The sequence below is a fragment of the Peromyscus eremicus genome, chromosome 4, assembly GCF_949786415.1.
Source record: "Peromyscus eremicus chromosome 4, PerEre_H2_v1, whole genome shotgun sequence".
NCBI classification, from domain to species: domain Eukaryota; kingdom Metazoa; phylum Chordata; class Mammalia; order Rodentia; family Cricetidae; genus Peromyscus; species Peromyscus eremicus.
The window spans coordinates 44,836,959-44,981,137 of record NC_081419.1 but is presented as its reverse complement, the minus strand read 5'-3'; the positions used below and the strand labels follow the sequence as shown (position 1 = coordinate 44,981,137).

The 144,179-nt window shown below is 36.9% G+C and overlaps 1 protein-coding gene across 3 annotated transcripts; it reads left to right on the top strand.

Moving 5' to 3' along the window:
• The first annotated feature begins 36,359 nt into the window (after window positions 1-36,359).
• On the top strand, window positions 36,360-122,800 carry Scn9a (sodium voltage-gated channel alpha subunit 9). Of its 3 annotated transcripts, none has more exons than XM_059259167.1 (26): window positions 36,360-36,617; window positions 39,444-39,562; window positions 39,863-39,952; window positions 40,503-40,631; window positions 42,131-42,222; window positions 42,971-43,183; window positions 55,858-55,921; window positions 57,063-57,204; window positions 59,468-59,674; window positions 62,758-63,045; window positions 65,309-65,647; window positions 68,426-68,555; window positions 69,865-70,103; window positions 72,204-72,377; window positions 73,080-73,436; window positions 77,940-78,416; window positions 93,068-93,188; window positions 101,994-102,148; window positions 105,445-105,618; window positions 109,277-109,399; window positions 113,048-113,329; window positions 114,022-114,075; window positions 114,952-115,089; window positions 117,982-118,086; window positions 118,341-118,611; window positions 121,119-122,800. In XM_059259167.1, the coding sequence occupies exons 1-26, from the start codon at window positions 36,360-36,362 to the stop codon at window positions 122,309-122,311; spliced, it is 5,934 nt and encodes a 1,977-aa protein (XP_059115150.1). In that variant the 3' UTR covers window positions 122,312-122,800. The 3 variants fall into 3 exon arrangements, with proteins under 3 accessions (XP_059115150.1, XP_059115151.1, XP_059115149.1); XM_059259168.1 differs by lacking the exon at window positions 42,131-42,222 and adding an exon at window positions 41,934-42,025; XM_059259166.1 differs by lacking the exon at window positions 42,131-42,222 and adding an exon at window positions 41,934-42,025 and having other exon boundaries at window positions 65,309-65,680.
• Window positions 122,801-144,179: the final 21,379 nt, after the last annotated feature.

The window sequence follows — 144,179 nt, the reverse complement described above, 5'->3', positions numbered from 1 at the left end:
GAGAGATAAATTAATAAGTAGTGTGTGCTGACCAGTCCTTTTGTGCTGTATCATCATGTAATTTAAGGCTGGATAAGATGCCTACAGGATGAAGAGAAAGCAGGATTTTTTGTTGTTGTTCTTGTTTTGTTTTTCTCTTTTTTGGTTTTATTTATTTTTCTCTCATATATTACATGCAGACTTCAGTTTCCCCTTCCTCCTCTCCTCTCCTTCTAGTCCTTCCACCTCATTTCCCTTCTCCTTCAGATCCTCGTTTCCCCTCTCCTTCAGATCCACTCCTCCTCCTTTCCCTTCAGAAAAGGGTAGGCCTCCCACTGATATCGATCAAAATGACATATCACATTATCAAATGACTAAGCACATCCTCTCACATTAAGGCTGGATGAGGCAACCCAGTAGAAGGAAAAGGGTCCTGAAGCAGGCAAAAGAGTCAGAGAAAGTCCCTGCTCCCACTGTTAGGAGTCCCACAAGAAAAGCAACCACAACCAGAACATACATGCAGAGGACCTAGATCAGTCCCGTGAAAGCTCCCTGGTGGTCAGTTCAGTCTCTCTGAGCTCCTGTGAGCACTGGTTAGTGATTCTGTGGGCCTTGTTTGCCTGGTGTCCTTGACAGCGCTGGCTCCTACAAGCCTTCCTCACCTTCTTCCCCAGGATTCCCCAAGCTCCCACCTCATATTTGGCTGTGGGATCTCTGCATCTGCTCCTATCAGTTGCTGGATGGAGCCTCTCTGATGATGATTATGCTAGGCTCCAGTCTACCAGTATAGCAGAGTATCATCAGGAATGACGTCATTGACTTTTTTTTCCAGTCGTGTTTGGTTCTATCCTAGGTCTCTAGGTTATCAAGCCTCTGGCTCGTGGACACCCAGGCTGTCTCAGCTGTGGGCTCCCTCTCGTGGTGTGGGTCTCAAGTTGGATCAGTCATTGATTAGCCATCCCTGTAAGTTCTGAGCTACCTTTACCCCAGCACATCTTGTAGGCAGGACAAATTGTAGATCAAAGATTTTGTGGCTAGGTTAGTGTCCTAATCCCTCCACTGGAAGTCTTACCTGGCTACAGGAGATGGCTGGTTCAGGCTCTGTATCATACATTATGTATGAGGAGTCTTCATTAAGGTCACCCTCATAGATTCCTGGGAGTTTCCATTGCACTAGGTTTCTATCTCGCCCCTGAAATGCTTCTCCCCCAATTCTAGTCATCTCCCCCCCAGTACTCCTTCCACCCCCCTACCTGATCCTTCCTGTTCCCATCCTCACCCAGCCACAGTCCACTCATGAAATTTATTCTATTTTCCCTTCCCAGAGAGATCCATGCATCCTCCCTGCATGGGTCCTACTTGTTATCCTCTCTGGGTCTGTGGATTATAGAATTCTTTATAGCGAATATCCACATATAAGTGAGTACATATTGTGTTTGTCTTCTTGGGTCTGGGTTACCTCATTCAGGATTATATTTTTTAGTTCCACCCATTTGCCTGCAGATTTCATGATGCTATTTTTTTAACAGCTGAGTAAATATTCTGTTGTTTAAATGCATCACGTTTTCTTTATTGATTCTTCAGTTAAGGGACATCTAGGTTGTTTCCAGTCCCTGGTTATTATGAATAATGCTGCTATGAACATAGTTGAATAAGTGTCCTTATAGAAGGATGGCGTGTCCTTTGGGTACATACCCAGGTGTGGCATAGCTGGGTCTTGAGGAAGATTAATTTCCATTTTTTTTTTAGACGCTGAAAGGCAGCGTTGCTGAATTACAGTGAGAGTAATTGCTTCAGAGACTTAAAAGGAAGGAGTCATGGATAGATGACATCTTGAAGAATGACCATGAATCCTCTCTGAGGCAAGACTTATAATTCAGGACCCAGAGTTTTGGATGGGCTGGTGGGAGTGCATAGCTAGGAATAAGGCTGAGATCCCAAGTGTAAGGCCTTTGTGGTTAGTCCCATACTCTTTGAGAACACCACTGCCGACTTTTAAACACAGAAGTGACATAGTTGACTGTTTTAGTTGCCACTCTGACAGGAAAGTATGTCCAATGGACATAAGAAAAAGAGAAATTGGAAATCCAGAGACTGGAAGACTATGATGACAGTTCAGGGAAGAGACAGTCCAATAATGAACCAAAATGAATGCCTCTGTGATAGGACTGTTTAGAGATGATGACTGAATCCTTGAGCCTCTACTAAAAGGATGGTATTTACCATTTCTAGCACTATCTACTGATAATCATGGTGGTAAAAGTAGGTAAAAAAAAAATTAAAGCTTGCTGAACTTCAAGGGCACATTTAAGCTATAAAGCAGCTGCTTGTCACATGTAGATATTGAATGCCTTTCACTCTTGGTTTATAGGAACCAATCCATCTGGCAATCAATAAACAATTACAGACGGGAAAAAGTGAGATATTGCTCACTTTCTGTGCCTCATGATTGATTGTTCCCTGGGGTGCTTCCTGAGAGTCACAGCAGTTTAGAAGTTAGAAGTATCTTTTCTTCGAGTTTGCACTGAGTTTAGATCCCCATCATTTTGCTCAAGTATAAGGCTTAGTCCATACAGAATATGTTTGTGATAAGTTGTAAATTCACTGTGTAGATTCAGATTCTGAGATTTGGGTTAGCTGGAGCTCTAGCCCCTTCAATCTGAAGCATATGAAGGATAGGTCTAGAGAAGGACCACCCATCAGTCAATTCAGGTACTTCAGACACTGATTCCTGGATTTATTTTCAGTGTTGTAATATATTGTTACTTTGCATAAAGCATTAATGTTTTACAACTCTGGAAAAAAATGATGGAATAGTACCAATAGTGCCACAGGAATGCTTTCAGCATCAATTGGTTGATTATGAAACAGTTGAGAGAGAGAGAGAGATTCTAAATCACACAGAACTCAAGAATTTTCATCTCAACAGGGGGGCATCCTTCACAGCAATTTAGTAAACCAGGAGAAACAAAACCCACTTGTGACCAGCTTCCTAGACTCTAGGACCTGGAATGATTGCCTCCTTGAAGAAGTCTGTCTTTGGGTGGCAGACACTTTCTGAGAGCAATTGTTTGTGAACCCTTGGACATAGCACAGTAGCATAGCATTACCCTCATCTGTGCTTATAAGGAGTCACTTGATCTGATAAAGTATTTTATTTTGAGCCATGAGACAGAAGTGTATGGGGAAACTATAGAAAACTTAAAATGCAAGATCTTGGAGGAGATTATAGAAGGGGGTCTGGGTATGGGTCAGGAGGTAGAAATGTGGGGAAGAACACTATCTGAGCACGTAGATAATTTAGCAGTACTAAAACATCTTATCTTCTCAATTCAGTCTAACCGTACAAACTTGGTAAAGTGTGACATACAAATAACGACACTCTGGTATGAAGGAAAGTGACAGAGATGTGGATGGATCAGTTCTACTTAACATTCCTGATTCAATTTTCCATTTGAAACACTGTTTTTCAGGCAGAGTTCTACCTAATGTAAATGGGAATACTTTTGTCTCAAAACTATTATACAAGAACTGGGGTGTAGCCCAGGGATAGAATGCTTGGCTGGCATGGCAAAGGTCTGGGTTTGAGCCATAGCACTATTAAAACAATAGCAACCAACTATGATGCAGAGGTCTTTTTTCCTATATTTTCACGTCTGAGTTTCTCCTCTGTTGGACTCTTAAAATATTATCAGAAACAATGTGCATTATTATGATGTCTTATGTATCACATTTCTGTTCAGAAAGCTGGATTCCCAATCTAAATTCATGATACCAGAAGAACAGTGGTCAGTCTCTTTGCATCTGCACGATGTTCAGTTCCTTTCCAGTTACTTTGTGTGTTAAATAATAATGGATGCCTCTGCATTCCCTTAGGTCACTAATATGCTTGGCTTTGTTGTCAGGGTAGCAGCTGAACAATATCTTTCACGAACAGGTGTTGATTTTTTTTTTCCATCTTGGGCGGGCATCTCACATTCATTAGGATAAATGCCTCCAGAGGCCATTTTCATGTCGTGATAATGCTCAAGCAGGATGCACTTCACAGTGTCTAATATAGTTTTTGTTGCGTGTCACTGGATTATTTTATATCATTAAAAGCCGTAGTATATGCTAGAACTTTGCTGAAATGAATAAAAGGTATTTAGTTTTCCTGAGGCAATACTGGATGCTCTGTGAGAAACGCCAAGTCGTGGTGGATGCACTGTGGGGAGGAAAACAGGATCTATGACAGTAAGACCTTTACTATCAGACTTTGAAATGAATATGAGTTCTCAGTGATGAGAGGATTCTCACAATGAGGTATTCAATTTCAAAATGTCCTCTGATGAAGCCTACAGACATTCTGAAATATTGACCAGGGCAGAAGAAAGATAATGAGGTAGGCCATAAGTAACTTTGCATGTCATATTTGTTATTTCTTTACAAAGAAGGGAGACGAATTGCCTCTAAGGTGGCACAGTTTTACTGCAAAGGTCCTGAGATGCAGAAATATAAGATACTCATTACCTGTGTGGTAGGGCAGTGTTTTCTGCTTGAGATTTTTCAAGGCAGATGCCAAAGGTTCCTTATTCTGCCAATCCCAGGAGCAAGTCTCACAGTCTTCCTGGGAATGCCTGATAGTAACTTAGTGTACAACATTCTCAGGAATCAGTGGTGATGCTGGGGTCCTGGGACTGGCTCAGGGCTCTTGAGTAGCATAAAATTTTATGCTTATGTTTAAACATGCTTTTTTTTTAACAAGAAGATATTCTCATAAGACAAGAATTGAAAGACACTAGATAGACATCATCCACTTCTGTGATGGGGGAAGATTTCGGTAGTTATTGAAAATAAAACTAATGAGCCAGGCATAGTGTCCCCTACTTGTTATCCTGAGTCTTAGTTCTCTATTGCTGTGAAGAGACATCCTAACCAAGCAGCTCTTATAAAGGAAATCATTCAATTGGGGTTGGCTTACAGTTTCAGAGGTCTAGTCTGTTATCATGGTGGAGAGCATGGCAGTAGGCTGACAGACAGGCATGTTTCTTGAGAAGGAGCCAAGAGCTTTATATCCTGGTCCTCCGGCAGCAGGTAGAGGGAGACACTGAGAGGGCCCTGGGGTTTTGAAAACTCAAAGCCCAGTCCCAGCAACACACCTACTCCAACAAGACTTTACCTCCCAAACAGGGCCACACCTCCTGCTCCCTCCCAACAGTCCACCAACTGAGAACCAAGCACCCAAATGTCTGAACCTATCAGACTAATCTGATTCAAACCAACACGCTCTGCTTGTGTTCTTTACCGTTTGATTAAGGTTCCTTTGTTACTGGTTTACTTTATAATTTGCACACATCACAAGACAGTTGCAATATAATCATAAAATACCTTAAATATATCTCCTTTTCTTCAAGATAGGGTTTCACTATACAGGAATAGATGGTCTAGAACTCTCTATATACTCCAGGCTGACATCAAACTCACAGAGATCCACCTGCTTCTGCACGTAGAGTGCTAGGACTTAAGCCGTAGAGTACCACACCCAGCCCTGGATATGTCTTTAAACTACATAGTCTATGGAAGAACTTTGGGATGCACAAAATTACTTATTCTGTGTCAATGGGCCGTCTGCTGTTCTACTGCATGCGTGAAGAGCTGCGGTTGCTACTTATTCCTCCAGATGTCATATATGGAGGCTGTGGTACTTTAGCTCCTGGAATAATTGGGGCATATTCACAATAAAATCAAGACGAATCTAATTTGTCAATTTTATGACGTTTGAAATGTGGTCAAAGCTTGCTTTTGGTGCCTGGAGAAAAAAGAAAATGTTTACCAAGGTAACAAAGGCCATGACTCAAATGCTGTCAGCTGAGAGCCTCTGCTCCGCATCCAATGGAGAGAAATTGGGTTAGATGACCTCCTCCCATGGATTTTGGACTTTCTTATCATAAAGCACAGCTATGACATCAGCGATGGAAATTCCCATCTCTTAGCTTGTTTATATTTGAGTGATTATACAAAGAATTTTCAGAAAATACACATGAAGAAATATCACTAAAAGGAGATCTAAAATAAATCAGATATTTTTAGAAGAGAGAGAAGTCAAAGTAGCAAGAATTTCCAGTTGTGTAGTGACGTGGTGGGGTGTGAAGTGTTGATGTGATGACTATGTAGCTGAAATAAATCTTTGAATTTGTGCTGATTTTTTTTTGAACAAGCACAGGAGAACTAAGTTTGGAGATCCTTAATGTAAAATAGCTAGAAGATTTGCCTAAACAGTGTAGGAAACTGCAGCTCTTCAACTTGGTAAGACGCCATCTCACCCTTTATTTTGTAGTTTCTCATATTTCACATTTGTGTTAATTCCTAGGTGACAGTTTGTATCTTTTCTTTAGCAGTTTATTGTTATTAGCTTCAAAGCAAATAATAATTATTAAAGAGCCTTATAACATTAAAAAGACTCAAATATATGTTCATTTATTCTGAGTTGTATGGTATGGCTAATTCTCTGTGCCATGCTAGTTTGTCTGACTGGTACAAGATGCTGCTGGAGACACTACAAAGGATGGACGGCTGAAGAAACATTTGTCATTTTCTCCATGGAAACACATGTTCTTCTAGACCAGCAGTTCTCAACCTGTGGGTCATGACCCCTTTGGAGTTGAACATCCCTTTCACAGGGGTCACCTAAGACCATAAGAAAACACAGATTATATTTACATTATAATTTATAGCAGTAGCAGAATTACAGTTATGAAGTAGCAACGAAAATAATTTATGGTTAGAGGGTCACCATAACATGAGGGACTGTGTTAAAGGGTAGCAACATCAGGAAGGCTGAAAACTACTGTTTTAGACATTTCTCTAGGACTCTACCTAGTTGTCTCTCACAAGCATAGAGTTGACAGCATTCTAAGGTTTTCTGCATGTTGAGGATGTCTTGAGTCCTTCAATTATTTATATTATAAAGCTTCTATATTTAAGTAGAATATTTATACACACCATCTGCTGCAATAAACTCAACGACAGCTAGAGAAGACGGGCATTGTTGTCATCTTCACTGTTTAGAAAGGCTGTGGTTTAGAGATGTAAAGACATGCTGCCTCACATGACCAGGAAATGATAGCGTTGGAAAGCAAGGCAAGGTCTGTCTACTTCGTAGTGCCTAACACTATAATGTGTCCCTCCAATACAAACACTTCCTCTTATGTGAGTTTCCCATAAAGGGAAAAACCCTTGAAAAAGAAAGAAATTGTTTCCTATTTCCAGAACAAACATCTGACAGGTATTTTATACAAATCAGGAACTTGTATTTAAAACACAGACATTCCTAGTTCTATAAAACACTGGAGAGATGTTTTGGATGGAGAGATGATTCAGTGGTTTAGAGTATTGTTGCTCTTGCAGAGGACACAGGTTCAATTCCCAGCACCCACGTGGAAGCCAACAACCATCCATTACTTCAGTTCCAGAGGATCTAAGGCCTTTTTTCGATCTCAGCAGCTACCAGACACTCACATGGTGCACATAAATTCGTGCAGACAAAATAGTCATACCCATAAAATAAAATAAATAAATCTAAAAAAAGAATTTAGAAAATTGGTGTGTGTGAGGTGGCTTAAGATTGTGGCAGCTCTTTAGATGATGATTATACCTTGTTTCCTTTTCATAAGAAGGCATCATTTAGAAATCTAATTGAGTTGCCATAAACCTATACTTTTGTTCTATAAAACTAGAGAATTATATGACAAAAATTATATAGATTTTTTCTTCAACAACAAAATTTAGCTTATAATCATTTAACATAATAAGATTTTTCATCTGCACTATATTACTTAATCATTTTTTATATACTACAATGTTTATTCAGGAGAATATTAAAATTATTATTATGCTGAAAATGTGAATTCTAAACTCCAATGCTAAATTCTGTTTATTCTAAACTCTGTTTGCTAAAACCATTTTTGGAGTCTGAAGATACTGGTCATCTCTACATACAGATACATGCAAACACATTTTCTCTGTAGTTTGGTGACTGTTGCATTAGCAGAACCTATAAACAGTGTTTAAATATTTGAAAGCATAGTCTATATTATCCACAGTTAAATTTTCATACCTCAGATGAGCTATAGAACAGTTTAATTTTGACATTTGTCTTTAAAATTTTCCATTTTGTATGTTTGAAATAAGTATCTACTATTTGTACTATTGAGTCTTAATTTAGAGAATGTACACTCATCTATTAAGGCATGCTCATTTTGTTTGTATTTTTAATTGTTATTTTGTTGCTAAAGATGAGACTAAAATTATCAGAGACTCCAAACATTAAACACATTAACTATAAAATCTTCACTGACACTAATAGACTTTAAATGCATCATACTGTAATTAAAGTTATGAAGTTTGAGATGGTTAATGGCAAGGATTGAAAATGTAACCATATGATTATTATCATCATAAAGAAAGGCAAGAGAACTAATTGCCCTAATTGAGCATGGCTATGGAACAATGGTTATGGCCAAGCTTGTGCAAAAAGTGAATGAACCAGAACCTGTCTCTATGATATTGACTGAATAGAATTTAATTGAAGGGCTTTCATTCTTCACAAAAATGAAATAATGTATTAGTTCAGAATGACTTTAAAATAAGTGCAATGAACTAATAGTACTACATGGACTTATAAAGGTGTGCTTGCCTCTATACATTTTTCTTCTGTACTTGAATGGCATCATTGTTCTCCAATGTTAGGTACAATACCAACAAAATGACTTTAAACCAACAAAGAATACAACCACTACTCTGCTATTATCTGATTAATTTTTATGACACATACTAGAGTGTATGTCTGAGACATTTCCTGTTCCTTGGTCATGTTATGCTGAAGGCATGTTTACAAAGCAATATAATAGGCCCTAGTATTCTCAATGCTAAGGCCTAGCCTGTCCTCACAGTTCCTGACTGAAATGACAAGTTAATGTTATTGATGGAATGATTATGGCTCAGCTTCCTTGAGACACAAACTATTAGTGGAAAAGCAATAAGAATAATATGGGAAGGAAGCAGCAACTCATGTCAGTGGTTATCCTCTCTTCTCCTTCTCTCTGCATTGGACCATAAACAAAAGCAGTACAACAGCCACTAATTATAGGAAACCTTTTAGACTTTTTGTAATTGGTTCTATAATTTTTCCCATAGCAACTGTGAACTAAGACTTCGTTCACAAACCAGGGCTAGTCCGTTCCCTGGAGTTTTTTACCTTGTTCCTCTGTAGAAGCTTAAGGACACCCAAGTAGATATTTATGTATACTGGTGAGTTGGTGCTTGATTTTTTTGGGGGTTTTAATTTATACTGTCTTCCTTCTTTCTTCCTTTCTTTTCTTCCTTCTTTTCTTTCCTTCATTCTTTCATTTTTCCTTCTTTCATTTTTCCTTCCTTCCTTCCTTCCTTTCTTTCTTTTTTTATTTCTTTCTTTCTTAACTGTATGCCTGATGTTTTTAATTATTTCATCTTAAGAAGTATGAAGTGATAGAGCTCAGCTACTGGAGCTCAAAGCTCAAAACTTGACCTCAAGTTTGTGCTTCATTTTTACTAGAACAGGACTTGGTGGTCAACACGGAACTTTATAAGTATCAAAGCCAGATGTTAACTATTTTCAAGTATGTGAGGTGTCTATTCATTTTGATGTTGACATTTTTTTAAATATGTGAGATGTCTATTCATTTTCTCTTTCAGAGCATTGCTATCTATGAAGAAGCTATGAAAATAATAAGCTAAAAATAACGTTATATTTTATATAGGTAGGAATTCTCATTATTGCTAAATGTTTTTATTTTTCTCTACAAATGCCATCATACCCACATGCATGAATAATGAAATCATCTTATTTTTCATGTTTAATGATCAAAGTTGTAGTTGTTGTCATAAAAAAGCAAATTAATTAAGAAGTGTTTCCTAAGGAACCAATTCCACAGACAATATAATAATATAGCAATGTCATCCAATAATACAAAGACCATTAGTAAAAACAAGCTACACAGCTGATAATTCTTGATAAACATGAGCATGTCAAGAAATAAACATGGTATATTAGAAGGCCACTTGTATATAACCAGAAATATTACTTTTACAGTATAGAACAGAGAACCAGCAGTGTGAAAAAGAGAAATTCAGACTGGACCAGAAGGATCAGTGGAAAGACCGTTTGGTAAATGTACCTCCTCTTGTGTTAACAAGCCAATGTTTAGATACAAGGCTGGGAAGAAAAAAATATTCATGCATTGAGTTGTCAAGTATATTTTCTTAAAGTAAATCATTCAAAGTTAAAAAGTCCCCAAAGTCTGTTTTGTTTCCTTCATATTATTTAGAATATTTTGTCTTGATTTTCATTGTGGGGACAGGTTGCTCATGTTCTTTCTGTTCCAACAGCTGTGATACTATAGACTGAAAAAGAACGCTGAGTTCTTTCTTTTTAAAAAAATTTAAAATAGCAAAGTTCATTTTTGTTGAAGAATACAGGACATCTGGATGCTGGGGAGACAGAAAATGCAGTATCCTTAAAGACAGTGGCTGGCCATTGTCAGAGTGTGTTAAAGGGAGGAGAGGCTTCAGAAGAGACTCCTGTGGGCTGGAACTGTAGCTCAATTGGTAAAGTGCTTACTTTGCAAGCACAGGGACCTGAGTTTGACCCTCTGGAAATCACATTTTTAAAAGTTGGGTATGGTGGCATACGCTTATAATCCCAGTGTAGGAAGGCAGAAACAGGAGGATCCCTGGGAAAGGGCTGCCAGGGCTTATCATTTGCCTTCTTTCCAAAGAACCATCGAAGCGAGCCAACCCCAACTTGCAGTGTCAGGGTAGAATTCTCGAGCATCTGAGAGGTTACATGGCTGTGGAAGTTTACACACATGATGTAGAGTCAGTGTTGAACTTCTGATTCTCCAGCTGTATCATGCAGCCTCCCTAAGAAGGCTTCAGTTTAAGAGAATGCCAAGGGAACACTGTGTGTATTTATATACTGAGGTTCTCATTTGATTTCCTTCGTACCATTTTATTTCACAGATGTTATCTAATTTAAATTTTGACCTATCGTGTTAAGGCACTTTTTTGCTATGATTTATATTTTGACTTTTAGCAGGGCTCGAGATAAAAACCCAAGGCCTTGCATGTGTTTCGTGAGTACTCTGCCACTGAGCTGTCTCCAGCCAGTTAACAGTGATTTTTTACACTAATAATCAACTCTGCTTTGCAATGCTAAGCTTTATGATTAAGAGACCTGTGAGGCAGGGGCTAGTTTAGATACAAGGAACTCAATATTTTGTTGTTAATGAACTTGCTCATTTTAATCTCAAACTTTTTGTGTGAAAATAACAGATTGGACCTTCTCGTGAATCTTTCAAAATTCATTGCATTTAAGGGCAGGGCACATGACAGTGCAAGGACATATGAAAGGGTTACAGTTTAACGAAATTCTAAGCGAATGTATTCCCCTCTCAAAGCTTCCCATTGTTCCCCCTCCTCTCACATATTTTTTGCATCGTTTTAATTAAAGTGGGGAAGACACAAGTTAGAGATTATGTCGCTGTCACTAGAAGGCTATTATGTAGGTAATGAATCTTTTCTGTGCCACATTAGCAATCAGAGGTTTGTGATTACTTGTCCATGCCCTTAAGGAAGTTAAAAACAACTTGCTTGTCATGTTAAATTTGATTTTTAAAGAGCAGTGAACCAGAAATTCGGCTTAAACAAACCGACAAAGTGTGGCTTCTAGATTCCTGATGGGCAGGCATTATTTGATTAAATTTCTAGGGATTGTTTTATTTAATTACAGGAACAGCTCATCAAACAAGTTAGTCACTGATTGAATTTCTAAACTCAGGTCTGTTGAGTAAAACCAAATGAGTCATTTTTCCTACTCAGGAAAAATCTTCAATGATTCAGATGCCAAGACCTTTATGACAAGTAAATATTCCAGGCCATACGCACCTGGACCATAAGCTTTTATACACAGAGAAATTCCTGGTGTTATATTAAGTATTTTCCTATACAGGACAGGAAATAGCTGATCTTTGCTTTAGTTATTGCTTCATTACCTATGACACACTTAACTTAAACAAAGCATCCAACCCTCTAAGTGACACCTGTTTCCAGGCAAGCGGACTGAAAAGCTTGACTTCAATTTCTTTTAAGAACTCATTAGGTACAGAAGTGGTTTGCAGTGGGTGGATTAGTGTGTTGTAGAGTATAGATTTGATCTTACTGGCATAAACCAATGTAAAGGGTGAAGACAGACTGAAGAACATTAGCAAACATTACCCCTAAGCAGAGTTTTCAGTGCTTGTCATGATGAAACGTTCTTGAAACAGAACTTATCCAGAATGTTAACCAGCTTTTTCATTCCGTTGTCTCCCAAGTGAAAGTTTCATACAATGTATCTGTGCCTGATTGAAGGATTTAATTGTTATAACCTTTAAAACACTATAATATCGAATGGTAGATCTTAGCATGAATATGAAGCAAGGTCATTCATGCTTGAGATAGGCTTAATATGGAAACAGTTGATTCTCTATAACTTTGATTTGGCCATGGGAAATCACAGAGGGCTCTTAAAACATTTTTTAGTGTTTTCCTTTTAAAATGTACGGTGCATTCTAAAAGATTTCCTCGTCTCAAAAGGCCAATGGTTAAATTTTAATGTTGACTTTATTGAACACTGTTCCTTTCAGTACAATGAGCTTGAAAATTACAGGCTGAGATTTGCATATCAAGTCACGATGGTTCATAGTTATTGAACCTCAGGACCGAGTAGTCTTAGAGTGTCTGGATTTTCATTTCAAGGCCATAAAATAGAGTTGAGTGATACATTGTTTATGTCATTGCTGTGACAAAATCCCTGGCAAAAGAAACAGTAAATTCATTTTGGTGACAACTCCAGGGGATCCCCATCCATCATGGTAGGAAGGCAAAGTGGAAGGAGTAGGAGGTGGCTGGTCATGTGGCCACAGCCAGGAAGCAAGCAGTGATTAATGCTTGTGCTCAGCTTCTCTTCTCCTTTTTATTCGGGCTTGGATCCCAGCTCATGAGAGAGAACCAACCATATTAATACTGGGAGTCCACAGCACAAGTGGCCCGATCTAACTGGTTCTAGATAGACATGCCCAGAGATTCGTTTCTTGGTGAGTCTGAACCCCATCAAGTTGACAACCAAGATTAATCATCACATGTGGGACAGACGGAAAAGTGTCAGTTAAAAAAAGATAATTTGCTTTAATTTTTGTATATATGAGAAGTTGACTCATGTCTGTATGTGCTATGTGGGAGTATTAGTTAATTACTATCTTTAGCAGGGGGTGATAGTACATACTTATAATTCCAGGACTCAGTACTCAGGAATGAAAAGGAGGTGAGGACACAGGAAGAAAGATCATGAGTTTGAAGCTTGTCTGGGCTGAAGAGAAAGAGCAGAGTGGGGGGGAGGTAGACTATCTCTGGGTTCATAGGTATAATCCTTTGATTCTCTTGCAAGTAAAAATTGCTGTTTTTTCTGTGCCTCTGGGCTTCCTTTAGGTAGTGCCAAAGTTATGGTCCCTTCATGATTTATGATTGTATTACGTTATGGGATTGTTTTATAGCCCTCTATTTTATAAGCTTATTAAAATATGGCCAAAGAGCAGAGAACAATTGATGGTGGCATTCCTGGCCCTAAATGGAAGTTCTATCATCCACTCCTAGTCACTGAGAACATTACAGAAGAATGGGCAGAAAGATTGTAAGAGCCAGAGAATGGAGAGAAATGCAGCAAAAAGAAGTCTTCGGGACATGACACAGTCATTGCACACATGAATTCATTGCAGCTGTGGTTATCTGCATAGACCTGAATGTGACTGGATCAATCAACATTCATCATGAATAAGAGAGGAGTCATGAGACCACACCACTCCCTGAGGGACTACTGAGAGTTAATGGCTGTTGGGGAAGTGGCCGTCATTTTTTGTCAGTTGTGTGGCCTCCAACCCAGGCTTTGTCAAGTAATGCTAACTAAACTCAGAGGATCACACACAGTTAAGACATGATGGTGGGATGGGGACTTGCTGCAAAGAAGGATATGTAAAAGATGCAGTAAATAAAAAAATGAGGTCTGGGAGTCAGGGACCACGTTTGCTCTTGTTACGATAATCTGCTCTTTCCCTCTCTCAATATGCTTCTTACGAGAACAGGTCTTGTTATGTAGTACAGGCTAGCCTCAAAATTGTGATTCTCCTGCTGTAGTCTCCAGAGTGTTGGGATCACAGGTATGAGTTGTGTTATAACTTACCCTTAAAGAAAGAGGGTCCTGCCAAGTACATCAATCCTTGCTAAGGGCAGCATCCCAGTGACTTAATTACTGTCCACATCTCTTAAAAGTTTTGCCGTTTCTTACACTACCCAGTTGGGGAGTGAGCCTTTGGCATGTGAACTTTTCCTAAACAAACCATATTCAATTCCTAGAAAACTGGTTGCCCAGAATTTTCTTGTAAAAAAAGGGCTAGGTGATGATGAGTATCAAAATATGCATTTCCTGTTTTGTTCCAAATAATTAATGAAATGTACAGATTTTTTTATTTTCAAAAATCACTCTTATTATGAAATAATAATGTTTTATTAAATAATTATTTATAGGCACCATTACTTTTACTGAAAACAAATTCTGATATACTAAAAAACTTTCAGAAAAATCAGAGTAATTTAAATGAACATTTTAGACAAGAAAAGCATGTTAGAGATTATCATCAAAATTTTATATTTTCTATATGAGGTAACTGGCATTAGGGCAAGCTGGGCGACCTGCTCAAGGTCTCAGAGGTAATCAAAGTGGTGAGGCAGACCGTGAATATAAATGACTGAGGCTCAGAAGACATTCTCTCCACTGCATTAAGATGGACATTATTGACTAAAGGATCCTGTGTTTTGCACTTTGCCTCTCTGAAATGAACATTAGACTATAAATATTTCAGCATTAATGCTAATCTGATGGCCTTTTTCTTTTTAAGCTTTCTACATGGAAAGAAAAATTCTTGCAAGGTTGCTGATGGTTTGCACTGTAGAAGTGTGTTTATACACCATTGTTAGGTTGCTTGTGGATGGTTTGCACTGTAGAAGTGTGTTTATAAGCCATCTTCAGGTTGCTTGTGGGTGGATTGCTCTGCAGAAGTGTACTTATACATAATTGTTAGGTTACTGTTGAGTGGGTTGCACTGTAGAAATGTGTTTGAACATTATTGTGAGGTTGCTGGTGGTTTGCGCTGTAAAAGTGTATTTACACACCATTTGTTAGGTTGATGGTGGGTTGTACTGTAGAAGTCATTTGATAGGAATTCAGAGGATGCTTCCATATAAGGATTGTGTAGTGTTTCCATAGTTTAACCAGATACCTAATTAACTTTTGATGAACATGACATATCATGCAAATAATATGATCAGCTAACTATTTTTGATGTGGGGTTAATAAGTTTTAAATGGCATCAACAATGTGTGTAGACATTGTAATGTATATAGGACATAAAATAGACTTGGTACATTCTTGTCTGGCAGAAGTGACAGACATTTAAAATATCTCCATGGAAGAGATTACAGTCTCAAGAAAATGTCTAAACCAGAAGAGGTGCAGTAAATTCAGTGTCCTGAGCATAGAGAGAAACAAAAAGACAAAATGAGAAGTGTTCCTTCCTTCCAAACGTAATTGACTCCAAATGTTGGTGATGATGCCAAGACAAATAAGAACTATTGACATAAAAGAATTACTTCCCCAGGAAAGAAAAAGTCCTATGTCTCCTGGCATTGCATCTACTTTAGACGTGTCATTGTGGCCATCCTGCCACTTTCTCCCACAAATGGATTTATGTCTTACAAATTCCTGCTTGGTAGATCAAGGAGCTTCAAGACTCTTGGAGAAAAATATTAACTGTGCCTTGTTCCTTCTCCCTGGCAATTCAGTCTTTCTGTTAATTACCAGTTCTATTTCCTTGGGTATAGTAATAATCGCTTCTGCCAATATATTACTAAGTTGCCCTGTCTATGTTAACAGTGGCTTCTGAGATATAGAGGATTTTGCTGATCAAATCCACCACTCCTGGTTCTGAAATTCAGAACACAAAATATAAGGAGAAACTGAATTTCCACAGTCTTAGACTATCTTCTCAAAGGTACTTCATAATATTCATACAACTGTAGTGAGGGAAGCCAGAAGTTTCTGATTAACCCCAGTTTCTAATATAAACATCTTCAGTATATTATATATTTATATAATATATAACATATATGTTATATAATATATAATATATAAATATATATTTATATATTCAGCTGACAGAGGTCATCAGCTACTTTATATGATTCATGTAGGATATGAATTTCTACAGTACTCCTACAAAAAATTCAAAACCTTATTCCTAAGATGAAAAACAACTATAAAAATCCAGACTGATCATTATTTCACAAAACTAATTGCCTTCAAAAGTATCCAGGTGGTGAAAATAAAAACAAAACACACACACACACACACACACACACACAGAGAGAGAGAGAGAGAGAGAGAGAGAGAGAGAGAGAGAGAGAGAGAGAGAGAGAACCAGCAAGATAGAACAACTGAATGCAAAGAAAAACTGGTGAAATTCAGGTAAAGCTTTCAACCAGAGTAGTAATGGTTCGCTAACATGAATTTCCTATTCTTGATAATTATGCTATTTTTTGCATAAGTAGTATCATTATAAAATGGTATGTAGCATTTAAGGAATTTGTATACTATCTTTATTCACATCTTGAATAACTAAAGTTATTTTAAAGTAAAGATTGTTTTTTTTAAAAGTTCAGGGAATAGAGAGACTGCTCCATGGTTACAACAGCATACTGTTCTTGAAAAGGACCTGAATTCGGTTCTCCGCTTGCATATATATATATATATAGGGCCGTTCACAATTGCCTGTAATATTAGTTCCAAAATATGACCTCTTCTGGCCTTTATAGGTGCTTCACATAACACCCTACCCAACACACACACAAACATATATACATAATTAAAAAAATAAAAATAAACAAATAAAAATCAAAGTTTGGTGGCTGAGGAGATGCTCAGTGGGCAAGAAAACTTTGTGTAAATGTGAAAGGATCTAAATTCAGATCCCCAGCACCCACATAAAAAGATGAGTTAAAAAAAATGGGTCAGATGCCTATAACCCAGCATTGTGTGGCAGAGACAGACAGATCCCAAGAGGCCACTGGTCAGCCACCCTTGCCTAAACATTGAGCTTTACTTTTATTGAGCTACCCTGTCTCAAAAAATAAAGTGAAAAGCAATACAAAAAGATAATAGATTCCCTCCTCTATCATCTGCATATGAATACATGGGATTACCCTCATATACATAATAAATATATGACAAAAATATATAATAAAATCAGAGCTTGTAGAGAAACACTAACAGATGCTAAAAGTGTAGCAAGTACTCTTATACACATGTGCAGCAGATGGTCTATGATATTAACACTTATTATTATCCACATATAAAGGATATTGGAAGGTAAAATTGGCTGAGATTTATAACTCTATGACCTGGGAGAGGTACAAATGCACGATCATGTCATCTTACTCCAGTCTCCTTAATGAAATGATTCATAATGGCATTCATTCTCTTTTCATAGGAAATTGTTACAGTGGAGAGTGGCTCATGAGAATTACGCAGCTTCTCAGTAGGACAATTCCTACACCTGCTCTATATGTGATGCATGTGATTATATTTAGATGGATGGCCTTAGCTTCATGAATTACTGCATAATTACTGAGAATATTCAGTTGAAGGAGGATATCTGAAACACTTTACCAGAAAGCTGCGATAGATGCTGGGTGGAGGGCTTCCCAGTAATCCACGGAGCTCTCATCCCCTGCTTTTCTTTGTATTGATGTTCACTTTGTTCCCTTTGCTTGGTTACTCACAGTTGTTGTCTTAGTAGAAGTAATAATTAAAGCAGTTGTAATAATAAGTACTCATTGAGGGCCCCTAGGCCCAAGTACAGTTTTAAGTGATTTATGTGCACAAACATTTAACTCTCTGGCCTATTTGTATACCCATTTTGCAGATGAGTAAATGGAGACATGTTAGGAAATAAATTTGTAAGTAGGCAGCTCAGCTTGTGTTTCCCATACTTAGATATTCTAGCCCATCACATTCTGTTGAAATCTGACTTATCTTCCCTAGGTGCCAGGAAGCTAGACCAAGCAAGCAATGAGAATTGAATATGAAACCTACATTGTGGCAGTATCAAGTGTAAAAGGCCCTCAAGTGTAATTAAGATCTAAGCCTAGCTTCTCAACCAGCAGTATTAGAGCCTTCTAATTCTGTGCCAGGATGGAGATAGCCATTTTGGTAGGATATTTGGCTGCTACCCAATAGACAACCATAGAAGCACTCCTTGCTCAGTATTCCCATACAAGTTGTCCAGATGTCTCATTTACATGAGACAAGGCGATGAGGCATGATTCATTTAATGTTTGTATCCTGCACCCTGCATTTTTAATGTACCCTAAATTTCCTGTAGTCACATATCAGTTCAGTGAGTTAGAGAAGTGTGGCAAATCTACTTCTCTGCTCTAGTAATATTAACTTAAGTAACATCCTTAGTATGAACACACACACACACACACACACACACACACACACACACACACACACACACAATTTGTCTATTTAAAACTTATGATCTCTCCTGCAGACTGGTTTAAGGTATCACTGAAAGGATGTGTTAGGCGTCATTGGGGGCTGGGGCTAGCCAGATGGCTCAGCTGGTAATGACACTTGCCTCCAAGCCTGAAGACCTGAGCTTGATCCCTAGAACCCACATGGTACAAGGACAGAACTGACTCCTCCTGTAAGTTAATCTTCAGTTGACATTATCTGCACGTCACTTATGCTACTTCATCTTTACCGATGAAATAAGCTTTGAGCCAAGTCTTGTTTCTTATACTAGGGGAGTCCGAGATTACAGACGCCTAGGAATAGACTCTAAAGACTCTGTGAGGCTTTCCATTTCCTATTCCATGATGAGACAAAGCTGCACTGGCTTGCTTGTTGTCTGGAAAATTGAGATCACTGAGGACAATTAAATCAGAGACAAGCCTGAAGACAAAAGGAGTGCTGGAGGCCCGCAGCAGATGTGGAACGACGCATCTTAGGAAGGAAGCATCACAGAAGGAGTCAGGGCACTCCAAGAGAAGAACCAGTTGGTTTCTCATCTCCCCCTGACTGAGCCTTCCAGAGTCCTGGTCAGCTGTCTTTCCTGGGTGCTCTGGCTGCTCCCAGGTGACAGGATCTCTGTGATTGTTTACCTGCCCACATTCCCCAACAGACTGTAATCTCCAGGGGAGAGGGACTAAGAAAGTCTTTTTTGTATTTGTGACTCCAGCATCTGGCTTTATGTTTGGTACTTAGCAGACTATTTAAAATAAAATTTGCTACACACACAAACACAAAAATAAAAATCACAAGAAGTAAAACAACAAAAAATACACATAGCAAACCGGTTGTGATGCTTTGAGATGTGATACTAGCCCTTTAAATGTCTAATTATATTCCAAACCTCTATTACTATACCTTAAATATACATAGTAAAATGTGTTTTTTTGTAAATGGTGGTGGTGGCACATGATGACACCGACCTGTGTTGAAGGCAATTTGTAGACAGAGTCAAGAGGATCATGAATTAAACATCATTCTACTCCTAAAATGAAATATATATATATATATTTATATGCTGAAATAAAAATAAAATAGAATGAAAGTTTTAAAGGGAAATCAGAGTCATACAAGTCCAAATGTTTTGTACATCACCGTTGGGTTTCTTATCTAAATTGCCCAGCTATTCAGGGGCTACACTGCACTTAGATTTTCTTTCAATACATTAATGTGATAATGGCTATCAAGTTGTATGTTTTTTTTATTTTAATTAGTTTATTAACTTCTCTCATAGATTACATCTGGACTGCAGTTTCCCCTCCCTCTACTCCTCCCAGTTCCCTACCACCTCCCCTCTTTCCCAGATCTACTCCTCTACTTTCCTTCACACACACACACACACACACACACACACACACACACACACACACAAAGAGCAAGCCTTCCAAGGATATCAATCTAACATAACAAGTTACAGTAAGACTAGGCACATTTCCTCACATCAAGGCTGGACAAGGCAACCAAAGAGGAGGAAAAGGATCCCTAAAGGAGGCAAAAAAGTCAGAGGCAGCCCGCTCTTCCACTGTTAGGAGTCCCACAAGAACACCATGCTACACAACCATATTCAGAGGAAGGACCTAGGTCAGACTCAGACAGGCTCCCTGATTGTCGCTCCACTCTTTGTGAACCCCTATGAACCCTGGTTAATTGATTCTGTGGAATGTGTTCTCCTGGTGTCCTTGACCCCTCTGGCTCCTAAAAGCCTTTCTCGTCTTCTTGTTTGGCTGTGGGTGTTTGCATCTGCTCTTGACAGTTGCTGGATGGGGCCTCTCCGATGAAGATTATCCTAGGCTCTGGTCTATGAGTATAGCAGAATATCATAATATCATTAGGAATCATTTCATTGATTTTTTTTTGTCAGTCGTGTTTGGTCTCTGGGCTATCCAGCCTCTAGGTCCTGGCCCTCCAGGCAGTGTCAGGCATGGGCTCCCTCTTGTGGCTTAGGTCTCAAGTCAGATCCAGTCATTGGTTCACTCCCTTAGATTCTACTCCACTTTTACCCCAGCACATCTTGCAGACAGGACAGATTGTAGGGCAAAGGTTTTGTGGCTGGGTTGATGTCCCAATCCCTCCGCTGGAAGCTTTCCCTGGTTACAAATGATGGCCAGCTCAGGCTCCCGTATCCCTCATTGCTAGGAGTCTTCGCTAGGGTCACCTCGTAGATGAAGATTTTTATATTTTCACTTTAACATCTATGCTTTCAGCTGCACTACTCACATTAAGAAGGAAATAAAAATGGAACCTGCCCAAAAATTGTCAACAGATTAATGAATGAGGAAAATGTGGTACAAATGTACAGTAGACCTTTATGCAACCATTTAAAAGGATAAAATAACGACATTTACAGAAAAACAGACGCAACTGGAAATGGAATCATTAAGAGAAATAAAAAAAGACTCAGAAAGAGAAACACTACATGATTTTTCACATATGCAGACCATTTATTTATTTGTTTGTTTGTTTGTTTGTTTGTTTATTGGTTAAATTCCTCCAAGGGGAAGGGCTTTTATTTCTTTCCTTAATGTAACACCAATGCATTATTGGTAACACAGAATTAATCACTGGTGTATATAATCTGCACACTTATCTAAGCAATTACCTCGATCTTTCCTCTTTCTTCCCATATGTTCAACAACACCTGTGTTTGTCATCAAGAAAGGTCACATATCAGGTCAGTCTCACAAGAAATGTTCATTTCCTCACTTCAGACTTCTCTATAAATTTGCAATAAAACTAACTGAATAGTCTCATTTCTTCTTAATCTTCAATAAGGCATACATTTAAACTTACATTATATAGATAACATGTTTAGGTGTACATGCATTTTTATGCATGTATGCAGGTCATGAAACTAGAAAGAGGATCATGAGAAGGAAGATATGTTGAAGGAGTTGGAAAACAGAGAGGCTAATAAAATATATGTAGTAAGGCAGAACTTGGGACTAGCTAGGGGAAGAAAGCTAACCAGTGAGAGTGGGGAGGGGTGTAGGGGAAGGCAGTGGAGGAACAAAGTATAATAACATAGATACTATATATGAATGTGCCATGATTAAATATATATATATTTTGTGTTCTATCCCAAATTATTGATAAAAAGTCAGAAAGAGGAAGAGAGAGAGAGAGAGAGAGAGAGAGAGAGAGAGACTGGGAATTCACAGAAGCCTCCTAGCTGAGGTCACACAGGACAGTGTCATCAGCGACCTGATTCTAGGCCACAATGTACCTCTATAATATGTTTCTGGTGATTGCCTAATATTGCCAAACATCTTGGTATGAATGGATTAATCATTTGTGTATAGCTACTACCTTCCTTTACAATATATGAAGGAGGAAACCCTACTTGCTAAAAAGAAAAAATAATTTCATAATCTTGCTATCTCACTTGGTGTCGAGACTTGTGAAGAAAGGACTCAATATCTTCTTTGGTACCACATGTACAGAGAGTGTCAAGCACTGTCTGTGTTTTTAGTTCTCATTCCATAGCATTACCGAAATGGAACATTGTGTTTCTGGTCTTGCGCAATGCTTTTACTGTCACTGAATTTTAGATACTACAAATAGAAAAGATGTGAAGGGGTGGAGAGAATTTTTAGCTTCAGTGCTGACAAAGAGGCCTTTGTGATTACAATCCATCTCTAAGTGTATCCTTGACAGTTACATTGGAGCTGTCATTTTGCTCTGATGATGTCAACAGGCACTTGGATTTCTGTAAAATGATCATTTCTGAGTTAAATGGGTTTCTCTCGACTGCGTTATCCCATCTCCCAAAGCAACAAAACCCAAAGAGTGCTGTTTGTGCCTTGACAACATCATTATGATGGATGTGCAATGAGGCTCTTATTTAGTAAGTAAAAATTATTTAGTATGTTTACCACAGATGAGTTAAGCTGTTCAAATTCTAAAAGGAAAACATAAGAAAAAAATTGAATCCCTTACCATGCACTCTTTAACCCACTGAGCCTAACGACTCTCAAGTGTAATTAGTACTCAGACACTGTGACTCCAGTCAAGTTCTGTTTATAAGACGAAAGCTCATTCCTGACCCATGAGGGTACATTTATAGAAAATTATCTTACCAAGTCTAAAGACCTAAAAAATTGATCAGCATTTCTAATGGATCTCCTATTGATCAAAGCGATGTAATTTTGTATGGCATAAAATATATAATTTCTATATTAATTATAACTCAACTTAATTAACAGTAGTAAAATATGAGATTCCTTATTAATTGTACCTTGTCTTAATGAACAGCAGATCTGATTATTAGTCACTTATCATAGGTACGCTTTATGTAATGGTAATGATAAATCTAATTGTATAAACATGATACATTAACTGCAACAATTTTGGTGTTTGTTTATTTGTTTGTTTGTTTGTTTTTTGAGACAGGGTTGTATGTAGCCCAGGCTGGCCTCAAACTTGCTATATATCACAGGTGTCCTTGAGTTCATGATCTTCCTATCTTCACCATGAGTGATGAGACTGGAAGCATGTACCACCATGGGACACTCTGATTTTTGTATAGGTTCCATTCTGATTGATTTTTTCACAGTTTTTTTTTTTAATCTCCTATCTTGGAAAATATTTTTCTACGTTTACTAGATCTTGAAGAGATTTTTTACAACATATTTGATCATGTTCACCCCCAACTCCTCACAAATACCTTTTCCTTATCCATTCAACTTTGTTTTTATAACCCATCAAGTACAGTAGCATCTTCCAGCATTATTATAAAATCTAGACCATAGATAGAATGTTTCCAGATCAATACTAGCTACATTTCTCCAGGTTTTATGTTTCAAATTTGATTTGTCTTGAGCAATAGAGTCTTAAGGTCAAGTTCTAGTTGGTAACCAATAGCACTGGCAATAGCCTGCAATGTTTGGGGGCCCATGGGGGTCTATAGCCAACAACCCCACAAAGAGATAACCCATTCCAAGCACTTAGTTTTTTATTTGTAATTCTGTGGTGCCTAGTAGGGGCGTTGTCTGTCTGTGATGGGGTAACTCCATTGTAACTATTTTTATATATGTGTTTAGGAAGCTTATACAGTAGAAGGTGTGTATATAACTCTTTCTAAAGGTGTTTAGTGTTAGTTATCCTCTCACCTGTTCACTTCTCTGTCCTGGCCTCCCATCTCACACCCTGTTTAACCCTTCCTGGCCTTGCCCTTGGCCTTGCTCAACTTTTTTCTGTTGGCCCAGTGCGGAGTGCTGGTTTCCAAACTTGTTCACACAACTTATTTGCCAAAGTTCACATTTTCTTGTCTTTTATCCTGTATTTTGTGTTCTCTCTCTCTCTCTCTCTCTCTCTCTCTCTCTCTCTCTCTCTCTCTCTCTCTCTCTCTCTCTCTCTCTCTCTCCTCCCGTTCTCTCTTCCCTCCTCCTCTTTCTGTAGACATGGACAAGAGAAATGAGAAGTAACTACAATATGTCCCAAATGTTTCTGTCTTGGAATTCACTCTGCCAAACAAACTAGTTACTTCCTTTAAATCCAACCTCCTTTGATTTCTCAGAATGAGGACAGAATGAAGCCAGAATCTTGGCCAGAATATCACACATGTCCCTTGAGCCCAAGGCAGGGTCATTTCCCCCTGAAACCTCCAGATCCAGGTCTCCACTGCGTGTGTTTCTCTCAACATTCCTGTCTTCCAAGCTTCCACAAGAATGGCCCATTTCTCTCTGCGCTGTGCTCAATGGCTTTGCTCACACAAAGTACACACTATTCCACCTTCCCCCTACGAGCCAGTTTCCAAAGGCCTAAGAAACATTTTGCCACATTTATGACAGAAAACATCCCAACTTCTCAGCAACAATTTTCTCTATTGGTCCCTCTTCTCATTGTGATCAAATGCTGGACAAAGGGAAATTCAGGAAGGAAGAATTGATTTTGGCTCACAAAGCATGGTGTAGTGTGTCATGGTGGGAAAATCAGTGTCAGGAGCTTCAAATTGCTGGCCATGGTGCTTCCACAGTCAGGAAGGAGAGGGTGAACACTGGTACTCAGCTCATTCGTTCCTTTTTAGTCAGTCTGGCAGTTGAGGTGAATCTTCCTACCTCAGGTGACCTAAATGAGAAAATCCCCCACATACACACTCAGAGATTTCAGGCTGTTCTGTATCTTGTCAGTTTGACAATCACTATAATCTATCACACATGTCCTATTCTTGGACTGGTCTTTTCTGATACTTTTCTCTTGAAAGATCTATAGTAAAAGTTGGAGCAGGGTACCACACTAATAAAGTGCACACCATCACATCATACTAATGGTATATGTTATCAAGTTAGGTTATCTTCAGTGATATTTACTCTGATTTAACGTAAGTCCCTTTTAAAAAACACTTTGGAAGATTTCATAATGCTTGAAAATGCTTCAAAAGTGAAGTTCAGTCAAAAAGCTACCTGGTGAAACGCATCACTGTTTCTAAAGAAGTGATATTTTAGGAGCAGTGTTTTATTTGGTAACAGTGAGCATCAATACAAAAGATAAAATTTACTTATTTTTACATATCCACTACTTTTTATAATTTAGATCTGAAATAATTTTATCCAGATTTTGAAAGTTTTTTTTTGCTTTCTTTTTATTTATTCATGCATTTTGTTCACATTTAAAAGATTTTTAAAATGTGGTTTGTTGCACTGGTTTAATATAAATGCAATTTAAATTACCACAGATAAGAAACTCACAGGGCATGGTGGGGAAGGGTGTATAAAATAGCCTGAGATAACTACAGAGACAAAAAATATTGAAAACTGTCAAACAAAACTTGCTGTTGAAATTTCTGAGGAAGGTTTTAAAAGAACACCTTCATCTTAAAACATACTTACAATATGTAAGACAAATGCTGATAATATTCATTAAAAAACAAAATGGAAATCACCAATTATATACACATAATGTGACTCTAGCCTACATGAACACAATAGAGTTCTCACAAAACATTTGATAATTACAATTTGAATTTCCACCATCAGCTGCCTTCTATGTGGTCAGAATGATACAGGGGTCCAGTGAGACCTTTGCTAGCTGTGATAATGGGCAAACACAGCTCACATTTTCCCCATCCAGTCACTAGGGTAAGAATTAACATGGAGCTTCCCCTCCATAATTTCTGAGACAGTCACAATTAGGACTGTCAACATTTGAGGAGATTCTCCCATGAGTGTTCTCTGTACAAAAAGACCACAGCATCCCCAAAACTAAAGAAATAGCTTAAAAGCAAAATTTTTTACACCGTCAACTGCCTCTGATTTTTGACTCTTTATAGATTTTCAGAACAATATCCATTCCAGACCCCCAGAGTTCCTAAGACTCTTGGGAGACATCAGACACCTGAGACATTTCTCTGCCAGGAGGAGGGGATCTTCTTATCCTTGGTTCAAAGATTCCATTAGTGACACTTAATACTTCTCAGAAGGGGAATCAAGAGTTGGAATTCACTTCCCTTTGAGTTTAGAAATATTGATTATGATTTTTAAAAGAGCCAAAAAATCGTGATGACATTTCCTGAGCCACATACTTTGTTCTAATTAACAATACTTATATCTTTGAATAAAGTAATGAGAATTTACCTGAATGCATGGAGCCACAGACTAAGGCCCGCTGTGGTCAGTACTAGGGAAAAATTTTCAGTGTCTACAGTGGCATTTTATGAAGAAAATGGTAATGTTCTAAGTCCTTCTGGTTTTGTTTTTGACAAAGAGAAGTTGTGTATTTTGAGTGTGAAGTTATCAAGGCTAGTGAGGGGTAAATCCAAGATTCAAATCTCATATTTTCCATCTCCAAGCTTCTTCTAAAATAATAACATTAAATTGCATGTTTATTACATTAGAGAGACACGAAATGTTTTGTGTTTAAAAGGCCAAGAAATCATGGTAAACTAAAGTCTTTTCAAATTAATGCGGTTAGTAAAATTTAGTGACAGAAGTGTAGTTGACTCAGGTGACAAATTAAAACAGAGACTTGAGTTGAGTTCAGAGCAATAAAAGCTCCTTGCACACATGCCTTCTTTAGATGACAAATGCTGTTAGATAGTTTACACATCTTCTATCCCACATAAAACATTTGTTGACAATGTGATTGTTAATCTTATTTTTCTAATTAATAAATTGCAGTTTAAAGTGGTAACATCATCTGCATAGAGCCATAGCTCAGAACTAGAGGTCTAAGACAGTAACCGTCAAGTCAATACTAGTCTTTGTCTGTGAGCTCTGACATGTTGTGAACTTCTAATTTAATGAATGTGGACGTCAGGGTAAACACAGGCTGTTGTGAACATTTTAACCATCTAATATTGTATAAATGATAAGCTGGGCCATGTATTCAATATTTTATGAGAACTCAGAATTCAGAAGAACTTACAGAAATCAGTGTAATGTGAAAAATTATACACACACACACACACACACACACACACACACACACATATGTATGTTTATAAAGCTACAGGTAATTAACAACTGCGAGAATGTCTGTTTCAAAGATGAGCCTCATGATAGGTGATCCAACCTCAAGCAGTCACAACCCTAAACATATATACATATGAGGAACACTAAATGAACTTATAGGGTTGCATTTATAAGAGTGTGTGTGTGTGTGTGTGTGTGTGTGTGTGTGTGTTGCATGTGTGTGTGTCTTTGTGTCTGTGTAAATAATTAAAGAATGAGAGGCCATGAATTTGAGAAGGAATCACAAGGACATAAGAGGAGTTGAAGAAAGAAAAGGAGTAAATGATGCAAATACAATACTTAAATATGAAATTCTCAACAATTAAATAAACTAGTGTTAAAAAATAAAATAAGCTATAACTTTGTTTCTGAGGCTGATAAAAATTAATATTTCTTTTCATGTCTTTGCTTTGGTAGGAAATTTTGTCATCTACTGCTGAAAGTTGGCAATTCAGCTTTCTAAAATAAATACTAGAAAGGCTAAATGTACTTCCTGGTTAGTTAACCACAGCAATGGTTCTTCCTTGTCCTTGCTCATCGCTTAGCAACAGATTGTCTGAGGTTACATTAGAGCTGGCAGGTTTGAGGGATGATTGACTATGTAGAATACTCTGAGGAGAGCATTGCATGTCTCAAATGAATACAGAGAGAGAAATATTCAAAAGTAGGCTTTCTGATGACGATGAAATCATGTCAGTGGCACCAATGAGGATTAAAATACAAAGAATTAAAATAAAAATTAACATGTTGAAAATCTTGCTTTGCTTTTTTGCTGTCTTGCAGCTGGAAGTATGCTAGGAGATCATGGGTATTTTTCACTCATTCACTTTTTTATTTTGTCATTCTCTCATCTCCTTTTTGGTCCCCTGTAGTCTTCCTTCTCTTCTCTAAACATTCTATCTATCTATCTATCTATCTATCTATCTATCTTTCTCCCTTCCTCTTTCTTTCCCTCCCTTCAAACCTTTTCCCTCATTCCAACTCTTCTTTGTTCAATGATAAAATGATACAGAGTTCTAAATATTGTCTTAATGATGATTACTATTGCTATCCATCTATACTGGATATTTGTTATGTTTACCCATTCCAACTTTCAAATGGATAATTCAAGCTTTTTTGTGTGTGTGTTCTTCAAATAAAACAAAATTCAAAAATGTATCTTTAAAGTAAATGTCTTCTATTTTGACTAATGAAACATCTCCACTAGTTTGTGCATGCTCACATAAATATACATTTTATTTTTAAAATGGTTCTTGGGCCAGCAAGATTGCTTAGTGGGCAAGGAAGGGTTCAATTCCCAGGACCTACACAGTGGAAAGAGAGAATTGGCTCCTGCAAGTTTTCATCTGATCTTCACAGTCCCCTCACACATATATATTTTAATTAGTTCTTAATGAAAAGTTCCTATTACCAAATTATAGTCCATAAAGGAAGACATATTAGGCCATTCCCATTTCAGAATCACCGGGTATGCTCAAGTATCTGTGGGTATTTAAGTTACATAGGTAATTCCTGTATATGCTGTTGTCAAAAACCACAAAGGACATAGGCTAACTGTGATGTATGTTGTGGAAGCCATAGTTAATTATTCCATGATGACTGTTTAACACACATTTGAAAAATTAAAATTCCAGTATTTAGGGAAATATTTAGGAGCTAAGACTCATTAATTCTAGACTAAAAATTCTTGGTTATATGTAAGATAGATTACCTGTGCACAGAAGCCCATCGTGGAGAATTAATAAGGGTTACCAGGGCATACATCCCACTACCCAGCCACAGCCTATAGCGTACAGTGTTCAGTGTTCCCTTAAGCTGAGACAGGAGAAGACACAATCTTTCCATGTGTCACTTTGTTCCCTTGGCATATACTAATAAAATAAGTTGCAAATTGTTGACAATTTATCCCCAAATAGATTTAAGTGTTCTCAATAGATAACTTTGGAGAGATATGAAGCAGTTGGTACTTTGAGGGTCCAATGAGGATGATGGGTGTCTTCTACACTAGAAGCTGCATATTGGCTTCTTTGGCTCAAGGTAGAGGTTCGGGGTCTCCCCACAATTTATAGCCTATTTTGTTTCTTCTAATTAGTATTGTAAAATTAAAATTACCTGTGGCAATGAACTCACAGTATTCTCTTATGTTCTAGCCATTCCTTTCCTAATTTTTTTCTGTTTTCTTCACATCTGTTAGGACTATGCTGCCCTTTCATTTTCATTACCTTTAAACATCATTTTCTAATATTCTAACTTGAACAATAAAGTATTTATTTACTTAGGCAATCCTCCTTTTGCCATTTTCAAGATCCCATCCATTTGAACTCTATCTATCTTAATTTTACTTGTTGAATTCATACTTTTCAATAGAACATGCCTGAACCTCTTTCTATTTCCACCTTGTGTCTATTCCCACTGTGTATTGGTTGTTTTTTCTCTTGCTGTAATGAAACACTGTGACCAAGGAAACTTATAGATGAAAAGGTTTACTTGAGCTTAGGTTTCCACAGAGTAACAGTCCAGAGTTGTAGAGATACATGGCAGAATGTAACAAGCATGGTTCCTGGACTGGGATGCTAAGGGCTCCTATCTTGAATTGAAAGCAGGAATCAGAGCATGAACTAGAAATGACAAGAGTCTTTAAACTCCCAAAGTCCATTCCTACATGGCACACTTTATGCAGCTGCAATGTCACATCTTCTAAACCTACCCAAACAATGCCACCAAGTGGGAATCAAGTATTCCGATGCCCAAGATGATGTGGGATGTTTATCACTCAAACCACCATAACTTGATATAAGATTAGGACATCACCTCTCCTGCTTATCCCCCAGCTTATGGTCAGTATGACATTATTTTTCCAGTGGTAATATGATATGTTCATATAAACCTATCTGCTTGTTCAATAACTACACTAACATTTCCTATAAGCATTAGTAATTAGCAAGATGGCAAAATGATAAGCTGATACTCTTGTCAAATCATAAAAATGTTTTCCATGGTCATAATTAATAAGGTTGTTTGACAAAGAGAAAGATATAAAAATACTCATTTAAATTTTGTAACTTGAATACTACATCAAGTTTCATTAGACCTTTTCCTCTTTAATTCCATTGACCGGTCAAACTCCACGTCACATTTTGATTTGCTCTCTGTTTGGACAACTGATGTATTATGTAGTTAACACTTTTTGAAGAAGCAAATTTCCTTCCTTTTATTCACACTATTTGCTAACCAATCTAATCTGGACTGTTTCTTGTAGTCTACATTTTTTAATACCATTTAAATTCAAATAAATTTCACAGAAAATGAGAAAGCAAATAAATTTTGAGTCTCTTTATACCTCAGAAACTGTTATATTTGCTATCAGACTAGATGTGAGGCAGGTGGAAACAGAGATTCTCTCACTATGTTAGAGCAAAGAAGCTGGTTGGGGAAGTTTCAATGGTGATCTGATGGTCATTTACGTACAGTTGTGCTCTGATTTCGGGAAGCTTTTAAACTTTTCAGCAATGTGTACTTAAAAGGCAACTTCATTCCTAACTTCTATTTCTGACATGGTTTATTAACAGTCTATTGGAAATTTATTTTTATAACCATGCCTTTAGTTATATATATATATATATATATATATATATATATATATATATATATATATACATATATATATTGAGACAAGGCTTTTCTGTGTAGCTTTACGCCTTTCTGAAACTCACTCTGTAGCTCAGGCTGGCCTCGAACTCACAGAGATCCACTTGGCTCTGCCTCCCGAGTGCTGGGATTAAAGCCGTGTGCCACCACCACCTGGCAAGAACTGTATCTTTAGTGTTCTTATTGCCTATTGTTTTATGTAGTAGATTTTCTGTCTTCTCAAACTTCTTAAGGAACACCAGTTTTATCTTTTTAATGTCTATAATATTTGTGCTTCTTTTAAAACCAGATTTAAGTGTTTGGTACATTCACTTGGGTCTACAGCTTTCTGTTTGGTAGTAATGGAAAATCAATTTATCACTTGTTGTCTAATTCCCATCGGGAAAAGTGTGGATTGCTTTTGGGGAAGGTTGCATCTCTCTATGTGTAGATGTAGGTTTGTTCCCACAAATAACTCATTGTTCAGAAGGGAGGGATGGCTTCAAACTCTGTTTATGTTCCTGGCATCCTGATACCCAGGCTACATTTTAGCATATATGTGCAAGGAGACGTAAACAAGAGTCCCCCCCCCTCCAGACTCTACCCTGCTTCTAGCTTCCGTGGAAGTCAACACCCTAGTAACCCAGTGTAACTCATTCTGAAATTTGTTTTCCATTTCAGTTTAGGAATACATCACACTGCTTCACAGTTGAATAAAGAAGGGGTTATATCACAAGGTATGGAAAGTCTGTCCTGAAACATTGTCGAGCAGACAGTCCTTGAGTTAACCAGCTTGTTTTCTTTTGTCCTTCCCACGTGTCGACTCTCATCTCTCCTTTCCAATCATGTTCATAACTGCTGTGGGATGTGCCTTCTGCTTCCATCTCCTGATCTCATCTGCACTATGCTTTTCAGACCCATGGACTCTAGGGGTTTCCCCCTCTCATTCCCAGTAATTTCATGAAATTAACCTGTACACCATTCTTGTCACTCCACAGGCAATACAGACACTAAGGGATGATACCCATATGAAAAAGGCCACTATTATTGATTAGAAGCTGGCGTTATATAACTAAAAATATTTATGAAGAAAAAACTGAAAGATGAATGAGTAGACATACATAAGTGATACATAAATACATAAATAATAGGTATAGAGATACTAGGTAAATGGATTCTAGTGTTATTTAAAAAGAGTTCAAAGTTCAGAATGCCTCCATATTTATTTAAACTTTTGAAAGTTCCAGGTACCAACATAACATACTTAGTTTTTCTTTTTGGGAATTGCCTAAAGAGCCCTTTACTGTAAGATTAAGGATAAGTGGACGAAATAGTAATGAAATAAAAAACTATTACCTTTGTGTGTATTATTATAATTTCACTCTAAAGAATATATAATAATAGTAATAATAAAAAGTGTGATAACTTTTAGTTCAAAGTACCAGTTAAACTTGGTAGCAGCAAATATTAGTTTATTTGCTAAATAAAAATGAGATCAGAATACTTTGTTTAAAAGTATGCATCATTTTTTAATATGAATATGGCATTTCATGGTATAAAATATTTAAGACAAAAGTATAATTTAACTAACAAGACTAATCTATTAAAATAGCTCATAATTGGTTTATTAAGATTACTCAGAAGGTAAAGCTGCTTGCCATCAAGCCTGACAACCTGAGTTTGATCCTCTGGACCTACATGAGAGAGAAGGAGAAAACTTACCCCTAAAGGTTGATGCTCACCTCACACCATGTGAGGTACAACATGATTTTAATATTTTATTAAAGAAACACATACACACTTAAGTAAATGTAATAAATCTTGTAAAAGAATAATTACTAATTGCAGACCAGGGATTGCTTTTATTAAATACGTTACATACTGAAGGTACTTTTATACATTTACATTTTAGTTTAAAACATGTGAATGAAAATTGCAGTCCATCGGTTATCCATTATAAGCTGTTTATAAACTATTAGTCTATAAAAGCACTCTTCAAAAGCTGCTCAGGTTTATTATTATGTGTTCATTTTGTTACTTAATAAATTCTGACTTTAATATATGTATTGATTACAATTTTATTTAGTACAAAACATTTCAATAAACATCTTCATAATTCTTAGGAGGAATTTGACATTATTGGCTTTGGATAAATTCCTAGAAGGGAAAGCATTTGGCAATAAACATAAGCCAATGTATTTAAAACTTTTGCTAGATCTGCAAAATATCTATGCGAACAGCTGTGTACCTTATTTATTCATATTATTTAGACATTTCATCTCAAATATCATTATTTTATTAATGCCTTTCATACATTAATAAATTATATTTGACTTCCCTTTAGTTTTTTTTCTTCAACTACTTGTGATGTTTGACATAGCTAACTTGAAATGTTCGCTGACTATTTGTATATGTGTAGTCATGTCGTTCTTTGCTGAGTTTTGCATGTTGACATACTATTACATTAACCTTATTAAGGAAACACTTTCATCTGTCATTTTCATTATATTTTCTTTAATTTTTCTAAATGTCTTCCATTTTTGATATTATGTGGTTCTTACATTCTTTTTCTCTGTCAATTATGTCTTTCATTTAACATTTTAAAGAGTTTTGGGGGACTGTAGTTATGGCTCAGTAATTATTAGCACTAGGTACTCTTACAGAGGAGCTGGGTTCCATCCCCAGCACCCACATGGTGAGTCCACCAGCTGTAATCTGAGTTCACTGCATGCACATGGTGACTGTAAGAACAACGGGAAAGTTTAGACATCACAGGTCATGACATGTGTCTATTTACATGGAATTTTGACAAATAATTCTTGAGAGGGGAACAACAGACAGCTCTTCCACTTACCTTAGAATGTGTGTAATCACTAGTCATTCAGCCATGTTCACCAAGAGCCCACTGAAGCTGTGGAGGCTGGGGACTTCTGTCTGTATGCGTTCCACAGATGCTGTGGAATGTCTCAGGCATTAGTGGCAATTGTACTCATGAGCTTACTTATCAAATTAAATTAATATAAATTCACTAAAGCTACCAACATCTGGAATTATGTCAGTAGGTCTGTGATGACAGTTCTACACACCGTATCAAAGAAACAGAGTCAACTCAGAGCTAGTATAGTTAATTAATTATCAAGATTTTCTTCACAAACAGTAATAATATTAGCTGCCTGTGGCCATTCTTCTTTACTCATGATTATGCAGTTTTATAATTCTGAGTGTGTAAGTACAGATGTTTTATTTCCAAATATAACATTGCATGACTTTCAATATATTCTCTCTTGTGAAATTTGTAAAGTAAATAGAGAAAGTAAAGCAAGTAAATAGACAAAGGGAAAAGACACAGACATTTATGTCAGAAATGTAGAACTTGGCGCCACACCCAGAACTTCTATTAACCTGTGATTATCTCCTGACACGTGCTTACACCTCTCTCTGTGTTTCTTCGTGAGAGTAGAAAAGACGCTGAAAGCTACTTATCCTAGTCATATTTGCCTTTCTTAGAGTGAAGCCAAGTCCATCTTTGGAGTGGATAGTGTGCCTTTTTCACACACAAGTTTGTTGAAGACAAAGCTCTATTTTCTCTTAATTCTCACAGGTATAAATATATGGTATAATGAAATGTGCAGATTTAGTGTTTGGTGAGCTACTTCCTGTAAGTAAAGAATTAGCAGACTAGAAAGGAAATGTGAAGTGTACCATGGCATGTCAACTACCTCATAAACCATTAAAAGCATTCCTCACAAAAGCTGAGTTTGTTCCACAAACCTTAAAACAAACTACATTCAAAAATACTTCTATTGTTTCTAAACTTCTTTGAAGAAACCTACAATTTCTACATGTCCTTAATTAGTCATCCAACAGAGTAAGGGAAGCTGGAAGCAGCTGTGGTAACAGATGAGCCACACCTTGACATCTCTCTGCATATTGAAGATTTCATTTTTACTTATGTCAACTTAGGGCATTGGTATTCATCCAGCTCACTTGCAATGTGCCCAGCTGCCTGAGAAGAAAAGTAATCCACTTTGTCCTAATCGAAGCTCATTAGTTATGCCAAGGGAATGGGACAAATCCAGGAAAAAAATTGTTTCAACAATCTCTTTCTGCATTTATATACCTATTATGGTCATTGCTACAATGCACATGCAGTTTACAATGGGCTTCAGCAAAAAAAAGAGCAGAATATAGCAACTCTCCTTAACTTACCCTCTGCAAGTGATGAAGTCCCTTAAGACACAATCTGCCAAGTTAGTTGTTATTGTTTTAGTTTATTTTCACTTTTTCAGGCAGGATTTGCAGTGTAGCCCAGGCTGGTCTTGAACTTAAGATTTTCTGCCTTTGACTCTGGAGTTCTGACTTTATAGTGAGGGGCCTCCAGGCTGAGCACAGTGAGAAGCTTTCTGATTCCTGGTGTGAATAACAAAATCCAAAGTTTATGTTACCTTTGAAGCCTTGAGAAAAGCATACTTCATGATCAAAGTAAACATTTCCAAACATTTCCTGTGCATTTCACTTTTCACCTCAAAATACAGAGATGTTCTCTGGAAACAGTCACATTCAATAATTCAACATCAACACCAGTGCCAGAGAAAAGGCCTGTCTTCGTTTTAAATAACTTTGACTATACCTGGCAATAGTGTTATTTCATTTGACCAGCATTAGACAACTTCACTGATTGCTTTAATATATTATATAGTATATTTATATTACAGATGAGAAATAAAGCGGGTTTAAAACATTTTTCCCTGGAAACTATAATTTTTATTTCACTTTATAGTTGTGATTGTTAGATTCAAATATTTTAACAAAGAAGCAATATGTATTTCAGGGTTACTTCATAGTTTGAATTTATATACACATTACCTCTTATACTTGAATCTGTTGTTTTGTTGTTTATTTGTTTGGATTTGAAATTCAGAGCCAAAGCCTTTGTGCATGAAAGGAAAGCACTCTATTAGTCCATTTTATTTCTTTTTTCTGTAACTACTACCTGACAAGAAGCAAGCTTCAAGGAAAGGAGGGTCTAATTTGACTCACTGTTTAAGGGTTCACTCCACCATGGCAGACAAGTCATGGAAGCATGGCCTCGAGGCAGCTGGTCACATTCTGTCCATTATCAGGAAGCACAGTGTAGTGAATGCTTGGGTTCAGTTAGCTTTCTTCTTTTTATGAAGTTCGAGATCCCAGACAATGAAACCGTGCTGCCTACATACAAGGAAGTTTTTCCTATTTCAGTTAATCTGATCTAGATATTCCTTCACAGTCATATCCATAGACTAACCCAATCTATACATACACACACACACACAAACACACACACACCCCACATATAATCCCTCATATTTCTGTACACGTTCCTGTCTCCAAGGCAGCTGTAGATCCCATCAGGTTGACTATCAATAACAATCACATCCACCAAACATACCTCTAGGCTGGAGTTTGTTGACATTAATTTTTAAATTGTCTTCTTGAGAAGCCATGTAGTTATGTTTTCACTTCTTTATTTTTACCCAGGCCTCTTAGGTAAGGAACTAAAGGGGAAATAAAATATACAGGATGAAAAGATGGCAATGCTGCCTCCCCCAGGACCACAGAGCTTTGTCTACTTTACAAAACAGTCTCTTGCCCTCATTGAACAACGCATTTCTGAAGAAAAAGCCAAGGAACACAAAGATGAAAAGAAAGAAGATGATGAAGAAGGTCCCAAGCCCAGCAGTGACTTGGAAGCTGGTAAACAGCTGCCCTTCATCTATGGAGACATTCCCCCTGGGATGGTGTCAGAGGCCCTGGAGGACCTGGACCCATACTATGCAGACAAGAAAGTAAGTTATTGAGACTTCAGTTGTAGGGTTCTCTTGACTTCATTCCATACAAGGATACATGAAACTTAACGACTTCATTTGTCTTATACTAAATACAAATTATGATGTTGAGAATATGTATTTTTTCTAGTACTTCATTAAAAATGGTAGTAGCATTGGCATGTTTATTTGATTTGATTTGATTATTTTTTATCATAATCAATAGGAAGTCTTCCTTTTAGGTATGACACGGTGAACACATCAAGTGTAATTTTATAGTTATGGTTATAATTTTTTACACTTATTTGGTATGTAGGGTGCAAGGATGAATTCTCAACTTTGTGGGAGTCGATTCTCTATTTCCACTATGTGAGGCCTAGGGATCAACTAAAGTCATCATCAGGCTTGGTAGAAAATGCCTCTACCCACTGAGCAATCTTGCCAGCTATTCATGGTAATATTTAATTCTGTGTGTGTGTGTATTTTTAAATTCCATTAAAGTTTTACCACAAATGACTAATGATAGCATAAATTATTATGCCTTAGTAGGCTGTTTGTTTTCTAATGAGAGACAGAAAGGGATTGGATCCAGACAAGAGGGGAAGTCTGAAGGAACTGGGAGGAGTAGGAGGAAGAACAACAGTAATCAGTATATATTATGTTAGGGAAAAATCAGTTTTCAATAATAGGAAAAAGAAATTTAAAACACCAAAGTCATTCTTTTTTTTTTTAATTTCAAAAGCGATGTAACTTGATTTGCTAAGACTGTAAAAGCATAGTGGTTTTCATGTTAGTTTTGATTCTGTTCTTTGCCTTTTATGACACAATTCCTCACTATGCATTTGTAGAAAGCTCTGTTTGTTGAGACAATACTTACCTCAAAAAGAAAAAATAGATTTCCCATACAAAACCATAGACTTAGAAGCTTATCTCTCCAATTTGGTGAAAAAGATCTATTGTTGGAAGCCTGTTTATAAACACATATAAAACTCAGTAAACAAGACAACAAAAGAAAAATATCACTGCCTTCTAGATAACACAAGAATTTTGCCTTCTAAGTGCAGAAAATCATAATGTGATTTAAACTTAGTCTTGGATTGTCTTAATATTTTGAAGTTATCATTTGTCAGTTTGTTTAACGAAATGCAAAATTTATGGGAGATGTCACTTACCTTGCATTGGCTGAAACAAAACATGTTTGTTTGTTTTTCATACTTTTATTGATTCTTTGTGGATTTTATAAATTGCATTCTGATCACACTTATCGCCCTATCTACTCCCCAAATCAAAACCAAATTTGAAAGAAAAACCAAAAACCAAGTAAATAGAACAAAAACAAACCTAAAAAAAGAAGAATCTTGTTGTAGAAGCTGTAGTGTGGCCCACTGAGTCACACAGTTTACCATTTAGTCCACTCATCTTTGCTTGCAAGTGATCATTGCCATGAGTCACTGGTCTTTCTCAGGGGAAATAAAACGTTTTAAGAATTTTTATTTTAATTTTTTAAATGAAATTTTAAAAATGAATTTGGCTAATTAATTCCAACACGGTTTATTTTCAATAAAGGAAGAATTGAGCTATCTATGTGTATATATTATTTTTCAAAATTTCAACAAATGTTAGCAAACACATTTTTTAGTTTTTAAACATTACAGTTATACAACTAAAATATGAGAATTGAAGTGACTGATTGGAAGGATGTTCCCAAGCTGGGGAGATAGCTCCATCATCAAAGTATTTGCACTTCAAGGAGGATCTGAGTTCCAACCCAGAACCCACATTAAAAAGAAAAGTGGACATTATGGCTTATATCCCTAGCCCTGAGAAGTCAGAGATAGATGTGTCCCTTGGAGCCCACTGGCCAGCCAGCCTAATAGAATCTTAGAGTAGAGGCCAGTGAGAGACTTTGTCTCATAAAAACTAGGTCTATTATACCTGAGAAATACATTTGAGGTTGTCTTCTGGTCTCACATGCATATGTACACATTTGTATGTGCATCAGAACCCTTAGGCAAATGCGTGCATGTAAATACACACACACACACACACACACACACACACCCCAAGGACATGCCTTACTTGTGAAAAAAAATGTAATCCATTTTGTAGTAACCATGACAATTCTCAGCAAGCTTTGTAACTCTCAAGGTGTTGTGGTAGAATTCAGAAACAGTTTCTACCCAATGTTAACGTCTGTATAATAGAAGAGAGAAAAGTTATATTTAAAATTAATTTTGGTTATGACAAGTGAATGCAATCATTGAAGGGCTGACAAAGGAAAGACTTAATGTTGTGGAAGCTCCCTCAAAGTGTTCTCCTCATTCCCTGTGGGCTGTGTGTAGCTGAGAAGAACTCTGATTGTTCTCCAACACATCCTCACAAACACATTTACATCATGAGACTTTTTTCTGGCAACGTTATTTTGGGATTAATCAGCACGAACTTTGTAGATGACGATATATTGTTACAATTTTTAAAAATTGGGCTTGCCTACAAGTGAGTTATATATATCCCAATAGATAGATAGATAGATAGATAGATAGATAGATAGATAGATAGATAGATGATAGATAGATAGATAGATAAATAGATAGATAAATATAGATACAGATAGAGATATATACTTGTATATACCTCAATTCTTCATTTATTGAAAAGAAGCAGCCTTGTAATTCATTGGCCAAAGGGACTGACACCTGCTTCCATGCATTGGAACTGCAGGTAAAGTCCCACGGCAGCATTTCTTCTGCCCTGCACTACGATGTGGAGGTATGAACTGCTCATAGCAATGTGCTGGATGGAAATGTTGTGAGTACAGCTTCATCCTGTTTCTCTTTCCTCTTGCAGACTTTTATAGTATTGAACAAAGGGAAGGCAATCTTCCGTTTCAACGCCACGCCTGCTTTGTACATGCTGTCCCCTTTCAGTCCTCTAAGAAGAATATCTATTAAGATTTTAGTGCATTCATATCCTTTCCAAAGCCTAGCTTAAGTAGCATACTGGGTTTGCTCCTGTACTCGGACCTAGATATGGGCTCTTCTGCACTTTGAAAGATCTTTATAGATTCCAATATAAGTTATTCTCAAAAGAGAATGAGAGGGTGGTCTTGTTAGTATTTTAGAATATGTTAATTTTATTCAAAGCACCAAAAAATAACCTATGCATCCACCTTGATTATTTTCTAAAGAAAAGCTGTTTGCATTTCAACCAATGTCATCATCAGCTCTTCCTTTTGTGGTGTCCCACATTCCTTGACTGGCAGCTACCTTATTCAGCATGCTAATCATGTGCACAATTCTGACCAACTGTATATTCATGACCATGAGCAACCCTCCAGACTGGACCAAAAATGTAGAGTAAGTGTGCATTAGTACATTTTAAAGTAGAATTAAATGACCGTTTTCATGCTTTCTTTTTCCTAACAGAAGTTGAGAAGTTAAATGAATCTATAAAACAACGTAGTTTTTCTTCTCATGTATACAATTTTCTTTGAGATCTTTCTTTCTTTTGTGTTAACTCACTGGGAATATGTTTGAATCATTATATACTACCGTGTTTCTGAAGAGTGAACTTATCATATCCCCTTTCATGTTCATAAACACGATACGTATCTCATGTTAGTGACTATATTGTTCTTAGTCACTCTATTGGGATTGTCTAGTCAGATCTAATACCTATGTTCTCAGTCTTTACGGTACTTGTGTCTTCTGTGAGTGTCTCTGATAAGGACATTTTAAGAGTTTTTGAAAATCACTTGTGTAGTATATTCTGTGAGGTGGGGTGATCCATTCAGCAGCAGCTTCCAGGAGATGCCTTCCTTTGATTAATCAGGGATAATAAATGTAAAGATTTTAATGAGATGTTATTTATTTCACAACTAACATTTCAATGGATTCTTTACTTCAGATACACTTTTACTGGGATATATACTTTTGAATCACTCATAAAAATCCTTGCAAGAGGCTTTTGCGTGGGAGAATTCACCTTCCTCCGTGACCCTTGGAACTGGCTGGATTTTATAGTCATTGTTTTTGCGTAAGTACTCTCAATTTTTTTGAAATGGAAATTTTATGAAGATCTCAGAATAGTATTCCAGTAAAAACAACTTTTGGAGACTGATTGTTCTTGCATATAATAACTATATTTAAAGGTAAATGGACTTGTATAAAAACTACTTATTCACATATTTTTTTCAGAAAGTGTTTTCTACCTAAAACATGTTTAATGTAAAGATTATCTTTCTTCCTGCTCTGGACTTGAATTGGCATGTATTATATGAGTAGGCATATGTTAATTAGGTACATACTTTTCTTAAGATTTTGTGTAAAAGCTAAAATTTGTGTGAGAAGCACTCATAATGCTCACTAAAGTCCTCTGATTGTAAGCACAGTGCCTGTATTCATGAGCTAGTAAGTCTATTAAAACAAAAAGTTAAATATTCTTAACAGAGTTGTCATCACACACTGTTCCTATCATTAATGTACTATACAGCTATTGCATATACACCATAGTCTACTTTAAGTATAATTTTCAGTTATTCATATATTTTTGCAAATGCATTTGTCAGAAATCTTTTTTAAAATCTCAACCCTAGATAATTTCCTCTATTATCTTGGATTATAAAAGTAATCAAAGTCTACCTGAGACCTTTTGACAATTCAGAAGGGTCTTAGATTTCTAGTCTCAGATTCCCTCATCCCTGCACACCTGTTTACTCACCAGGTTTCCTCCAATAGAGAAGCTGTAGCTCTTTTGTCTCCTGTGGATAAGAAAATTGAAATATGGGTACTCTTCTCATGGCTCCCCATTCTCTGTTGTTATAATTCATGTATCACAAAGTTCATCATTTTTAAGTATGCAATTCAGTGTTTTCTAGTATACTTGCAAATTGCACAGCCACCACTGCTATCTAAATTGAGAATATTTTACTCACTCCAAAAAGAAATCCTTCACTGATTATTAGTCTCCTCTTAATACAGACTCTTGGAAGTACTACATTGCTTTTACTCTATGGAAACCACTAATGCTGGACATTCCATTTGAAAGAAATTTGCTGTGTTTGACTTCTTTTACTTAGTATAGTGCTTTCAATATTTTGTAAGAGATTAAAACTCTGCATTACTATACTAAGCCAATAACATTTGATTATTTAAACATATGAACCACATTAAAATACAATATTTGTACTTTCGTCAAATAATTCAAATCATATACATTAGGTTAAATTAGGATAGGAAAAGACTTGCCAAACTACATATAGAAAATACTTTGAGTAACAGCACGGGTAAGTATTAAGACTCTACCTAGATTCTGAATAACTCTGATTTAATTCTACAGGTATTTAACAGAATTTGTAAACCTAGGCAATGTTTCAGCTCTTCGAACTTTCAGAGTCTTGAGAGCTTTGAAAACTATTTCTGTTATCCCAGGTAAGATTGGTGTGAAGCATTAGGCCACTCAACTCCAGCTGTTTGGGAGTCTTCTTTGTCTGTGTGTGTTGTCACTGTGTTTGTGTGTGAACTCCCCTATTACAGATATGTGACAGAGTTTGTGGACCTGGGCAATGTCTCAGCGTTGAGAACGTTCAGAGTTCTCCGAGCATTGAAAACTATATCGGTCATTCCAGGTGAGAGTGGGGTTAAACACAGGGGCTGATTTTGATCTTTTGGAGAAAAAGAATTTCCTTTTGTAATTCAAACCAAATTGCATTTCTTCTGTTTTTGTACTGCAATCTTTATTAAAAAGTCAGCCCTTGAGTTTAACCAGCTGCATGGGTCTTGGAGAAGGCAGATGACCACTTGGCTCACATCTCCACTTGAAATTTTTCCTCCTGCCAAAGGTCTAATTTTCCACTTTTTCAGGAAGGAAAATTTCAACTAACCAGAACTTCATGTAATTAAGAAGATAAGAAATATAAGCATGTGGGCATTGCATGATACTGTTTTATCTTTCAACAAACTGTTTCTTACTTGAAAATTGGTTCAGTATATGTTGTCACTGTGTGCTTCTATTTAATTTCTTACATTTTTAGTTTCATTATGTAGAGGTGGTTTGTTTGACCAACGTTTACTGAATTAGCAGTTACAAAAATTATATTTGTAAGTGCAGCTATGGTTTCAGAAACCACCACACTTAACTAATGAATCTGATGATTCTTTGGGAATATTTTATTAGTTTTAACCACTCATGGTAGTTTATAGAAACAAATTGTGCAGATCCACACTTTTGAACCAGAAGACTTCTCTGGTTTCAAATATTTAAGGCCATTGATTTGACATAATGCATGCATTTCTAGTAAGGCTTGTGTTTTGATTTGTTTCTCACCCAGAACCTTTATGTCCTTGTGAATGTACTTTTCCCCCCTACATTTTAAGGCCTGAAGACCATCGTGGGGGCCCTGATCCAGTCGGTGAAGAAGCTGTCTGACGTCATGATCCTCACTGTGTTCTGCCTCAGTGTCTTTGCGTTAATTGGACTCCAGCTGTTCATGGGCAACCTAAAGCATAAATGTTTCAGGAAGGAACTTGAAGAGAACGAAACGCTAGACAGCATCATGAATACCGTTGAGAGTGAAGAAGAGCTGAAAAGTAAGAATGCCCCCGTAGTTGCTGTCAAGTAGAAATTACACCAAAAGCTCGACTCTCTTCTAACAGAGCATGGGTGATTGAATTTTAATTATTTTGAAGGTATTCAAATATACAATAAAAACTTGTCAGTATATGAACTGTTATCATGTTAGAAGTGATAGTATAAGTCTCTCTTTTCCTTAGCTTTCTAGTGATTCTGTGTGTGGGAAGCTGGGTTAGTTCCATAACAAATTTCTATAAGATGAAGATCCAAGTTGCTAGGGAATAATAATAACTCACATAAAACATTGCATCTATGTGTGTAACAATAATTTCTTATAGCTAAATTAATGGTAACAATGATAGAACTATCACTATTAAGATATTTGTCTGTTGATAATATTTATGTAGATTTTTATCAAGCAAAACGACTTAGTTTTATAAACAACATTCTTATAATAATGATATTTTATCAACACCATTCTTATAAATAATGATAAATTTGACAGGCTTTGTAGCTATTCCTGACAGTACCCTTTTATGATTGAAGGCTTCAGCAAAGACTAATTCAGAGGAGTCTCCCCATTAGTATAAGAAGATGATCCACACATAATCTCAGAATTCTGCTGGACATAGAAGCTTATGCTAAACATCTCATAACACACACGCTACACGTTCTCTAAATGATTTCTCCTTAGAACATTTTTCACAGGAGCTGTTGATGAACAAGAAGCAATAATAAAGTCAGGGCTGTGTCCATCTTGATGCCGGGATAGTGTCTGTGCAACATTGCCTAATAAACTTAGGACATAAAATTACCTGACCTCAGGGTAAGGCAGAAAACAAGAAGCCTTACCAGCTTGTATCCTTTGCAAAGACATTGGAATTTCCTTAGATAGCAGGGAATTTACTTTTTACTTTTTAGAGATGATTTTCAATTCTCAACCGGTGAAGTTAAAGCAAATGGAGCCTGCCTGAGATAGTGAAAGAGCATAATTAACCAAGGAGTGCACATGGGGAGAAACTACAGGTCCCACAGTAAACCCCATAACATGAACTTCGTTACTATCACAGTTGGTTACAAATTGTCATTTTTCTTCTCTTTATCATTCTATAGTTTTCCAGATTCTGATTTCTCAATATCTTCACTTTTCAATTTGTAGAAAATACTGTTTCTTAATTTCTTTGCTATAGAAGTGATGAATACAATAAATAATTGTCCACACTGACATTATTTTTTAAAGTTCAATTTGCATTTCTTATCTAAATTTAACTTCTTTAAGACTTGTTCCATTACCATGCCTTTTATTCTGAGTCTTAGCCTATTCAGAATTCGTAGCTTGAATGTCTTTCAGACCTTGATTAGAAGAAAATCTTCAAACATATTTTTATTAGAATTTGTTTGAGCAAAAAATGATTCACGAATCCAGCTGACTCAAGAAGAGAGTCAGACAGCTCAGTCTATCAATTAGGCAGGCACTGTTTACAGACAGAAAGAGGTCATGACTTAGAGAAACTGCTTAGGGTTTACAGGTCATCATTTGGCTCACATGGGCGTGGTCTGATCAGTTGTCAGTGGTGATGAGTTGAAGTCTGGCTGCTGTGATTGGTTAAGATGCAGCTGCTTGTTGTAAAGGTGAATTTAGTAATAGTCTATTTCTGTACATTTGGTTGCAGTTCTTTGTGTATGGAGATACTATTAGGCCAAATTTAATTTAACACTTTCCCCTTTTAGTTAACTGCTAAATTTTCAGTTTAAATCATGGGCACTGATGCTTCTTTCTGTCACAATGCTGACAAGATTGGTTGACCTCAATTTGGAATTCAAAATTCCCAATATCTGGTCACCTAAATATTCCTTTCTGCACTCACTGTTTTTTCATTATTTTTTACTACAGTGAGATTATTTGGTTTATCATTGATCATTGCATAAAGGCTATCAAGACTTTTGAGAGAATATAGTACATAAAGGAAATTACTATTTTGTCTATAAGGAAATAGTACCAAGGCATTGATGCATATTGCATAACAGAAGTTCTCATAACCTATCAGAAACTAATGTGCAAAAATGACCCAGAGGTAGACTACTTTTAAACATTAGTTTGCTTTTATATTTCCTGTATTTCTCATATTTCCTCTTTATTACTCATTTATATACTTATTTTTGCAATCTGGAGATTGAACCCAGGACTTCACATATGTTAGGTAAAAGCACTACCCACTGAGTTATATTCCCAGGTACACTGTTTCCTTTACCTTGAAAGTGAAGTTTTACCATTCCAAATATATTTATTGAAGTGTCATAGATGTTAGTAACTTGCTTACCAACATGCAGTGCAAAGCAATCTTGTTACTTAAAGAAGTTTTCTGGACAACTATGACCTTTACAGTAGAGTTATCTATTGTAGCCAATAATAGAGTTATTAGTCATGAATGTATTTACATGTCTGCTCAGCTAGGGAAGGAATGTTCCATGCAAATACATCCATTTAGAGGGTTATATGCTTACTGGTAAAATTTAGATGAATACACTAATGCTCAGTTGCCAATTGGTTATGTATTGACAGCTATATTTTTGGAATTTAGTATCTATATTGGCCACCCACCAAAATAAAAAGTGGTTCATGGATGTGATGGAATGATAATCATATCACTAAATCCTCTAAAGATAAACTATAGCCAGAAAAGATGCAACACATTGTTCCCTGGAGGATGACATTGGAAATTATCAGCAAGATAGCCTGACATTCACCAAGGTTCCACTACTGAATCATTGCATGGCTGCAGGCTACCAACAATTAAGGAATTAAGGATATACATTTGCTTCAGACTTTCCATTTTGATGTTATATTATTGAATTTCTGATAAAATTTAACTACAAATCATTTACAGGTTTTGACTACTATTATATTTCATTTAAGAATCCAAATATGTGATTCTGAAAACCTAACCCTAAAGAGAAGACATCATTTGCAATTTGAACAATTTTCTTCATATTTCCTACTTTCAATTTTTAAAATCATTTTTCTCTACTAAGGAGTAGACGAGTCACACAGTGAAAAGATTTTAAGAATGGAAACAAGTCTTAGTATGAATTAAAAAGCTTTTCAAGACATCCGCACTTAACACCAGATTTTCTTTATTTTAAATATTTACATTCACCATTAGGCACACAACAATATTTGTCTGACCAGATATCACCCATCATTTGATGTGGATCTAATGGCATATCTTAGCAATTTTAGTGCTGCCCATCCGAGCTAGTATGAAAACATGAAAAGGCTTTTATTGATATTTAATTAATTATTTTGCTTGATGTTGAGGTATTAGTTTTATAAAGTATAATGATATCATCATCATTAGAGCTAAAGAATTTATGTCTGTCTTATCAATTGAATGGCAAATGCTCTGGAACCTTGGAAATTTGTATGATTTCTAAAACACATTTTATTAATGTAGCCATAGAGACTGAACTAAAAGTGAGCCTGGAATTACCTATTCCTGACAGCACTACTTGGGTGCTTTACAAATCAAGCCAATTCTTTGGTTTTTTTTTTTTATATAAGGACAGACACATGATGACTAATGAGCCTTTCTCTCAAAAAAAGTAAAATAAAATTAAAATTAAAAATAATAAGTGAATGAATAATAATACATCAAAATTCCAAGGAAGCACAATTGCTTTCACTTTGTGAGCCAGTATAGATTTTAAAAGTTGATTCAGTTTTTAGAAAAACATAGTATAAGTAATTCCCTTATAATCTTAGCCATCTTTATCACACATAAAATTTCTCTCACAAGGTCTGTTTTGTATGAGACCCCTATGACTTAATAGGCCTTTAGCTATTTGTGTTTTACTATTATTATTTCTCAGTTTGAAATGACTAGCCATGTTACTACAAGACAAAGTTTACACTCTTATTCCCATAACAGAATAAAACATCTCCACACAGTCAAGTTTTTTTTCCTTGGGGAGGTTGTCAAAATTTAACGTAACCATATAGTCAAGTATTGTTTAAAAGACATTAGATAGAACTTTAAAAAATTAAACTATGTGAGAAGTGAATTTAAACAAAATATAAGTGTTAATGCACTATGACTGAACCAAGACCAAGAAAGTAGAAAACCTTTTTGCATTGTGAAGATTAAAAATGAAAGCAAAGATCTGTAGTAGAGTAAAGCAGATTATGCTTGCTCAGTTCTGAAAGCCTTACTCAGATTCTTTACAAACTCACACACACCACAGAAAGCTGATAAGGAAGAGGAAGTGCCTTCTCAAGAAAGGTCAAAGACAAAGCCTAAGGCAGAATCATTTATTTTATAAGGATAGAACAAAAATAAGTATACATACTTTTTCAATATTATGTATTTCAAATGACCTATTATATGGGAGTTTAATGTATGTTTGTCTAAATATTATAAAAAGCAACCAGGTATCAAATATTAAATATAATTAAACTCCAAGCAACAACTTTCTTTACTATTCTCTTTCTGCCAAGAAGCTCCTTGGTTGGCACTCACTAAAGCATATCAATCAGAATAGCTGGGTATAGAGGCCAAACCTATAATTCCAGCATTTAGGAGGCAGAAGCAGAATCAGATGGCATTACCTCAAACTCATTGCCATCTGGCCCATATACTGAGTTCCAGGCCAGTCAGGGCTACCTTAAACCAACCAATCAACCAACCAACCCACTCACCCCACAGACAAAAGCCCAAACAGGTGGTGTCACATGACTACCATTCTGGCACTTGGGAGATACAGACAAAAAGATCAGGAGTTCAAGATTATCTTCAGGGAGATTGAGTTCTAGGCCACCCAGAGCTACATATGACCCTGACTCAAAAACCAAAACCAAATCAGACCTTTAAAGCCAAAACAAAAATTTAAAAAATAGACATAAAAAATAGGAAATATATTTACTGCACAGGAAACAAATACAAAGTTTATGAAAGTTGAGAATTATCATACTGAAATGGCACTGAGAACTTTAAGGCACAAACACTAAAACAATATGTAAAGCTATGTTTTCACTTTCTAAAAACTTATAATCACCTTTAGCACTACGTAAGTTTAGTATTTAAGGTCATCACACAAATGTAAAAAAAAGTCATATAAAACACATGTATGTTTTATTTATGGCTGAGCACTCAATCACTCACTCTTAGTGAAATTTTCATTATTTTGACAATGTGGAAGTCATCAAAGGTGCTCATGAGAAAATGTGCCCAGGGGGTATGAAAGTCATACTGGGGGAATTTTAAAGATGAGTGAGAAATCAGCAAGAAAAAGAATAGTATGCATAGGCAGTTAAGCTGTAAAAGGTATCTAAATAATGGGGCATGGCTCCCATTTTCACTGTAGATTTTGATAGGGATTTTTGTCCTAGAGATAGAAATAGGTGGGAGGTGACATATGGATATCAGAGCAAGAGATAGAGAGAATGGATTAATGCAGAAGAGATAGGGATAAGTCAAGTGGTAGGCTGTAGAGTCAGTGGAAGTGTGATTAAGTTCAAACTCAGGGGCTGTTCATTCCTCCAGGGATGTAGAAAATGGAATGGTGAGCTGACAAATATATTGCAAAAGAGAGGGAGAGAGAGAGAGAGAGAGAGAGAGAGAGAGAGAGAGAGAGAGAGAGAGAGAAACGGAGGGAGAGAGGGAGAAAGCGAAGGAAGGAAGGAAGGAAGGAAGGAAGGAAGGAAGGAAGGAAGGAAGGAAGGAAGGAAGGAAAAGAAAGAAAGGAAAGGAAAGGAAAAGAAAGGAAAGGAAAGGAAAGAAAGACAATGTTATGAGAATTTTCAAAATTTATGAAATACATAAACTCACTACATAAAAAATAGAATTTATAGATGCCCCTGGTCATCACTCACTATCTATGTTGATGTTCATCAAACACCCTTTGCTGCTGCAGATGAACATAAACCCTGTGTAATTCTGAGGTAAGTTTCCAGTAACTCCTGAGCAATATGAAGTTAAAGTAAGATTTTTTTTTATTCTTATGTCTAAGAAGTTAAGAGTCTTTGAGGTAACCTATATCCCTTGGCTTTACTGCTAGCAGGGTTTTTCCTGTCATCATATGCATATTTCATAGTACATCAGTACCTAACAAAAACACAGGATATCGTGTGTGATACTTTCCCAGCATGGTCTTCTGCTTAGTTTTCTCAGAATTGGATCAGTCCCTATGGCTTGGGAAATACACACTTTGCCCCCAAAGTCCCATGTCCCATACTGTGGCTACTGCTGTCTTTCTGAGCAAGAACAATTAGATCCAACCACAGAATTATCTTTTTCTGTCCTGCAACACAAGTCATGAAACTAACAAAAAATTTGTTCTAGATTGTTAATTTGACAAATTTGTTATTTCTATTTTTGTAATTTTCTACTGTTTCCCCATGTGAACTTTAGTGGAAAGATAGGGATTCTCTCACCATCACCCATAATATTAGGAATCATATTGCATTCATTTTATTCCAAAAATGATTGACTTAAAAAAATCCCTTTTCAAAATGTAGGACTCCCTATGTTGTGCTGTTGCTCTTGTTTTCCTACATTCACAGAGTCATGCAATCATCACTACTGTCTGATGTAAAAGTTTTCCAGCTCTTCAAAAAGAAACACATTACTCATTAGTGGTCACTTCTTGTTCTAAACACTATTTTCTAATTCTACTTACTGATTCTGTGTATTTAATACAAGCAAAAAATAAATAAATAAACAACTGTGGCTTTGCTTTTGACTTCTTCTTTTTTTAATTTTTATTTTGCAATACAATTCAATTCTACATATCAGCCACAGATTCCCTTGTTCTCCCCCCTCCCGCCCCCTCACCTTCCCCCCAGCCCTCCCCCCATTTCCATCTCCTCCAGGGCAAAGCCTTCCCCACAGACTGAGATCAACCTGGTAGACTTAGTCCAGGTAGGTCCAGTCGCCTCCTCCCAGACCGAGCCAAGGGACCCTGCATAGGCCCCAGGTTTCAAACAGCCGACTCATGCAATGAGCACAGGACCCGGTCCCACTGCCTGGATGCCTCCCAAACAGATCAGGCAAATCAAATGTCTCACCCACTCAGAGGGCCTGATCCAGTTGGTGACCCCTCAGCCATTGGTTCATATTTCATGTGTTTCCGTTCGTTTGGCTATTTGTCTCTGTGCTTTATCCAACCTTGGTCTCAACAATTCTCGCTCATATAAACCCTTCTCATTCTCGCTAATTGGACTCCCAGAGATCCACCTGGGGCCTAGTCATGGATCTCTGCTTCCAGATCCCTCAGTAGTTGGATGAGGTTTCTAGCACGACAATTAGGGTGTTTGGCCATCCCATCACCAGAGTAGGTCAGTTCGGACTGTCTCTCAACCATTGCCAGCAGTCTGTTGTGGAGGTATCTTTGTGGATTTCTGTGAGCCTCTCTAGCACTTTGTTTCTTCCTATTTTCATGTGGTCTTCATTTACCATGGTCTCCTATTCCTTGTTCTCCCTCTCTGTTCTTGATCCAGCTGGGATCTCCCGCTCACCCAAGCTCTCTTTCCCTCGACCCCCGCCCTTCACTACCCCCACTCATGTCCAGGCTGTTCATGTAGATCTCATTCCATTTCTCTGTCATTGGGCGATCCCCGTGTCTTTCTTGGGGTCCTGTTTTCCAGGTAGCCTCCCTGGTGATGTGAGTAGCAGTCCAGTCATCCTTGTTCCACATCCAGTATCCTGCTATGAGTGAGTACATACCATGTTTGTCTTTCTGAGTCTGGGTTACCTCACTCAGGATGATTTTTTCTAGATCCATCCATTTGTCTGCAAACCTCATGATGTCATTGTTTTTCTCTGCTGAATAGTATTCCATTGTGTATATGTACCACATTTTGTTTATCCATTCTTCAGTTGAAGGGCATCTAGGTTGTTTCCATGTTCTGGCTATTACAAACAATGCTGATATGAACATAGCTGAACAAGTGCTCTTGTGGTGTGGTTGAGCATTCCTTGGGTATATGCCCAAGAGTGGTATAGCTGGATCTTGGGGAGATGGATTCCCAATTTTCTAAGAAAGCATCATATTGATTTCCAAAGTGGTTGTACAAGCTTGCATTCCCACCAGCAGTGGAGGAGAGTTCCCCTAGCTCCACATCCTCTCCAGCATAAGGTGTCTTCAGTGTTTTTGATCTTAGCCATTCTGACAGGCGTAAGGTGGTATCTCAGAGTTGTTTTGATTTGCATTTCCCTGATGATTAGGGATGTTGAGCAATTCCTTAAATGTCTTCCAGCCATTTGAGTTTCCTCTGTTTAGAATTCTCTGTTTAGTTCTATAGCCCATTTCTTAATTGGACTGTTGGGCATTTTGATGTCTAATTTCTTGAGTTCCTTATATATTCTGGATATCAGTCCTCTGTCAGATGTGGGGTTGGTGAAGATCTTTTCCCATTCTGTAGGCTGTTGCTTTGCCTTGTTGACCGTATCCTTGGCTCTACAAAAGCTTCTCAGTTTCAAGAGGTCCCATTGATTGATTGTTTCTCTCAGTGTCTGTGCTACTGGTGTTCTATTTAGGAAGTGGTCTCCTATGCCAATGCGTTCAAGACTACTTCCTACTTTCTCTTCTAGCAGGTTCAGAGTAGCTGGATTTATGTTGAGGTCCTTGATCCACTTGGACTTAAGTTTTGTGCACGGTGATAGATATGGATCTATTTGCAGCCTTCTACATGGTGATATCCAGTTTTGCCAGCACCATTTGTTGAAGATGCTTTCTTTTTTCCATTGTGCACTTTGGCTTCTTTGTCAAAAATTATTTGTTCATAGGTGTGCGGATTAATGGCTTTTGACTTCTTTTACTACCACAATATTTCAAAGTTCTTCCATGTTGTGTATATTAATCCCTTATTTCCTTTTACTGTGAAATTATATTAAATTTTACAGTATTTTACATACATACAGTATTTTTCTATATTCACTAGTTGGTAGACATTTCTGCTGTTTGTTAGATTTATCATCACTATGGCCAAATATCTGAAGCACAACCTAAGGAAAGGATTTATTGGGCTCATGGCTTCAGATGTCTCAGCGTCTGGTCCTTGATTATAAAGACTCTAAGCTGAGGGTGGGGCAGAACATCACAGCTGCAGAATCATGCTGGTCAGAGAGGCTCGACTCTTAACTACCAGGAAGGATCTAATCCATAACGGGAAGAGGGGGAGATAAAACAAGACAAATTTCCAACCCCAATGACTTACTTTCTTCAAACAAGCACCACAGGGCATAGTTCTACCCCCTTTCTACAGTCAGTTCAAGATTTTAGTCCATAAATTGATTAAACCAATCATTATGTCAGAACCTCATTTTCTAGTTATTTTTGGAAAAACTTTACCACACACAAAGAAATGTACTTAATCTTATAAGTATCCTTGATCACGTAGTAGTATCATGAACATGAAGCCTTTATATGTACATATGTCTTCCTTTTTTGACCCAGACCTAATCTCATGTATCCCAGACTGGCACTGAATTCACTATAAAGATGACTTTGCTCTTCTGATCCCCCTGACTCTACCTCTTAAGTACTGGGATTATAGGTATGACCCAACATACTTAGCTTATGCAGTGTAGTGTATCAGACTTAGGGCTCCATGTGTGCTGGGCAAGCATTCTACCCACTGAGCTATATTCACAGGTCCTGAGACTATAATTTCAATTCTCAATGTGTAACTAGTGGTTAAGTTAATGAGTCATGGTTATATCAGTTAATAAGTCACTCTCAGAATCATTTATTTTAGATTTTACACAATGGCCACTTTCTCTTTCCAGCTCATTTCTCCTTTCATTTAGATATTAAAAATATATTCCCTTGGGGCCAATTAGCCTACAAATTCAATGGCTACTTAGAAAGGATTGTAATCACAAGAGCAGAGTGAGGTAGCTGCGTTGCTAGGCCTTTCATCATGCCTGTTGAATTAAATAGAAGCCTGGTAGTGTGAGCATTCAGATAGCCCTAGAGCCTCTTCCAGTGATTCAGCTCTTCAATGGCTGCTGAATATTCAGTGTTAGTTTCATGGCTAACCATTAGGTAATCTTACCTCAGTAAAATGCTATGTAGGTTTATGTGTGGAAAAGTGACATTAAGAGCGAAATGTAGTAGCCCATGTCTATAACCTCTACATTTAGGAGACAGATGTTAGAGGATAAGAGTTCGAAATAAGATTGGGTTACATAGAGTTTTATGTAAACCTGGGATACATGGCAAAAACCTTATATGAAAACCACAAAGTAAGTAAATAAACATGTAAAAAAGGGATAAAAAAATTGCATCTTGCTTTGACTATCTTTGTGTTGCCGGACTCATCATCACGGAAGCATGGAATTTTTCTTTCAAAGTTATTTATTAAGTCTCACTAAGTAAGATGTTTTTCAGTTTTGCTTTTAAAACAAGAAGCTGGTGTGTGAGCCAGTTGGTTAATCTCCTTTGAAATTAAATGATAGTTTAATGAGAGTAGTGCTTGTCCTTCGGTGACTAGTATGCCCTTCAATACTAGTATGTATTGTTATTGCTCTATCTGCAAAGCCATATATGAATCATTAAAGAATGTCATAGGTATTTCTAACTACAATTCACAAATGCAGCAGCTAAAGCAGTTAGATAATTTAATTGCATAAGACTATTCAACTTCAAAGAATTAATTCCATTATTACTACAAAAGTCCCATAATCACATTTTGTTGTCATTGTTGAATTGAGACAAATGGGAATTTGAGTCCTTTAAAAAAATAAAAGAATGGAATTATATGCATGTATGGAAATATCATAGTGGAGTCTATTATTTTATAAAATTAATACACACTAATAAAATGTTCTAGTATTTGGAATTGATGATATAAGCTTCTTTAGGGCTTTATGTAATTTGAAAGATTGAGTTGCCTTCCAATCAGCATAAGGAAATCCTTTACATGAAAAATGGGTACAAAGGGTGTCCGGGAGAGGTCTAAGGTGAAAAATAAGAGTTGATGTCATTATTAAATTCTCAACATTTGAAACTTCTCAAGTCCTGGAGATACTGATTGGTGGGTGAATAAGAAGAGAATTTTGTAAAATAAATTGCATCCATTTGCAGTATTGCATAATTGATTCTTTTGCTTCAGATGTAGTACTTTGGGACAATATTTAGAATCCTTTCTTTGTCTCCTCCCTTCCCTTACCCTCCTTTCCCCTCTTTTTCCTCCTCAGCTCTACCTTCTCTCTAACAAACTTCCTAAAACCTACTGCCTTGAATACATTTTTTTTATAATTATCAAAAACTAAATGTGTCTTTCCAGACCCCCATCTTAGTCATGAATGTTGTCTCATCACCCTCTGTCTTACACATACTTCACCTGTCCCCATCAATAGTTGCTACCTACTGTATTCCATGCCTTCTTCATATCTAAGTTTTCCTGGGCGTGTTACTACATCCGTGTTTACTCCTCTATCAACACATTGCTGACAGGGTGATCACAACGTGTTTTAAACATTGGATAATGGCTTCTTTTAGATTTTCCTGGACACAGTTTTTCTTATTGTTTTAGTATATTTTTGTTAGAACAGTTATAACTCTCTATTTTAAAAAGGTATGAGTAAATCAGTTTAAATTAAAAAAAAAAGTCAGTTTAGCTGAAGGTTTTAGAGGTTTTGGTCCATGGTTACTTAGCTTTATTTTTTCTGAGTCTTGGGTAAGGCAGAGCATTATGATAATGAGCATAGCTAAAGAGAATGCTCATCTCATGGTCGCCAGGAGGCAGAAAAAGAAAGGTGGAGATGGAGGAAGGGACCAGGGTCAAAATGTGTCCTTCAAAGGAATATCCCCCAGTGACTTACATTCTTCTTCCAACTATGCCTGACCTTCATAGTTCTCTGATGCCTCTCAATACCCCCTTAAGATTGGCTCCATAACGCATTAATTCATTCATGACTTTAGAGCCATTTTGATTCAGTCAATAACATCCCAAGGACACTAACTAACTCTGATTTTGTGCACTGAAGAACGAAACCTTCAACACTAGAGCCTTGATGGCAACAATGAAGGCCCAAATCAGCCACTATCTGAAATTACTGCACATATTATTTACTTGTTAATTGTTTTTTTCTACATACACCAACATCCATGTGCACCAGATAAAGGAAAACTTCCCAAAGCTAGTGGTTTTGTTTATCATTTTTTGTCTTCATAATCATTCACTGGCCCGTAAAATGTTATAAGTAGATATTTTATAAATAATATATATTGGTGAAATTATTAAGGCCACTCTACATAGTTTAAAGGGAGGTTTATTAATGGCGTAACTTACAAATGAAGGAATAGGTAGGTTGCAGGGTCTGGGGAAGACTTGGTGCAGTCCAGCGGTGTTCTCTGGAGAACTCTGCTCGGTCTACCTCTAGCGTCCAGGGTCCAGGAACCAAGAGAGGGCAGTGCATCTGGATCTCGGATCTTCAGGGCCCTCTCTTGGCCCCGCCTTGTAGGCGGGACAGTTACCGAAGCCTCAATGGGGGGTTGGAACTTCCAGATCAAAGCTGGAATGGCTACCCACTACAAATACATGAGAATATAAAAGCAAAGGAATGCTCATTACCAGGGATCAGACTTAGATGTTTGCATACGTGTCTATATTCATTAACTTACTTGCCATATGACTCTTACAGCTTACATCCTGTAATGCTATACTGTTCAAATTCTTCCTAAACAGAATATTTTTATTACTTGGAGGGATCCAAAGATGCTCTCCTTTGTGGCTTCAGCACAGATTCTGGGTATGTAACGATTGCTTAAAATGTTGCAAAATAAAAATCTCATGCTCAGTTAGTTTTCTGATGAGCACTTTTGAATCCACATTAAAATTTCCATAAATTTCATGGCATTGATTTTTCTCATTTTTATCTGACAATGAACAGAGATTTTAAAATGTTTGTAGTTTATGCATATGCTGGAAAGCAAGACAGATCATGAGGTAAGGCTTGAATCAAAACAAAATAGCAGTCATGGGAATCTTGGGATATACAAGAATTACTTCCTAAAAGCCTATTAAAAGTTGGTTGGCTAGTTTAAGGCCTTTCTTCTTGGAAAGAAGAATAACAAAATCAATATCTCTTTTCACCTCAAAGTTCTCCATTGCCTAATTCAATATGACTCATAGGTAACCAATACTGCTCTGATCAGTCTACGTAGGATCCTGTGGGCTAGGGTAAAGGCGTTTTGAGAACTTTCTGTTTATGCAAACACCATTTTGACTTCTCCATACACCACCTTCAGTTTGCAAGGGAGCATTGTTCCTGCTCTGTCTCCCATAAAGGAATCTCTTTGGGCTCTGGAAACTCTACCAACCCTAGAATCAAACAGTGTTGCCCCTCCCCCAAACTCTTAAAACACAGTGTTCATCTAAGAAGGCTAAAAACCAATCTGCCCATTTAGCAAGTACAAAGGTTTAAAACCACAAATCTTTATGAGTATTCACAAATGTTGTATCATGGCTGTTCTTGGCTTTAATTCACTCCAAAAATAACTTTCAAAGAAGCCATTTTACCAGAGGCCTTCATGGCAAACCCCACTGATTTGAGTGGATGAATATGTTGCTCATGCAATCTACCATTTACTAAATGGTCCTATGGGCAGGGAGTGGGTTAATCATGTTATTTAAATTCGAAGTCAATCTTAAGTAGTTGAGGTGAGTTATTTTACTATTTCCACTGGAGGAAAGTGCAGCTTTGAGAATTTAAGTAATTTGGCAAAATGGTCAACTAGTAAATAGTAGAATGGGATGCAATGCCCATTCTTTCTGATCCCCGATTAAATGCTCTTAGTTATTACACGATACTGAGCTTAACGTTCTGCTATGGTGCTCCTTAGTTACATGCTGAACGTATTCTGACCTCTAATTCCCTTTTTCATCTGCAGTCAGTGTCCAGAAGGGTACATCTGTGTGAAGGCTGGCAGAAACCCTGATTATGGCTACACGAGCTTTGACACTTTCAGCTGGGCCTTCCTGGCCTTGTTTCGGCTGATGACGCAAGACTACTGGGAGAACCTTTACCAACAGGTGGGTGTCAACAGGAAGACACATCTCTGAAGGCCGGCAATGTCTATTGAACATTGTTTCCTGCCTTGTGAGCGACTGTAGTTGTTGTCTTCACTTTATCTCTGTGGACAGTATGGGAATCCCTGATGTGCATTTCTAAAGTTAGAGATAATTTATCCTGCTTGTACTAGAACAGACTGTTCCTGAATCAGAAATAATTTTCTTCTATCTTCTGAGCAACGTTAATTTTTAGGTCTTCCTTAGTATGTTACCCCATAGGGTCTGATGTAGAGCAGAGAACATCACAGTTTCTTGAACTGCCTCTTCACATTCACCACTTCCTTCACAGGCCTGCAAGACACTCCTGTAGTGTGCCCACCAGACTTCAGTGCTGAACCTTTATTTACAATTAAATACTCAGTTCTTTTCCAAACCGTGGTGATATTTTGTTGTACCCTAATAATATTTGCCTGAAGATCAGAGGACAGAACAAGCTATTAGATTAAACATAGATGCCAGGCAATGGTGGCACGCACCTTTAATTCTAGCACTTGGGAGACAGAGACCCAGAGATCCATCTGGATCTCTATGAGTTCAAAGCCATCCCAGATTATAAGAAATTGATTCAGTCTAGGAGAGAAACAGAGCCAGGCAGTGGTGGCACACACATTTAATCCCAGCACTTGAGATCTCATGCCTTTGCTACCAGTATTTGGGAAGCACACATGCCATTAATCCCAGCACTAGGAAGGAAGTAACATGGCTGGGCAGAGAAAGGTATACAAGGCATGAGGAAACAGGAACTAGAGTCTTTTTGGCTGGACCTCTTTCGGCTGAGGATTCAGAGACATTCAGTCAGAGGATTGGTGGAGTTGACAAGGTGAGAAGCGGCTGTGGCTTGTTCATTTGTCTCTCTGATCCTTTAGCATTTACCCCAACATCTGGCTCCTGGTTTTTTATTATAATATCATTTAAAACTCAAACAACACCAAACTTTTCTCTTCTTTGTCAATTACTTCCTCCTCTGGACTTCATGGCCCTTTAAATATTCCTCAGCTTACAACATCAATCTGCTCTACTGTTCATTCACATCGCTATCTACTCTAGCATGGATGTGAGGCACTTGCCATATGGGCTCTGTGTGTTTATTATATATTCTCAGCACCCAATCCCAAAAGGAAAGTGGTTGAAATGATAAATCTATTATTCCATGCAGCCATGAATTTCCTTTCTCAGAATTGCTACAGGTACTTCTTTTGGCCTCTTCTGTGAATATTATAAATGTTATAAAATTGTATAAAAATATCTTTTGTAGGAAAATAAAAGTAATAGTAATAATGCAGAGGTAGAAACAGATTCTAAGAATGCTTGATTGCTGGGCTCACATGGCCCTCTTTCTTCATCCTCCAGAGTATCCACAGCATAGTCCCCATGCTTTATAAATATAGACAAGGAGTTTATCTTAACCAAATTAAGGTCCTATAAATAAAAATATTGACACATCATTTTACAAAGGGAAGTGAAAAGATGGACATATTTAAGTCGAGAAATGGAAGTTAAACTTTTCACACACTGGTAGTAACCTTTGTAGAAAGTTAATGAAAGTCAAAATAAATGTTTCCATTAACCTAATAATTCCAATTCTAGAAATTTATTCAAGAGAAAAACAATAACAACAGAGTGATAGAACCTGGAATTGGGTAACTAAACATTAGAGATTTCAGAGGTAGGTAAGTTTCCCTAGTATCTCTGTATGATTTTGAATTAATCTAAAAATGAAGTACATGGCAGAAGACAAGCTGCATTTAAAAATTATTCATGGTGAAACTAGATAAAAATAAATATCCCTGAGATCAATAGATAAATTCAATCAATAGGGCAGTCTGTCTGCATCAAAGTTTAAAACGATAAGCCATGCTTTAAAAAGGAAAGAATAGGATTGTAACAATAAGGGGCCTGTTTCAAAAAATTAAAAGACAGCATGGAAGCTAAAATTACCAGTAATTTCAAAAAATGTGGAAAATGAGGGATTGTTATATTATCATATATAATGAAAAATCAAACCTTTAGTGCCAGTTCATTACATTGCTATAACTTTTATAATATTAAAAAAAAAGTTTGTTTAATACTGATTTTCTTCAAATATATTATTTTCATTTATATTTCTATAACTTAAAATTATACAAAATATCTGATTTGTATGTTCTTTGTATACGAACCACAAGGAAAAAACTTAATAAAATGTTTGTATTATTAAAATAACAATGTCCCTCCCCATCCCTAGACCCTGCGTGCTGCTGGCAAAACCTACATGATTTTCTTTGTCGTGGTGATTTTTCTGGGCTCCTTTTACCTGATAAACTTGATCCTGGCTGTGGTAGCCATGGCGTACGAGGAACAGAATCAGGCCAACATCGAAGAAGCTAAACAGAAAGAATTAGAATTTCAGCAGATGTTAGACCGACTCAAAAAAGAGCAGGAAGAAGCTGAGGTAAGTATTTGTCATTAAAATATAAAGGCAAAGGGGAGACAAAGGTCTTTTCCATGTCATCTCTCTTGATTTCTGTAGACTGCCCTTGATATTGGCGGAAAAGCCAAGAAACAATTCCTGTTGGCAGTGTAAATCACATTCTCTTGTTTCTAATGTGCTTGGAACGAATAAGTTCTAAACAGAGTTAGAACTGACACCTCCCAAAATAATCTCCCAGTTTCATAGCAGATGTTTTGAGACATTGCTCACAAATTCTACCACCCAGAATGTGTCAGCATGACAGTTTGGAAGAATATAAGAATTGTGTACATTTTCAGCGATAATAGTTTTTCATTAGCAATTTCATACACAGATAGTACATTCTGATTATTGCCACCCTAACCCTCTCTTACTTTCCTCTCACCTGATTACCCTGCAATCCCACTCTACAAGTCCATGGTTTCCCACAGCCATGTCTTTTTTTGTTTTTTTTTAACCCACTGAGTTTAACTAGGGTTGTCTATGTCCACAGATTTGCTACTATTCACTTGAATCTCCTGAGCTAATCAGTGGGTACAATACTGAAGACAATGTCTACCTCTCCTTCAGAATCCATCAGTAGCTCATTAGTCAGCAGGGAGGGTAGGGCCACATGGGCCCTCCAAATATATAATTGGATGCTGACAGTCCCGGTCTTGTGCAAGCCCACTGCTGGCAGCCTCTGCTGCTCTGATGTCATTGGTTGTGTCATTCTTATGTCACAGAATTTCATCTCTCTTATTCCTGTCCCCACTTTAGCATTGTTCCCAGAGCCTTGCGAAGAGTGATATGAACGGAATTTTTGAGGGCTGTACACTCAGCTATCACTTATTCTTGGTGTTTTGAGAAGTCATAAAACTCTTCAGTCACCACCTTTCACTGCCAAGAGAAGTTTCTCTGGTTAAGACTGAGAATGACATTTGTTGATAGGAATAAACACAGCTGTTTAGGAAGCAGCCTGTTTGTCACCATGTCAATTTAGCTAATTAGCATCAGTACACTCCCACATAGGGTTGAAGACCTCCTCAGTCATGGGTTTTTAACTTAGTTGATAGTACCAGGCATGGACTCTATCTTGTGAAGTGACCCTCATAATTGTAAGAATATGTAACTGTAACAAATAATATTAGTCAATAGTTTAGAGATTAAAAAAAGTTTATTATTTTTTGCTAATGTTATAAACTTTCAGATTCAGACAGCCACACTAAGGATTGTGACCACTTAAGAGTAAGGCACAGTGCCTGATAATCTTCTCTGCAAAGGCATACTTCAGTAGAAAAGGCTGGGAGGACCTGTACAGAGACAGATAATCTCAAATGTTTAGTAAAAGCTTTAAAACCTGTCAGGTAATTTGGTATAGTTAACCTCTTGAATGACTCTAGCATTAGCCCCCACCAATAATCTGTGATACGGAGAAACCCTGATGCATAAATATGTGTTGTACAGAATTTTAATAATGTTAAAATTCAGAAATATAACTCATTTCAAAGAGTCCAAAAACATGTAGTAGGATTATGATATCTTTGAGTCTTGACATTGTATTCATCTATAAAGTTATGTGTTTTTGGGAAAATTCTGTCTTGAGGAAAACATTGCTAAAATGGGTGGAATGATACACAGGATACAATCACAATTTAAATGTTACCCAAATACACAAATGACCTGGAGAAATATTACCACAACTCCTTTCTGAGGGTAAGATTGTAGGTACTTTCTTACTTTTCCTTTGCATCTTTTTTCTAGTTTTCTTAAATAATTTTCCTTTACTCTTAAGAATTTCAAACACATAAACAAGGAAATATTCATATCTACTCATACCCACTCCCCTCACTCTCCTTTCCTCTAAATCTCCTAGCCCACCCCTCCCAATTTCATGTCTTTTTTTTTTCTTTTTTGATGATCTACTAAGTCCGATTAGTGCTGCCCATAGGTGCATGATTATCATCCCCTGGACCATGGGAAAACTAGCAATGGCTTTACACACAAAGAAAAAGTGATTCTCCCTGTCCCAGCTGCCATCAACTGCCAGTAGCCCCTCATTAAGGGCTGGGGCCCGAGAGCACCTTCCCCATTACTGCCTGAATTTTGGTTGGCTTGCTCTTGTGCAGGTCTTGTGCAGATAACCACGGTTGCTCTGGGTTCTTGGATGTGATAGCCACATCATGCCCAGAAGTCAACATTTCAAAGCACTAAACCCCATTTTCTGGCTCTTACATCCTTGTTACTTCCTTTTCTGTGATTTTTTTTCCCTGAGCCTTGTTGTATGTGGGTAAGGGGGTTGATGGATGTCCCATTTAGGGCTGAGCACTCAGTTTCTTATTCTCAGTACTTAGATCAATCATTCACTTCTGCATTAACTGTCGCCTACTGCAAAAATAGGCTTCTATGACCATGACTGTGGACAGCCCAAGTACAGGGGTATGAACATAAATATTTAGAAGACAACTTAACAACATGCCATTTAGCTAAATAACTCGGGAAGTCATAAACTCTAGGGTAGAGCCCAGTACTATTATTCTATTTTTAAAAAGCAATTTTTTTTTCCAGTGAGGTGATACAAGTACCTTCTATCCCTGGTACAGCTCACTTCTGAGATCTCACAAATTTCTTAAGATAAGAATCATTGACCTTACAATTTTTCTTGACAGGCTATTTCCTTAATAACTCATTTTCATTTTCAGATATACTACTCTCACTAAGCTATGGAGTGCCAGATTCCATTGTTGACACTGAGTTGCTTACCTGATCTGCAAACTCAGTATCTTAGCACACAGTTTGTGTGAGTTTTATATTGCAAAAGTATCTGTAAAATTTCAACACATAATACTTCAATTTGCTTAATTCTAAGAAAGTTCACAACATGTAAGAGTTGCAGATACTGAAACTTTATTATAATGTGTGGGAGGAAGAGAACATGCTTCATAGGCTGGCTGGTCATAATACAGCAAAATGTAGGTCACTTCCTGGACAAGAGCTGTCACTGCCTGCACAGATTGGGTACCCTGAGACTTGCTTTGTCAAGGTTTGGAAATTACTTAAATGCTTTGATTGTCATGGCCCAACAGGCGATCGCTGCAGCCGCTGCTGAGTACACTAGTATTGGGCGGAGCAGGATGATGGGTCTCTCCGAGAGTTCTTCAGAAACCTCCAGGCTGAGCTCAAAGAGTGCCAAGGAGAGAAGAAACAGAAGAAAGAAAAAGAACCAGAAGAAGATCTCCAGTGGTGAGGAAAAAGGTGATGACGAGAAACTGTCCAAGTCAGAATCAGATGAAAGCATCAAAAGGAAAAGCTGCCATCTCGGGGTGGAAGGGCACCACCGTGCCCGGGAGAAGAGGTTGTCCACTCCTAACCAGGTACTGCTGGCATCACCAGGCGAGGCTCTACAGTCAACAGGCAGAGCAAGGTTTAACTCTGGAGTCGGGGCCCAGGAGAGGAAGGGGGCTTCACCACCATGTTTTACCTAAAACACTACCTTTGGCTGGGTGTTTATGGAAAGAAAAGAGATGTATATTTTTTTTTCAGTTAAGTTGTCATTTTCATAAAAAAGAAAAGCAGTTGTTTCAGAATTGCCATATCTTCTCTAAGAAACATTTTTTTATAAAATAAAATGTTCCTGCAAAACTACTGTAGGACTGAAGAGTTTGTTCACTTCACAGATTAATTTTCGTTGTTGTATTTAGTCAATGTTTTTAAGACTTCATTTATGATAAGAACAAGAGGATGAGAGGAGGGAAAGAAGGAAGGAAGGAAGGAAGGTAGGAAGGAAGGAAGGAAGGAAGGAAGGAAGGAAGGAAGGAAGGAAAGGAAGGAGGGAGGGAGGGAGGAAGGAAGGAAGGAAGGAAGGAAGGAAGGAAGGAAGGAAGGAAGGCAGGTGCCAGGCCATAATCTTAGACTGGTGCCTCTCCCTTCTTCAGTCCTCTAGACTAGCATGGACCAAAGCACCAGGCAGATATGCCTTTGACATCCTCCACTCCAAGCACAGAAGCTTCTGGTTGCCTAGTAAATGAATTCCTCTCCTGTGGATTTTTCCTCTCACTGTTTTGCTTTTTACACTGAAACCTCCACCCCCAGATCCCCCTGCAAACCCATGAGATGAGCCATGGCTCCAGAGCTACCAAACATTTACCCATTACACAGCCCCACCTCAATTGTTGTCACAACAGACGTATACCTATGGGTTGGGTCACTCTGCTAAATGAACACTGAAGATCAAGAATCACACCTTGTACAGATCACCGATTGGCTTTGGCTTCACCTTCTCAGCTTCCTCTGTCTTCCTGGATTCCTCGTTTGCCTGACTGGGGTGCTCACTGTTACCTGAAGACTTCCACTCCTTCCCTGTCTCTGTTGCTTAGTACAGACTTTTTCCCTTTTCTTTTATTTCTTTTATTTTTCCCCAAGACTAGCCTCAAACTCTATATAGTCAAGAATGACCTTGAACTTCTGATCTTCCTCCTTCTATCTTTCCAGTGCTGAGATTATGGGTATTGGTGACCATGTCCAATGCAGGGCTGGGATTTGAACTGAAGATGGTATGCATACTAGGCAAGCATACTTCTGACTTACCTATATCCCTAGCCCAGTCTGCTTCTTACTGATGATTTTCCTTATTAATTTCTCCTCTCACAGCAGCACCCCCTCTTCCCCTATTCAGCTCAAGCACCCCACACCCACAATCCTAAAAACCTCCCTCTGTCCTCTGCAGAGGAACAGATTTCTCAGTCTTATATTCCATGCCTGGTCCAGGGCTCTTGCCACTGTCATCTTGGCCACAGCTTGGAGTTTCCAGCTTCTGTTCCTTGGGTGTGAAGCACAGAAGTAACAGACCATCAATCCTTGTCTGCAAACAGGGCACAATCCAGGAGAGACAGCTGGAATCCTTATGATACTAATCCAAGGAAAGACAAGAGGGAGTTCAGGCTTGTTCTAAAGCAAAGACCTTGTCATATTCATTGTCCACTGTTCCCAGTGCCTGCCACTTGGCTTTAATACAGCAAGCCCTAATGTTTATTGAACTTAGTACTTCTAAATAATCTGCCCTGGATTTCCATTTATGGAATCAGTTTACCCTGGTCAGGAGTCTTATGAAGATGACAGTTTTCCTGTGTTCCCCTTAGGAGCAACCTCAGTCCCAACCCCAAAATTGTTATAGTCCCTTTCTCTTAATCTCACTGACTATTAGATCCTTTAAAGCACACCCATCTGGTCTCTAGTTTACAAACTAATGGGGTCCCCAGCCCTTCTGGTGGAAGGAGATAACTGACCTCTAGGCTCATGCCTTAGCACAGGTCCCCCCACCCAAAAATAAATACATTTTTAAATTTCAACTTCTTATGGAACTTAGGAACAGATAAATCAAAAAGCTAAATGATGAGTTTTAGGATTAGAAACTGGATAGGTCCTTTTTGGGGTCCTGGTTATGGATTCTCCTAATAGTGCAGCCTTTATTTGCTAGAATTGGTCTTTTTACTGAATTGCTTTTCTTTTAAATACGGTTCTCTTAAGCAAACACAGCATCACTGGTCTTTAAGACTAAAGACTTAATGGTAATTTCATGGAGTCTGCTCTTATTTGTAGGAGCTCCAGCAGACACTTTCTGTCTTGCTTTTTCCGCAGTCACCACTCAGCATTCGTGACTCCTTGTTCTCGGCAAGGCGCAGCAGCAGAACCAGCCTCTTCAGTTTTAAGGGTAGAGGAAGAGATCTAGGATCTGAGACTGAATTCGCTGATGACGAACATAGCATTTTTGGAGACAACGAGAGCAGACGGGGTTCGCTATTTGTGCCTCACAGACCCCGGGAACGACGCAGCAGTAACATCAGCCAGGCCAGTAGGTCCCCCCAAATGCTGCAGGTGAACGGGAAGATGCACAGTGCGGTGGACTGCAATGGCGTGGTGTCGCTTGTTGATGGACCCTCAGCCCTCATGGTCCCCAATGGACAGCTTCTTCCAGAGGTGATAATAGATAAGGCAACTTCTGACGACAGCGTAAGGATGTTTTCCATAGCTCAGGCATGCCTGGGCTCTTACTGGTGCATCAGTCAGTCTCTCTGCTGGGGGGGTCTGCTCTCTAGCCTGTGAATGGCTCTGCATTTGGTGATGCCTTCCCTGTGAAAACACAGCTTCAATTCATAGTTCAGTCCCCATGTTAGGTACTGTGATTACCCGATTCAAAGATTTTATGGGGCTAGAGAGATGGCTCAGTGAATAAGGGCCCTATGGCACAGCACCCAAGTCAGGCAGCTCACAAAAGTAACCACTGTAACTCTGATTCCATGAGATATGGCTCCCTCTTCTGGCACCAGTGGGTACTGCACTCACGTGTGCTTAACACAGACACACAAACACGTAATTTAAAAAATACATACATACATTTTAAACAAACAAAGATATTTTATATCCCGTGCTCGTAATGTGTCATGGTTACAGGTTGCAAATCATCACTTTAGAAAACATTTATGCCTATAGCATATTGAGTAGGCTGACCTTATTAGTAAACAGGCCTCATTTCTGTAGAGAAACATGGATCTCTTGCCACTTCTGTTTATTTCAGGTCACTTAATATATACCTATTGCAAGAGACTCTTACTTGAGTTGTTAATAACAACAGTAATAACAGCAAACACCGTCTTAAGCTTTACAACATCTGTACGAGATGATATATTATTATCATCTCAAACAGGAGAAATAAACCACATGTAACCATAGTTCAGGAGCAGCTCTGACATTTCCACAAAGGCCCTATGTCCCAAGGGTAGGCTCTTAACCTCCATCCCTACTGCCTCTCCAATGGATGTTAGGTTTCTAAGCTTACATATAATTTAGAATTGCTATACTTATTCTTCTAAACAAATGAATGTATCACTTTCATTTTAAATGCATTTTTTGAAGTCTATTAATAGAAAAATATCTGAAACAAATAAACATAAATTTAAAAATGTAGCTATCCTCACATAACATTCCCAGTGTCTTTGGGTCTCTGAACCCTTAAAAAACGTCTGATTAGGCTTGAAGATCAGATTTTTCTGGTTCCTGGAGGATCCATATTTTGCCCAGTGGTTATGTTATGCTGCATTACCAAATGTCAGCAAGGGCTGTTGTTAACCCACCAAGTTTCCATCATACACTATTTATCCATGTGTTTGTATTAGCAAACTGTGCAGTATTTGAGGTGGGAATAAAGTTCCATCAAAGTCTTGCATACACACATTTCAGTTTGAAGAACATGCACGTGCTCTGGGGTAACTTTGCAACCTCTATGCTTGCATGATACAGCTTAAGCCTGCCTGTTCAACTGGTTTCTTCTTGTGAAGCAGCATGTTACATTTCTATGAAATGATACTTAAGCTTTATATTTCAATGATGTTTGTAATCTGTAAAACGATGTGCAATTTATGTCGTATTTGTAGGTGATTTAACATTTTTAAAAGAAGTATTTTACTTAAGAATTGGCTTTTTACTAGAGGAAATCAAAACCACAAAACTAAAAAGCTAAAGTTATAAAACCTGAAGAATTACAAGTGTGATCATCATAGAGGTCTGGCATAATGCACAGTTTACATGTACACATCTATCAGTGCATGACAAATAATAAAATCTGTACACTATAGACATGCCTATGAGAAAAAGAATTTGTATTAAGTTCTTTTTTATTTGGGGGAATAAAGAGAGTTTAGCAGAGAAAGCACAGCATTAAATGCCCATACACATATATACAAATATGATTATGTATACATGTCTACATTTTGATATGCATATATACATAACTACATACAACTTTGCATCCTTGTAATTATATAATTTTTAACCATTAACATATATAATATATATATATATATATTGGTAAAGTATCTACTCTATCACATAGCACATACATGCTAGTACATGACAGCTGTAAGGTTGTAGATTTGTTTATGTATATTATGTGTATGAGGGTGTGTACTTTGAAAGACCGATGCAGCACTTTTTGTTTATTGGTTTGTTTGTTTTTGTTTTTTTAAGTCGGTTGGCATGCTTGAAAAACAATCATTTTCTCTTAAAGATGAATATGCCTAGCATGCCTCAGTTCAAATTACTGCATGTCAATGGTTGTTAGAGCTGCACTGCAGTCACCTCTTTGAGATAAAGCCTACACTCTCCATGCTGCTGCATTTGCCATCAGTCCTAAATATCTTTTTCAAACTGAATCACTTAGTGCTATCTACATATTGTGTTATTAAGTATCTTTCAGCTCTAAGAAAAAATTCTTAAAGTAGTTTTCATTCATATTGGTACCTCATTAAACAGTGGGAATAACAATTACTGAAATTAGAGTATTTGACTCTACCCCTTTGTCCACATACCTCTACATCTCTTGTCTAGTTGTTTTATGTATAGTATTCCCTTGGTAAATATTTGATTAAGTTGTATATGCAGAGACAACACAATAGTGCTATAATGAGAACTATAGTGATAGTGCTATAATGAGAATATCATTAAGAACATTTCCTGAAACCCCTGAAACAAGAGTATAAGGCAAGATTTTTTGTTATAAGCATTTTACTTATGATGGATGCATTAAGTAACCTTCCTCTTGCATACAACTAGCAAGTAGAAGTCATCATGTGAATCTAGTAATCTAATCTCTACTTTTAATTATTCATTACAGCTACCCAAGCCAGTTTTTATTTCTACTTATGCTATATTAGAATTATGTTTTTAAGACTGTAATTAGTCACCTTTTTCCCCCATTAGGGCACAACTAATCAAATGCGCAAAAAAAGACTCTCCAGTTCTTACTTCCTGTCAGAAGACATGCTGAATGATCCGCATCTCAGGCAAAGAGCAATGAGTAGGGCAAGCATTCTAACCAACACTGTAGAAGGTATGTGATAATAATTTTAGCTTATGGGTTCTTAAATGAAATTAATATAAACTACAATCACCTTTAAAGAAATATGTGAAATTATTAAGAATAATTCAAAGCATGTTAAAGATGAAAAGGAATAACTAAAAAGAAATATTAATTTTATGAAAAGAAGTTAAAAATCTCATGAGCAGATGAATTTATATGCCATTGTATTCGATTAAACCTTTGAAAAGTGTTCAAATAAGAAGCAGGTTATCTTAATTAATAAACATCACCAAAATTTATGTATATGTTAGAATACTATAATTTATAGTTACACATATAATTTATGTATATGTAAACGTAGTGTTATATATGTAAAAACATTTAATAAATGAACTGTAACTTTCATACAAAAAAATGGTGTTTTATCAGTAGTAATGATAACCATGTGTTGGGGAGGTGTATGTGCACATGTGTGTGGTGCATTTGTGCATTGACATTGAATGTTTTCCTCTACTGTTCCCCATGTAATTTTGGGGACAGGGTCTCTCATGAAACCAGGAAATCACTGATTCAACCCGACTAGCTGACCACCAAACCTCATAATTCTCCTGCCTCCACCTCCCTAGTGTTGTGATTGCAAGCATAAACCATAGTGCCCAGGATTGCTATTATTCAGGAGGCAATCTCACATAATTTATCTAGTAATTGAAAGAAGTTTATTTCTGGGATAACTTAGAGGCAGTAAGGGCTCAGTTACAGGATCCGGGAGAGACAAGGTGCAACCCAGTGGAGAAATCTGGCTTGGTCTACAATCCAGCCTCCAGCACCACGAGGGATCAAGAAGAGAGAGAGAGTTAAGCATGTATGCACCTGGGGCCTTAAGGGATCTCTTCTTGGCCATGCCCCAGGGCCAGGTCACAGGCAGATGTGGCAGTTACTTGCCGTCACACTCGGGGCAGTGTTTCAATGTCAAGGCTGCAACAGCTACCCACTACAGCCCAGGTTTCTCCTAGGTTCTAGAGATAAGAATTCAGGTCCTCATGACATGGCACACACTTGACCATCTGAGTCTTCTCCTCATCACTATGCTAGTGGATATTTATCTGAGAGGTGCCCCTATGTCTGCATTTGGTCGTTAATACCTTTCTCTGCTTCATCTCGCCAGTAAATATGTGGTACAAAACTTTAACACAGTCTTCTGGGTTTTCAAAGAAATAGCACTTTTATAGAAAAATTAAACCACAACATTTGTTTGAATATTAGATTTTATTGCTGATTTCTACCTGGTAGTGAGTAAACTAGACCAGTGAGTGATTTCATGTTTGCTGTTTCTTTCCAGAGCTTGAAGAGTCTAGACAAAAATGTCCACCATGGTGGTACAGATTCGCTCACACATTTTTAATCTGGAATTGCTCTCCATATTGGATAAAATTCAAAAAGTTCATCTACTTTATTGTAATGGATCCTTTTGTAGATCTTGCAATTACCATTTGCATAGTTCTAAACACATTATTTATGGCTATGGAGCACCATCCAATGACTGATGAATTCAAAAACGTACTTGCCGTGGGGAACCTGGTGAGTTGTGTCCCCACAACCTTTTCTCTCTGGGTGTCATCTTTTCATTTCCTTCTGGTTTTTAAACTTCTGTATCTACAACTAATTATGCAGATATTAAGTTTACCATATGACTCCAGCTACAAAGTCAAGCTTCTGATACTATATACTATCTTAAGGTACTTTTCCAGTCATGTGGGTTCCTGTAAATAGCTATATCATTTTCAAATATGTTACCATTTCAGAACTACAATGTCCTTTAACTGCCAAGATATCTGTCAACATTTCAAAGTTTGAAATGTTTTTAAAAACACTTTTTATCATTACATTCCACTTCCTGAATGAATACATTCTCAGCATGTTTTTAGAAACGCTTTGGCTGTATTATTCTGAAATAGTGGTGGTGGGGAATCCAGACCTTTATAATTTCAAAGACCTTAGTTTGAAGCCAAATTTAGTCTTCTATTGTTGTTGTTTGTTTGTTTGTCTGTTTTTCTCCTTTTGGGGTCCCACCACCCAGCTCCCAAATAAATCACACATGGAGGCTTATTCTTAGTTATGAGTGCCTGGCCTTGGCTTGGCTTAGTTTCTACCTAGCTTTCCTTAACTTAAATTATCCCATTTATCTTTTGCTCTGGGACTTTCTTTTCTGTTCCTGTATACCTTCCTTTCTTTCTTACTCCATGGCTTGCTGTGTAGCTCGGTGGCTGGCCCCTGGAGTCCTCCTCCTTCTCTCTTGTATTTGATCTCCCCTTCCAGTTTTCTCCTTCTATATATTCTCTCTGCCTGCCAGCCCTACATACCCTTTCTCCTGCCTTGCTATTGGCCATTTAATTCTTTATTAGACCATCAGGTGTTTTACATAGGCACAGTAGCACAGCTTCACAGAGTTAAACAAATACAACATAAACAAAAGTAACATACATTAAAATAATATTCCCCAACATCTTACCAGTTAGGACTTTGAACAAATATCCAGAGCTGATTTCTGCATTTGATTTTTTTCTTCTTTCCTTGTATTTCTCTTTGGCAAAAGGCAGAAGTATGTGCTTTCTAATTACTGATGGAGGCATAGATTACGCAGATCAGTGTCTTCCTTCTGAGTTTACTATAGCACATGAACTCAGAAGTCCACCTAGTCTCATATCTACCACCACAACCCCAGAGTGGACAGCTCCCTGCTAGGGTTTCATAATTCTTGTTTTTAATCATTTCATCACTTCCCTCAGAACCATTTTTTCCAGCTCAAAGTGTGCCACAGGAGTCATAAGCAAAAAAAAAAAACTTTTATGTTACATCTTTGAGCCCTTTGAAACCTGTGTAATGCATTAATTGTGTTTTATGATACACTTTTTGAGTCAGTGCTTTAGGTATCTAAGGTTATCGACCCCATGGAGGTTAAAACACTTTTCTTCTGCCTTAAAAAACCTTCAAAAGTTGAGTCAATGTGTTCTTTATGACTCTATGAGCAGAAAAAAATAGAAAAGGCAAGTGAATCAAAAATTCAATATCTGAGTAGATATATGATATATAAGTAGATATACAGTAAATAAATGACCAGATATATAAATGATAGATGTACAAATAAATAGATGATTAGATAGATACATAACAAATAGATAATAGATAGAAAATAGGATAAGTGATAGGTAGATAAATAATAGATTATCAGTAGATAGATAGATAGATAGATAGATAGATAGATAGATAGATAGATTAATAGATGATAGATAGATAGATATAGATAATGAATAATATAAAGAAAGAAGTATAGATAGATAGATAGATAGATAGATAGATAGATAGATAGATAGATAGATGTATTAATAAAGAATGATTGGCCAGTTGTCAAAAGCTTATGTCTCTGGAGTTTTAATAAGATCCTTTTAAATGCTATTTCTGATGATGAAAACTGACATGATAACCAGAGCTTTTTAAGTTTTTGGTCTTTATATGAAAACTATAAGAAGTGTATGCCTTGCTTATAGGAAAAAATGAGACAACAGTGACTTTTGAAGTATCTAGCATGTTACGTGGGACATGGTCACTACTAATAGTCATTGTCACCATCAGGATGGTTCTGTACTTTCCAATAACAGAAAAATGCTGTGTTTCATTTAGATCTTTACAGGGATCTTCGCAGCTGAAATGGTACTGAAGTTAATAGCCATGGATCCCTATGAGTATTTCCAAGTAGGGTGGAATATTTTTGACAGCCTTATTGTGACACTGAGTTTGGTAGAGCTTTTCCTAGCAGATGTGGAAGGATTATCAGTCCTGCGGTCATTCAGATTGGTAAGTAGAAACTAAAGATATTGCTATATTCTATAGTGAAGGGGTATAAGGTTTGTTTGGGGTTTCATTCGTTTTTTTACTCTATAGTATTATTATTTAAAACTTTTAGAAGTTGAATTGAAGGCAATATCAAATCTTACATTTAGCAAAATAAAATCCATTTATTTACAAGTGCACTTAAAGGGATAGAACCTCATGTTTAATTAGGAACTTAAAATTACGTCCAGTTCTGTTTAATGATGTATTCTAATATGACAGAAACACTTTTAATCTGATATGTAATGATGTATTTCACAGTAAGAAGATTATGATTTGCAAAAATTTATGCATAATATGTACATAGATTTATGGGATTAATGACTAAAGTTTAAATCCTTGTCACACAAACACTATGCTGTCTAAAAATATTAAAAGTGCTAGAAAGTAAAATTAAGGTTGAGTTACCAACTCTAAAAGAACACAGAACATGCAAATAAGTTGCTATCAGAATCTTCAACTAAAACTACAACACTTTTTTCATAATATGCATTGTCATTATTATGGTAATTATGAAACAACAGGAATATTAAAAGACAGATGAAACCAAAATTTACCTTTAACTAGATAATAATAACATGGAATGTAAATTACACTGTATACTTAAAAATCAAGAGCAGAAACACTGAAAACTGTTTTACAAATAATTCTAAACTTTGTTCTTAGCTGCGAGTCTTCAAGTTGGCAAAATCCTGGCCCACACTGAATATGCTCATTAAGATCATCGGTAACTCTGTGGGCGCGCTGGGCAACCTGACCTTGGTGTTGGCCATCATTGTCTTCATTTTTGCCGTGGTTGGCATGCAGCTGTTTGGAAAGAGCTACAAGGAGTGCGTCTGCAAAATCAACGAGGATTGCACGCTGCCACGCTGGCACATGAACGACTTCTTCCACTCCTTCCTGATCGTGTTCCGTGTGCTGTGTGGAGAGTGGATAGAGACCATGTGGGACTGCATGGAGGTCGCTGGCCAGACCATGTGCCTTATTGTTTACATGATGGTCATGGTGATTGGGAACCTCGTGGTATGTAAGAGCTATTTATATATTTAAATTATCTACTACAATTATTTTCAGATGCTACTATTTTTTTGTAATTTTAAAATTCACTCTATTTTAAAGACAAAATAATACCTTTAATCTACTTGGCCAGAAAACCTATATTTATATTTTTCAAACTTACCTTCTAGAAAAAGACCTACCTTATTTCTCTCATTTTAATAGTTTTGTCATATGAATTAAATCTGTGGTTTTCAAACCTCTTAAAACTTGAACTGTCTTCAAATATGAAGCTGTAGTGGTAAATAATGCATTATTAAATTAATGATCACAACTAAAGGAACAAGGCAAATGAGAATATTGGTTATGGGTCCTTATGTTCACAAAACTAGCAACGGGCCAGGCTCAGAGTCCTTGACTCTGTATGACCCTTTGAGATAGGAAGGATTTTCATATTTTATAATGGTTAAAAAGAATAAATAAAGAATATTTTTTGACATATGTACATCATGTGAAGTTCAACTTTTAGTGTCCATAGGAAGTTTTATAGAAACATGGATATATTCATTCATTTAAATTTTACCTATGGCTGCGTTCATGCTCAATGTTCAAAGAGGAGAACTGCTTAAATATCCATGTCCTACAAAGTACCAAATATTTAGTATATGGCTCTTTACAGAAAAATTTACCTCCCATAAGCTTATAGTATTTCTTTCATATAACAATCTTCTCATATTTCCAATTAGTGTTTTCTTTGCTTCTGACCTTTTTCTTATACCTGTTGATAAAATCTCTCGAGCTTACAAAAAGAGAAAATTAGGTAAAAATGTTCTTCTATGAGTCATTCCACTTGATTTTCAAGTCTACAATCTTGGCTTCCCCTAGTTGTGGACCACTGGGCTTCAAATCACCTGCCAACCATAGGGTAAGCGCATTCACTCTCACTGGCTTCAGAACAAAGCTACTAAATATTTTTGACCTTATAACTTCCATTAAAAAAAAAGGGTTAGAGATCAGAGCAGAAATTCTACATTCGTCAGATCACACACTAAGTAATAACATATTAAAAGTATACTGAGTGAGTTATACAATGGTTATTCTATACCCTTGCTGCACAAAATTAATCATCATGAATTGCTACTCTGTAATTCTTTATCACCTTCATGTAGTGATAAGTACATTTTCTAATGTGATATAGGCTAGCAAATCCTTCTAATACGCAAAAATCATATTGTTGTCTTTTGTCTCAAACTCATGATCCTCCTGCCTCAGCTTCCTGGGCAGTGGGATTTCAAGAATGCAGTGCCATGTCTAGCTAAAGAACATAAATTTTGAATCCTGCTAACAAGCTTTATCTGTATGCTTTTTCTTATAAAATTTTAACATGAAATAGTGAAGATAAAAACTGCCTGTGATCAGTACACTTGTGCCATATTGGGACCAAGAAAAATGACACAGAAAAATCATCAGACATGGAAAAAATGCTTAATATAATTAGTGATGCTAAAGAAAATGCTCTTCTCACAGAAAAAAAAAGTTCTAGACAAATAGTCTAGGGAAGTTTTTGAAGAAACACGATGTAATATTTAGGCATGAGCACTGGTATGTGAAGAGTGTGATTCTTTGAGAGGAAGAATGGATTTATAGTAAAACATAAATGAGCATTAAATCTACATGGAAGTCATTATGAATGACTCACATTTCACTCACAAGGTATCAATCCATCATAGTAAACAAAACCAGAAGTTTGGCTCTTTTTTGTGATGCCTCCTTCCCAGACACCAGCCGTCAGAAACTTATGGACATGGACAATGACTGCAGACTTCCTACTTTCTATGAGAAGCACATGGACACAGAAGTATCTGCTGGTGCTCTGGGTGAAGAGTGAAAGGGCTTTGTGGTCCAAATCACAAACAAGGTTTTCCCATGAAGTAAGGTGGCTTGACCTGTGGTAGTGTGCCTGCTGTGGAATGAGGGACATTCTCTTTTATTGATCAAGGAGAACTAGATAAAGGAAATGCAAGTCTGTTCCCAGATACGTTGTGAATGCCAACTGGACTATTCTCAACTTAGTTATTGTAAAAAATAAATAAATAAAAATAAATAAATAAGAAGAGAAGAGAAAAAAACGAATGTAAAATATTCCTAGACTAACAGATACTATGATTAGAGTTAGCAGAATTGAATAACTTTTCAGTCTCTCCAGAGAAGATGATGTCCATCAATATGTTGTCAGAAAGCCCATAAAACAAAGAAGATGAGAATCCCTGGACTAAAGCACCCAAGTCTCTACCTCTTGTTATTCCATATGCCCTGCAACACAAGCAGCAATATATTACACTAAAGAAAAAATGCACTACAAAAAAACAAGGAAGATGCCATAAACTTTTAGCCAAATATTAAGGAAGCCAAAGAAAAATGCCAGGAACCGATTGCCAAGAGATGTAGTCTGTCCTGTCCTCACTGAGAGCTTCGACTTCTAAGTATGAGTCTCAACACAAACAAGTCTTTAAGATTAACAAATAAATAATCAGACCTTGAAAACAACAAAGTTTAATTCACAAAGTTAACAAATCAACTCTTGAATAGCAAGGAACTACCACTAACATAGGTTTAAAATGGGAGAAATATAAAATTATGTTTCTGATAATGGAACTTCATGTTAAAGGTATACACTAAACTTATCTAACATCTTAAAACTTTCTTATGGGGCTTGAGATATGCTTAAGTAGGCAAGAGTGCATTCAGTGCAAGAAAAGGACCTGATTTCAGTTCCCAGAAGCCATATAAAAAGCCCAGCATGGTCATATGTGCTGTAGGCCTGGCACTATGGGGGTAGATACAGGAAGATCACTGGGACTTGCTAACTGCCAATCTATTAAAAATTTAGATTCAGTGAGAACCCTGTAGCAATAGAATAAATCTGAAAGTACCAGAGGACATCAAACATCCTTTTCTGGTCTCCACATGCCTACATAGATAAAGACACAGACACACACACACACACACACACACACACACACACAAACACACACACACATATACACACACTAGACAGAAGGGAAAATTCTCATATTTATTGTTTATGCAAGTTTATTTACAGTTATTGAAATCCCTAAAAACCGCAGGTTTTAAAGGGACACTTGAAAAAGTAGATTTTAGTTAACTTTAATCTGTGCTAAGACAATGATGAGAATTGTCACCAAATTGGACTTTGGATATCTATCAGCTGTTTTCATAAATACTTCTTTTTTTCCTAATGCGTTAATGAAATTTATATGAAATTGACTTTGTTCTCATTTGTGATATCCATTAAACCAATATAAGTATTAGTTTCTTGTCATGTTTTGAAGTGAAATATATTATCATAGTATCTATTCTCATTAAAGAAGTAATGTATCATAAGCATGGTGCTAGAATGATTCTATCACGTGGAACTAGTGAGTAGACCACTAACTGAAAACAGATCTTTAGAGTGTTTCATTGATATTCCTATTAAAACACAAACACATGTTCTTAATAAAATACTAAAAAGACAACAGTTTAAAAATACCTAAAAGGTCTTAGCAATTACCCAAATTGTTTTCTATGATTCTGTGTTAGCCAGACTTTTTCATCCCTGTAACAAACACCTGACACAAACATTTAAAGGAGGGAAGATTTATTTATTTTAGCAGTCTCAGTCCATAATGGCAAAGAGTGCACGTGGAGTTCAACAAGGTTTCAGCCAGGAAGAGGCAAGCACTTTTAAGCCGTAATCTTTGTCCCTTTTCCCATTGGATTCCATTCCTGCTCTGAGCCTATATAAAAATATAAGGTAAATAATTTGGGCCTTGAAGACACTTATATTTAATGGTAGCTCAGGTATGTGTGTGACTCTCATGTAAAACTTTTAAATATACATACAATTTACATGTCTTCGGCCCTCTGTGAAAATCTTAACACCTGAAATTCACTTGGATACCTAATTCAGAAAGGAAAGGCAGAAATGACTTTGCTTTCAAAAAAGACCTTGCTTCAAGGATACAAATTGCCCTGACCTCCTTGGCCACTTCTCCCAGGACCTAAGTGATACTCATTAAAGACAGCCAATCAGTTTCATTGTCTTGTGTGAATTATGTTCAATGTGCTTAATCTTGACCTGAATGGTCAGCACAATGACAATAGTCTAATTTTCCTGCACAATTTGCTTCCCAGGAAAGTAAGTAGTAATCAGAGGGGAGTCAAGAGAGCCTTTGAGATTCATTAAAGGGGATTTGACTGACTCACATGACAGAAGAAAAACAAACTGATGAATGGCATGATGATAATGCTGGGGGATGGTTCTCTGCTCCTCCTGGTAATTCATCAGGGGTATTGCTGCCCAAATCCCCATGTCTGTACGTGGAGAGAGCTCTTACAAGTGCATGAAAAGGTGCTTCGCCTTTTTTGTCGTTGTGGGTTTGCACTGTGACCTGTAATTCTGAAAAGTGTGCTTCTTTGTATTTCCCATGTCCCTGTTTCTCCCCACCCTCATCTACCCTGATATAGGTCCTGAACCTGTTTCTGGCTCTGTTACTGAGTTCCTTTAGTTCTGACAATCTCACGGCAATTGAAGAAGACACCGACGCAAACAACCTCCAGATTGCAGTGGCCAGAATTAAAAGAGGAATAAATTATGTGAAACAGACCGTCCGTGAATTTATCTTAAAATCATTTTCCAAAAAACCAAAGGGTTCCAAGGACACAAAACGAGCAGCAGATCCAAACAACAAAAAAGAAAACTATATCTCAAACCGTACCCTTGCTGAGATGAGCAAAGATCACATTTTCCACAAAGAAAAGGATAAAATGAGTGGTTATGGGAGCAGTATAGACAGAAGCTTTATGGATGAAAATGATTACCAGTCTTTTATTCACAATCCCAGCCTCACGGTGACAGTGCCAATTGCACCTGGGGAATCTGATTTGGAAAATATGAACACTGAAGAACTTAGCAGTGACTCGGACAGCGAGTACAGCAAGGAGGTAAGGTCACCACACATGTATCGCTGCACTAACAGTTTGTAGATCAACCAACATTCGCTATGTCTGGTATTCTCAGATCTAACGTGAGATATGATGATAGAGAGTTTGTGTGTGTCGTTTCAAACAGCTTGCTGACCATTCAGATAAGGTTTTCTCGCACCTTTTTAATAACTGGTTTAATCCGGCTTAGCTGACAGCTGACCTTCCCATCCTCCATCCCTTTCTTGTCGCCACAGTCTTAATCTATACCCTGGTCATCTCCATCACTCTTACCTTTACATCCACTACCTGCCAATTCCAACTAGTCCCTCTGCCTCCATTTCTCATCTGCTGTGGGTATCAAAACGAATTTCACTTCAGTTCTTTCCTAATCATGCGCTTCCCGAGATAGAGCCATCCATGGTTTCCAGAGATTCCTGAAGTATTCACCACATGTAAAGCTTCAAACTAGAGACTTAAGCAGCTATGGCCACCACTGTTTCCCCCTGCTATCCTGCAAATCCTTCCGAATACCAAGTAAATTTACCTCTAAACCATAAATATTTTTGATCTGTGTTACTTTACTTGAGATTTCCTTCTGTGGACAAACTCTGCATAAATCTTTAAAATTTGAATCTGAAATTCTTCTGTAAAGTCATTAGCACCTAATCACAGCTTATGTGAATGTATGCAAAGGTTTCCAAACATCTACCTGTTGAGTCCTTCCTAATCTCTGCTCTAGTTGACAAAAACTTGTCTAATTTTGAGTCCTATATAATTTATGCCTCTCTCTTGATTTATTATTTAGATTTGAGTTTCCATTTCTTGAGAAAATTTGGAATACATTAAATGGTGTTGTGAGCAAACAGAAACTTTAAAAACACATTTGTGTCTTCTTTTCCCACTTCAGTCTATGTATATCTAAGCAACTTAATGTATATGCTGAACTATATTTCATTTATGTCAAATATAATAACCAAAATCCATCACTAATTATTGTTTAAAAATGGTTTCCTGTGTTATTTTTATAATTTTGCTGTTTTAGTCATATTAGAAATTATTGGATAGATATCAAGAATCATCAATCTGCTTAAACCTATTAAGACATGTCATCCATGAACTTATAGTCAATATATGGCATAATAATAGGCAATTCATAGTCACATACATATATGCATAAACATAGCCAATGTAGTACATATATATGTCATGATAATCATTTATTGAGTGAATAAATGATTAAATAAATATGAATACATATCACTAAGTAAACAAAGAAATTCTTTTCTGATGTCCAAGTCAGGAAGAAAACCCTTTATATATTTTAAATTTTTTTTACATGGAGAAAGTAAGAGAAAACAAATGTACTAATTTCAGCTTGTAGAAAATCCAACTCCATAAGCAACTTTTTAGTAGCATGTCTCTGAGTTTAGTTTCATATGGAAAAATAAATTAACTCAATAACTAATTTTCCTCCTAAAAGCAATGAAAGTTAGGAAGTGTCAATTGCCCGGAAGACAATAACTCTCTAAAATAAGCCTAAAATCCTAGTTGTCAAAGAAATTTATAAGACAGGAAAATCAACCAAAGCCATTTGAAATTGCTTATTAACATCCAGGAGGATTTTTTTTTACTGGTCATTTTTCTTTTGTTCAAAGCTAGTGGCTGAATTTTCATGGGTTGCCTACATTGCTGACAAAATCTATTTATTGTCTCCCCAAACAAGATGGACATATATCTTTTGAGGAATGACAGTCAAAGTTATCTTTGTATTCCTAGTATATCACTGTGAAAACTCTGGGCTCTTTTGCTTCAGGTTTTCTAAATTAAAATGTTCCTGGGATGACTTTTCAATTTGTGCCTTGCTTTTCAGTTAAGAGCTAAGGAACACAGACTATATTTGTCTGAAGTACGTCTCTCTTTCATATAAACCTTCTGTATTCTAAGCACCACAATTTCTAGCTCCCTCTGCCCCATCCAGATTCCTAGTTATTTACTCCTTCCCTGTAAGCGTCTTCATTCTCCACCCTTAAATGTCTTTGAAATAATGACTAGCACATTCCTAATTAGAGGTGATGACTCTAAGCAGACTGTACCTACTACAAAAGAACTTCTGGTTCCACACCACATATTTCACCAGTTGCCTATTTCAGAACCTACATTTTGACCAAAGGGAAGGGACACCTCTGATCTTTGAAACCAGCCCCTCTTGCCCTCATTTCCCCAAAGCCCTGCTCTTGGTAGGCTATGTCCTGTGCCCAGTGTATTTCATAGGGACATTCCAGACCTTTTTTGTGTCCCCTCTCACACACGCAGGTTTGTTTGCCAAGGAAAACAATTGAATGAGTACAGCATTCAAAATATTCCATAGTGAAACATCCTTCCAGAGAATGACTTAGCAATGTATCTTGGTCAATTCTGACTAAACAATTGGCAACAAAAGGCACATTTCTCTAAAGACACAGTCCATCACTGAGCCTGAAAAGACATACCGTTATCTACAGCATACTCAGGAAAATAAAACTGCCACTGCATCTGAGAACATAGACACTGGATTGATGGTTCTCTCTCAGATTCCTGAGGTTTGGCAAGCCCTACAAGCACTCTGTAAACATTCACACGCTACACACACCTTTCCTATCAGCAATGAATTGCTTCTTCTTTAGAATCTTGGATGAAGCATGAAATGTAGCCATTCACTCAATAAATACATATTTCAATTTACTATGCTCCAGGAATTGTGCTGCGCTGCTTTCTGAGAGAGGAAAAAAAAACAAAAAAACAATCTTACTTTCTCTCAGCTATACAACCCTACTGTGTGGTTTAACCTCTAAGTTAAAATATAAAGAACTCTGAGTGAAGATATGTGGAATCATGTACTATTTTAATGATGTACTGATATCTCAAGTTTCAGAAACACATTCTGTGACTCAGAACATAGTCAATGACGGTTCTTGACTCCAGAGATCTGAATTCAAAACACTCTAAGAGCTACCTTCCATCTGAAAGGTCTAGAGAAAGATCCCATCCATCCTTTGCTGCTTCTAAGCCATCTGGTAGCTGATGACAATCTCCACTTTCAGTAGCATCTCCATAGCCTAGTTCTGCCCTGATGTGCCCACCATGTACCCACCATGACCTTCTCTTCTTCTTCCATTACAGAGGACTGTCCTCTGTAATTACTCATGAGACCCACAGTTTTAACCTCATCTAACAAGACTACATGTTTTCAAAGACTATTCCAAAAAATGAAACACCCAAAAGTACCAGGGTGACTAAATATTGCTTTACTTTTTTGCTAGGAAGGGGTAGATACACTTCATATAAGTGTATGTGACTTAAAAGGAGGGATGTATAATTATGGCATTAAAATATTACAAAAGGTAAACCAGGTGGTGGTGGTGGCACCTGCCTTTAATTCCTAGCATTCGGGAGGCACAGGCATGTGGGTCTCTGAGTTCAAGACCAGCCTCATCTACAGAGGGAATGCTAGGACAGCCAGGAATACATATAGAAACCCTGTGATTGATATGTAAAATGAATAGAAAAAAAGAAAGAAAGAAAGAAAGAAAGAAAGAAAGAAAGAAAGAAAGAAAGAAAGAAAGAAAGGAATCCTGTCTCGAAAAACCAAAAAATAAAATCAAGTAAAATGATGAAGTAAAACATGCAGAAAGCAGTTAAATTATAGGAGCTAGGCAATTTATAGACTGTACTTTGGGACATCTCTTCTGCTTCTAAATGAAGTTGAATGGTCACTATCCAGAAACACAAATCTAAAGGGAAAAGAGTCAGTGTTGCAGAAATGTTGAAATCATGTATGCTCTGTTGTGTCAATAACTGGAATCATTCATAGAGAGAAAGCTAGGGGATTATCTGGGGCAGAATATTCTCAGGAAACACCAAGCAGCAACAAGATGTGAGAAGTGCCACAGTATGTAATGGGGACATGTTAGACTGCTGCGTTTGTAACAGCCATGTTACCTGCTCCTACAGAAGTTTCAGTGCTAGCTTAGCCTGAAGTAGTCTCAGCATAAAGCAAGGAGGCCTGGCCAGTTCAGGACTGGTAAAAAAGATGCAGGCCCCTACTCTGTCTTCCAGGAGAAGGAACATAAGGCAGCTCACTTCTGACATAACAGTTTACATAGAACTCAGCCTTGGGCAGCCAAAGCTTCTGGAAGCCAGGTCAATGAGGGGCCCACCAAAAATGGGGATCTGGATGTTGCTCCATAGCATCTATACACTCCAGCACTTATAGACAGGAGAGTCATGTGATCTCCTGTGACACCTAAGAGGTGGATGCGAAGTAAGGGATGGAAGGAGAAAGGGAGAGGGAGGGAGAGAGAAAGAGAGAGAGAGAGAGAGAGAGAGAGAGAGAGAGAGAGAGAGAGAGAGAGAGAGAGAATACACATAAGGAAAAGGAAATGCATATAATAGCCAATCTGATTCATCCAGTGCACATTCTTCCTCACCCTAGATAGTAGATATGATGTCCATACTTGTAGATGACAGACTCTGAAGGACTAATGAAGTATGTTTGCTGTAGATGTTTCTGGAAATTTTTCAGCTTGAATGCCAAATCTTAATCACAGTCCTACATGTCATAGAAAGACAAGACAGTAAATAGGAATAAAATGACCTTCTGTTACCCCCTGCAACAGTGAAATTCAGGATCAAATATTTTGTTGTAACGAAATCTGGCATTTGTTGATTCATTGGGAGTCTAACATTGCATTTCTAATTGCAAGTGAATCCTTAATTCCGATTTACTTAGCTTAGATTATACCTCCATAATCATTCATAAGCATTATATATTGTTGGCTTAAATTTGTTAACTTATAACAGCCTAATTCCCAGATTTATTGAACTGATTTTTAATCCTTAAATATATTTTCCTCAAGACAATATAACTCTGATCTTTCCTTTCATTTAGTATTATCAATGTACCCTATTTATAGCACAATATACATTTATGATTATATATTTGAATAAAGGATAATCATGTGTTATAATAATATGTCTCTACTTTCATGTAAATTATTAATAAATATTGAAAACTCCTCTAGACGAAATTCAGGCAAGCCCTTGTGGTCATTGCCTGACCACTGCTGGGGTAACTCTGGGGTTCTTACCCTGACCTCTCAGATTTATTGCTGAGATTGACACGTGATGTGGAAACACCACTAAAATCCAGAACATTGGCTTTCTCTTCATCAAGGTTTGCATTATTACAAGAAAGCGTGAAAATGATTGGCAAAGTAGTGCTTTGCTCTAACAGACATAGGTAATGGATACAATTGGGGGAAATGTACTTTCCATATCATGTCTTATTATACAATAATATAATATAAAGTTACTAGGAAAATAAAAATTGAATTTCCTTTGTGAATTAAGAAATACACAAAATAAGAGTATATGAATTTAAGGATAAGGAACTGAAAATATTTAACTGTTTTTATATCCCAAAATTCAGTTTCATATATTTCAATATAGCATAAAGGAAAAAGAAAAGTTTAAAAAATCTTTATTCTACAAGTATTATATTCATTTTAATTGCCTAAACATTATGCAACTAACTAAAATTGTTTCATCCAGTACTTGAAATCATATACAAGAGGGAACAAGATTTTTTCTATGACTGTGTATATTGACAGGTATATATATTGACAGGTATATATTGGCAGGTACATATGACAGGTATATTGTTTTCTTTCATAAATTATAGTCATTAAATATTTGTGACCCTTTTAAATATTTAATTTCCAAATCGACACTAAAAGTTTATGCACTTTAAAGGTAAATATTAAGTAATAATTGATTAAAATAATGAAAAAAATTTAACCTGATAGTTTGCAAGTGTGGTAAATATGCAGACCATTGCAACACAGGTGGAATAAGCAGATTCTGTAAAAGATGCTACCATATCCCACTGAGGGTCTCCAAAATAAGGGATGCGTGTCTTAATGCTGGAAGAAGTAGCCCTTGAGCCAAACCCTGACATACAGAGGTAAACATACATACTGACATACATACTAGCTGACTGTGCCACAGAAGGAAATCGCAGGACAATGACCAAGCACTCATATCGCTTACCTAATTCACTCATTTATCTCTCCACTCATTCATCTCCTCAGTATTTAAGTCTGAAAGCCATTGTCTGTGCAGAAAACATGAGGTGCATATCTGATATGAAATGCATTCACTTTATTGATTTGATAAAAGTTACTTAAATTTATATAATCATCCAAGTTAAATATTTTATACCAACTTACTGTAATGGTTTTTTTCATTGTTATTAAGTCTGTATCTCTTTAGATTTTATAGAATTTTTTTCTCATCCTTTCATTAAAGGGCAGTTTATATTTTCACTTAGTATTGAACTTTGTAAAGTATAATCATTCTTACCAGAAATGCTCTCGACTGGCCAAATTTCATTGTTTGTTAGTTCATATTAGAGGGGTGCTGGGTTTTGATCCTTTTCTTTATGTATGAGGTCACTAAAATCAATCACTCTCCTAGAAAATTAGATTTGGATCATTTCTTTTTCTCAGATTGGTTCCAAACTCCGCAAAAAATCTTTACATCTTTATTGGGCAATGAAATATTGGTCTGAAATATCTAAATCAAAATTTCTTATTCTTTATGCTTTCTTATGTCTGGAAGTACTACTTTCCTGCTATTATGTTGAAACTCTTGAAGCTAAACATGACAACTAAAAGTAAATGAGGAAAATGCTTATTTTAAGAGTATTTTTCTCAAATTACATACTATTATTCCCACCCAGCCCACAGTGTATATAATCCATTTTTAAAACATTGTTTTGAAGGACAAATATGAAAAATTGCTTAGTATATGATAGTGTACATGTTCATTTGCTGAATAACAGAATTATAAAACTGGGTGATTATTTTTATGTCTACTTGAATGGCATTTCAATTTTTTGCTGTGTTCCATATATATTACCTAATGGTGAATACATACCATGTGTTTCAGACAGATGCTGAGTTTCTCCTTGCAGGTATAAGGCGTTACACTCTTTAAGTCACAGTTGACTATTTCCTCTTGCTGCTTTTCTCAACTTCAGAACCTAAACTTCTTACTTCTGCAGGGGTAAAACCACAGTGGAACTCCCCAGGATACAGCTCTGTGCTTGTGACCACTTTTACACAGGTTACCTAAACCATCATACATATATGATATTTCTTCAGTGTCTTGCATGCTATTCAGCTATGAAATCTTTCTGCCTGACCCATTGCAAGAAAGTAGAAAAATGTACGATTGTTCCATCGATGAATCTAGGTCAAGCATGTCAATGGGGTTATTCCATCATTTGTTTTTTTGGTTTTTTTGTTTGTTTTTTGTTTTTTTTTTTGTGACTTTCTTGTTTACTCTCAGTATATCTTTTATGTTCTGAACTGATTTCAAATGCATGACCTATACGATGTTATTATGTGGATTATAAAAGTAAGATACAGTAGTAAAAGACATTTGAAATCATATTTCAAATAAAGAACACTCTCAGCTTTAAATTGAGTAGATTAACATTTTATTGATCCAAAGTTCAGTGGGAGGAGTATTTTAGATATCAACATAAAGAATTATTTTTTTCTAGCTCTGTATTCACAGATAAGAAAATTAATACTCAGCATTTGGCTGATTTCCAAGTACATATCTAGAGAAGTAAGAGCACAGCCAACACACTCAGTGTCCAAATCTAAATTTTGAGTCATTCTGAAATGATTTAGCAATGACTAGAATTTTGTTTTTATAACCAATTCAAAACCTTAAATTTGGCATGTTTATTCAGTTTTAAACACCATCAAGTAAATGTTAATAATCTATGCCTACCAAAGAGAAATAAGTATTTGAAATGTTTCATTTGATTCCAGAAATAATATCACTCACTGATGAAAGTACATTTCTGGTTCTACACCGAGTTGTCTCTGCTTCTAGTTTTAAAGGAGATAAGTGACTACTCCAGCTCTATTTCAGAGAGATAGAGACACTTTTGCTAAGATTATGAACAATAATATAGGCTGGTTTATCTAAATTTTCTAAAACATATAAGAAAAATATATTGCTCTAACATCAAGTAAAATTTATTAGTTTTAGTATAATCTTTGAATGACTGAGTAATAAAGCCATATTAAGAATCTTGCCAATTTTATAATCCAGTTCATATTTTTAACCTTCTCTGTCATGTTGAAATATTTGTATCATTTGTTGTCCAGTGTTCAGTGAATAAAGCAAAATGTTATCTTGAAATAGTCACATTCTAAGGACAATGACACTAACAATTTACAAGAAAAAAGAAAAAATGAACAACAAATATCTGATGTTTTAGTGTTTTGTGTACATGAAGTTATTGTTAATGGTTAAAAGAAATGTTTTCCTTTTTCAGTTTCTAGTGATTTGAACTCAATGATCTTGAAGAAAACTATTTCACAATGTAATGAATATCCTTCAATTAGATCATGAATAAAAATATACATGTTAGCCGGGCGGTGGTGGCGCACGCCTTTAATCCCAGCACTCGGGAGGCAGAGGCAGGCGGATCTCTGTAAGTTCGAGGCCAGCCTGGTCTACCAAGTGAGTTCCAGGAAAGGCGCAAAGCTACACAGAGAAACCCTGTCTCGAAAAACCAAAAAAAATATATACATACATATACATATATATATATACATGTATAAAATAGCGCTTATATAGCTATTGTAGAGTACACAATATTTCAGAAAATTTTCAGAAATACACTTACATGTATTTATATATGTACACATAATCATATACATTGTATACATATATGTTTATATTGTGAATTAATTAATTCTGCCAAACTAGTGTTAGAGAAGACGCAGTACATATCAATAAATGATATTCCTGGGCATGGAGGGGGACTCAGTGGTTAAGAGTGCTTGCTTCTGTTCCAGAGGATCTCTCTTCAGTTCCAAGCACCCATGTCAGGCTTCTCACAACTGGCTCTACTCCAACTTGGGGGATTCCGTGCCCTGTTCTGGCCTTGGAAAACACTACACTGACACGCTCAAATACACACACACATGTATACATATAGATTAATGATTCAAAATGCTGACAAAGTAAAAATGGAGCCTTTCCCTTGCACAGAGTGATTTGGAATGTGGTGCTTTGACAGGAGCTACCTGTACAAAGGTCAGGAGAGAAGGCATTTTTAATGCATAAAAATGTTGTGTTATTATACATTGTGCTTTCAATATTAGAAATTCACATGTTGAGAAAATGGATTATTCTAGTCTTTGTAATTTTCCCCTCCTGATCTTCATTTAGGGAATGATGAAATTATAAAAAAGATACAGATAGATTTTTTTCTTTCTGGTTTGTTTTGAATTTATGAACGATATATAAAGAAGGTTGAGGCTTTCAAACTATACGTGGACCTCACATTCTGTCTTCACACTTGCTTAGCTAAAATCCTTGCTAAATCACTTGGAATTTTTCAACAAGTGTCAGTTGTGATAATGTTTGTTAAATGCTTTTTATAACATTTTCTGTCAATAATCATCACAGTCATTCTATGATAGCACACAGAAGCCTGGAAAACTTTATTAGGGAATAAGGTTTTATTCCCTTCCTTTTTAGTTAGAATAAAGCTTGGAGACTATGCTATTAGATCTAGAAGAGAAATACGCAGCCTTCAAACTCCTTATGTTTCCAAACGCTGTTTTTGTTTGTTCACATTTTTAGCCAAGATCTTACCATTTAGCTATATTGATTGTTGTGTATTGGATACAGAGTGACCTTGATAGAAGATGTTGAAGGAAATGAGGACTCAGTGAAGTCGTTGGCTTTATTTTAAATTTCTTGACAATGGCTAAGGTTTCCCTCATTATTTCTTTAGCATCTGAAACTACATGCTGTGTTGACTGAGTGCGTTATTAGTTCTAAGTCGTTAACACTGAGCAGAAGGCTACTTCCTGGCATGCCAACAAGGTTTTCTGATAGCAAAAGTAAGAAAAACTAGAAACAAAAATAATAAAACAAAAACGGATCTTTTCACCATATTAGAAAAAAAAAAGCAGGAGTCTTAGTTGCTCATAATTAAAATACAATGTAACATTTTACTGCAATTTGTAAACATATTGAAAATGATCTGAACTAGTGCAAATGATATGCACATCTAGACAGGATGGTTCTACTGACTTTTCAATGGTCTGATAGTATTTTTAAATGTGGCATCAGCTTTTTGAAAAAAATTATAATCTTGAGCATTTTAAGGGTGATCAGAAGAAGACTAAAGATTCAGAACTCTGAGTCTGATAAAGAAACTACTACACTCGAGGTGATAGCAGAGGCAGCGATGTTATAGCTCCTCCCAGTCTTAAGGGATGCAGGAAGCCGAGGTTTGCTTTCTTCCGGAAGTAATGAGAGCAATGCAAAGCCATAAAAGTTGAAAGACAGGTGAAATGTGCTTTAGCTTGATTCTTTATTCTAACTATTTTGTTTTGTTTTGTTTTTTTGTTTTTTGTTTTTCGAGACAGGGTTTCTCTGTGTAGCTTTGCGCCTCTCCTGGAACTCACTTGGTAGCCCAGGCTGGCCTCGAACTCACGGAGATCCGCCTGGCTCTGCCTCCCGAGTGCTGGGATTAAAGGCGTGCGCCACCACCGCCCGGCTATTCTGACCTTTACTATTTTACATTTTAATTATTCACAAAGATTCTCAACTTAGTCATCTAAGAATTGAGACTGTATCTAATAAAATGTTCTCACTTGTTGATACATAATAGTAATGCCCCATGCAACATTCCTTTTAAAACCAGTCCTTTCTTTTCAATTTGCTTCTCTCAACCTTCTTACAATCTCTTACATCCCACTGTTTTCATGTTAGGATAAAACAAATTGGCCAGATCCCTGCTACTTAAATATTTCTTCTCTCAGGTGAAGCAAATAGGTCTTTGATGTGTAAGTATTCTAAATATAGCATCTCTGGGATGTTTTCTGTAACAGACATACTCTGAGAAATGTTGTTGAGTTCCATGTTTTCTACAGAGCATGCTATGACTTTCATGGTTTTCTGCTTTCAAGTGAAAGATTGCTGTCTGTAGATAGTCATACTTGGGAGTTTATGGAATAAGAAAGAATCAAGTAGCACTGGCTGTTGTCCATTCTACCATGAAGTAGTCTTTTGGTGCTAATGTCTGTGTTAGGGTTTAAAAGTACTAAATGTGTCTGTGATCAACATAAGGTGGATAATTTTAATGTGGCGTATATTTAACAGGTCTTTACTCACATTCAACATAATAGAAAAACCCTTGACAACAAATGAAAGAGAAAACTATGAAGAATAATAAATCTTTTTAATTTTATCATAGTTTCAATAATAATTTATAGCTATTCAAGTTTACATTGATGATAAAGATAGTTTCCCAACCACTGAGTTTTATAGATACACAGCAAAATATATGAAAAGATACAAAAAAGAATATATATATATATATACATAGAGAGAGAGATGATAGATAAATATAGATATAGATATAATAGAGATATTGATGTAGATATATATATAGGTTTTACATTGCCTATCTCAAGAGAGTTGAGTCAAGAAGAAGGTGGAGATGACTTTTATTTTTGTGTAATTTTGAATCAAGTGCATTATTTCCATAGAAATGAAAGAAATATTATTAAAACACACTTATAGTCAAATAAGGCTAATTCTGGTACACTTCTCGTCTTAGTAATAGTGAGTCAACCATGATTCTATTTCACTTAATTTAACTTATATATAAAAACTATCTTTGGTCGCAAACAAGTAAATGATTGAGAAAATATACCATTCACAACATATTAAAATAAAAATGAAATATCCTTATATTAAATTACTAATTTATTATTTGATTCATTTTTCATATTTAAATACAAAGAAAACTGTGATAAATATAAAAATTAAAATAATCTTAAGATTATGAAAAATGAGGCAAAATTTAGAATGATATTTCTGTATAATAAAAATAAATAAATAAAACAAATTTCATTGTTTAAGTTTAAAGATGCTTTCTGTACATAGTAAGTTAATTTTACTTCAAGATAAAATTTATATAATAGGTATCACCTGTTGTATTTAAAGGTATTTTTATAGGACCCTATGAAATGTTAAATTTTACAGAAGCTGAATATATATATATATATGTATTTTATATAAAGTGTATAGTGAGTTACTGTGAGAATAAATAATACATTCATTGTAAAGTTAAATATTGACCACAATAATTTGACTTGGTATATGAATTAATTATGATTCATGTCGGAGATTAAGATAATTCTTATTCCAGTGAACAATAACACTCTGTAGCTATTATGTCTGAACAAAGCTCTGTTTAATTGACAAAAAAAATCAGTATCTGTAAAAAGAAGTTTTAATAGAACACTATTTAAAATCACCTTAAGTTTTATTTGCTCATAATGCAATGGGATAAATCTTTACTAATGCTCTTTTTATTGAATTTAACTTTTTCATGCAACATATTCTGATCATGGTTTCCCTTCTGCCAACACCTCAGTAAGCTCAACATAGTGATAGTAAATATGCTCTAACTATTTAGCCTGTCAAAATTCTGTCAGAATGCAAGCAAATGAGGTTAGTTTTATGTAAAAGTTGCTACCTGCTGAGGGAGAACTGTTCTAACTACACTATTGTTAATATCTTAACTCAACACAGGGCAGTCCTTTTTATTCTTGTCAGTAATTCTTCCCACTGCTTTGTGTCCAAATGAGGGCCATGGATTTCTATCACAGGAGTGTGAGGTTGGTATCCTTTCCATAGAATCATGGTCTTGTCTTTGGCTCCTTGGTAACAGTCCACTGCAACTTGGAGGTCAAGAACTGAGAGCATCAAACAATTGTAATACTTTAGATATAGTACACAATTTTATTTCATAGAATTACCATGATATAAAACATTACTCATTTTAAGTGTTTTCTAATAACTATTATTTGCTAGACTAGTGTTTAATTTGAAGCCTAAACTCCTGCAGAATGTTCGTTACTTGAGATAAGTCTTTGTTAGTGCTCTTTCTATTGAAATTAATTTTTTCATGCAATACATTCTGATCATGTTTTCTTCCCCCTTAACACCTCAGTAAGCTCAACATAGTGATATTAAATATGCTTTCACCAATTAATTAATTAATATTTCTTTTTCATACTTTAAGGTATTTTGATTAATTTTACCACTTTTTACAACCCACCTTTAAATGTAATTGTGTACTGATGCCCTTTATAACCGATATTAACAATGAAAGGCTTAATATTGTAGAAATAGCATATCCATTGAAGTATTCATTTCATAAGATGTTTCTAATTCTTCACTTTGGTTATAAAAAAGACCACCAATAATCCATCTATACAACATACCAATGCTGCTATGACTGATGACTGATGTGTGATTATTATAACAATAAGAATTCAATGTAGTACACATAAAAAGACCTTCAAAGCCCATCTTAAAATTTAATACTTTAAAATAAACCTATGATATCAATGCAAAGTTATTGACAAAAGAATCATTGAAAGTTAGTATTATTTTTTCATTTTACCACCTTAATTTGCTTAAACTATTCTCCCAAACTTAAGTTCTAATCGGAATAAATGAAGCACTATCATGATAAGTAGTAGTTTTCCATATTCATGTGTCATTTAGCAAATGAGAACAAGAAATGAACTCTTCCTTTGTGAGATGCTCTACCCATCTGGAAAGCAGTATTAGGAATTTGGCTGTCTTGCTACAATTACTGTATGTACTGTATCTGAAACATTCTGTGTATGTGTGTATACGTGCCGATATATTACTTGATCATAAAGTTTGGGAGGGGAACTCGTCTGCATTATGATCAGCAGAATGATCATAATGACGAGTTCAATGCTCTCATGTGTGAGTCTGCCACGTTTAATTCCTGTTTAATTCCACTGGACTTTTATTTCAGCATTTGCATGTGATGCTACCTTACGTCGCCACTCTTTTTGCCTTGAAAAAAATAATACTTTATGATCTTCTCTTCCATGCAGTAAGATTTGAGATTAAAATGGGTGGTGTTGGTTTGGCCTTTAACATTAGGGTTCCAATACAGTTTACATTTTATATTTGTCTTGTTTAACGACTTTCTACCTATAGCATCCTGCTACCTATTCTATTCTAAAAGTAAACAGAACATATTGGGATATTATCATATAATTTTTAAAGTCCCAACTACTTAAAATCTTTTTCTGGCAACTATAGGCTCTGTCCTTTTAGTGATACAGCATTTGCACCTTGACATTTGTGTATTAATGTTTCCCAGAGGTCAGTTATCCTCAAAGAATAACTTCACATAAGTCTGTATTAAACATAAGATAATAGTAAGTCTGACCAATAATTTCCCACATGATAGTTGAAATAAAACACTTCCTGTTGCCAGCTTTGTCCAAGTGCTTATTTACGAGCATTATGAAATTTATTTTTTGCAGGATGTGTAGATAGAACGATCAATTATAGGTGTGCCATAGGGTAACTTGATCTCAACATGTGCTTCTCTGTTTTTATGGTCATCATACTGTTGAACATTTTTCATGACACTTTGCATGACTGGTCATTAAATGATGCTTAAATGTCATACTTGAACGTTCACTAAAGGACTTGTTTGGTGGGGGTGGTGCTTTCCTTTTTAGAGACGGAACCGATCAAGTTCCTCTGAGTGCAGCACGGTTGATAACCCTCTACCAGGAGAAGGAGAAGAAGCAGAAGCCGAGCCTGTAAACTCAGATGAGCCAGAGGCATGTTTTACAGATGGTAAGGGAAAACACGGAACTTTTACATTCACTAGTGTTTTGTGTTTTGTCTTATTACATAATGCTAACTGGGGACTATTTGCAAAAAAAAAAAAAAAAAAAAAGGCATTTCCTGTTTTTCCAAGCAAGGCTCTCTATCTAAGGGCTGCTGTATGTGTGACATCTATTGACAGTAATTTCCAAAGTCAGTACATCTTTACTAGTGTAGGATCTTGACATGTCTCACTTTGGATTATTCATATTCATATTACTAGGTGTCTCAGTTTGGTTTCTACCACTGTGATGAAATACCATGACCAAAAGTAAATTGAGGGAGGGAATAATTCAGTTTACAGTTCCACATCACACTCCACCACTGAGGGAAGTCAGGGCAGGAATTCATAGGTCAGGAAACAGGAGCTGATGCAGAGGCCATGGGTGAGTGCTGCTTACTAGCTTGCTCTTCATGGCTTAGTCACCCTGCTTTCTTATAGAACCGAGGACCACCAGGCCAAAGATAGCACCACACACAATGAGCTGGGGCCCTCTCATGTCAATCACTAATTAAGAAAATGCTTCCACAGGCTTGCCTACAGTTCAATCTTATTGAGGCATTTTGTCAAATGAGGTTCTCACCTCTTTGATAACAACAGTGTCAATTTGACTTAAAAAGTAGACAAAACACTAGGATACAAATTAAGGGGACAGGTGTTGCTAGGGTCTTTTTCTTCAAGTATCAGAATGATTCATTAAGATGTGGTAAATAATTTGATATAGTTTACTGTTATATCTCAAAATTCATCTCTACCCTAGATCTTCAGAGGATGCACAACATTCCACCATTGTTTTTCATCTACTTCTCTGATAGATATAGTCTTTTTCTCTTTCTTTTAATGGCCATGTTATGTGCATCCTATAAGTAATGTCATACCAACATGGTATTCTGAAAGCCAGAGAGGTTTAAACTATGGCTGTGGCTTGAATGAGCATTTCTGTCCTAGCATCCCTTGATCTCTCTCTCTCTCTCTCTCTCTCTCTCTCTCTCTCTCTCTCTCTCTCTCTCTCTCTCTCTCTCTGAGACAGGGTTTCTCTGTGTAGTTTGGTGCCTGTCCTGGATCTTGCGCTGTAGACCAGGCTGGCCTCGAACTCACAGAGATCCGCCTGGCTCTGCCTCCCAAGTGCTGATATTAAAGGCTTACGCCATCACCACCTAGCTTTTGACCTCACTCTTGAGAGCTAAATCTTCTTAGTAAGACCATGCTGGCCATCTCAAAAGTTGTTCAAATCATCTCAAGTTTAACCTATATCATTTGTGGGTATATAGCCAGAGACTACCCTCTACCCTCTAAGAGAGTTATTGGCAAACCCATGTTTATTGCTGCTTTATTCACTGTGCAAACATCAGGTTATATATAAAATATAATTAATATTTTATATATATATATATGTGTGTGTGTGTGTGTGTGTGGTATATATATAATTCTACAGCCAAGAAGTGGCGAGCACTTCTGATGTACAGCAGACATTTACTATTTGTTTATTGATTGAAGAAATGAGTGAGTAAATAAGAAGTTCAGATGCTGAGCAAATTGGTTGTTTGGCTGTTTCCCTGTCTCATACTGCAACAAGTCCTTGCAGCAGTATAGAGACTGGGAGAATACACTTCATGGCAGACTTACAGATATCTTGTCTCAGTCAACTTTCACGGGTCCAGGCCCAGTTAATTTGAAACTACGTTTTTATATTATTTTTCTACAAGGGGTCTAAATTTAGAAATTAGTAGTACTCTCAGAATAATCACAAAAGTCTTCTCATTAATGTTTTTCAGAACTAAAAACAACCTTAATAAAGTTCTGAGTAAGGTAACACCTATAGTTGAAAGCAGCATGATTAACGCATGCTTAAATGTGTTTTCTAAAAATTTTCTCTAGCTTAAAGAATTAAACTGTTTGATTAGCTCAATTTCATTCTAGCTATACTCAAATTTTAAGTAAGTGTCATTGCTAAACTGCACAGGGGAAATCTTGACAGGAATTATACCAATTTGCTTTTACAAGGTTGTTAAATAACTTAAGACAGAAGCCATACATTTGGATGAAATTCCTTTTGTTTTGGTTGTTCTAAGGCACGGTCTCCTGTAGTCCAGGCTCCATTAATTTAAGCCTTGAACTCTATTTGCCACAGTCTCCCAATTACTGGGATTGCAGACACCTCTGGGCTGGTCTGACAGAATGAAAACTTTAAATATTTTTAATCTTTCTTAAGAGAATGCCATGGCTTTGCTCACAGCGCTAATTCCTATAAACACAAAATATATTGACAGATTACAGTGTTCTTTTGTTTCTCATAAATTTAATGTACATTTAAAGAAAATCCAAATGTCGCTGTAGTGTAGATGCCTTTATTTTCCAGTTGTTTTGCTGAATGTGCAAATGCCTTAGGGCACTTCTTAAGAAAACTGTGAAGCCTAAAAACAGGTCAGTGATTTCCAAAAACAATATTGGTGTAGGTGATCCAATTAGTAGACTGTGAGTCAGTGGCACTGGTGTTAGCATAGTTTCCTTGCAAAATTATTTAAATACATGAAAACATTTTTTAAAAAAGTGAAGGCAAAAACAAGATAAGTATTCTGCTAATTAATTCGTAAGCTTTATGTCATTTGAAGACTTCAGTATTTACATGATGGGTGTGTTATTGCTACTTTTTTTAAAATCTGAAGTTGCATGTTTTAAAAAATATGCTCACTCTCAGAGGTAGTTAAGGATGAGTCAGTTAGAACTCAGGGCTACTAGGGTCAATGTTTGGGCCTTACATTATTAGACAGTACTGTTGCCTGGCCCTCAGTTTGTGGTTTTACTTGGGTTGTATAATTCTTATTTAGATAGTACTGCAGGCTTTCATCAAACATTATCAATTTTTTTTTTTGTTTGAGTACCATCCCTGGAAAATTACACGAGTACTACAAAGTTTTGTTGTGGAGTATTTGTTTAACTATGCAAAGATGAGTTGCATTTCTTTAACTATGTAAAGATGTGTTGTATTTGTTTAATTGTGTAATAATGTGTTGCTATTTTACCTTGCTTGCCTAAGGCACCTGACTGGTCTAATAAAAACCTGAATGGCCAATAGCAAGGGAGGAGGTATAGGTGGGACTTCCTGATAGGGAAATTAGGAAGAGGAATTTAGATTTGGGAGAAGAAAGAAAAGGAATGCCAAGGAGATACCAGGGGCCAGGCTGCCAGACACGGAGAAAGCAGGAAAAAAGGACATACAGAATGAAAGAAAGGTAAAAAAAAAAAAAGCCGTGAGGAAAATGTAGATGAATAGAAACAGGTTAAATTAATTTAAAAGAGATAGTGGAACAAGCCTAAGCTAAGGCTGGGCATTCATAATTAGTAATAAGTCTCCGTGTCTTTATTTGGAAGCTGGTTGACAGTCCAATGAAAATTCCAACTACAAAGTTTAGTATGGCAGAAAATGAAAAGGAGTAAGTCGGCTTACTGTTAGAAGTAAACAGAAAACTGTAATAAGAATATATTATATAAAAAAATCTACTTTTGGTAAAAGAAGAAACAGGGTAAAAAAGTATACAGACAGACCAAATGTAGCAAGCTTCCCATACCAAGTTAGGGACTCCACATTCTGATTCGATTGCTCAAGAAATCCCCCAATTTTAGCATGCCTCAGAATCCCCTCTGATTTGGTTCTACCTCTGTGTTTCTATGAACTAGAGACTGAAAGAGATTAAGGCCCCAAAGTAGTTTATTGAGTAGGACATGATGTTATTAAATGAGGTAAAGACTAGAAGAAGATCTAGATATGTAAGGAAGGGCATATCAACTTTTAGTTTTAGACATGTATATATTAAATTTTATAAACTTCATTATTAAAAACTTGCAAATAAATAAAAACACAGAATACTAAAATTAACCAGGCTCAAAGTCTACACAGCTCAACTTCCATATAGTTAGAATATGTATTCAGAAGGGAAGCTGTGGCGCTTCACATTCAATATTACATTTTCACTATTGAATATATTTTGTGTACTTATTCACCACCAAAACCAAAAAGGAAGTCATGGCAGAATTCAAACTAGGAAAGCTACCAGCTTTGTATCCTCTTTCATAACTGTGTCCACTACCTGCTCTCAGTCCTTCTTCATAACTTTACGCCTTTCTTTCCTCTATATTCATATCATACTCTCTCCACATACTCATTTATTTAAATTTATGTGTATATTATTCGCTAAATCCTGCATGTGAGAGAGAATATGATGTTGTTTTCTTTTCTTTCTTCTACTGGATGACCTCCCTTAGTATTATATATTCTAAGTCCATCCATTTTTCTGCAAATTTTAAAACTTTCTTTTTTCTTTAGAGTGGAGTAGTATTCATATGTATGTGTGATGTGGAACTGTAAGCTGAAATATTCCCTCCTTCAATTTACTTTTGGTCATGATGTCTCATCATAGGAGTAGAAATCTAACTAAAACAATACCCTTCACATAACTAAGCATCTTCTTATAGATAAATCAAAAGGGGAAAGTGACTAGTAAGAAATGGCTGTTATGTAAATAACAGCAGCTCCAGGAGGCCTTTTTTATAAAGGTGACTTTTGATTAAGACTGGAAGAAATTTGAGACAAGTATGTTTCCCAGAATGGAAAACAGAGAACATGCCACCTTCCACTGTTTCCAGTGGAGTCTTACAAATTCGAGATGGTTCTACAAGAGCTGAGAAAAAACTAACGCCAGTTCAGAGGAGCATCTGGCCCAAAGGGAATATTCCATTGAGAAAGCCAACAGAAAAATCAAAGGAAACATCAGAGATGCTAAATTAGGGTGGTGCCTTCACCAAAGATGGGTGGGTTTTTGTTTGGTTGGGTTTTGGGGAGTTGTTTTCGTTTTTTGTTTTTGTTTTTGTTTTTTTTGCTGCTTATTGCCTCAAAGCTATTGATCTGTCTCTGCTTCTCACTGTCGCCATGCTGATGTGCTTTATCGATTGCCTTCTGTCTTCCTTCTGTTTCACTTTTTCCTCTCTTAGGCCATGTCTTTCACTAGTTCTATTTGAGTCTTTGTAATTCAAGGCTTCTGGCTCCTTCCATAGGTGCCATGATATTCTTCACTGTCCTTAATGTCTTAGAAATCAACTAATTATGTGTATGACAAACCAATTAATTATGGGTATGACATAATTCATGGTTCTATTTGTTTCTATATTTTATTCCTTTGAAGTTATTCAATTAGTAAATTATATCATCAGAATCTGATTTAAAGTGTGACTTTCAAAAAAAAAAAATTAGGTTTCCAGTTAATTTGGTAGGTAGAGCCAGTTTACCTTCTCTTTAAAATATTCTCAGTTAATCAACTCTTTGTACATAACTAATAACCAATTCCCACTTTCAATATACAATAAGTAACTCTATTCAGTCCTTTTTTTATTTTGAAAGGAAATTATGAACAAAACATTTGTTTTAGACCATGTAGACATTTTTAATGAGAGTAGTAGTTTGTTTTCCTAATAACCTCTACATTGATTATATTGATAATGCTGTAATATTCTTGGGCAATCTGTCTTTGGATAGTTTGTTACTGGGTATCATTGGTTTAACATGATGAAACCCAGCCTAGACTTTATGTAATGCATCACAAAAGCAGACTAATGAACCCACCCAAAAGACAAAGACCTACTGCTCCCTGCGGGACTCATTAGACTGTTTAGAGGTACTGTTGTGTTTACATTTAATTGATACTCATTCTAAAGAGAAGGTGTGATAACCTTACTAACCAGCTAGGTTGGAAGTCCCTAGGGATTTGCCTTTGCATGAAAGTCAGGCAGGCGACTGAGCACTCCTGCCTCAAATAAAAGAGAAATTCTCTGTGGTATGATATGCCCTAGGGGCAGTACTTGTGAAGCTTTGCCTCAGACAAAACTTTCCTTACTTTTCTAATTACAATGCAGTGTGGGTTGTTTTTGTTGTTGTTGTTGTTTTTTGTTTTGTCTGTAGTCATAAAAAACAATGTTTCTTTCAATTTTAAGACTGGCAAAAATACATCTCAGAAAGGAAAATCTTGACTAAAGTTAACTTTCTCCTCAAACAATTCTTGTCCTTAAAGTATTTCTAGTTGTTTATTTTTTTAAATCAACATTTTAATAAATTTTTAAATTTGCAATGATGATCTTTCTGGCCCCTCACGTTCATACGTCTGTTTGCTGTCCATGCCCTTTCCACTGCAGCCTCTTGGCTCCCCACTTGCCCCCACACACACTGTCTCCCCCTTCCACTTACCCAGTGATACTCAGGTCAACCCTTAACAACTGGTTGTCCAAGAGAAAAAAGTATGTTTGCACATAGCGATTTAACATAAGAATTTCTGATATTAATAAGTACAAAACTGACAAATAATATTATTATATGTAACTTGCTTTCTCCCATATTCTACAGAGGTAACTGTGTCTTACAGAATGCTATTGTTGAATTTTGCCAGCTGCCTACAATTGCAACTGATGAGCAAATATAGTTCACAAGGACAAGTCCGTCTTCATTTACATAAGTTACTGAAGCAAACATAGTTTCACTCCTGCATTAATGACGTGAGCAATTTTTACTAGTGGAGGTGGAGTAAAGAGAAAGCATTTCTCAAAGACTTCTGCTCTCCATAATTAATCGCCATAAACACTGCATACATTCACTGTTTATCTACTTCAGTAACATTTCCATCATGATTTTCTTACATGTACAAACACCACAGACACACACACAAGTCCCCACCAATTACCCATGATGGTTTTTATTGTAGAAAGGTTTCTGCCAGACTGGTTCAAACCACTGCTGTGACCTTGCTGAGTGTAAGATACACAGAAGCCGCACATACTGTGACACATTCCACCATTCAAAAGGAAAAATCACATGCAAACTCATGAATATGAGATGGAGACCAATAATTAGGAAGGGAGAGTCTTAACACTTACTACTTAAAGAAAGTTTTGAATTCTAAGTTTGTGTAACTTGATCTCTAATAAAGGTGACTTTAATCAACACATTTTAAAAGTTTCTGACAGTTCCACAGGGAGTTATCATGAACTAGCATGGTTCTGGCACACCAGTGAATCCTGTCCCTTAGTGGTATTGTCACAAAGTGTTCCAGATGTAATCCTTTCTTAAATATTTTGTGTGACCTCATGAAATGGTTCTGACCTCTGGTATTCATATGCTAATGATTTCTGCCCCACGTTTCCCCTCTGACCTTTAGCTTCAGACCTCAAACATTTACCATATACCGATGTTTAGAACTTTTACTGGCACATCTAACTCATCAGTCCCCCAAGGCAGTTCATATTTTTGTGACCTTCATTTCATTCCTGACACTCGGCACTAAATCTTGCTGACTTATATACAAGACAAATGTTTGAATCTATTGTTACTTTAGTTGCTCATTACTCTTCCCCTTGACAAGGATACTGTATTAGAACCTTATAAGCTCTATGGCTTTGGGTTTCTCTTCCACTTCCTAGCACCATACACAGTTAAGGATATCTAGTTAAATTGCTTATATCATTCCTTCCTTGTAACCCATCACTTACTCCTCAACCTCTGTACTATATTATCTGTTTCTTTGAGGCAGAATAAAATTGCTTCATACTCTGTCTAACTTCTCTAACCATATATCTTTCACTTGTGCCTCTAAGAACATCACTTTCATAAGTGTGGACTATTATAATTCCCACAAATGACTGCTTACTATACTTTTGCAATGGATCTCCTTCCACACTTTTGCTTTTACTGAAACTAAACTCTTTCCCCTACTGATACCTTGATTCATTTCAGACTTCTGCCTCTTCCAATGAACCTCTTCTTACCTGTTTTTCAGTATGCAAGCCAGATTATGTGGACTTCTTCTATTCCTCCAAAACAACCTCTACACGTCTGATATTAGTTGCCTATCCATTTATTTCATTAATTTCTATGCCTATTTGACATAAATAAAATCAAAAGACAGTTCCCAGGGAAGAAGCAACTAGATACAAATGCACATTAAAACATTTGATGGAAAAATGAATAAATAAGCCCAAATATTTTAAATAAAATTATCCTCAGTTTTTCATTGCAGGATAGTTTGATTATGAGTCCCAATTCAGACCCTTTAACCTTAGAACAGATAAAAGTATATTTATTTGTATCTTCCAATGATATTTGCCTTTTTGTTTTAATTTAAAGACTTCCCATTAATTTTCTCAATATTTGTTTACAATAGTCTTTCTCAAAATATTTTGTTTTGTGTTTGTGTTTATTTTTGTTGTTGAGTCAGGTTTTCACATACACCAGGCTAACATCAAATTCTATATATTATCAAGGATGTCATTGGACTTCTGGTCCTTTTGCATGGGTTACAGGTGTGTAAGCACACCACTCCCACTTGATTGTATGCAGTTCTGGGTACCAAACACAGCCTCATGCTTGCTAGGCAAACACTACCAATTACACCACACTCCCAGTCCCTCAAACAGTTTTAAATTGAGGAGTAGAAGTGTGTCAAATTATATTATCTGTAAACAACAACGACAAAAGCCTTGAAATTAATTTTGCTTCATTGCTACATCTGTTCCTTTCATTTGCTCATCTCCCTATTAAACAATTTAAATGGTGTGGAAGAAATCAGAAAATTCCAGGTGACAATATATTCTGAGTTAAAACTAACTGATAGATACTAAGAGATGCCATTAGAAAATAGAAATGAAGGGACTGTGGGAGAAAGTTTCCCCTTATTAGTGTGTTTTAAGCTCTGACTCTGAACGTCATGGTGTTCTGTACATGCCTTTCTTGCCAGGTTGTGTACGGAGATTTCCATGCTGCCAAATTAATGTGGACTCTGGGAAAGGGAAAGTCTGGTGGACCATCAGGAAGACCTGCTACAGGATAGTTGAACACAGCTGGTTTGAAAGCTTTATTGTCCTCATGATCCTGCTCAGCAGCGGAGCTCTGGTAGGCCAGCTACTAACTGGGTTTATAAATTAATAAATGAAAAGCAAGTATGCCCCGCTTTGCTGAAAACTAATCCTTAGATCATTGTGTATGTGGTTTATTCTCAATTTTTTAGCATTATTATCATTGGTATAACTAGAAAGGTCACTGACTTGTTTAAGATTTATTTTATGTTTTAATAGTGTGTGTGTGTGTGTGTGTGTGTGTGTGTGTGTGCAAAAAGTGCTCACAGATGCCAGAAAGGGACACCTGATTCATTGCAACTGGAGCTACAGATGATTGTGAGTCACCCACTGTGGGTGATGTAAACCAAATTCAGGCCCTCTGCCAGAGCAGTATGTTCTTAACCTCTGAGTCATCCCTCCAGCCCAAGAGCTACTGATCTTTGTCTATTAATTTTGTATTCTTCCATGTTGTTCAAAGTGCTTCTCAGCTTTAAGAGTTTTGTAGTAGAGACTGCAAGGTAAGTTAGATCTAAAATCATAATCATCTTCAGTTGGGGATGCTTTTACCTCTTCAGGTTTCTCTTTTATTTCTTCCCTTGTCATATTGCATTAGGCGGTATTTCAGGCACTATATTGTATTAGAATGGAATTCATGGGCTTGTATTCTTCCTGATTCTAATAGGAGTACTGTGAGTTTTTCTCCATTTAGTGTGATACCAACTCAAGGTTTGTAGCGCACAGTGTTTATCATGTTGAGAAATATTCCCTCCATCCCTAGCCTTGGTGACTTTTACCAGGAAGGGATTTGGGATTTTGTCAAAGATCTTTTCCTCATTTATTAAAGTATTCATGTGATTTATGCCTGAACTAATTTATTTGATGAATTGCATGTATTTATTTAAGTGTGTTGAACTAACCTTGTGTCTGTGGAATGAAGCCAACTTGGTCAAGATGAATGATCTCTTTAATATAATTTTGAGTGACATTTGGAAGTAATTTACTGATAATTTTTGCATCTGTATGTATCAGGGAAAAAGGCCTGTAATTTCTCTTTGAGGACTTTGCATTCTTGATATACTATAGGAGAGTGGACAAGAACCACAGAGTCATGCCTTTCTTAACAAATCTAGTCTGTAAAATCAGAAATGAATGTGTCACCAGAATATAAATCAGAATCCTGATAATATTATATATCATACCCTTAATAACTAATAAAGTCTTTCAAGTTTAACATGTTCTAAGTCATATATGTGACCAGAGGACAGGTTAAAATGTTAAAATTTTAAATAAACTTTAGCTCAAAATGTCCAAAATGGAAAATGATATTTTGGAAGAAGTCATCTCAAATGAATTAAAAGAATCACATGGAAAAAGAAAACAGTCTCTCTGTTAGTTGGTGTCCTTGCTCAAGGACTTTGCCAGGTAAGGTAGTCTTCTGAAATCCTGTTGTTAATCCTGAGATTCTCAAGAGATTAAACCAGTTTCATGATTTTGAGTCAAATTTAAATCAAGCTTTAATTAAATGCCGCCCAGGTGAACGGACTATGGTCAGGTACATCTCTGGCTTCCCAAGAAATGGCCACAGAGTCATATTTTGATGAGGCTTAAAAAGGCAAAACCCACAATTCACTGCATTTCCCAACAGGTCCAATTAGGGGCAAGCATAAATTCTGATGTATTTCCTGCCTATGTACCTCCCACCCACATGTGATCAAGCACATCTGGTGTAAACACACTTGTTCAGGGAAGTAAAAACAAGCTGTTTGATATTTCCTAAGAATCGTAGTCTCCAACACTCCAAGGAGTTATCTGTCCTTGGGCAAATGGGGCTTACAGATTAACTTTGACTCTTACACTGTCTGTAGAATAAATGCAAATAATAACTATAATATAGTAAATAATTACTACATCTTATAGTTTCAATATATGTTTCTTTCATTAAATTCTCAAACAACTCTGAGGAAGTATACAATTTTGCTCACTTAACAAAGAAGGAAGTTGAATACAGAGTTTAAAATGTTTCTTCCTATCTCAAATATAGTAAATGTCAAGGTTTTTACTTAAAAACCACTTTTCCTTTAAGCTAGACAGAAGAGAATACATCAAAAAGAAAAAGAAATAAACAAGTCAGACCTGAAATGAGTAGTAATAATATCTACGTCCCAAAACCTTCCTTGCTTTTATGCTTCTGCATCCACAAACTTGTCCTTGGAAGCTGAGACCCTGCATCTATCTGAGTCCTGTGCCTGGCTCTGGGGCCAGTCATGGTGAGGTCTTCCCAAGCCGAGACAGACTTGCTGCTCCTCACTCTGAACCTGTACCCCAATTCTAAGAGCAGACTTCGTCTTTGGCATAAAACCCCTCCCTTCCTTGTCATGTTTTGGAGTTATGATTTCTGTTGAGGTGGCTTGTATGAGTCTTCTAGAATTTAGAGAAAGGCACAGGAAGGCCTTGAGAACTAGTCTCCTTCCCTAACCACAGACACACTTCAAGCCTGATTACTTTCAGAACGTGAGCCAGTGTTGTGCATCTTAGCAGATCTGCCCATTCTGCCTGACCTAGTTTCTCAGTTTTCTTCACTATTGCTGTCAGTAGTTTTAAAAAATGTGCTAAGAATAGTTTCTAAAGTATTAATACAGATTTTTTTTTGGGGGGGGGGATAAGAATGGTTCAAATCCAGGACCATGGACAGGTAATACAATGTTAATCAACAAAGTTCTATTACTTAGCTCTCATTTTTTCCAGCATGGTGATTAGTGCTTCCATACAAAAGAAAAAACTCTAGTAATTCAAATCTATTTTGATAAGCAGCCATTTTAAATACTTCCATTAGTTCACTCTCTGAATCGTAATTTTAATTATTTCACAAAGAACTTATATCTATAACTACTGTGTCATTGACACTTACTTAAAGGTTCTTGGAGAGTGCAAATGCCACTTCCATGGGGTAAAAAGCAAAGGGGGTTTCTATGCCCCCCGTGGGGTGAGTGTTAAGGATTACAAAGGTTTACAAGAGGGCTGTCCCTGGAATGAGGTCTGAAAGGATCAGTACTCTCTCCATTTGAATGGAGAGAAAAGAACAGAGGAACCCTCAGGTTTTAAAAATTCTTCAGAGGATTATAAGTAATATGTAATTTCATTCTTTTGTGGCTTTTCTGCCCTTGGTAACAATGGAAAAGAATGTGAGAAGTAAATGCTATGCAGTAGCTGCAAACCAGAGGAAAATTAGCCAAACCGTTTTCACACCATTGTTTTCTGTGATGTCCCCATCAGAATTGTATTTTCTGATTCTCTAATGAAATGTACATTTTAGATTGTGCATGAATTGAAATTTGAATGATGTTTCCACAGGCTTTTGAAGATATATACATTGAAAAGAAAAAGACCATTAAGACTATCCTGGAGTATGCTGATAAGATATTCACCTATATCTTCATTTTGGAAATGCTTCTAAAATGGGTGGCATATGGATATAAAACATATTTCACCAATGCCTGGTGTTGGTTGGACTTCTTAATTGTTGATGTAAGTATTTTAGGATAAATTGTAAAGGATTATTTATTCTAAGTGTTCTGTTTTCATCAATGCTTTCTTATGTTATCATTTTGTCATCTTATTTTACTTTAAGGCCAGATGTTTATGTTTTTAAGAATATTAATGTAGCCCATGGAAATATATCTGTGATGAATAGAGCAGTAATTTTTCAATCCATGTGACTTCTCTTCCATACTACTCTATCTAACACTTGTAACCTATCCTTGCATATGTTTCCCAAAATTCAAAAGAAATGTGATTTTAAAAAACACACATGATTTGAGGCTGGAGAGATAGCTCAATGGTTAAGAGCACTAGCTTCTCCTCCAGGTCATCCAGTATTGATTCCCAGCACCCCAATGGTGACTCACAGCCCTCTATAACTCCTGCCATAAGCACTCTGATGCACCCTTCTGGAGTACTACACACAGGGTGAACCGACACACATATTGTTAACAACTACACAAAATTTGAAAAGAAATAATTTTCTTTAAAATGCACATGATTTAAATATCATTCTGGTTAACATTAACAAAAAAAAAAATGAAAGACTAGAGGATCCTTGAAAGAGAAGAACAGAAAGGAGCAGATGAATGTTTCTAAGAGAGAAAAGATGCTCATTTTCACAACTAAAATTCAGAGATGTAGGGAAAAATAGTCAAGTTGTCTAACATAGTAGCTGAAATTTAGGTTAAAATTAAGGATTAAGGCTAATTTTATGTTAGATAAAAAGAAAGGCTAGGGACTATTTATCCCAGTCATAATGATGGAGAAAACCAAAATGAGTCACTTTTGTCCTTTTCTCAAACATTCATCTACTGCCCCCTCCAGAAGGGCAGCAAAGCACAAAAGTCAATATCACTTAGATAAGTTCAGAGACCATTTTAGGACATGGATAATGGAAATGCATAATAATACTTCATTTTACATAGTATTTTTAACATAAGATAAAATGATTTGGGGGCTGGGGACAGAATTCAATTATAGGATAGCTGTCTACCATGTGTAAGGCACTAGTTTCATATTCAGTACATAAAAATAGAGAAGGAGATGGTGAATTTTTGTCATTGCTTTTTTATTATTTAATTATAAATTGATAATTTCATATGCATGTGTATACTAATTACTCCCCACCTTTTCTTAAATCCTTAGTTGCCTGTAGTTCTTTGAGTAGGGCTGAGGGCCCCTGAGTTTCCAGTGCAGCCCCGCACAGTTCACTTTAGTGTCTCTTATTGTTTGTTGTCTTTGTTCAGCTCATAAGTTTAGGCAGCTACGTTAGCAAAGCTCTGATATTCCTAGAAACTTTATATATTTAGGAATACACACAAAAAAAATTAACAAAAAAAGAGGCCATGAATTTGAAAGAGAGTGAGGAGGAGTGTATTGCTAATCCCACAGATGCAAGTAAAAGGACCACTGACCCAAATCATTATGGCCAAATTAATTTAGGCAAGCTTTTTTTTTTGTTAATGTATATGGGCTGTCTCTCCCTAAAAGTGGGGCTGAAAAAATCATCATTGAACATTGGTAAGATAAAGGCTTTTATAGCCCAGATGTAGGGCTTTCTAAATGGGGGATCTGGCAGACAAATAGATGAGGTTACAGAAACAGAACATAACAACTTCTGAAAATAAAGACATGATTGCAAGGTGGTCATAACAAGGTAGTCATAACAATGTATGTCATAACAAGGTGGTCATAACAACAGACTGTCATAATAACCTTTTGAAACAAAGGTATGGTTGCTATTTCATAGAGCCATTTGTAGTTGAGGTTATGGGTGGGGCAAAGCAGATTTGAGAAACAGATTTAATCATAAACAGGGAGGAATCTAGTTTGTCTCTACTATAAGATGGCTTTCAAGGCTAAGATGGAGGCAGGCTGCTTTATCAGTGTGAGAGGGTTTGGAGGGAGGAAAAGGAAGGGGAAAATTATTTAATTATTATAATTTCAAAAAATAAACAAATCTTTAAAAAAAAAAGATTTGTAGGAGGAAACGCACATGTGTACCAGGCTATGGGCTGGAATGCAGTGTTTCTCAAGATTATCATATATTCACTATCAGAACATTTAACAACAGTTTGAAGAACCATTCTACTATTTCATTATAGATTGCTCAAATTTTTAGTATTATTTTTAGAATCTTTCTTGTGGGAGACCTGCTCCCACTTTTTCCACCAGAGTACTCTTGAGCAGAGAGAACTGGGAAATATTTAGATAGAAATATAGAGGAAAGAGACATATAGAAACATAGGATAGCCTTGGGAAGGCCTTGGTCAAAACCTACCAGCCTCCTCTGTCTCTTCTAAAGGGCTACTTATAGAAATGCCAAAGGGTGGAGCAAAAGACCTCCTCCTAGCACAGTCAAATGCAGACCCTCTCAAACACCTGGTAACCATGCACATGGTCAATCCATCCCTTTATGTATCCCTGCTGGGTAAGGCAAGCTCAGATCACTAGGAAACCTCTGTGGGCTCCCACACTTTCTTATGAAAAAGAGAGCATACCATTTTTCTTAAGTGGGAAATAATGGACATGCATGAGTGAATCAGTTTAGGGGTGGGAAGAGGAGTAATGAGTCCTACTAGCTATAGGTTATTAAAATGTATATTCCATTTTGTGAGGTATTCCAAAGTGACTACACAAGGACATCTATTCCACAGAGCTGTTTATTTGTCTCAAGCAGGAGCAATAAACTTCTAAGCAACCAAGTTTTATTCTCTAAACAATTAAATAGAAATTGACCTGAATCCACTCCTCTGAATCTCTTTGACATTACATTAGCTGTATTGAAGACATCATTCTTAGACACAATGCATGCTGCAATAAATAATAGACGGAAATTACACAGAGACTGAACGCACTTAGAGATACAGATTTTGATTCACAGAAGAACTCAGTGTTCTGTTCCAAAATGGATGTTGATTTCTTTTCTGCAAGTGTTCTTCCTTTTGAGATAATTCATGAAAAGAGAACACATTCCTGTAGGGTGCTCATCATGGCTGCTGGACCTAACTTGATGAAATTATTATATATTTAAACAGTGAATCATCTAGCCTCACTCTATCTTCAATATAACTCAAAATTCTTTCCATAAATTATTACAGATTGATCTTTGGTGACAATCTTGACAAACTGAAGACCATAAGCAGTATTGTTTTGAATCTGTTTCTATCTCAGTCATGAATCTTCAGGTGGTTTCCAAATACAGGTTATACTCATGTTTAGATCTATTTAAGCTTTTAACATACTTTTATTACAGCCTTGGAAGCACACTTAGATTTATCATGGATTTGATTTTAATAAACAATTTATTGGTTGCTGTAATTAAATTTTCAGATTTAATAAACAAGTAGCTAATCAGTAATTATGAAATACAAAATTATATGTGTTGTTTCTATTTAGGTATAGTAAGTAACCTTTCTTCCTTCCATTATTTCCTCTTTTGGTTAACCTTCCATGAAAAATATTTTCTTTTAAAAACTCCTTTCCAAGGTAAGTTTTAGGGGGAGCGGGCTGACTAAGTAACTTTATAAGGAAAATTACATTCTTCTTTTTGTTTTCTCTTAGTGTGATTTAGAATTGAACTTTCATTTCTCTGTTTTGTCACTTTTCTAAAATAGTTACTAAAGATGTCATTTTTTTGCAGGTATCTCTGGTTACTTTAGTAGCCAGCACTCTTGGCTACTCAGACCTTGGCCCCATTAAATCCCTGCGGACACTGAGGGCTCTAAGACCCCTAAGGGCCTTGTCTAGATTTGAAGGAATGAGGGTAAGAAAATACCAAACTCCTTAATGTGAAATCCTTATTGTTTAAGTATAGTGTGAAATAGTTCTAAAACAAGTGTGCAGTTATTATGGCCTATCACTGTATACATACATATACATACATATGTGATATGTTTATATATAGTAAGTACACACAGGATTTTAGAGTACCTACTAATTAACAAAGTAATAAATGATATTATAATCCTTCCTTTATATAATATAGGTAGAAAATCACATCTAATAAATGGCCTTTCTTTTTGAAAGTGGATATTTTGCTAGGCTACAGTTAAGTGGTGAGATAATGGTTAGACCTCACACTACTTCTCATATATACATTGATGATTTGCCTCATCGGACATCCAAATGATTTTTGATAAAGGAACAACCTTAGGTAGGGAACATAAGAAAGGATAAGAAGGTAAGGTAACATTAGCCATCATATCTAATTTCACGCACAAAGTAATGATGATTCAAAATCAGTGGAATTGTATCAAAATTGTATTTAAAGAAATCTAAGCCCCAAGAGTTTAGCTCACTTGCTGTATGCTGCCTAATAGCCCCAGAAGAGAGCCATTCCATAGAAACAAAGTGACACAAACAGTAACTATAGGCAATCTGGTTTTAAGAGCTATTAAATCAGTGACTTCTTCAGAACACCCATAGCACACAATGTCTATATTTTTTTTTTGCATTTAGCACAATTACCATTTGTTGCTAATCTTCCTTAATTTCTTCTTCTTCAAATTTATGCCTGATTCCTCAGCCTAAATTATTCTCTCACCTTGGAGTGCTTCTATCTCCTGTTTACATCCCCAACTCGCCAACTTCAGCATAGTAGTCAGCATATCATCAATCCAATACCTCTGACCATTAAACTGTATTTGACTTTACCTTGTCTGTTCAACACAAGACATACCCAAACATCATTTTATCTATGGCCACACACCCAAAACCCTCATCACCTTTTAATCATTTGCTTCACTTCTTGCAACCTCAAAGCAACTTAACATGGAGAGTAGTCTGGCTCATGTGTTTTAGATACATGGAGAGTGACAAGTTGTCAGCATTGCCTGGGGAGTTTTAGAAACACAGACTTCTAACTCAGCCCAGCTAACTTCTAACTCCTGCCTAGCTACTTCCAAAGCTGAGAAAAGAAGGTCATGATATAGAGACTAGCCTAGGCCATATAATGAGATCACATCTCAGAAAAACAAGAGCTTGAGAGAGAGCTCAGTGATAAGAGTACACACCTCACTTTCAAAAGAACCTGGATCGTTGTTAGGCAGTGCATGTATGTGCGCCCATGTGTACACAACACATGCACTCCCCCTGAGGTCCACTCTAGGTCCACTCATCCTGCCAAGTGGTATATTCTGGATTTAGCCAACTTCATATGAGCATCAGAGAATGTTCTGACCTTCAGCCCGTGTACTGTTAGCTCTGTTTGTTTAAGTATCATGGTAATCTTTTACTAGCTCATGCATACAGTTTATGATAGCCAAATCTATTATTTCAAAAGAATTCATAAGCAAGACACCATAAGAATGTAAAACTCCAATTTCATTTTATGAACATAGATAGCATTAGGATTCTTAATTCTAAGTTAATTTTTTGAGCATTAGTAGAATGCTGTGTTGTTTTCATACTTAAGATTAGCACCTGGATTTGAGCTACGTCTATTGCTTATCTGTAAACAGAGAACATGTTTGTGCCTAGAAAACTATTTCTTTGCTGATAAAGCCAGTCTATGATTTACAGGGTTTTTTCTGTTGGTCATGATGGTGGTTTTTGCTTGTTTTTATAAGACAAGTTGATCTAATTTCTTAATATTTTTAACATATTTACAGAACCCAAATATTTACTTATGTTTATCCTGAGAAGAAAAGTATTTCTTCAAGTGGCAGAGTCACTTTGGGGGAATAAAGGAAACAGTACAAGTGAAACATTTGAATGTAGTTTCCTCGGTCCTGAGGCTCTGCCCCCTTCCCATCTTCCTATCAATACACATTTTAACATCAGTAATGTGCCAGCTATCACGCTGGTAAAAAACGAAGAATATAATAGTAAATAGACTGTACCTCCCCACCAGTGAGTGAATTTTCCCAAGTCAGGGAAACAGCATGCTGTGGAATCTCCTATAATAGTTAGTGCACAGTACTACAGGAATGCCACAGGGACTTATCTGCCTGACAGTTTAAGATCTCACACTGCAGTAACATTGCAAAGCCATGACTGTCAAAGAAAGTCACAAGCCACAGGTCAGTAGGCACTCCAGGCATGGATACTATAGAGAGAGTTGAGTCTTTGGGGCTAAGAACTACAAGGCACAGTGTGATAAGCATAGTAGGGAGAATAGATGAAATGAGGATGGGGATGTAAGTCTGAAGAGGAAGCTGGCCACTCTAAATATCACTCCAGCCCTGTTATTCCTAACCTTTATGGAGATCATCTATCGGTAATATCCGGAAGGTATCCTATGAAGAGCAACCTATCTTTACCTCGTGCTCCTCTGGAATGTCTCCGCAGTAATTCTTATTGTTCCAGTTGAGGGGCCAAGAAATCACCAACAGCCCACTGACTGTTGCTCTGAAGGAAGTTCTACTGAAGCAGATTCAGACCCTTTGTTTATGTGTGACAGATGGCTACAACGGCAGCTGTATGTTACTCATACCAACTAAAGATATTTAAGAATATTTTCCTATTGCTATTCTAGACTATTTCACAGGTAGTCAGAGACCCTAAATGTGTCCCCATTTGGAAGTGTCTTGAGATCCTGCTTAAAAGTTAAACTCAAAAGCAAACACTAATAAACTAGCTCTAGTTCACTAGTGCTCAAATGTGGGTGAGAGCTGAAGGGTGAGAAGAAAGACAGATTTTTGAAGGATGAGATAATTAAGTTAAACCGGGGAGAGAGAACTATTCCAGAAGTTGAGATGCAGGAAAACTGAAGCAGTGAACTCATGGTTCAATAGCAAAGGAAAGGCTGCAGAGCAGTAATGAAGGAAGTGGTAAGGCAAGCCACAGCCTTGTTTGTTCCAGCTGAGGCCAGCACTCTCCGCATTTGGCCAAGCACTTACATAAGAGTTATTTTTAGAGTTAGAAAAATAACGACAAGAAAATTGCTCCAGTTTTTGTAGAGTCATCACAACGTAAAGAGTGCAAACCACTAAAAGACTCCTAACCTTAGCCCGATCTAATACAAACTAACAACTTCACAATACGGGAGGGTGGGCTTCTGAATGCTGGTGATTCCAGGATGGTGAGACTTCATATACACTTCATCAGTTTTCACCATTTATGTTTATGTTTCTCTCTTTTCTACACTTTGTAGATTTATGACTTTGTCTTATCATCATCAGATTTTGAGGGTTTTATTTTACATGTTTTCATTTATTTGAAGTGCATGGTCTTTTTTTGCCCATTTACTCTTCTGTTTACACTGGTAGTTTTAGTGTGTTTGTTAATTATAAAACTGGTACATCAAAAATTACAGAGCTTAGCAAACACCTTGTGTCGCTTGGCACACTACTGGCCATTATCAGCTATTCAATATAGACTTGTTTGTCAGTCTGCAACCTTTAATTCTGTATTGCTGTCTATTTGACATTGGCTTCTGATCCTGACTGGTCTTTCCTTTTTTGGGTATCAGGTGGTGGTCAATGCACTCATAGGAGCAATCCCTTCCATCATGAATGTGCTCCTCGTATGTCTTATATTCTGGCTAATATTTAGCATCATGGGAGTCAATCTGTTTGCTGGCAAGTTCTATGAGTGCGTTAACACGACAGATGGGGAACGATTTTCTATAGCTCAAGTTGCAAACCGTTCTGAGTGTTTTGCCCTTATGAATGTTAGTGGAAACGTGCGATGGAAAAACCTGAAAGTGAACTTTGATAACGTTGGGCTTGGTTACCTGTCACTGCTGCAAGTTGTAAGTGATTCCTTTCATGAACAGTTGGTATGGGGTGGAAGATGTAAATCATTGTTTAGATAAGCTCTTAGCTAGAAATTAAGATACTATGTGATTTTCAAATAGACTTGCTTTTTCTCTTAGAGGGTGTATCCTGTAAGCATGGCTAAAGAGCACAGGTTTCTTGAATTTTACCTTTATTAATCCAGAATTGACACAGTTTGCTTTCATTTGAACCCTCATCACTGCATCACCAGAATGTCAACCCCCAAGTAGTGATTGTGGGTTATCTATGTTTATCTGACAAGGGAATGAGAAGAGTTTCTGAGAGGTGCAAGGAAGCCTGGAGAAATGGAGACAAATTGTTTCCAGTCCTAATGATCAAATTCTCTTCCACTTTTGGAAAGTAGAAGTTCATATGTAAAGTTCACAAGTATTTGTAACAATTTGGAAATACTTAATTAGAAAAATAAGTTTAGATAATGTCCTTTAAAAATTATAGCAGTTTTAATATGGCTTTTACATCTGAAATAAATATATGTGATGCTCTGGTTTAAAAAGTCATAGTATTTTTATATTAAATTGGTATTTTAAAATACAACAAAACTAACTTGATGCTATTAGTAAATATTATAAGATCAAATAGACATAATTATATTATGGTAATTTTAGAATCTGAGCTTCACACTTAATTTCTATAAATGTACTTGCAGGCCACATTCAAAGGGTGGATGGATATTATGTATGCAGCTGTTGATTCTGTAAATGTAAGTATTGATTAACCTACTAAACTTTCAAATTTATTTATTTCTTTAGTTTAGCTCAATAGGTTTTGAACTACTGGTCTCATTTGTCCCATGGATATGTTCAAATATAATGAAAAGCTGCCGCCCTGCTATAGTCAAATGCTAAGGAGTATAACATTTGGAGATGGGCCCTAACGTACTTTTGGGTTTGCTCCATTACACAAATTCTTCAACCAACTCTGAGCAATGTACTTTCACTGCCTGAGCCTTAGTTTAATCCGCTGTAAAAATGAAATAACCCAGTGTATCTCTCTCATGGTTATATTGTGAGGATCCACCAATCAGCACTAAGCATAGGCTAGGGGTAACGAATGAGCAGCCAATACTAGTTCATCAAAATAAATGTGAAATTATTTTTATTCATATTTTCTGCTGTTTTTATATTTTAAAACACTTTGAAATAAAACTTTTTCCAGTAAACCTTAAAGATTATTGGCTAGTTTATGTTCTCGTGAAATCCAGTAGACATTTTTATAACCAACACAAACATAATAAAATTAATATAAATCTGGTATCACCACTTTTACAGTTTTCATTTGGAAATCAAGGGTATTCTTTCAGTAATTTAGCTGATGACTTGTCCTATAAGTCTGAGATTAAGTACTGATATGACTAGAACCTTTATAAATCACTTTAAGTTTGTGTGTATATGCAGAGTAAGAATCTATCAAACACTAGTTAGTACTGAATAAATGTTTAAGAGTGATTCTACTAAGTTTTAGCAATGCTTCTGAAATATTACCTTTTTCTAGGATAACAGTCTTAGAGTTACTTTGTCAACTTGCATAAGAGTGAAAATAATTTTTATTGTCAACACACTATTGACATTTTCCATAGGTAAATGAGCAGCCAAAATATGAATACAGCCTCTACATGTATATTTATTTTGTCATCTTTATCATCTTTGGGTCGTTCTTCACTTTGAACTTGTTCATTGGTGTTATCATAGATAACTTCAACCAACAGAAAAAGAAGATAAGTATTTTAAGTGTTGTCTTCATTGTGCTGAAAAACAATTCATTCATGTAAATTAGTTATTTATATTTTATTTTTCAAAATGTTGATCAAGTATGCAATTGCATATATTCATAATCTTATAATTTTACTGTGTAAATTTTTTCTGTCATAGTTTTAAACACTATATTAATTATTCTGTTTTCTCTAGTGTTGCCTATAGAGGGCTGATACTAGGCAACAACAGTATCTTTAGTCAATGTCACATTCTAGGGTGCTAGGAATTAGGGTTTCCATATATATTTAAGTGAATAGAACTCAACTCACAAGGTCAACCATTATATTCTTGTGTATTGTTACTACAATGTCCTAGGAAAGAGGAAGTGGAGTTGGGGATTTAACATAGGTGAAGTACTTACCGAAGACACACAAGGCTCTGGGTTTTGTCCCAGCATAAAAATAAATAGGTAAATAAATAAATAAATAACCAAAAACCAGGGAGGAAAGTAGAAAAGAGGAATGGCACAACAGGATGAGTAGTTGGCCCTAAATCAGACAGCTAAGAAGTAATACAGACTAATTAGAATCAGTGGTATATCTCCTATCTGTTGAATATTTGATAGACTCTTTCATGCCACCCACTACACTGTAGCTTCAGGACCTGCATATATGAAATAGTGAAAAGTGTAGTGATAAAATTGCACAAAACTGCACAGGGCCAGTCAGACAAAGAGATGCAGTTGTGTGTGGTACTTCCTACACCCTCTGAAGGTGGGTAAGAGGACGTGCGGCAACTGGGAGGTCAAAGGATAGAAGACAGTCTTCATAAAAGACAACAGAAATACACGAGTCTGCGTCTAGCTCTAATAAAGGAGGCAGCAGTTCAAGATGAACAGCAACTCACCCAGTTAATATGGAATTGAGATTTGAAGGTAGAAATAAAAAATATTCGTGATGTTTGTAGCTTTGGGAAAGCAAATTTGAAAATCCTTATTAATTAAATATTGTTCAGCAGGAGCTGTTATGTCATTGGTATATCAAGTAAGGAAAAACATGAAAGCAGGACACTGACATTATTGGGATTCCTTTATGTCAGACACTGGATAAGATGCCTCATGTATGTAATCTAGAGGAATGAACTCTAGTTAACTTATTAGAGAGGTTATGCAACATTTGGATAGTCTGACCCTAGAGAGTAGCTTCATTGTAAACCAAAACCCAGAGTTCCTTTCAGCCACAGATTATGAAACTGGGCTTTCATAAAAGTTCTTTGTGACTGGAAAAACTCAAGTTAGTACAGACCCTGTTTAATCTGTCACCTGAGGTGCTCTTAGAACATCCAAAATAGCCCACCATGACAATAGGTAATAGGGTGCACACTCAATTGAGACATTTTATCAAAGAATGCCTGCATGGCTGTTGTGGACTGCAAGAGAATAGAATCTGTGTCTTAGGTTTCTTAACAATTAGCTGAATTACTATGGTTCTGGTACCACATACAGGAAAAGATACTCTTGGAGAATTAGGAGTAGGATTAACAGAGAAAATTGTTTCAGGTTTCAGCTTGGCATCTATAGATACATACGTGCATGCACTGGCATGTTAGTAGTGCACAAAATTCACTACCACAAGCACAAGACGAGGTCAGTGTGGTTCAAATCCCATATGTTATCCAGGACTCAATGTAACCTCTTAAGTATTTTAAATGTAAATATTTTAATTTCAATTTATGACTCTATCCAACCCTTTGAAATACACACTCCCATTTTACCACTTCTCTCAATAATCCATCATCTCTGTTAATACTCTCCCTTGTTGGAGGAGGAACTGGGGTGTGGGCTGGGGGATACAGAAGGAGGGGCGGAGGAGGGAAGAAAGGGGGATCTGTGATTGGTATGTAAAACCAATAAAAAATTTCTTAATAAAAAATAAATTTGAAAAAGGAAAAAAATAAAAAAAGTTCCTTTGACATTTCAATTTCTATAGTTAGTCATAAGCATACAACTGAAGGTGAGTAGGTAAGTTATGAATAATTTCAAGTTATGGAATGGAAAACTAAGAAGAAACAGATGCTGAGTACAGATGTGGGCACCTATGTATGAATTCTAAGTAATGACAACCCTTTTTTAATAACTACATCATTAGGAAGAAGGTGAATAGCAACTACACTAAAACATCCTCCATTCAAAATTGTGGATCCCCAAATGTTTCAGATGTCATATTTTCTTAGATTTTTAAATATTAACATGCATAATGAGATATTGTATCTCATTTTTGTATGAGACAAAAGCCAAAACAAAAAGAGAATCATTTGTGCTTCATAGACATGTTATACAAGTAAGATGAAGGTATAAAATTTGAAGTGCACACACACATGGATGCTGACATTGGTAAAGAACTGTGCATGCATTTCTAGCATTGTCTGTTAATTCTCTTCTCCATTAATGAAATGGCAACATGGGGGAAATAAATATAAATTAATAGAAAATTAATACTATATTAGTTGCTGTTGTAGAGCTCTACTCCTTATTAGAGTCCTAAACATCAGCAAAAGCATGAAAGACATTTTTAAATCTTCCTAATCTACCTGTTATTTAGCAGAAATATTTTCTACTAATAAAACTAGCAGAGAAAATAATACCTCAGCAAAAAGGCTAAAATAGCACAGGTTAGTATATCGAAAGGTAATCAAACTAGCCATTATTATATGTAATGTGTATATTCTACATATGTGAATTACATTATGACCGTATTTATATACAGATATTCTTTTTAGGCATCTTATTATAGCTCCTAGGTACATAACAAAGTGAATTTCATCTCTATATTTAAATATTTGACCCTTTTATGAATCAGAAGAAAGAACTGCACACTGATTCTGGTTTTAACTGGATTTCTCTTTTATTCCTTTACCTTGGAGGTCAAGACATCTTTATGACAGAAGAGCAGAAAAAATACTACAATGCAATGAAGAAGCTGGGATCCAAGAAACCACAAAAACCAATTCCCAGGCCAGGGGTAAATATGTGTGTGTGTGTGTGTGTGTGTGTGTGTGTGTGCAATATCCTCCTAACTATGTTCATTTCCTAAATATTTTAAATTTGTGATGTATTTTTACTCATTCTATAAAATTTATACAATTTCTTTGTACATTAAATTTTGATTTTTTTTCCCTCCCCCAACTCCTTCCAGATCCTTTGTATAGTTTAATATGCAGATAATATTTGGGAATTTTATTCTACATTCTGTATCATTTTGGGTTTATTTTGCAGAACAAATTCCAAGGATGTATATTTGACTTAGTGACAAATCAAGCCTTTGATATCACCATCATGGTGCTTATTTGTCTCAACATGGTAACCATGATGGTAGAAAAAGAAGGGCAAAGTGAATACATGACAGATGTTTTGTATTGGATCAACGTGGTCTTCATTATCCTGTTCACTGGGGAGTGTGTGCTGAAGCTGATCTCCCTCAGACATTACTACTTCACTGTGGGATGGAACATTTTTGATTTTGTGGTAGTGATCCTCTCCATTGTAGGTAAGGCTACTTATTAATCACGTTTTCTTTGTGGATAAAGTCTGCTCTGCTCAGAGAGGTGTCTGCATGCTTGAGATCTGTTTTGCTTTCAAGTGAATGATTAGCATGAAAGAAGGGAGGAGATTTAGAAAGAAAGCAAATTCTTTCACTTCAGAGTTCCCGAATTCAAGCCCAAGCCCTGAAAGCCAAATGATGGGTCTGTCAGAAAGAATTCCTGTTGAGGTTAGTCCCCAGGCCTGCCTCTAGGAGCCTTCAAATGGACATCTGTCCATAAATGTGTCCTGGAAGCTAATGAAGAATGCACTAATAATTCTAGTTTTAGCAGGTTCAAAAATACCGGCATATTTTTGGCTGTTAAATTCATCCTGAACTTAAAATGTCAAAAACTGCCATTCTCATCTCTTAAAACTTGGCCAGTCCATAACATTCAGTAATTTCTCAGCTAGCAGCTCGTGTCTGTGCAACACAGATTTTATATACCTTCTTCTTCCGCTGTCATCTCTGTCCTGTTCTCTGTCTCCACACGCTAATATTTTAAAGTTATATTTCATTCTTAGCATTGAAATTTCTTGATAGAAGAAACTGTGGAATTAAACTCATAGCTGATCAAACAGGGTCATAAAAGCTAAAGGTTGTATAATCCAAAACCACAATAAAGAATGCCAAATGACTTAAAATCAATTTTTAAATAATATTGTCACTAGATGTGATAAACCAAAGCACATTAAAACTCAGGTAGTGATGTCATAGTGGCAATGCAAAATATAACGATGGAAACTTTCCCCTTCAGTCAGGACAGTAAAAGAACATCCTTCTATCACATAGTTTTAGCAATGCTAACCAGGGGATTTAAATTAAAAACAAACAAACAAAAAACAAGGAGGTGCATTGAATTAAAACCCAGGAGTAATTTATCTTTATCCTCATCATATTTTCTAAAATGAAAGAGTTGTCTGTGGCCATGTATATCTATCTCCAATCCAATCATTAAAAAGGCTTTCCCAGGAGGACATGGAGTTCCAGACCATCCTAGGCTACCTAGTCAGACAGTTGCAAAACTTTTTTTTAACTCAAAACTTTTTTTTTTTCCAAGACAGGGTTTCTCCGTGTAGCTTTGCGCCTTTCCTGGAACTCACTCTGTTGCCCAGGCTGGGCTCACAGAGATCTGCCTGGCTCTGCCTCCCGAGTGCTGGGATTAAAGGCGTGCACCACCACCACCCGGCTCAAAACTTTTAAAAAATTAATTGGAGTTCAGAAAAGCCAAATTATAAATTGCACTTAACCAACATTGGTAATTTTCTTAAATGTTGACCAAAAATAGAAAATATATTGGACAAAATTTTAATTCAAAATTATAATAAAAAAGATTAAAAATCTAGTAACAAATTTACTATATATTGTATAAGACTTCTGTGAAAAAAGTAAAGGGCAAAAAAGGCTGAAATATTTGAAGGCTTGGTTACAAAGGCTGTCGTTGAGATTAGGATTTTCTAAAGACTCATTTATTTTTACTAATATGGGTGTGTATCTGGGTGAGTGTATGTCATGTGTGTGTGGGTACCCACATAAGACAGAAGAGGGTTTCAGACCCCCTAGAGCTGAAGTTACAGGCAGTTGTGAGCCACCAGGCATTGGTGCTGGGAACCAAACTCACATCCTCTGCAAGAGAAGCAAGCGCCCTTACCTCCGAGCCTCCGCTCCAGCCCCAGTGACTAGTTTTATGAAATTAATTTGTAATTTCCATAAGATTATCAGTGAAACGTTTCATATGGTGGTAGTTACAGATTGAAAACACAGCCATGATAATAGCTGCAACTGTGTTTAAAAATTAAAATTTGAAGGATTCAGAGAAACGAAACACTAGACTTTAATAATATACAATTAGTAATTTACTCAGTTTCATAGCCGTAAAAGTCAAAGGATAGTATTAAAATGTGGATCAGCTGGAGTGGTGCACACCTGTATTCACAGCACTGGGGAGGCCCAGGCAGGCAGATCTCTGAGTTTCAGGCCAGCCTCCTCTACATATCAATTTCCAGTCTAGCCAAGGGCAAAGTTTACATGGTCAGACCCGATCTTTAAAAAAAAGGTTAGAAAATTTGTGAAATTAAAAAAATATATATTTTATTATCTCTACCCCCCCTCTTTTTTTTCCTCTTGTTTTTTATTAGTAGGATCTAGTTTGTGGATGGCTCTAGCTCTGAGCTCCATCTTGAGTCCTGGAAATAGACTTTGGAGCATGAGCATAGGTAATTCTTTCTGTGCACGACACAACTTTAGTCTCAAGAGAATGAAAAACGTTTTACAGACAAAAATAAAGAGGGATGTGTCCATGAATTTAGATAAGGTGGAAAAAATGTCACAAGCAGTTATTTGCTAAAATACTGAATTCAAGATAGAACAGCAATTCTGAATTTGTAAGACGGCAGATGAAGCAATTTAGATTCATGATACTGTGCCACATGGATATCTAAACATTTCCTTTTTTTTCCTCCCCTCCCACATAGGAATGTTTCTGGCCGAGATGATAGAGAAGTACTTTGTGTCCCCTACCCTGTTCCGAGTCATCCGCTTAGCCAGGATTGGCCGAATCCTACGCTTGATCAAAGGCGCCAAGGGGATCCGCACGCTGCTCTTTGCTCTGATGATGTCCCTTCCTGCGCTGTTCAACATCGGCCTCCTGCTTTTCCTGGTCATGTTCATCTATGCCATCTTTGGGATGTCCAACTTTGCCTACGTTAAAAAGGAAGCTGGAATTAATGACATGTTCAACTTTGAGACCTTCGGCAACAGCATGATCTGCCTGTTTCAAATCACCACCTCTGCAGGCTGGGACGGACTGCTGGCTCCCATCCTCAACAGTGCACCTCCTGACTGTGACCCCAAAAAAATTCATCCAGGAAGTCCAGTGGAAGGAGACTGTGGGAACCCGTCTGTGGGGATTTTCTACTTTGTCAGCTACATCATCATATCCTTCCTGGTTGTGGTGAACATGTACATCGCCGTCATCCTGGAGAACTTCAGCGTCGCCACTGAAGAAAGTACTGAACCCCTGAGTGAGGACGACTTTGAGATGTTTTATGAGGTCTGGGAGAAGTTCGACCCTGATGCCACTCAGTTCATAGAGTTCTGCAAGCTCTCTGACTTTGCGGCTGCCCTGGATCCTCCCCTTCTCATCGCAAAGCCAAACAAAGTCCAGCTCATTGCCATGGATCTGCCCATGGTGAGCGGAGACCGCATCCACTGCCTGGACATCTTATTTGCCTTTACAAAGCGGGTTTTGGGTGAGGGCGGAGAGATGGATTCTCTTCGTTCACAGATGGAAGAAAGGTTTATGTCTGCAAATCCTTCCAAAGTGTCCTACGAACCCATTACAACCACACTAAAACGAAAACAAGAGGATGTATCTGCTATTATCATTCAGCGTGCTTACAGAAGGTACCGCCTTCGGCAAAACGTCAAAAATATATCAAGTATATACATAAAAGATGGAGACAGGGATGACGACTTGCCCAATAAAGAAGATATAGTTTTTGATAATGTTAACGAGAACTCAAGTCCAGAAAAGACAGATGCAACTGCCTCTGCCGTCTCTCCACCTTCGTATGACAGTGTCACAAAGCCAGATCAAGAGAAATACGAAACAGACAAAACAGAAAAGGAAGACAAGGGGAAGGATGGGAAAGAAAGCGGGGAATAGAGCCTCAGTTTTGCTCTACTGTTTACAGCCTGTGAAGGTGACTCACTGGTGTTAATAAGACTCCTTTACGGAGGTCTATGCCAAACTCTTTTTATCAAAACATTCTCAAAGGCCGCACAGTCACTAGTTTTGATCCAATGAGCAGAGGGCAGCATTGGCACATGGCTATTTTTGCATTGGTAAATGGTTCTGTAAGAATTGTGACTGTAACTCTGTAGGGAATAATCATTACTGCAATCAAGGGTGATTTAATCATTCAGCAAATCGGAAAACCATAGAGAAAGAACATTTTCTCATTTGCTTCCTTATTTTTTCTCTAGATTCTAATTAAACATGTACCCCATCTAAATATAGAAATTCAGGTAGACATGCATCCATGCACACAGACACAAATACAAACGGGATTAGCTACGGTTTGGAATTCAGTGCAATAAAATTCCTTATAAAAGTAACGGGAATTAGTAATGAAGGTTTTGTCAAAACATCTTATTATTAGGGAGTCAGAATCTTTATCCATAAACAGAGTTCAGTTTCTATTTTGAGGTGCTCAAACTTATCCTATATTGCATCAAAAGCAATTTATAGGTATCTATAAAATGTCATGGGATTGAAAACATATGTAGGCTACTTATTTAAAAAATCACTTGCATTTGCATAGATTAGCATTCACCTTGATTTATTGGAATTTTGTGCTCACATGATTCTCCCACCTCAGTTGCTTAGCTCAAACTTCAAGTTCATTGAGAACAGCTAGCCTGCTTTTCTTATGTCCCACTTTGTATGTACAATAACCACAGACCTTGAAAAATTATTTGAAATATATATATATATATATATATATATCACATTTCTCAATATAAAAACGTGGAGACTATTAACAGAAAAAATTAGTTTACAAAGTTCCATTTACTCACATTTATTCAATCTGACTTGCCCAATAAGATAGCTAATGACTCAAATCTTAACACCAGTTGCCACATTTATCTTCTCATGCTGTGTTGGTTTGTCATACTTTGTCTCTAAGCAAATTTAATGTTTCCTTTTAATGAAACATACCCTGAAATGCAATTAGCTACTTGATACCCTAGCACTTGTTTGAGCAGATGACCGGAGCACAGTATGTATTGCATCTCTTAAATACAAGCCTTAATGTATTTGGCAGCTTCCCAAGGTACAAGGAACACCAGGCTTTCACTACCTGCCCACCAGGTGTTTAGTATGAATGAAATGGCATTCAAAGAGTGAGCCTCATCAGCTTGCTTGATTACCACTAACTTCCCTAATTGTGGAAGTAATCCTCTGAACCTCTATTATTTCACCTGTAAATAAAATAAATGTCACTTCCCCCTTAATATTCTAATCTGTGGTGTGAAATATATTTTGCATTGATCAGTAAAATAGCCTGGGCTCATCATTTTAAAAGCGCATTTCATTTAGAGCTGGCTTTAGCTACCCTACCAAGGATTAGAAATCTACTTTATGCTTTTAAAGCACTTGGTAAATATAAGTGGCTCTGACACATTCTCTCATAATTTTATTCTGACAAGTTGAAACAATTCTTCCAACACATTATCTTTGCAGAGAAAAAAAGCTGAGCTACATAAGTAAAAGGAGGTTTTATTTAGAAGATTCTGAGGGAACTTTGAAGTAAATGCATAAAACACTATCAATTGGCTTTTGAAATTCAAAAGTAACACAAAAGTATTGATATAATAAGTAATCAAAATACATATTCTTTATTTCTTGCCCAATTAAAAAGTTTAAACATCCCTAGAGAGATGAAGAAACATATATAGAGAGTGAGAAATATAAAAGGGGAGAGAAGAAACAAAGCTATAAGAAAAATAAAAACAAAGATACAATTTTACAGAACTTGCTCAGAATGTTTTCCCATTGTGGTGCATTATATAACATCTCATAGGAGACTCTCATTGCGCACATTTGTCTAAAGGACCTAAGAAATTAAGTGTAAGGCCAACAGTTCTCTACATCTATGTTTAATCATTTAACTTAGTTTGGTGGGGGCTACTTTTTAAGTTCTCTGGAAGATTCCAAACAGTGCTCAGCTAGACAGAGCACTGTGTATCTTTTAGGCTGATAGAACAGGTTTGGACAGCTTAACTGGGGAGCCACACAAAACCTTCCATCTGTAACAAGTTTTAATGTATTCAATTAAGAAATTAGTTTTCTTTATCAAATGAAATCAGTTTTTCATTATTTTACACCCATTAAAAATACAACTCCATTGTGAATATTTTTATGGATATAGTATATGCAGATGCTTGGTATGGATTATTAGTGATTTGCTATTAATATTTTTACAGTGGCTGATTTTTATGTAAATTTAAAACATATTGGCGACTGTTTTACTCAACACACTTTTTTTTAGCATTGCAAAAAAGAACAGTTATAAAGTTTCTCTTTTTTCTACTTCATGCTGAACATATTTTATTCTGAACTTATAATTTTAAGTGTAATGTTAAGTTGTATACATACATGGGTGTTTAGCCTCAAAATTACTACTTATGACACTATATCAATTAAACATATTATATTTTTTTGAGACAGGGCTTCTCTCTGTAGCCCTGGCTGTCTTGGAACTCACTCTGGAGACCAGGCTGGCCTTGAACTCACAGAGACCTCCCTGCTTCTGCCTCCAGAGTGCTGGGATTAAAAGGTGTGCACCATCACCACCTGACCTAAGAATGGTATTTGACACTATGATAAGATTTAGTAAAAGCTTAAAGCAAGCTTACACCCCTTTTCATATTGGCTAGTGTTTGTACTAATTATAAAACATCATCCCACTGAAGCTACTAGTCACATAGTCACTGAAATTATTTTACCTCTTGGCATAGAATGCTGACTACCCAGAAAACATAAATTAGCATTAAATAAAAGAAAGCATATGTGAACACAAATCCATACACATAATTTTGGTGAAAACAAGAAAATCTTGTTTTACTATTTTGTCTCTTCCCATGGTATAAACAGTAAAAGAAATCTATGAGCTATTTCTAAATTCAAACTGTCACATTTTGCAATCATGAATGTTTAGCATGATTTTGTAGAATTTTGATAGTTTTATAAGAGTGAAAATTAAATGCATATGTAAATAAAGCAGTCCATACTAGCAAATTCATCAAATGTTAATGGAAGTAATGAAAAGGGGGCAGCTAAATAAGGATGGTCAGTAATTGACCTGGTTTAGATCTTATGTTTAGAGCCATCAGTTTTTAAGAACATGTTTTCATTAGTTTCCTGAGAAAAACAATCAAGAATTGCTCCCAGCAAATGAATAAGTAGCCATGAATATATGAATGCTATTTACAAAATCCATAGACACATGAATGCTCAAAATGTTTGAGTTTGTCAAAAATTACATTGTAGTTATAATTGAGACTTAAAAAATGTTAATAGAATCTAAAATAAAAGTCACTAAAGAAATCATGTCTTATTTATTTTGTGCCTCAGCACTTTCATGGGTAAATTCACGGCATCCCTAATGACTGTTAGTACTTTTTTCCTTTGTTTCTTTTTCTCTCCCTTCTTTGTCTTTGCAACATGAACAGCTTCAGTGTAATGACTCCTGGGCACAAAAGTTGAGGAAGAGAAGCGTGGAGTCCCAAAGTAATTCATTCAGTTCCACAAGGGGGTTTGTATAGGGGCAAGAAATTGAGACAGGAAGTGACCAAAGGCAAACATTTAGCCACACAACACTAACGTATGCTTATTTTCCTTCTTGTACTGACATTGGGAAGCTGCAGGCATGCATGACAAGTAGTAGTGTGAGTGCCAGGGTCCGAGCCATATATGGATTCCAAACAAGCCATGACCCTCTGAATTTTCTGAATGCATTAACCTATGTGGACCTCGGTTCTCACTGAAAATATGAGAGGGTCCTACTTCATACATAGTAAGAAGAATAGGATAAGACAATTCCCATATAACAATTAAAGCTAGTATTGACAACATAGAATCAAGAACTGATCTCAATAGTGGTACTAGGGTGGCACTCCATGTGCTACTGAGGATTTTAAGAGTCTTAGCTACATGTATGTTGGGCAGAACCACAATGCAGCCCATATACATGCTCAGTAATGACAACATTTCTGATTCACATGAGGATGTATAAATATATTTCCAGAAGAGTTTCACGACTTCTACTGTAAAGCATGAATATTTAGTGATGTGCTGTACACACAAATATTTCAAATTTATGATATTTTTATGATTTGTGAATTGAACCAATATGTTAAGATCAGAAAACATGGACATTTACAAAAGTTTAGATAATTTTTAAAATGTGGATATTTGTTCTAAAATTTAGCTATATAATTAATACAAACCACTATATTTTATTTTAGCTGTGAGCAGCCAGTATTTTTAATGATCTTCAAATAATATGCAGTGAAAATTATAGATGATATATTGTGTTATTATTTCAACCTTCGATATAACAGACTAAAATGCAAAATAATTTCAAAATATTTCTAGGGACCTCTGTGATGGTAATAATATTTGCCATGGTCACTCTGTAAAATAAAATTATAGGCACTGAATGACATCATAAACCATCTAGCATGACTGATTGATATAGACAGAATTCTCCTCCAACAGAAAAGCTCAAAATCACACAAATCTATACCACAAGCAAATTAGATGTAGAACCCATAGCCATCCCTCTCATGGGAGGAGGGGATTACCCATCAGCTAAAGCAGAAGGGAATTCTGCTGAACCAGCACCTTGTGAACACAGCAGAAGAATATGAATAATTGATAGCTATATGCAAGCAAGAGAGCAAACACGCTTCATTTAGCTTGATTTTCTATTGCTCTTTAGTTGCACTTAGAGAAGTCATTGATCTGTCTGGGGGAAGATAATTTGAAAAGATTTCAGTACCTTCTGTCATGCTTGTCATGGGCTCTAGCTGGAAGATTGGAAACTCCTATGAACATCAAAACTCTAGAAGAACCAAGTAAAAATACTATGTGTTCCAAATATAACATTTGCTAATATGCCCTCAATTTTATCGTATTCTTATCAAAGCAGAATATCTTCAAAGTTATATTCCTCTTATCAAAATATAACTCTCTAAAATACTGTTATAACTCATTTATACTTCAGTAAAACATAAAATGTAGAATTTACAGAAAATATATCTCATTAACATTAAGAACATTCTCTCCATTCAAATTATAATTATTTCCAAAGACTTTTAAACTTAACCTAGATTTCCATGTGCTGGTTTAACGAGAACATTCTTTTACTTACGGTTGATCATGCAGTTGTTTGTGAATCCCAAGATTTATTCTCTTCATTTTTTTAAGTATCTTTCCCATTTTTGTGTTCAATAAAACCTTTTAATATGTGATTTTTCACAGCACTTGAGAATGGAAAGTATTTATATGAGAGTTTCATCTCACTCATATAAAAGGTTTGAGATAACTGTAATACAAGAACTTCATCTTAAAGAAGCAAAATCAGTATCTTTAGTTTTGGTGACTTTACACACTACCTCTTAACCTCCCTGGCCCCATCCCTGCTTAGTCCTTTGATCCTTAGTACTCTTCCCTTTTCTTTCTTTTCAAAAATGTTCCACTAACTCTCAAGATTTTTTTAAAATTGGTTTGTGGGGTAGTGGGCTTCTATATGACTGTTTATATCTCTTGAATTTCTGTCCATGACTGTACAGTGTTGCTCTCAGAAGACATGGGTCATTACTTACAAACTGTGCTACAAGGCATGGAATATCATCCATATTGGCCAAACAGACTACAGAGGTCTCCAAAATGACACAGGCTATTGTTATTGCTCTTCCTTACCCACTGTAACTACATGGTAAGACCCTCCTGCTGAAGATACACATCATTTGGATTCTAGATATAGAATAATCATTCTCAAACTCATAAGGAAAGTTCCTCTCCTCTAGCCAGCTTTCATAATGCTAGAAGTGCTGTGCAGGATGCTGGGAGATAGAAGACATCAGTGGTTTTACCCAGTGCTGGGCGAAACATGCCGTGATACCAACTATACTAACTAGTTTTATGCCAACTTGATACAAGCTAGACTCATTTGAGAAGAGAAATTCTCAATTGAGAAAATGCCTCCATAGACTAGCCTGTAGGTAAATCTATAGTGCATTTTCTTAATTGGTGATTAATGTAGAGGGACCAGCCAATTATGGGTGGTGCCACCCCTTGGTTAGTGGTCCTGGGTATTATAAAAAAGCAGGCAGAGCAAGTCATGAGGAACAAGTGAGTAAACAGCCCTGCTCCATCACCTCTACTCCTGAATCCATGTTTCTGCCCTTTACGAGTTCATACTCTTGACTTTCCCCAGTGAAGGACTCTGTCAAGAAATTATAAGCCAAAATAAATCCTTTCCTCCCAAGTTGCTTTGGGTCATGGGGTTTTATCAGTGCAATAGAAACCCTAACTAAAACACTGAGCTTATAGTGCCTATTGGTTAGTAGTGGCACTGCTGTTAGGGTAACTAATTGCTTTCTGATCAAAATTGAAGCCTTCTCCCCCTGAGGCGATCATAGTACTAGTAATCATGGTTAAAAGCCTATAGCTGAGGAGGTCATAGACACAAGGATACAACTTTCTCCTGTTATTTGGCTAAATGGCATGCTCTCAACATGCCTTCTAAATATTTGTGTTTATGCTCTCAACCTTGGTCAGAGCAGCTTCTTTTTTGCAGCAGACTTTGAAGAGATGTGTAACTGATCAAAGTACGGAGATAAAAGACTCAATGCTCAGCCCTAAATGAAACATCTGTATCAACCACAGCACCATCACCAAAGCTCACCACTGAAGCAGTAAGAATTCAAGGGCTGGAGGGTATGGAGGAGTGCTGTGAGATGTGTTCTTTGGGACATGACATGGCTACTGCAACCATGATCTCACAACAGCTTATACAAGATCCTGCCAGACAAAATCTGAGCATAAATAGGGCAAATAATGTCTGTGCCCCACCCTATATAAGGAGCTATTGGCAATAGATAGTTGCTATAGAAGGGAGACTCATTCTATATGGAGGACGTAGTCACTGGTTATTTTCCCATGCTCTAGTAGATGGTCCCACAACAAGGCATATATGAGCATCTTGACAGAGCTTACTTAAGATGAGCAATCAGAAACAAAATAGACGTGAAACTGGTGAGAGAAGTGTTGGGGGGAATATGTGTGGGGTGTTTACCCACCACCCCCACAGTTCCCCAGAGTTTTCTTGAGCGCGAGATTTTTAGCAGGAAATATTAGATAGAAGGATTTATTGCGGAGAATCTTGCGTAGATAAACAGATACAAAATAAAGGATAGCCTTGAGAGGGCCTGGAACCTTTTCCAATGGGCCCTGACTGTCTCTGCCCCAGGGTTTTTATAGAGACGCCAAGGGGTGGAGCAAAAGACCTCCTCCCCCAGCACAGCCAAGTGCAGATCATCTCAGACACCTGCACTCAGGCCCGTGGTCCTAATCATCCTCTATGCGGACCTGCTGGGTAAAACCACGAGGAACCCGAGAACGGGCTCCCACAAATATGAAATAAGTTGTTGGGGGGATAGGGGTAGGTATGATCCTATTTCATTGTATACATGAGTAAAATTCTCAAAAATAATTTTTAAAATAAAGGGGAAGGCATGAGTCTCCATGTGGAAAATACCAATAACTATAGCTAATCCCTGCCTGAAAAAGATGAGCAATCAAAGGAAAATTTAAGTTGCTAATTTTGTGATGATTTGTTATGAGGAATTGAAGACAAATATATTCTCTTATATTTCTATACGCTGGCGTAATGTATTGTGATGGGTGAGAAAAATGACTACTAGAAAAGGTTTTGTTTTGATCAAACAAAATGGCTAATGGACTGTGGAAGCAAAAGAGGGAAAAGCTGGAGAGAGAGAGAGAGAGAGAGAGAGAGAGAGAGAGAGAGAGAGAGAGAGAGAGAGAGAGAGACTGATGCACTGGTCTCACAAAAACAAAAACCCCTCAAGTAAGGCAGATGCCACTCAGTCTTAGAAATTTAAAGGGAAGATTTTCATCCCTGGTTACCATGCTTTCCATATCTACCAATTACTGTGTTCTATTCTTGGCTTCAAGTCAGCGCATCAGTTTATAATCAGAAGCTAAAGAAAGTGGGTGACTTTAAGTGATATTTTCTCCAGGTCAGTGAGACTATGATACACACCTGACAGCCCATGTGTTTAAGCAAAAAGTGATACTTTCTCCAGGTCAGTGAGACTATGATACACACCTGACAGCCCATGTGTTTAAGCCAAAAAGGGAACTGCAGCAATGTGTCCCAAAGTGTCATTCATGGATCATAAACATGTTTCCCAGTCAATGTATGTCAGGAGGGATGTAAAGTATATTTAACCCTTAAAGCACCACTTCAGCATATTGTGTGATGTAAGAAGATGTGAGAGTTTTGAGTGAGAAACAAAGAATACACTAGCATTTATAATAACAGAAGTAGCCAGGGTATTATTGTGTTTGTGTTAGTTCCTGTTTGAGTTACCTCAGAGGGTCACAACAAAACACCAGATACTGGGTAACTGAAACAAAGCATTTTATTTCTAATAGTTCCATGAGAGAAGAATATAAGAGCAGGCTTCTACCCAGCATCGCACCTAGGTAGAGTCCGGCTCTGAGCTGGTATTCTCACTTAGTCCTTGTAGGAAAGCAGCATCTCTGCTCTCTTCTTCTGAGATAGCTACTATCCCCATGATATCGATGATGGCATATGTATGTATAATATAGTTTGTAACATGAATCTCTAAACACTTTTATTAAATAATAAAAACAAACTTGGTGCCAGCTATTGGGGTGAATTCTAAAAGTTCAGAGAGACAGGACAAGCCATAGCTAAACTCACCTCGCCAACTTCTCAGCTGATCCTGTTTTCTTAAACTGGAAGCCTCTGTGTCCTCATCCGAATGTATCTCAGCTGAACTGCTACTAAAAGCCTGAAAGTTTAAAAGCCTAAAAGCTTCTAGTTCCTGGTACTCATACCTTTCTGCTTCCTGTCATCACTTCCTGGGATTAAAGGTGTGTGTCACCATGGCTGGCTGTTTCCAGTGTGGCCTTGAACTCATAGAGATCCGGATGGATCTTGCCCTCAGGAATGCCAGGATTAAAGGCATGTGCTACCACTGCCTAAACTCTATGTTTAATATAGTGGCAGTTCTGTTCTCTGACCCCCAGATAAGTTTATTGGGGTGCACAATATATCAATCACAATGGTTTACAGTTTTCTGCTTGGTGATTGATATCACTACCCACCTGCCTGTTTTTCTAATAATCTCCTTCCTTGTCCATCTATGATCCTTCACTAATACTTATTCATTTTAGGTAATACTTAAAATGCAAATTCATTAATTGACTCTAATTTGCATTGCCAATGCCTAACTCACTGCCCCCCAAGCCCCTGCATTCATCACTTACCCCTGTTTAGAACACAATACAATAACCTCTTGATTCCAACTCTCCAACTCACCGCACTTCCAAGTTGTTTTTCACACACATAGCCAGAATGAATTTTGTCCAACGATGTTATTTATGTGCTTCAAATTTTGTGCCATTTCTCCCCTTGAAATTCACTATTATTTTTCTGTTACTCTTATGATCAACCCTAAAACTCTTAGCAATGATTTTATGAAGTCTGTACTATTTTGCCAACAACCATATTCTGACTACAAGCCCTAAGCCATGCCTGCTTCTCTTGTTTTGCCTATTTCACTATCTTATCCTGTGTGCCTCTGTCTTAACAACTTTCTTTCAAATTACCTTGTCTTTAAACAATGAGACATGCCTATACCAACCTATGTAATAATCAGAGGGAATTTTTCCTTTAAATATTGATTTTTTAAATACAATAGCATAACAGTGGGAATATATATGCCAGGGTGCTGTGAATATACTAAAAGCCTTTGAGACCAAAAAAAAAAAAGTATTTTAAAGATGAAATCAGAAGGATTAAATAATATATTTTTAAGTAACAGTCCTTAGATATCAGGGATGATATGTGTGGTACCACTGTGAGAAGAAACAGAAAGTTACTAAGCAAATGTGTTTGCAGAAGAAGCTGTGTATATGGTCATGGTGGATCCTCTTTAAGGTTGTGATCTTGGAGTCTTTGGGGACTGTTATCATCAGATAATAACGTAAAAGAACTTTTTGTTTATTGCCTCCTGTGTTTATTTTTTATTAATACTAGGACAACTGAATCCAGTTAGATTCTGACCATTTTCACATGTAGATAGTTCATGTAACAGTCCTGCAAGAGGCTCTAACACAAATACTTATGTGGATCTGAATTGCATTACTCATAAAATGAGCAAACGTAACTGGCACAACTGTAACGACTAAGTTTGCAACTTCTCATCAATAGTTTTAAATGTAAGAAAGAAATAAAAAACAAATAACATCATATACAAAATAATGATTCTACATTAAAGACGCTTTGCCCTGAGGCGTCTCAATAGTCACAGTGCTCAGCATTGAATTAGTTCATTCTTTGTCGTGGGGAGCCACCTGGTGGATTGTCCTGTGCATCCCTTGTCTGTGACTATTAAATGTCAATAGACTGTGCTTCTATGTTTAATTCATCCAAGATGTCTCTAGACTATGCCAATTTTTTCCTGGGGACAAAAAAATCTTCTCCCTTTGAGAACAATTGTTCTCGGCTTTGTTTATCAATGAATGAATAATGAATGACTTTTTCTACCCTTGCTAATAATTATGTGCAATAACCACAGAGGGGAGGCTACTTTTTAATTCATTACCTGTAGAAATATATATCTGTAGATTTATTTCCTTGTACCTTAGATGTTGAAAAGGCAAGTTCATCAACTTTCTCTGCATACCATTATTCTTCAGCATGAGGCTTCCCATTCTCCATAGGAAAAGTCAAAGATGACTTTGCTTATTCTAATGTATCAGAAAGGATTCTGCTTAGGAAAAATGACATCTACAGATGTCACACAGCCTGAGACTTACCCAGTGTTCTAAATTAGAAATACTCTGTGTAGGCATTCATTACAGTATTTTATATGCTGCTACCATAAATACATCACACACAAACCTTTTCTTTTTTAGACAGGGTTTCTCTGAATAGCTCTGACTGTCCTGGAACTTTCCCTGTAGACCAGGCTGGTCTCAAACTCAGATCTGGCTGCCTCTGCCTCCAAAGTGCTGGGATTAAAGGCATGCATTACCAACGCCCATCAAGTATTTTATTCTTAATAGTAACTTCTCACTCCTAACTAAAATTAATGTTTATTTAATTTGACAGTTTGGTTAAAAATCTTAATGAATTTAGACTTTCAAGACATCTATGGACCCAGCACTCGGGAGGCAGAGCCAGGTGGATCTCTGTGAGTTCGAGGCCGGCCTGGGCTACCAAGTGAGTTCCAGGAAAGGCGCAAAGCTACACAGAGAAACCCTGTCTCGAAAAACCAAAAAAAAAAAAAAGACATCTATGGAAATAAATGAATAAAGACTTACAGAAATCCTCTTCTCTATAAATAGTGAATATTATTGCAATGATTCAGACAAATATTTTCAGAACTCTGGGAATTAGCCATGCAAAAGTTTTAGGGAAGTTGTTGACTTTTGGGAAGAGCAGCAAGTTCTGCAACAGCCTTTGATAAAGGGTGAAGGGAGCCTGAGACCCCAAGCTTCTGGAAGGACAGAACATACCTGGAATCCTTCATTCCCCTAACCCCCCCAAAAAATGATGCTACTTGATCTATCTAGACATTCTCTGAAAAGTACATTTGCAAGGCTACTTTTCTCAGCATGACTCAGATATCAGCCAGGACAAATAGACTTATCCAGGGCTTGTTTACAATAACTTCACAAAGCATTTGTGTGAGGATATGACAAGAATAGGTAGAAATTAGAAAAATCTCTTAATGAAAAAAAAAAAAGAAAAAAGAAAGGAAGGAGCCTCAGTTGAGGAAATGCATCCATGGGGTGGGGGGGAGAATAGGTAGAAATAAGTTGTTGTTGTTGTTGTTGTTGTTGTTGTTATTTAAGAAAGGCTAGGGAATGAGATGGCTGTAGTAGATTTTGTAAAACTCTAGCACTTTCTGGAATCTACAAGGCCAAATGCAAGCATTGGCCTGAAAGCATGCCAAAACGATACCTGTCCTTAGTTGTCACTTCTATTGGATTGAGGAAGTACTTACAAATGCAAGGGCCATAGATTGTTTGATTTAACCCCAAAAAGTCTCTTAACAAACAGCAGAAGGAACAAACACCACAAAGGAAGAAAGAGAAACAGCACAAACCCAGTGACAGCTGGAAAAACAGATTTCCAGTGCTGCTGGACGATATTATTTTAAATGTCTACATTTTTAACAAAAAATTATGGAATAACCCCCCCATGGCTTCACTGCTGAAGGAAATGACACCCTCACCCAGAAAAATCAAAAGAAAAGTAAACAGCTAATGGTAACCCTCCCCCAGGTAATCCCAGTTTCTTTATACCCTAGACAATATTTAAAATATATTCAAAATTCTATGTTTGAGTAATTAGACTTTATAAAACAATAAGTTTTTTAGTTTTTCTGCAAACTAAATGTAACTAGATCGGAAACACTGGGAACAAGTTTTCAGCACAGATGGAATGCCATAAATATACACAAAAATGATGAAGTGACTACTGAGAGGTTCTTTGTTTAAGACCAAAAGTTTCATTAGACTGACTCAAAAGAGGACATGAGCTAGTAAAGAAAGAAACCATTATACTAAAAGTAGGTCAATTAGGATTCTCTCATTTGAGGAATGGGTAGAATACAAGCAAGCACCTGTAGATAGCCAATTAATGGCTATGAAGGAGAAGAGAAACAGAAGAAAGAAAATAGGCAGGAAAAACACTTGGGGAAATTGTGGAGGGGCCCCAAAACAGCTTGACCTCACAGCTGCCATGACAGGCTTAGAGGCCCAGACACAGCTTCTGGCAGGCAACACGTGGACCCAGAAAAAGCCATAAGTTGACCCCACCCAGTGGGGCCTGCATCTAAGAGGGCCTGCACCTGACATTCCAAACATTTCCTATACCCCTAGACAAATGTCAACCAATCAGGGTTCTGAACCCTGGAAATCCCCTCACCCCAACCTCTGCTATGATAAAAAACCTCTGCCTGGGCTCTGGGCTCTCTGCTGTCACTGCTACATCCGACAGACAGAGAGACCAAGCTCGGAGCTTGAAGATAATAAAGGCTCTTTGCTTTTACATATGGGATTAGATCTCCATGGTAGTCTTTTGGGGGTCCCCGTGATCTGGGCATAACAGAAATGATGGATGGAAGCTTCCTAGATCTGGTGTCCATATTCCAGAAGCTCAGTGAAATACATCAGACATTAGAGATCCACCCAAATGCGCCCTGGTCACACTGCCAAAAGTAAGACAAAGAATTGTCATATACAAGGAATAGTTGATAAGACTAGCAACTTATTTAGCATTAGACACCTTGAAGGTCAGAAGACAGAAGGATATTTCAAGATGCTTGGAAGACTCTCAGCTAGGACACCTGTGCTCAGGAAACTTAGAGAAAACATAAGCATAAAACAGCTTTAAATATTTAAAAAATAAATGAGTGTGCTACTGGCACAACGTAAATACGCCTACAGTTGGTCTCCAAGATGAAATGCAAGGGCACTAGATAGTAACTTTAAACCACAAGAAGCAATAAGGATCCTGGTAAAATTAACCCAGTGAATAATAAAAAGCATAGTTCAGGCCATGACGGCTCACTCCTATAATCTCATCACTTGGAAAACTAAGGCAGGAGGATTGCTATGAGTACAAGAATATTTACTAAGTTCAAAGCAGGTCTGAGCTACAGTATGTGATTCTACATATATACACTCATATTTTTGTTTGTAACTCCTTTATTTTTCCATAGGATTTTAAGATCCAAGTATATGAAGCAAAACTTCTCAGTGTGTACAATGCGTTTAGATAAGTTCAGAATGGACAAAGCCGCCATTTGTATTGTATAACAGCACAATGGGGAGGAAAGGGAAAGAGACCAAGACAGGCAAATATTCTGTGTGCTGTTAAGTGATCTGAGTATTAATACAGGCTATATTGCTATACATTAACATGCCAGTGTTAATTCTCAGGATGAACACTAAGAAAATAAATATAGTAAACAAAAATGCAAAGATATTAAAACAGAGCAGTAGAAAATATTTCACATGAAAAAGGCATTGTAGATGAATAAAGGCATTTAAAAGACCCCAGACATAAGAAATAAATGAGAGAATGACCAACATAAATGCTATCTTACCAACACACTGAGATACAAATACTTTTCTCTTTTTAAATTATTCTCAGAGGAAAACAACCAACAAGATATCACCATAAGAATGACTATTTCTGAAAAGACTTTCAGATAATAAAAGATGCCTTCAAGGATAGGGCAACAAAAGGAAGTCTTGAGTAGGAAAGACAGTTGAGTGGTTAAGAGCATTTCCAGCAGATCAGAGTTCAATTCCCAGCATCTGCTTTGGGTAGTTTACCTAAACATATGAGTATGGTATGGTGGTTTGAATGAGAATGGCCACCATAGGCTCACATATTTGAATGCTTAGTCACCAGAGAGTGGAATTGTTTGAGAGGATTACAAAGATTAGGAGGTGTGACATCTTTGGAGTAGGTGTAGGCTTGTTGGGGGAAGTGTGTCACTAAGGGTGGGCTTTGAGGCTTCAAAAGCCCATGCCAGGCTCATTCTTTCTGTTCTCTGACTCTGTTTCTCCCTCTGTCTCTATGTCTGTCTGTCTCTCTGTGTCTCTCTCTGTGTCTTTCTGTCTCTGTCTCTTTCTCTCTATCTCTGTCTCTCTCTCCCTCTCTCTCTCTGCCTGCCTGCCTGTCTGCCTGCCTGCAGATCAGGATGTACTTTTCAACTACTGCCCCAGCACCAAGCATGCTGCCATGCTCCCTACCTTGATGATAATTGACTAAACTTCTGAAACTGTAAGCCAGTCCCCAATTAAATGCTTTTTTTTAATGATCATGGTGTCTCTTCACAGCAATAGAAAAATGACTCAGACATATTCATATTTGAAATACATATTTATAGTCTGTCATGGCAGTAGATATTTATCAGACATCTGTATGATACTAACAGCAACAGCAACAAGCACATCTCTAGGCTACTGAGAGCAGCAGGTCACCTACCACTCTCTGGATTACTTCTCCTTTGCTTTTGGTACCTAGAAATCGTTAATTGCTTGAAAGTTTAGTCTTACATGCAAAACAATATTTTTAAAATTTTAATATTTTACCACTCCACAAGCTATCTGATCATGTAGTGGGTAGCCATTCCAGCTTTGATCTGGAAGTTCCAACCCTCATTGAGACTTCGGCAACTGTCACGACTACAAGGCGGGGCCAAGGGAGGCGCCTGGAGACCTGAGATCTTGATGGGCCTGCGCTGTCTCTCAGTTCCTGGACCCTGGACGGTGGAGGTGGGCCAAGCAGAGCTCCAGAGAACACCGCTGGACTGCGATACATCTTCCCCAGACCCCGCGACCTACCTATCCCTTAATTTGTAAGTTACGGCATTAAATAAATCTCCTTTTAACTACGTGGAGTGGCCTTAATAATTTCACCAATATGATCATCTAGTTGCTAGACACTAAAATATCACTAAATGATTCCCTGTCCATGAATCTCCTGGAACGCCGCCTAAAAGTCATAACACTTAAGCTATTACAGTAAAACTTGGACTTTCAAAATAATTTTTTTTCTTTTTTTTTTTAATTTCTAAGACCTCTCAGGGGAAACTGAAAATGGCTAAAATCAGAAAGGAAATAGAAAATTAAAGACTTGTGGAGACTCATTAAGAATGAGAATTACATTTGTAAATTTAAATATTATTTTAATTGTTTTATATTAGTGCAATTACTGGGTAATTTAGTCGAACAATTGTATTCCCATTGCATTTAAATTGCATGTTACTAATAATACAGAGAAATTTAAGAGCTTGGAAATATCAGAAATGCATTATCATTTACCCTAGCGAAAGGTTTGAAAGAAATGAGGCAAAAATGAACAGCTCTTTCTCACACTTGCAAAAAATATACAGACTTTTCACCCACTGCTTGGCCTACATTAGAACTATTAGTAGCTGGGAGGGCCAGCCTCCAGTCACCATCAGGGTAATGCAAGAAACATGGACTTAGGAAAAATTCTTATCTGTCTGAGGGCTAGACTTTTTCTATCTGAAGGGAAAATAAGGAAACACGCACACTTTCTGATGGTAACTTTCTGTTTTACTTCATCTTAAAAATGGTCTCTGACTCTATCTCCCCACAGATACATTACACATTGTTACATTCTCCATACAGCCAAGTTACATTCCATACTGTTACATCCCCCACTCAGCACACACACAGACACACACAGACAGACAGACAGACACACACACACACACATACACACATACACACACACACACACACACACACACACACACACACACACACTACTTATTGCTCTTAACATAGTTTCATATCCCCGCTTAGTTACCCTGCCCCATGCCTCAGCTTCTTAGACTCAGTGTTCTGCCTACCCTGGTCTTCTGTTCTTGGATCCAATAAGCCCATTTTTCTCCCAGTATCTTTCTCTTGACTTCCAACTTCCACCTAGGATGTTCTAAACACAGAAGCGTCTTTTCATATTTCACCTCAGAAATATCTCCCCTACGAGGCCTTTCCTAATCAACCTGTCAAATGTTCCCAGTTACTTTGTCATTAAGGTATTCTATTTTCATCTCATCATTTAGTATAATCTAAACATAGTGTACTTTGATTAACATGGCTCTGTGTTCTCTCATTAGTGAAAACTGTGGTGCCATGAGGGAGAGACTTAATCTGTTGAAGCTAGCTCCATTCCAAGATGGTAGAACAGCCAGAAGAACCTCAACATATAGTTAAATGGTGACTTAGAGTTACTATTGCCATGATGAAACACCAAGACCAAAAGCAAGTTGGGGAGGAGAGGGTTTATTTGGATTACACTTCTAGATCACTGTTCATCATCAAAGGATGTCAGGATAGAAACTCAAACAGGGCAGGAACCTGGAGCCAGGAGCCGGTGAAGACGCCATGGGTGGGTGCTGCTTATTGGCTTGTTCAACCTGCTTTTTATAGAACCTAGGATCACTAGCCGAGGGAAAGTACCACCTGTAATGGGCTGGGCCTATCCCCATCAATCACTAATTAAGAAAATGCCCTATTTTGTAGATATCCATAAGAAGCCCATCCTTTCCTGAACAGAAACAGAGGAAGAGTGAATTAGGAGGTGGGGACAGAAGGAATGTGGGGTGAGGGACTGGGAGGAGGGGAGGGAGGGGAAACTGTGGCTGGGATGTAAAAGAGAGAGAGAGAGAAAGGAAGGAAGGAAGGAAGGAAGGAAGGAAGGAAGGAAGGAAGGAAGGAAGGAAGGAGGGACCCTACAGACTTGGCCACAGCCTGATCTTATGGAGGCGCTTTCTAAAATGAGGTTCCCTCCCCTCTAATGACTTTAGTTTTATCAAGTTGTCATAAAATTATCCAGCACAGATGGAGTTTTTAGAGCTGTGGACTCAAGCAGTTTGCCATAAATGGAAAATCCCTGATGGGTCGATCCCCTGAGAAGGTTACAAGGTGATGTCTGCACACAGTCCACAGATGTAAATTTAAGAGAGAAACTGTAGGTGAACATCGTGGCTACATGGTTGGACGGAAATCTCAGTAAAGGGCTTTCCTGGGCATGTTTTGGTCATATCAGCTGTCTAGGCTTTGGTTTTGCTATTTTTGTTTGCTCCATGAAACAAATGCAAATTAATTTCCGAATTAGCTCATCAGCAGGCAATCACAAAAATAAAGACTCTCATTGGCTATGCTGGTAAATGTCTAATACTCAGCTCTCTTGGAGGGTAAAGCTTCAGTCTGTGTATGTATTTAAAGAAAAAAAATTTAAGTAACAGGTGTCTAATGTGGGGCCTTGATCAGGTTAGGCAATAAAGCTCATATTGTGTGTACATTTTGCCATTTCTGATCATGCAAATACACCATGGCCAATTCCAAGCAACCAACCTGAAGTCACCAGCTATAAAGTGCAGAGGAGCCCTGCACCATGGCCTCACCCTGCTCCTCCATGCCTAAGTCAGCAAATCTACTATGCACCAATGATGCAGTGAAATATCTCATATACATCTCTTCTCTTTTACTACAACCCTGCAGAATTAATTTGTTAGTCATGTGTCAGAAATGGGGAAATAACTTCAGTGACTTGCCCAAGAGAACGCCTCCTGAAAGGGAAAAAACAAGACTTTAAACTAAAATCTCTTTGACATTAGGGTGTTATACCTTTCAGTGTGTCAGGGATGGTAATCCAAAGAGCCAAGAACAACAGAAGAATTTTGAAAAATAAAATAATATTTAAAAGGCAAGTGTTGAGCTGCTTCTTAATATCAGAACAATTTTCTAAATATCCTGTCTCCCTCACAGATGATGCAAAATTTATTCCTATCTGTGGAGTATATGGTTCACTGGAATGAAATCCTTAAAATAGAAATTCAGAGAAGGATATACAAAACAAACAAACAAACAAAAAAAACCTTTCTGTGGGGCGTTTACCCACCAACCCCACAGTTTCCCAGAGTTTTCTTGAGTGTGAGCAGCAGGAAATATTAGATAGAAGGAGTTATATTATGGAGAATATTGCAGATAAACAGATAGAAAATAAAGGATAGCCTCGAGAGGGCCTGGAACCTTTTCCAATAGGCCCCAACTGTCTCTGCCCCAGGGTATTTATAGAGACGCCAAGGGGTAGAGCAAAAGACCTCCTCCCCCAGCACAGCCAAGTGCAGACCATCTCAGACACCTGCACTCAAGCCCGTGGTCCTAATCATCCTCTCTATGTGGACCTGCTGGGTAAAGCCACGAGGAACCTGAAAACGGGCTCCCACACCTTTCAACTACTCTGTGTACTCCTGTTTCTTCCTTTCTTCCTTCTGTTTATAAAACACACCTATAATTTTAATGTCTTAGACACCAAGGAGTCCAGACTGAAAGAAAAGATACTGAAGAAAAAAAGGGGGGGGGTATCTTCGTGTGATGCTGGCTGTAACAACCAGAGGACAAGGTCCTCTCTCCTTAAGAACAGACTAGCATGGAGAGTAAATAAAGGAACTGGAAAAGTGTAAAAGGGAAATTTAAAGTCACAGAGAATTAGCATCTATGGCTATAGCAACATTGGCGCTTAGACATGGCAAAATAAGGGGGAAAAAATTACATTATCTCCTGTTTTCAAAATATACTCTCTGACTTCCTGTATATAGAGGAATTCCAAACAAGGATGTTAAAGGAGGGGATGGGGCATTGTGGCTCAAGCTCACAGTCCCAACACTTGGGAAATTGGAGCTTCATGAGTTTCCCCTTGGTACAAGGTAACCAAAGAGATTACCTGTGTCTTCTCTTAGAGAACTCACCTCCCACAAACAGAAGCAACGGGCCTTTCCTGTACATCCTCACTGGTTGTTAATTGTCCGATATTATAGCAATATATTAGTCTTCATGCATGAGTAATATGATAATATTCTTTAGGTAATAAGTCAGTTAGAGAGAGAAATTGTGGTTCTAGTATGACCTGTAGGTTTCAAAATGCTTTGTCCAATGTCTCCATCTGCTGGTCTGTGAAGCAGGTTTCAGCTTCAACAATGAAACAGGAGGAGAAAAACATTCAAGATGTAAGCCTACTAGGGATGTTTCAGATCCAATCCTTTATGTGCATTATTCAAATACTGTTCTTTCCTGTTCAGCTCTTCGTTTTCCCTATTTCCATCATGTGAGTCAGTTTATTACTAATAAATCCATTTCCTGATACTATGTAATAAATGATGTTGGATGCTAGGGGAATGAAGTCAGTTTTCACATTCCATAAAAAATTTTACAAGGAATTTTATAAAGAAGAAATTTGTTACAACAGTGGAGACCTCAAATTAATATTCTTACAATTTCAGAAACAGCTCTAAATTGATGTTTAAATTGGGATGTTTAAATTGATGTTTAATAGGAAAGAGCATCAAAAAAATTATAAAGATAGGTCACAGATTATGCAGGTTATACGAACAAGAATTGGCTATCCAAATTTAGAGTAGGGGCCACTGCCAGTAGTCCAACATTGTGTCAATATTTTGTAAATCAACCACTAAAAATGATACATAAATAATTTCCTCAATCTATTATTTATCATTATATGGATGATATTTTATTGGCTGCTTCTGATACAGATACCTTCAGAAAAAAATGTTTAATGTAGTACAAAAAAATTTTTCCCTATTGCGGATTACAAATTCCTCCTAAAAAAAAATACAAAGAGGAGATTCTCTTAGCTATTTAGGCTATAAATTAAGTAAACTGACAATTCAGCCATGGAAAGTACAGATTGGGGGAGCTAGACTGTCTGCTCTTAATGATTTTCAAAAATTATTGGATGATATTAACTGGTTGAGGCTACAAATGGATTGTCTACTCAAAAATTAACTAATTTGTTTCAAATTCGACAAGGTGACTCAAGATTTAAACAGTCCAAGACAGTTTACAGCTGAGGCTAAAAAACAGTTAGCCTCGGTAGAACATTAATTGCAAAATGTTTATATGGATAGGTTAGACCTTATGAAGAGATGCTTGTTAAACAGAAGGGGGATATGAGGACCCCCCAGAGATAGACTGAATAATGACCTACTAATTTTAAATTTTTTTTATTGAAAGTATTTTTATTGAGAAAATTTTCCCATTCATTTTACACACCAATCAAAGATCCCCTCTTCCCTCCTCCTCCAGCCTCCCCCTCCCAACCCACCCCGAACTCCTCCTCACAAGAAGGCAAAGCCTCCCATGGGGAGGAACATCCACCAGAGGCAAGTCCAAGACCTTTTTACCTCTGCCTCAAGGCTGCACAAGGTGTTGCATTATAGGTAGTGGGCTCCAAAAAGCCCACTCAAGCAACAGGGATGGATTCTGATCCTACTGCTAGGGGGTTCTCCAAGCACATCAAGCTACACAATTGTCTCATCATGCAGAAGGCCTAGTCCAGTACCATGTAGACTCCACAGCCATCAATCCACGTTTCAAACCCTCTAGTTTGCTTTGGTTGTCTTTGCAGGTTTCCCCATCATGATCTTGGTACACTTGCTCATAGAATCCCTCTTCTCTCTCTGATTGGACTGCCTGGTGTTTGGCTGTAGATGTCTGCATCTGCTTCCATCAGTCATTGGAGAAAAGTTCTGTGATGACAGTTAGGGTATTCACCGATCTGAGCACTGGGGTAAGCCAGTACAGTTCAGGCACCCTCTCCACTATTTCTAGTAGTCCAAGCTGGGGTCATCCTTGGGGGTTCCTGGGAACATCCCTAGCACTCAGTTTCTCTCTGTCCCCATGATGTCTCCCTCTCTCATGGACTCTTTCATTGCTCTCCCACTCAGTCCCTGTTCCAGCTCGACCATACCGTTCCCTTATGTTCTCATCCCACATCCCCTACTCTCCATTGTCCTCCCTCATCCTCAGTTTACTCATGGCAATCTCAGCTATTAACCCCTCCCAGAGTGATCCATGCATCTCTCTTAGGGTCCTTCTTGTTAGTTAGCATCTCTGGAGCTGTGGGTTGTAGTCTAGTTATCCTTTGCTTTACATCTAGTATCCACTTATGAGTGAGTACATACCATGTTTGTCCTTCTGCGTCTGGGTTACCTCACTCAGGATGATACTTTCTAGTTCCATTCATTTGCCTGCAAATATCACAATGTCGTTGTTTTTACTGCTGCGTAATACTCCATTGTGTATATTGCCAAATTTTCTTTATCTA

Coding starts and splice junctions, on each gene's coding strand:
- Scn9a (XM_059259166.1), top strand. CDS start 36,360: ATGGCAATGCTGCCTCCCCCAGGACCACAGAGCTTTGTCTACTTTACA. Junction 39,563..39,862: donor ATTAAGATTTTAGTGCATTC/ATATCCTTTCCA, acceptor ACTGGCAGCTAC/CTTATTCAGCATGCTAATCA. Junction 70,104..72,203: donor TACTTGCCGTGGGGAACCTG/GTGAGTTGTGTC, acceptor TGTTTCATTTAG/ATCTTTACAGGGATCTTCGC.